The sequence below is a fragment of the Nelumbo nucifera genome, chromosome 1, assembly GCF_055504915.1.
Source record: "Nelumbo nucifera cultivar China Antique chromosome 1, China Antique-T2T, whole genome shotgun sequence".
NCBI lineage: Eukaryota > Viridiplantae > Streptophyta > Magnoliopsida > Proteales > Nelumbonaceae > Nelumbo > Nelumbo nucifera.
This window is the reverse complement of record NC_142649.1, coordinates 95906585-96050763: the sequence shown is the minus strand read 5'-3', so window position 1 is coordinate 96050763 and position 144179 is coordinate 95906585. Positions and strand designations below refer to the sequence as shown.

The 144179-nt window shown below is 36.7% G+C and overlaps 4 protein-coding genes, 1 long non-coding RNA gene and 1 pseudogene across 11 annotated transcripts; 3 read left to right on the top strand and 3 right to left on the bottom strand.

Moving 5' to 3' along the window:
* Positions 1-1580: 1580 nt before the first annotated feature.
* LOC104605582 (uncharacterized) lies at positions 1581-2366 on the bottom strand. The gene is made up of 2 exons (XR_736648.2): positions 2227-2366; positions 1581-2118 (listed from the first exon to the last, which is right to left on the bottom strand). It is a non-coding gene; the product is annotated as an uncharacterized LOC104605582 (long non-coding RNA).
* Positions 2367-27808: 25442 nt separating this feature from the next.
* Positions 27809-28912, bottom strand: LOC104605620 (F-box/kelch-repeat protein At1g57790-like). The gene has a single exon (XM_010270452.1). It carries the CDS (start codon positions 28910-28912, stop codon positions 27809-27811), a length of 1104 nt encoding a protein of 367 aa, XP_010268754.1.
* A 24831-nt stretch (positions 28913-53743) lies between these two features.
* LOC104605581 (Calcium-binding EF-hand family protein) lies at positions 53744-63293 on the top strand. Of its 4 annotated transcripts, XM_088889345.1 has the most exons (6): positions 53751-53991; positions 54114-54360; positions 56112-56405; positions 56742-56960; positions 61135-61263; positions 62697-63293. In XM_088889345.1, exons 2-6 carry the CDS (start codon positions 54175-54177, stop codon positions 62901-62903), a joined length of 1035 nt encoding a protein of 344 aa, XP_088745471.1. In that variant the 5' UTR covers positions 53751-53991; positions 54114-54174; the 3' UTR covers positions 62904-63293. The 4 variants fall into 4 exon arrangements, with proteins under 4 accessions (XP_088745473.1, XP_088745474.1, XP_010268705.1 ...); XM_088889348.1 differs by lacking the exon at positions 62697-63293 and adding an exon at positions 61425-62675 and having other exon boundaries at positions 53746-54360; XM_010270403.3 differs by having other exon boundaries at positions 53747-54360.
* A 5973-nt stretch (positions 63294-69266) lies between these two features.
* WUS (Homeodomain-like superfamily protein) lies at positions 69267-71077 on the top strand. The gene is made up of 3 exons (XM_010270402.3): positions 69267-69714; positions 69886-69977; positions 70583-71077. The coding sequence occupies exons 1-3, from the start codon at positions 69318-69320 to the stop codon at positions 70913-70915; spliced, it is 822 nt and encodes a 273-aa protein (XP_010268704.1). The 5' UTR covers positions 69267-69317; the 3' UTR covers positions 70916-71077.
* A 7342-nt stretch (positions 71078-78419) lies between these two features.
* Positions 78420-128235, bottom strand: LOC104605578 (eukaryotic initiation factor 3 gamma subunit family protein). Of its 4 annotated transcripts, none has more exons than XM_010270400.3 (13): positions 127995-128235; positions 127742-127880; positions 127504-127631; positions 124181-124301; positions 102277-102358; positions 102125-102195; positions 93990-94031; positions 88919-89043; positions 85589-85682; positions 80697-80954; positions 80502-80607; positions 79475-79561; positions 78420-78746 (listed from the first exon to the last, which is right to left on the bottom strand). In XM_010270400.3, the coding sequence occupies exons 2-13, from the start codon at positions 127864-127866 to the stop codon at positions 78660-78662; spliced, it is 1326 nt and encodes a 441-aa protein (XP_010268702.1). In that variant the 5' UTR covers positions 127867-127880; positions 127995-128235; the 3' UTR covers positions 78420-78659. The 4 variants fall into 4 exon arrangements, with proteins under 4 accessions (XP_010268702.1, XP_010268703.1, XP_088745462.1 ...); XM_010270401.2 differs by having other exon boundaries at positions 127779-127880; positions 127995-128154; XM_088889336.1 differs by lacking the exon at positions 93990-94031 and having other exon boundaries at positions 127995-128228.
* On the top strand, positions 126909-127002 carry LOC148803582 (U6 spliceosomal RNA; annotated as a pseudogene).
* Positions 128236-144179: the final 15944 nt, after the last annotated feature.

Genomic DNA, 144179 nt, shown 5'->3' with positions numbered 1-144179 from the left:
AAGAGCTCATGATAGACGAAAAAGGACATAAATAAAATGGTAAGAAATGATTTAAATACTAATAATTTAACAGTGAATATAGCTTTAAATATAACGGATTGATGAAAGAGGATTCAAATATGCAACGAGATGGCATGGATGACGATGATAACGAGTTTTCATTATCAGGTTCTGAGGTTGATGTATATACTAATGCTTGTTCATGGAATAAAATATCAGCTTTTTTTCAAAAAAAAAAAAAAATAAATCGGCTTTGAATTTGTTTGGTCTTGATTCTAAGGGTGATTAGTTTTCAACCCACCCAATACTCAAGTATATTCCGGCATCTGGAATCGGGTAAGTGCACAGGCTGAAAGTGAGATCAGCCTTTATCATGGCAAAGCCCATTAGAACAGTTTTTACGACCTTGCATTGAGAATATCTCCATATTTATGTGCTTAATTTCATGGGGAAGATATTCCTAATGAAAGGTTACAAATGTTGATTGAAACGGTGGGAAGATATTACTAATGCAAGATTACAAATGTTGATTGAAACTGTGTGGGCACGGGCTTGCCCTGAGGGAAGCTGATCTCGCTGAAAGCTGGGTGGTGGTGGACGGAGGGAGCAGCTTCGGCTAGTGTCGGGGTTGGGATGGGGAGGGCTGCTTCAAATACCCGACAAAAGCTGCATATATCACATGTAGTTTTCAATGAAGATGGAATGGTGCCTTGAACCACGTGACCAGGCCCTCATCCCTTCCCTACTCCTTAGTCCTTGCAACAAATCTACACTTCCAGCTCCTTTTAATCCAAATTTTCAGCCCTATGTCAATCTTAAATCAATTAATAGAATATAATTTATCAAAATATAGTACATTTTATTTTTAAAATAAAAACATTTTAAACACATTCATTTATTTTAGTTGAGATATATGTTTGTTTTATTTTTTTATGCTAAAATATCTATCAACTTTTATGATTCATGTATGTATTTACCATGCTTCAAAATTTGAGGAGGATTTACCATTTACATTAAATTTGATAGGTAAATTAGATTTCTTTTTGGTAAATACCAATTTAATTACTAACACAAGAGGGTAAACCTTAAAAAAAAAACTAAGGATTGAAATTAAACCTTAAAAAATATTGTTTTTTTACATTATATAAAAGTTGATTAACCTTTAGTGGAATTAGATCTGAAAGGTTGTCCTAAACTATACTTTCCTCTATATTAAATAACGGAAAAAAAAAACAGTAATAGGAGAAATAGTATAAACATCAAGCGCTCAGTGAAAAAAAAAACAAAAAACAGAAAAAGGAAAACCGACACAAGCCAAGCTGATGTTGGGAACCCTTGCCTTGTGTTCTCACTACTGCCAACTGCTGGCTGCTGCTAACCCCAAACCTTAAGTTGCGAGTGATGCCTGCAGCGTATGTTAGACAAAGGGAGGCTCACAGGTCACAACAACTGTTCTGGTTGGTGTTCAATATTTATTTAATACTGATTGCAGAAGTAGCAACTATTTCGATTTTTACAATTTCAAAACTCGGAAAAAAAGGGAGGACTTCATTCACCCTCAAACGCTCAAACTCAGATTGTTTTTCCTACCCTAACCATGGAATTTTTTCTGAGAGAGAGAAAGAGGAAGAGAGAATTACAGAAAACTTCACTCACAACACAAAAAATGTCTCAACCTCTCAAAATGAGCAGGCACTGATGCAATTTGTTTCTTCCAATTTTTATCAAGACATAGCAGGAAAACTAATAAGATAATAATTTCTAATTTCTAGGATTAGTTAAATTTAAGGTGATGGATGGATGGAGGCAATGATCTGATAATGGGAACGAATCCAGGAAAAAATTACAGCCCAAGTAGCCATGATAGGTCTATTGGTAATGGTGATTGGGTATCTAGAAAGTAGACAAACCGTAAAAGAAATTAGAAAAAAAAAGAGAAAGAAAGATAGAAACTCGACTTGTGTAATTCTCTTCCATCCATGAAAGAAAGAAAAAAAAATTATAAAAAAGAAAAACAACCCAACTTCATCATCTCACCATCTGCTCATTCTCCTGACATGTATGTATAAGGCAAGAAAATGATGGTGAAAATCCCAGGTAGAGGAGAGACCAGCGGCCCTAGTGGAACACAAGAAATGAACAAAATAAAGCAAAAATACTAATAGAAAAGAAGTAAGAAAGAATCCACTTCATATATAGCAAGTAAAGACGGAAAAAACAACGAACCCCATGTCAGGAATCAATGGCTGTAGGTGGGTTCTGAGGAGGCTGTTCTGTCTGCTTAGGAGTTCCGACTGGAATTGCTATCGGGATGGAGTCGCCGGCGACGTTCGTATTAGGAGGTGGTGGTGGGGGGGGATCGATCCTCCCGTCGATGCAAGATGAGCACTTTCTCTCCACCCATCCTTCGAAATCGTATTGCCCATGGCCCATGATACTCCTTCCTGAGCAGAGTCGTCCAATCATCCCGGCCACAACTCCCAAGATTGTTATCACGGCAAGAACGGCAATCAGTGGCCCGACTGATCCGTGACTCGAGTGACTGCTGAAAGCCTGCTGATTAACAACCATGGGTGGCGGTTGCTGCTGCTCTAATGGCATTGACATTTCACTACAACTCACAAGACCGATTCTTCCTTTTTTACCTTCCTACAAATCGAGGTCTAAAAGCTGAAACTTTTTTGTTGTTCAAGTGTTGTGCTACTTGCGGAGACTGAGACTGAGACTGAGAGCACTAAAGGCAGATGAGAAACTTGCGGAGACTGAGAGCACTAAAGGCAGATGAGAAACTTGCGGAGACTGAGAGCACTAAAAGCGGAAAGAAACTTAGAGAAAAGAAAGGTTGGAGAAAGAGATTTATTTTGATGCTCCAAGGCATAGGAGAGTGAAAGATGAGATTTTTATTAAAGTTTATTTGTTCAAAACACAACAGTTATTCTGGGTTTCGTGGTTCTGCAACTTAGAACAGTAAAAGTTGCAGAGCTACCAACACAAACCTTGTATAAAAAAATGATTTTTCGCTTCACCAAAACCGGGGAGAGTGATAAACGGGATCTAGGGAGGCTTGTACAGAAAAGGAAAATGGGAAAATAAAAGAAGGAAAAATGTTCTTTGGTGGTTCTGGCTTTTGTGGAGCAGAATTGAACTATGTCTGAAGTGAAGCTGAGAGCAAGCTACGATTAACTAAAAGTGACTGTTAAAACCAAAACTAAAAGCGTAATAGTTCAACGCTGAACCCATAAAAAGAAACAGTAAATACAGATAGAGAAGAAAAGGTGGGGATATTTAGTGGGCAAAACCCTAGAAAGAACCCCTTTCAAATCGAAGACCCTTTTCAGGACTTTTCTGGTACTGCAAGAAATCATGGAAAACAACATTTAACATGCTTAAATAATGAAAAAAAATTTGAAAAACTCCACCATTTTTTCTTCACTCTCTATAGCCATAGCCCCATTTAAAAAATACCTTAAAAAAACTCCACCATTTTTTCTGGGCAGTCTGAAATAAAAAAAAAAAAATCAGGGAGGATTTCATTCTCATCTCATGTCTCCATGCAAGAATTTTGGGGTCTTAATGGCGGTTTGCTTTACCTATTTTGATTTTTCAGTGATGACAAATAAACAAAGAAATGAAAAATGTATTAATAAATAAATAAAGCATTGGTAACCAACGCCAACACACGCGCTGCTGGAGTGCTGGGCTCGTTTAGGAATTTGGAATGGTTGGGTGCTTGGTTGGCCCTGCTCCCACCTGAGAAAGACAAAGTGAGAAACTGCTTTAGCTTTTCCCTATTTGCTGGGGGAATCAGGATTCAGGAATGGGAAATGCCAGCAATTTAATCCATTGTGGGTCGCATGCGACCATGGTCGCAGCAGATTTCTTCTCTCGCAAGTTTAGCGATTAGCAAATAGCAATTCCTTCGAGACCGGATCTGCTCCTTACAAGCATAAGACGCCTCATACGCACATTCTACTATGCATTGAAAATATCTCCTGTACTTAATTTTTACGGAAGCTCCTCATAAGCATAGGGCGCCTCACACGCACATTTTATCATGGGAATATCTTCCGTACTTATAAGTTAATTTTTACGAGAAATATTCTTAATGCACGGTGATCAAGGATGAAACACAGAGAGAGAGAGAGACCTGTAACACATGACACGTGGCAAAATTGGCCACGTGCGTGGGCATCCGGTATCGGGAGTCTACGGTATATACCGTAGATACATTGCAGCTACCCTTTTAGAGTCGAGGAGGAGAACTGTCCTGTCTGTGGACTGTGGAGTGGAATCTCTGTACCCGATCCATACACCCTCCCTCTGTCCCTCAGAGAGTCAGCAGTAGCACCGACGGAAGAGTTCGGACGGCGCGCTCTGTGAGAATTCCCGACGGAAGGGGGAATACCCGTATCTCGAGAATCCTTTGTACGAAAAGATTGCCCCGACCATCCGATCTACGGACTTGTCGTACTGGAACAAGAGTGGATCCAAAAGAGAAGAGTGAGCGGTCCGACTTTGGACCGGTGTTTCACTTGGATTCCAGTCTGACGGTTGGACAGGCCGATGGTACGATATTCTCATGCGTTATGAAACATTTTCTACAATGAAAAGACACATGGGGTGGAATGGTTGGTGTCGCAGTTAGCAAGCAGCACATATAGCTGTGCTACGTGTACGGTAGATTCTTGAAGGACGATGCCTTCTTACAATCATGACTCATCTGGTTTTGTTTTGACGTCTATCATATTATATGTGTTTCTCTCCGCCTCCGGTACAACTTTTACAGAGACTATTTTGATGGGTATCTTTCATGTTAGGGACTGTTATAGTAGGCTGAGTTTTATATATCAGTTATTGTAGATCACAGGTATTTACTGTTTGATTAGAATACAGCTGCGCAAATACAAGGGATCACGGTGCCTTTAATAGATAGACGGGTTACACATCATCATCACCCCTAGCATTTGGGTTGAGAGGTGAATGGCTTAGCCTTGAATAGCTTTCCACTTAAAGGTGTTACCGGAAAAAAGAAAAGTTTCCACATAAAGAGTAGGCTTTTAAGGAAACAAGAATAGAATGAAATGAAACAGTGAGATTGGAATCGGTGGTGGGGCCCGGGGTTATGGGTTCTGATTGAACGGTTTGTAAGAATCAGACTCTCACGTGACACCTGCAAAAGAGATGAGCAGCAAGGAAAGAAAGAAACAAAGTCCAAGTTGGAAATAATAAGATAGGAACAGTGAATAACAGTAGGAGCCTGGAGGTAGTGGCAGGTAGTGGTACTACCACCACGATTAATGTTCAGACTTCAGACCAGAGCCACTGTATCGATTCATCATCCAATGGGGCCTCTGATTTCTATGTTGGTGCAGGTGCAGAGAAATTTTGATTTCGTAGATTTGACATAATTGAAACCAATTTGGATTTACTAATCAGTCAAAATTTCGATTATCAAACTTGTAGCGTTTAATTTATTTAGTTTATTGGATCCAATTCAGTATGGCCTGATTTAATAGGATCAATGCATTTTCTTAAACTACCCCCTTATCTTTATGGTTTAGCTAATTGAATAAGTATACCCCACTGTTTAAAAATTGATTTATTTTTCGATAATTGATTAGCTTTACCTTTATTGCTTGTATTCGTTAATATTCTGTTAAATTCGTATATAAGGGATGTATATATATTTTTTTAAAACCCAATTCTACCCTTATTGTCTTCTTCCTTTCAACAACAAATCCAATTGATTCAGTTCTTAACCTGCCGTTGCATTAGCCTCTTCCACCTCCAGCTCCTCTCTCACACACTCTCTCCTTCCCCTTTGTTCTCTCTCCCTCTTTTGTTTCGTCTCCTTTGCCGCTTGGGTTCCCAATGTCAGAAAATGATTGCGGCCAAAACAGGGTTGTCGAACTTGGTTTAGAGACCTACTTTCATAAATAAAAGAGGGTTGTGAGATCAGTAGATCTAGAGGGTTTGGGTTTGTCATTTTCTGTGATGAGCAGTGCATGAGGATTCTACAAATCCAAAGGGTTTGGGTTCATCATTTTCTAGATTGGTAGATCTAGAGGGCAGATTCTCGATGGTAGAAGCATCACCGTCAACTATTTGACTACCGACAGAAGCACAGGGAGGTCCAAGCGGCCTTCGCCTTTTCCCGTTGTTGCAACCTTCACCATGTTCTCTGGCACCAAATCAGCCAAATGATTTGAATCTGAAGGAACCGAAATCAGCCTTTTCTAGTTGCTGCAATCTTCCACCATGTTCTCTAGCACCAAATCAGCCAAATGATTTGAATATGAAGGAAACGAAATCATCCTTTTCTCATTGATGCAACCTTCCACCATGTTCTCTAGCACCAAATCAGCCAAATGATTTGAATCGGTAGATCTAGAGGGAAGATTCTTGACGGTAGAAGCATTACCGTCAACTGTTTGACAACCGACAAAAGCACAGGGAGGTCCAGGCAGCCTTCGCCTTTCCAGCAAAAGCACTCATCGGAAATCTTCTTTTCCCATCCCTCACCCTCGCCTTCCTCTTCCGACGAGCACAAGGAGGTCCAAGCAGCCTCAGTGGTCTGATGAAGTTCAGTAGGTTATTTCAGGAAGCCCCAGAGACAAGTGACTTTTGTTGATGTCATCGGTGCTGTCCTTGAAGTGGAGTTTAGAAGTAGTGTCAATATGTCGATGGGGCTTATCTTGCCGATGTTTACTATGAAAAATCAAAAGAGGATAAATCCAAGTAAGGAACTCAGATTTGAGTATCTCTCAGATTCTCTGCAAGGAATCTAGATCTCTCAAGGAACTCAGATCTGAGAGATACTCAAATCTGAGATCCGGTCATCATCTGCCATTCCAGTAGTTCCAACGGTTTCGGTAGTTCTAGTGAAGAAAATGAGAAAGAGAGGGAGAGATCTGAGTAATTATAGTGGAGGGTAAAATAGTCTTTTTCACATTTCCGTTGATGCACATTAATGACTAAGAAGGATTAGTTAGTTGTCAGAAACAGTAAGGATAGCATCAATCAATTTTCAAATAGTAGGGGTACACTTAGTCAATTAGCTAAACCATAAGGGTAGTTTAAGAAATTTACCCTTAATTTTATAAAGGGTATCATCATAAAAAAAACACTCAAATTAAGAATTTAACTATAGTGCATTCATTAATATGGCTGATGAAAAAATTCGGATATTAATCAATTGCATTAAATTTTATTTAATTTTCATTTGCAAGTAAATTCATACAATGCATGGAGTTGAATAAAAGTTTAGTTAGGTTTGGAATTTCTTATAGCTTTTAGCCGATGCTTATCCTAATAAGCGTTGATGAGTATTTGGTGAAAAATAAGTTATTTCAAATAGGGGTAGTATAAATATTTTTAAAAAATGATTGATACACCAAGAGGAGCCAAAAAGAAATAAAGCACTTAAAAATAAAGTCAAATTTTCGGCTTCTTGAATAAATGCTTATTTTTATGAATAAGCACTTATTGGGGTTTATTTCTCAAATACAAATAAGTGCTTATTGTCATGGTCCTAACCTAAAAGTAAGTGCTTATTCAAATAAGCACTTTTAAAAATAGATAACCATATGTGTGAGAAATAAGAGGTCCATCGTGTAAGGCCTATGGTGAAAGGGCTCTTTAACTCCACAAACTCCTCTTTCCTTTATAATACTAACGTGACACATGTGATGCATGGGTTTCTGTTCAAAAATCTACTCTTTAAGAGGAAAAAATGAAGTAATAGTGATTCACCAAAGTTTTTATATATTTCTAGTTTTTTCATATAAAATAATAGAAAAATAAGTTTTATTTCTTTCTTAGTTATTGAGTTTCAAACTTATTACTTTTATGTAGTTTATACTACTCAGAAAAGTGTGAATGAGGAGGTATTGGCTTCTGAAATTTTTCTTTAATGAAATACCCCTCCTCTTGAATTTAGTTATCCTTATTGAAAGGCAGAAAATGTAATTAAAAGAATACCATTAAGTACATTCAATTACCTCTCATTAAGTCTCACATTTAAGTCATTAAATAAATAACATTCTCTCTCATTGAATCCAACATTTATACTTTTGTTTATCATCATTAAATTCCACTAATAAATTCATACACAATTATTATTAATAGAATAAAATTTTATATTTTAAAATAAACATAGAAATGAAATCATATTTTTCATCTAGGTGGTGGGTAAGTAGTTCAACCATTTGGGTCAAATGGATAATTTCATGATGTCATAAATAAATAACATAAATTTAGAAATATAAAAAATACTTTTGTTTATCATCATTAAATTTCACTAATAAATCCATACACAATAATTATTAATAAAATGAAATTTTATATTTTTAAAATAAACCTAGAAATGAAATCATATTTTCATTAAATGTGTTAACCTTTAATTTCATAAATAAATAATAAAAATACAAAAAAATATAAATTTTGCAAAAAAATATGCATTCAGGCACATGTATAATATCATGTATTTATCATATTAAACAAAAAGTAAGTGTGATATATTAGAATTTCATTACACACAAAAATATAGAAAAAATTGAACACATCTATAATTCTATATTTACACATTATTAAAAATATGAATAGTATTGTGGAACTTTCTTTTGACTAAAATCAAGGTTTTAATAGATCAAAGGGGTTCGGCCTATCTACCTCTTCTGGAATGGCAGGATGGGAGTCGTTGTCTGGGGATCAACTACCAGGATGAGAAGGAAGCTTTCTATTTCATTTTTCGTACAAATAATCCAACAGTCACCCAGGTTGTTCTAATTGACAGTGGCAGCTTTTGCTGGTTTATCAATTCCTGGTGGAATGTTTTTGGAGTAAAGAAAGAGTGTGAAACTAGAGCAACACGCAAAATCGAGCAATGGATCTTAGAAGATCCAGAAATGGAACCGCTTTGGCTTTTGGTTTCTAGGTCAATGGTTCAACTATCCAGTTTGAACAAGTCAAACCAATAAGATGTAAAATATAATGCAACTTTTATTTTGACTGTTAGATTAGGATTAGGTTAAAAGTCCACCACATATATACATTATTATGAGAGGGGAGTGTGAGAGTTTGAGAAAGAGGCGATTGGTTAAATCTGAAAAGTGAGAAAAAAGAAAGAGAAGAAGAAGAAGAAGAAAAGGGAGTGTCTCTGAAGGTGGTTGTCACCATATTCACTAATCGTTGTTGTATGATTGTTTTGCCCCAAGAAGAAGAAGAAAGAAACAAAGAAAGAATTGCCACCGGCAGCTATCTTTATGTTCATCATCAGCATTGTTACGATATCATTTGCCCTCTTCTTACATCTCTTTCATCATTCTCAATCTCTCTCAGCTCCTATATCATTTGCTTCATTAGTGTATGTTAGATTTTAATATAAGATTGGTGTTTAATCTCCCATCTCTTGTATCGATTTTTTTTAAATTTTTTATTGGAGTTGCAATTTTTTTTTTTTTTGCTATTATAACTAAAAAAGAATCATAGAAATGAGAAAACTCAAAATCAAAATGTAAAAAAATAAAAAACCTAACTAATTTTGGCTATTGAAAATAATCAAACAACTTTATGAGATATGGAAATTTCATTTTTCATTTTTTTATTTCAAAATAAATAAAAATTTTGGAAATAGTTTGAAAGAAACCCAATAACGTTAATCGAGTCAAACATTTTAATGGTTAACCATTCAAGTCAATAGTTCTTTGATCACTTAATTTTTTTTTTTTTTTGTAAAATAGCATTTTAGGGCCAAAATGGAATTGGTGACTTGATCGGTTCCCAGTCCAAACTGTTTGATCGTCCGGTCTGGTCTAATTTTTTAAAATGTGACTAATATACTCATTTTTTTAATTTAGTCCCTATTTAATTGTAAGGTTTAAATTGTAAATTGAACTACTACTTTTCACCTTATTCAATTCCCTTTATTTAAATCTTACTTTTTATAAATGAACAAAAGAAAAAAGATATACCAAAAAGATAAAAACACTACAAAAAGAAGAGTTTAGCCAAGTAGGTAGGCCTGTCAATGATACTCGAAACTTAACAATTTGATCTAATTATCACATATTTGGATCAGTTTATGTAATCAGATTTGAATTTCGCAATCTACATCTTGTAAATAATAAAAAACAAAAAAAAGTAACAACAAAAAATAAAAAATACATAAAGTTTATAGAAAAATTTGTATATATTATTACTATAATTATCATCATCTAAATTTGCCATATGCAAATCCTTTACTACTTTGTTTGAGAAAGGGTATAAAATTCATTTTATTATAGCTTTAATGTCAACTTACAAAGTCATAGTTAGGTAGTAACTTTTTTAAAATATAAATAAATATAGAAAATCACAAAAAATTAGACACTTTTATGATATTTTTATTAACTAAATTAAAAAATAAGTATAATAAACAAGAATTATTTTTATTGATAATGAAAATGAAATACATAATTTAGAACTAACCAAAAATGAAATATAAAAATTAACAATAAATAATTCAACTTTTGGGTTAAATGTGTTAACATTTAATCTCATAAATAAATAATACAAATTAATAAAATATAAAAATACATAAATTTTGCAAAAAAAAAAACATTCAGGTACTTGAAACTTCAATACTCGACCTAATTATCACATATTTGGATGAAGTGTTTATGTAATTAAATTTGGATTTTGCAATTTGCATTTGATTAATAACAAATATATAAAAATAAAAAATATTATAAAATTTATAGAAAATTTTGAATATATTATTACTATCATCATCATCTAAAATTGTAACATGCAAAGCACATGCATGCTTACTAGTTATGAGAAATACATAAATCAACTGCTTACATGAGAATCAATTGATGGTGGCTCAATAGGTTCTTTGGTTAGTTGTAGAGATAAATGGCCCTTGTTAAGTGCTTTTTTATTGCATTTTATTATTGAACTAAAACAATCCATGAAACGAATCTACATTGAATTAAAAAAGAAGAGAGCAAAACCTCATAACCTATGAAAAGGAGCAATATAATGGTTTATTTACACTTTAATTGAAGAAGATTGGTTCACCACATTTACTAGGTGGGAAAATTTGAATTTTTACATTAGTATGGGTCCAAACTAGGATTAGCCCTTAACCTAGCTAAATCCATCTAATTTACACCCCTACGTTATTAGAAAGAGACAAAAGTGATTAAGAGAGATTTAATGGGGAAGGAAGATCTTACAAACATTGATTATTAATGTGTGTATGTGTGTTTGTGTGTGTGTGTGTGTGAGCGAGAGAGAGAGAGAGAGATTTAAGACTGATCTTATTAGAGATTAAATATGGATTTTATGAGAGACAATGAAGACCCATGAGGTTTTTAATTTTGACTTGTTATGTTTTTAATGATTTAATTTAAAAATAAATAAATGAAGAGGAGGAGATAGGCATAAACTCTATAGTGAGAGGACCCCATGGCATCCAAATCAAAAGAAAATAAAGATGAAGAGAAGTAAAGAGAGAACACATAAATTTATGTGATTCTCCTTATAGCCTACACCCATGGGCGAAAGAAGAGTAAAAATCCACTTTGAAACCAAGGGTGAAGAATAACAGAGCTGTGCACACACAACCTCACTAACAAGTAAAAGCCTAAACTCTAAATACACCCAAAAAATGCTTGATTTGTTTCTCAATCCAAAGACAAGTATACCTGAGAAAATCCCAAATACATAAATTTTGGGTTTTTTTCTCAAACTTAAATTAGAGCAGGGTCATGAAGCATGTCACAACAAAGAATTCAGGGTGCAAACATAACATATATATTGGTTCACATTTCACAGTGTATTCCACTTATCATTACATTTAACCAATTAGATCTTTTGCTGAATGGTGCAGTAGAGATGTTGCACACTATTACATTCAATAAAGTCTATTCCCATTCAGACATTTTCTTGAGGACTTGATATCTCCCTATTAAAGTGCTTTTATCCCAAATAGACAAATTAATGATAATATTCTGATTGCGCATGAGATGTTGCACACTATGAAAAAGAAGAAAGGAAAAAAAAGGAATGATGGCTTGTAAAATAGATATGGAAAAAGCTTACAATAGATTAGTGTATGCCCTTAGCTCCAATCAGATTGATGTACATTATGACATTTATTGTAAATGAATAAATTACATATTTGATTCATGTTATTGTGGTGTGTTTCTGTGTAATACCCTTAAACATGACACTTATGAGACTCGTATTAGTTTAGAATGTTCACAGCCGATGGATAAGTCTGGGGAGATTTATCCTGCTAAGGCTGACACTGATGTGCCGCCAAGTGTTGGGGTGGCTTGTCTCAGCTGCCAAGGTAAGACCCGAGGTACATGCAGTGTAGGTTTACTTGAAACCCTGAACCGGACCAGATTTCCAGTATTGCCCTGGACCTTGGCGATTAGTGGGCAAAACTGGAAAGTTACACCTGACCCCTAGACTCGATTATGATACTGCACTAGGTGTCGGATCGGACTGTCTTTGATATGCCAATCAGTGAGATCCTTAGCGGGGGTCAAAACCTGAGTATGTTGGGACAGTCTGAGAATTCATCTGAGTGGGTGATCATAGTGACAAGATCAGCCCCTTTGTTGAACAAAGATAATATCGGGGATGCACTCTCTCTGATGGAATCCAAGACTGCCAGCAGCCGATTTCAATCGTTGAAATTTGTTTTGCAAAATATATTTTATATACGGATATAAATATATATATTATGGTTTCAAAATGTTTGCAAAATGTTTTAATTCCTGGGATCCATGTGAGCAGAGAGTGCAACATTGTTCCTTGCAGCTGAGGGAGAGGTCCTCTCTTGTCGGACAGTGTATGATCATTATGGACTGAGAGGTTAAGTGTAAGACCATTGAGAGTAATACCTGATGGGCTAATCTTGCATCTGCCCACAGTCCCTGGGTTTTTATAAGGTGGCTTGGCCCGGGGACCACTTAGTGTAAGTGTTGGGCCCATTAGGAGTCCATGTGATGGGCTTCAGGGGGTTCACTGCCTTTTCAGTGAATTTGGCCAGGCCTTGTAACAGAGGTTGGGCTGAACCCATGTAGCTGATGTGTAGATCAATGTTTGTGTCCCACGTCATACAAAGAAGCCCAACTGGGCAGCAGTTTGGAAGTAGTTCGAGCACTTAGACTTCATGGGCCTAAAACCCATTTCTGACTCTCCACTCAGAGAGTCCAGATCCAAATCTGGAAACCTCCTAATAAGATTAGAGATGGCTGATCTAATCTGCAGATAAGATAAGGATTTATCCTTATCTCTTAAAGAGAACTCCTAATCCAAATACAGATTTGGATTAGGAAATTCCTAATGAGATTAGGAACTCTCTTTAAGCCTATAAAAGGAGGAAGGGGGCGAAACCATTCAAATCATCCCAATACTCCAACCTTCCAAAGATACAAGATCTTAGAGCATAGAGAGAAGTCGAATACAGTGTGACTGCGCCTTCTCCCTGCGTTCTCTTCCTGCCGCCGCCATACTGCCAGTTTGTTCTCCAGTTTTGTAGGAGTGATCAAGATCTGTTCTTGATATCAGTCTTTGGAGAAAGACTGATTTGAAGTTGTGCTCACTGCCTCCATCAAATTCTTGTGAAGGGTTCGGTTATTGGGAAGAACACTGCTGATTTTGCTCCACCCTACACTGTGTCATCCTTAGTGGGACCGGTCTTTGGAGATTTTCTTTGGGCGTGAACACCTTCATTGGGAGATACTATTTCTTCGTATCAGGTATATCCCTCTCCTGTTTTTGGTTTAGATCTGGTTCGGTTCTTGGTTCAAGATTGATCATTGAAAAATGCAGTTTTTCTAAAACAGGGAATGTGATTCCCAGATGGGAGAGAGAGAAATTTTTTAAATTTCGCCCTACCTACCTACAAGGTTCAACTATCCATATGATGGATCTCTCATCCCCTTCAGTGGTATCAGAGCCATGGTTCAAATCTTGAACCAAATTAAATCAGATCTGAACCTACGCAAATAGGCAAAAGGCGTTATACCCGATTTGCGCAGATTAGGGTTTTTCTGGAAAATCGGTTCTCAGTTAAAGGGCGAATGATTTGAAATTAATTTTTATAAATCTGGATTATATTTATAACTGTTCTTTATTATTTTCTTGATTTTTGGGCTGTTCGTACAACTGGAGATCGAAATCTTGATTGGCGTAGTGAAGCTGTGATTTGCAGTCTTTCTTTTTATATTCTGGTCTGTAAATAATTTTTTTTATTTTCTAGACTAAATGTATAGGATTCGATCAGATGTAATATTAATAGAAATTAGGTTTTCTATTTATTTTATTTTCTTGATTGAAGATGGCGGCACAAGGAGATTTCGCAGATATCAAGATCGCTATCTCCGATTTGCAGTTTGTGAAACTGCAAACTGGGTTCTGACATTTGTTTTGCAGGATGGAGGTGTGCGAACAACCCTATGACTGATTCTTGCTTGTTCTTTAATCAGTAAATTAATTTCAGATCATTTCTTGAATTAAATCTTTAATTAAAAATCAAATCCTAGACCCATTTGAACCAGGTTGGACCAAACCTATGGTTTGATGGAGGCTGATTGTCAGCCCTAATTTCCCACTTTTGGGTCAAGGGATTGATGGTTAATTGAGAGACTTAATTCAGCCCACACCTGTAAAACCCAGTTTTAAAGAGTTAAAGCTACTAAAGCCCACTAATTGTAGGAAAGCTATATGGGTCGAACTGCTAACTGCTATTCAGCCCATATACCTAGATAATATTAATAGGTAATATTATGGATTAAAATGGACTTTAATAATGGGCTTTACAGATATTAATTGATTGGATCAATTCTATCCTTGCATGTGATGTATGGATGTGTGATATGCTACGTACATGGGTCATAAGTACTTGGCTCATGCAGATACGACAGTGGCTCTTGCGCACACCATGGCTGAATGCACATCATTGCCATGGTGTCCCTAAAGATCATTGGATGATCTCCCTCAGTGGTGAGACCCACACCCTTGAAAGGATACGTTTGGAACCCTAGCCGTTTAGGGCCCACCAAAAATCTGGCTTTAAGAAAGTCAGTGGGAGCCACTCTAGTTTGACCTAAATTAAACTAGGGCGTAACTTTTGTTCCCTCTTGGAATATGAGTGCATGTGATAAGGAGATTCATATGATGAACTCTCTAAAAGCCTTCCATCATTAGCATGAAGATGGGTCCTTCAATAATGAGGAAACGCACCAGAAAATGGGCTATCCATTTGTTGCTGGATCTGTTGGAGTGTTTCATAAGATGATAGGGGCGTCATAGACCGATGTGGGAGGGGCTTCACCAGAAAATGGGAACTCTCTCACGGTACCTTGGCATTCACGAATATGATGGGTGAGCACTCATTGGACAAAAATGTTTGACCTAAAATGGCTCTGAACCTTGTAACCTTGTCTGATAGAGGCCAAAGGGAAAGCTCATATGATGAGTGGATATGATCATTCATAGAAAGGTAGTGGAGTTTTGCAGCTGAAAAAGTTGGCTCCATGTACCCTATGTGGTTTCCCACATTTCCAAAGACAACTCGCAGTCTCCGTCACTGAGATAGGTTGTGTGCCACGACCAGTTGTTCGACTGAGGGGTCATGGCGTCCAATCCGAGTGTATAACCTAAATGAAGGTTGTGTGCCACGACTGTACACGTCCTTCAAGAAGCTAATCCATTCACCTTGGGCCTTGGGCCGACGTCCAAGGCATTCAAGAAGCTGAAACAGTTGTGCCTTGGGCCGACGTCCAATCCGAGTGTATAACCTAAATGAAGGTTGTGTGCCACGACTAGTTGTTCGACTGAGGGGTCATGGCAATTGGATAAAATGAGCGTATAAACTTAATGAAGGTTACACACTTTATTCTACAAAATTTCCACTAGCCATATTTACATCACCGATAATATATCTAGAGGTTCTTGGAGTTCCAGGGATGAGGCATGTACTCCAGCCGAGAGGTGTCAGGCTCGGCTCAGATGGGATATACTTGCTTCTCTTCAACACAGCCAAGGGCCAATCCCGAACAGATTTCTAGTTTGGACAAGGTGTCAGCTCTTGTGTTCTCAACTCGTCGTACTTGGTGCAAGGCAAAGCGCGGGCGAGTAGGGCCTCGTACTCGGCTTCATTGTTGGAGGTAGGGAATCCGAAACGCAGTGCATACTCCAATTTGTTGTCATCTGGGGTAAGAAGTATAAGGCTGGCCCCGCTTCTTTTGGCGTTGGAGGATCCATCCAAGAATAGAGTCTAGGTAGGCCAAGGCCTCTCATCCTCTCTTGGGGCTTGGCCGAGGGTGCGAGTAAAAGTGCATTTGACCAAGAACTCTGCCAACACTTGTGCATTTATTACAGGCTCAGCCCAACTCATACCGTCTTTTCGGGATCAGCCTCGTCTAGGAGAACCGAGATGAGGTCCTTGATCGGTTGGCCTCAACCCACTAGTTCGTTTTTTAGGTCGAGCCTTTCCAGTGGTAGGGATTATTTGTTCTTAACTTTTAGTGCCACAACATAACACTATCTGGTAGCTTGTTGGTTCCCCTTAACTACTCCTACTCCATGCTTGGTAGGGAACTTCATAGCGAGGTGATAGGACGAGGTGACTGCCTTGAGTGCATGAAGGGTCGACCTCCCTATAATGGCATTATATGGGGAGCCTATCTCCACAACCAAGAACTCGATCATCTAGATGACTTGCTGAGGCTTGGTCCCTACTATGAATGGTAGGGTTATCTTCCCTTCGGGCTTGATGATGGCTCCAAAGAACTCGACCAGTGGCCAAGGTTTAAAATATCATAATGTATCGGCTGATACGTACCGTTTCCATAAGAAACCGATACATAGAACATGTAAAATTCATGTGTTCCATATCTTTTCATATGTATCGGCCGATACGGGCCCGTATCAAGCCGTTTTGAATCTATATCGATCGATATGGGCCCGTATTAGACTGTTTCGGATTTGTATACAATCCCAAAATAGGTCGATACAAACCGAATCATTGACTTTCAGCACCTAATTACACATCTTTCATTAATCCAATTAATTAATGACTCTCTCTTTCTCTCTCTCATTAATTTCATTTTGTTAGTGTAAAAAACACAAATATTAACAATAACAAGACTCGAACCCTGGTCACCAAATTTTAATGCACATTATTTTGCCACTAAACCAATCCAATTTATTTGGTGTAATTATATGCATTTTTAGTTTTAAGTCAATTGTTTTTCTTTTCTTAGTGGTGCTTATTAATAAATGCTGAAATTAATTATTAAAATTTATATATTAATAAATATTAAGATAATTATATCGGTTATTTGAAAATTGATGTATATATACATTCATATTTTAGTTTTTTTTGTTTTTTTTCACATTTTAGTTATTCCATCATTTTTCAACGGCTACTAATTATGTATCGATATGTCACATTTTATTTAAAAGTTAAATTGTTGTTTTTTACATTTAAATGATTTATTTACAATCATATAAAACTTGTAGGCATTGTTAATAATATATTTTTTATGATTTTTTTGAATTTCTTAACATATTTATGCGTATCTTGATTTTTTGTCCATGCATATCCAAAACGTATCCCGATACGTCTCTTAAAATTGTCTTTCCGATACACCTTGCATTTCTGATACCTTAAACCTTGTCAGTGGCATGTCCAAAGGTTGTAGCCAATCTAGCGTTAGTTGCATCTTCTCGAATGTATCGTAGAACAAGATGTCGGCCAAGGAGCCACTGTCCAGAGGATGACACCACCAACGCATCATCATGGGGCAATGAGACCCCTTGTAGGTCATTGTCGGAGAAGGAGATGATGTCTTCTAGCCTCAGCCTTTTAGGGTGTTGGGCTCTAGACATTGTACTACTTGGCATATACCTTTTGGGCTGAAGCAAATGCTTCACCTGAGGATGAACCCCCAGTAATGACTTCAGTAACTCCACCTAGGGGGTGATGGGCATGGGACCTAGCCTATTGTTTCTACGAGGATGAGCCGCCGGCGTTGCCCCCGACATACTCTTTGAGGTGCTCGCGACGGATGATGGACTTGATCTCATCCTGAAGTTTGTAGCAATTCTCGGTATCATGGTTGGTGTCACGGTGGTACTTGCATTACTTCTTGGGGTTACCTCTTTTTGTGTTTCTCTTCATTTTGACCAGCCACTTCATGTATTCCTCCTTCTCTACTTGCATTAGTATATGTGTTCAGGTGAAGTTCAGTGGTGTATATTTGCTGAAGGGGCCGGAGGCATTTTCATACTGTCTTTGTTGGTGTGGTTGTGCCACAACCATCATTTTCCTTCCTCTTCGCCCGTGGCCCCTTAGCTAGCCACAACCTCTAGGTGCTTGTTGGCTTCGGCCTCCTCTACGGCAATGTACTTTTGGACTTTCTTTATGAACTCGGCCTTATTCCTGGGCGGAGTTTTGGGGATGGACTAGTTGAGGGGTCTAAGCCAGAGGCCACTGATGGCCATGTGCATAGAGATCGAGGGGTCAAGATCCCTTACTTCAAGCTCTTCCAGGTTGAATCGGTCCATGTATGCCCGAAGGCTTTTCCCACGCTTCAACTTGATGGACATTAGAGAAACGACTGTCTTTTAGCACCATCAACCACTAACAAAATGGGAGAGGAAGAGATTTGCAAACTGGTCCCAAGAGTTGGCAGACCGAAGTGGGAGTGTGGAGAACCATCTATGTGCTACTCCCTTGAAAGTAGCTTGGTAGGCTCGACACATCAGGGCATCAAAGTACTCATAGAGGAGCATGAGGACTCTGAAGTTTTCCAAGTGGTCATCTGGACCTGTGCTCCCATCATAGGTCTCTAGTGTGGGAGTGACTTCGAGGTGATGGAGTCGGTGTAAGCCTCCATTTGGATAGAGGAGTGGTTCTAAAGGTCACCAAGACGTCGACCCTCCTTCACTTGCTAGATTTTATCTTCTATGGTGCCTATCTGCACTTGAAGGTCACTAAGACGTTGGACAATTGATGCTTAGACCTCGTCTAGGTTCTCTTTCACGTGGGACGGGCTAGCTCTATACCCGGAGTGCTTGAATGCTGGTACATCCTGATCCTTACGAGCACGGCGATTATTGAGGAGATCACAAAGGTTAGACATTGGTGGGGGAGAGGTGTAGCGTTGACCTCCAGCCCTCAAAGGGGGACTGTAGTGGTTGAAGTGCCTGCCGTCATCCCGGTTTCTCTTCGCATGGCGATGGTGGCAATTGTGGTCCCTACGATTGTCGTGGGACCCCACAGGTTTGCCTCTCCGACTGGGGAGACAAGAGGTATTTGATGGGGGCTTGTTAGCTCGTTGGCTGCTACTGTTGGATGTTGAGGGACCGACCTTCTCTTGGCTAACTAGGCATTGGCCCGGTGGTGCATGGGTGGATCGTCCATTGTATTGGCCCTGGCTTCCGACGGGGCGGCCACCTTGTGGGTGGTCTCCTGTCAAACGCCCTACCTCATCCAACTGCTGGGCTAGGTTGTCAAACCTGTCCAAAACCAGTTTAAATTGGTTTTCGTAACTAGGTTCTGAGCGTTAGAGTGTTGTCTTGCTTACCAACCGTATTGGAAACTTGATGGATTAAGTTAAGTTGCGTTTAGAGGGAAGTCTTGAAAGCGTTCCCACAGACAACACCAATTGTTGTTGCCAAATATGAGGCCGAGGACAACAAGGGGATTTCATAGGTGTCCGAGGCCGACTGGTCTTATCTGTAAACAAGAGAAGAACACACGTCAGAGGCCCTAGGTGTTATCCCATGGGCGGAGACTCCGATGGTTAAATTAGCCGAGTACTTAAGAGGGGTCTGACCAGGCAAGAAATGAAAGCTCAGAGTTTAGTCCTTAATTGGCAAGGATGATTCTCTTGGCATTCTAAGTATGCTTACCTTGAGATGAGTACCCCCTTTTATAGCTAACCTTGCCTTAGAAGTGGTTGGAAGCAATTGGTAATGTGCAACCAGGATTTGATCTGGCCAATGCTACATGGCACGATGTAAGACCTGCTAAGTATCCCTACATCATATTCTAAGTGTACTTATTAAAAAGCGAACTAGTATAAGCTAAGAGGGCAGGTTATTAAACCATATTCTTTCAAACTTTTTTTGGTTAAAAAACGAGATTCAATAAACTAAAAGTAAACACGTAAATTACAAAAAAACCCCTGATCTAAATAATTAAGAATTACAGGAAAAGCAACCACAAAAATTACTATTAGAATTCCCATTTAGAGCATAAATAGCTACTTGAATCCGGCCATTTAAATGATTGCTTTTAAAATTGATTTTAACTCAGCGTCCGTCCAAAACCCATTGATGCAAAAATTTTGTATACATTAAGACATGGTCGTTTTTCAAAGAAACGGTACATCAATGTTATATAGAAATTGACTTTATTTAACCAAAATCTTATATAGAAACGGTACATTAATGGGTCTAATCCCATCCAGTCGAATGTCAGTCCATTATCAAGTTCAATCGAATCCAATGAATATTTTGGATCAATTTGGACCGGTTCAATTTAATGTCTGAATCATTCAATCTGTTGAAATTTGTTTTTAATTTAGATTGGTTTTAACTCAAACATGATTCATTGATACCTATATTCTTATCTTGTATTAATGGGTCTAATCCATTGTAATAAATATTTTGGACCATTAAGTCTGGATTGGTCCAATTTAATACGTCTTGTTGGTCAATCAAATTCGTTTGAAACTTAATTTTGATTTGTATAGATCCAATCCAAAACCGATCCATAATTGACACCTTACCATACATATATATATATATATATAATTATGTAAAAATTACCATAACTTTTTGTTTGTTAAAAGCAACTTTATGAGGTCTTTAATCCCTTGAGACATTTTCATTTAAGCTCAGTTTGGGAGGAGTACAAATATACATACATATATAGAGTACAAAACCTTGTATTTTGTATACATTTACACTATATATATTTGTAATTGTACTTTTTCGAAACTGAGTCTTGTGTCCCATATATGCTCCCCTGTGCTGCTGGAATGGGCACTGGTTTATCCGCAGAATCAAATCATTTTATTGATTTCCAAGCTAGAACTTAATTAGGTACAAATTACTGCAGTCACCATAAACAACCACAATTCCAAATATCCCCTTTGTTGTACCGCAGCGGCAAGCCAGCAATTAAACAACACCACCCACCAAGTGTTTATGCCCCACAACCACCTTCTAGTCATAGAAAAAGCAATAGGTCAAAAAGGCTGTAATTTACAAGCTCACATCTGCTGCTGCTGCTGCTGCAACCGTGGTCACATGTGACCTCAATAATTAATGAATTACAGCAAACAACACCACTGTTTGAAAGAAAAAAATTCCAATGTTGGTGGGTTTGTACTTCATTGGGTCGTAAGTTCTGTGTATAGCTGACATGGGGCATTATTATTGCTTAAACAGCTCTTAACACAGCCATAAGTGCAGTTCTAGTTTTGCAGCTGTTAGTGAATGGACTCACCCAAATTGTATCTTAATTCTTAAGGTCTCTAATATCTACTCTTGTATACATGCTCGATCGGCTGAGTGTGTGCTGAATTTTCGGTGGTTATCTCAGGCCAAAGCAACCAAGCAGAACCGGACCAAAAATAATTTTCTCTGTCAAATTAACAAGGTATCGAGCTTAGCTAATGTGGTCTCACCCAGGTGGTGCAGATCGGATACGAATATGGTAATGTATCTTGACTCAATCCTTATTCATCTTTGGCTCAACATGGTCAAAACAGGTCTCTAACTTGTCTGCGTCAGTTTCATCTCTCTCTCTCTCTGGAATCCATAAAATAATAAAAAAGGAGAATGATGCAAGAGAACAACCTAAAAGCATCAGTGGGTTTGGGTCCCGCTCGTTATAAATTGATAATTAGAATCACGAACCAAATTGAGACTGAAAAGACCAAGGGGAAGCTAGCACCGGCTTGAACAGTGCTCGCATCATGTAATTGTAGCCAAAAGATAGAGACCAATTAGTCACAAGTTCATGGTGTTTGTAATGATTTAAGCCATCAGCACTGACTCCATTGCTGGCAAAAGTACGAGTTGAGATCGTCTCGGATTCGGCTTCCGTCCAGGCATCTTTAACCAGGGCACTGTTCGTGTGTGTAAAAAGCTGAAGCATGCGAACTCGCATTCACTTCCATGACTTTTCAGACGCGCACACGAACTTCTTACTTCCCTTTTCTCTCTCGTCGAGAATCCACCTGAAAATGGCCGCCGGAAACATCCACTTCCATGACTTGCCGGACGTGATACTGTCCAACATCTTCGCCCTGTTGGTCGACACTCGGACCCGAAACGCCAGGTCGCTGGCATTCCGGAAATGGTTATTGCTGGAGCGGTCGACGCGCACCTCCATCACCCTGCGAGGCAAGGTTCCCGACCTCTTCCTCATTCCCACCAGCTTCAGGGCTGTCACCCACCTCGACCTTTCCCTGCTCTCGCCATGGGGCCAATCGCCCCTCGACTCCTCTCCAAATCCAGTGGCGGCGGGGATGCTTTGAGGCGCTGGTCTGGCTGTTTTAACTGCAGCAAAGTGCACGATAACAAAAGCAAGTGACCGCCGGTGAGGTTGACGATGAGTTCCGGTGATTGAGAATGGGGTTTAACTGCCCCCTCCTCCACCTCGCCGATCCATCCTCCCTTTCCAGTGCCCGTCCCGACCCAGACGACGATGGGTTCACCGCAGAAGATGCGAGCATCAGTCGCACAGCTCTTGAGGAGTTCTTTGCCGCCCTTCCCCTTGCTTGAAGAATTGACCCTTGACATTTGCCGCAATGTCATGGATGGAGGTGCTGAATTCGAGATGCCCAGGTCTGAAATCGCTGAAGCTAGACAGTTCCTCCGCCGGCGGTGATAATTGTAAATTCGTCGCCGGACGGATGGGGAGAGAGTGAAGGAGGAGAGATGTCTCATATGCGAAAGGAGGGGAGGGCGGATGGTTGTGAACTCTCGCAAGCTTTAACCCTTCACACGATTCGGAGACGCGTGGCGCGTCCTCCAAATACGCGAATGGTGCCTTTGACTAAAAGTGCCTGGACTGAAGCCGAACTCGTGGTCGATACAAGTAGTCAAATTTTCATCCTACTCCTCCTACCTACCACCCTATACCTTTGGGCTTTGTCCAAAACCACTCGACTCTCGCGCCTTAACGTGGAGGCCAGTAGTCTACCTTGATCAAGCAGGGAATCCTTTATAGGACCTTCAATTCAGAGGTTTCAAACCATCGTCTCTCCCCTGCAGCAACCACAACCACCCCGCAAAAACCGGGAATGTTATTGTCTATTTAAAATACGGAGATTTAGGGGGTGCAAATGGATCGGATCATATCCAATTCGAGATCCGATTGTATCTGGTCGAATTCGGATCATTTTTGTTAGGATCGGATTCGGACCACCCTTACCTCATCTGATCCAATATATTATACATTTATAAATATAAATATATATATAATACATATATATGTTATTTATAAATTATTATATTATTTATTTTTTATAAAAAACATATATATATATATAATGAAAATGATTAAAAACATTTGTATTTTTTTGTTTTTATTTTACTTAAATTAATATATTTTATTTTCTTTTAATAAATTATTACTTTTTAAAGAAAATAAGTTGGATCAAATCAGATCCGAAGATCTAATTTACTGATAGGATTTGAATTCAAATCGAACCCTATCAGATTCAATTGGATCCAGCATGAACAATATTAGATCGGATTCGAATATACCTCGATTTGATTCCAATCCGATCCATTTGCATCCCTACTATTTATATCAAGGTTTTGAAAAGTGAACCGGATACAGAATTGTTTTGGGTACTGGTTCCCAAGTCAAATGGTTCAATCGTATTGTTCAAATAGATGATCTGTTCTGATTTTAAAAATAAAACATGAAAAAAAAATAAAATTAAAAAAAGGCTAAAAACCATTATCTAGATCAACAGGTCGACCGCTTAGATCAGTGGCTCATTGACCAAAACAACAGTTTTTGGCCCAGGAGTGGTTTTGGGATGAAACAAAAGCGATTGCCTGACCGGTTCCCGGGTAAACCAGTCTGGCCCGGTTTTCAAAACAATGATTTATCACAGAGAGTGACCATCATTCCTTTCAATGGGTCCTATGACTGGAATATTCAGAACTCACAAGAGTTACTAGATTGCATAAGTGCGTACAATCTTTCTTGATTATAACTCATGTTTGGAAGCTATGTAGAATCAAACAATCTCATTTTAGTCTTTTATTATTAGTCTGAGACTCTGAGGTCATGAGTACTGAATGTTGACTATTCCAAAGAGTTTCAGCCCATTAGTACTGAATGTTACAAGTATGACTGTCAAGAAAGGAATAAAAAGAAACAAAATTGAGAAAAAGGAAGGAAGATGAAATATATATATATATATATATGCCAATGTGGTCCAAGGTCGACTCTGATATCTTAATTCCTAAGAATCTGAGACTTCAATATGTGAAGCGTAAACAGTGGCATTTAATTATGTAATTTTTAGGATAATTATCATTGCTTAAAGGCAAGTAAGCAAGTTGATGATGGTGTGCTAGCTACCTCCATTCAAAGTGGTTTCTCTTGTGGTGGGCCTTTTTTTTTTCGTTTCTTATGTTTGTATTTGTTTTTCTGGTTTGATGTCTTAATGCACCTTAATGGCCTTATGCACCCCCATCTGTGATTCTAATAGTATCAAAAAAAGAAAAAATGTGATTTAAGTATAATTTAGTATATTCAATGATCATTATCGTCATTACTACTATCATCGTCATCACCACCATCACCTCCATCATCGTCATCATTTAAGCTTTATCTCAACCATAATAGGGTCCGCTGCATGAATCCCTTACTACAATCATCATTTAAGTCTAAGCCTTTTCCCAGTTACACGGGCTGCTGGCTACATGAATTATGCTTTACAACAAATTTTCCTAAATGTTTCTCAATTTTTGAATTAACTAATCAAGGATAGTGGTGGTGATGATAATATTAGTACTGCAGAAAGGTAAAAAAAAAAAAAAAAAATTAATAGAGAATATAAAAGCTGATGAAAAAGAATTGGTACACTCAGATAACAAATTAATTATAAATAAACGGCCAAAGAAAAAGGTGCTACCTGTAATACTTAAAAGAGGCAAAGAAGGAATTGCAGAACTGTCTTTTTATTTCAAAGTAATCTTTCTCTGGATGTAGATAAGTTTTTAGGTACTACCTTTGTTATTAGAAGTCAAAAAGTCCAAATCATGTCTAAGCTTTAAACCTCTACCTTTTTCTTTTTCTGATCAATCAATACTGGATATACCCCAAGTCCATCTGAGGTCTGACTGTCAGCTACTAAATTCCAAGTTGCACAATTCAATGATCAGAGCTACTTTTCTTGCTTTGGGCCTCCATACTACTAATAAAATATGCTTTACAAAACCTACCAGAATTTTTAGCTAAGAAGCATCCACAGTTTTGAGTTTGAGATACAATAGTCGATCTGATTTTTGGGCTATGCACTCTGCAATCTATGGCCCAGCATTTTCTTACTTAGGAAAATGTAATGCTTTGTTATCCTAAATTTGACTTGGATGCGGTATTTTGAATGAATGCTAACTCTCCATTTCCTGCACTTGTGATTACACTATAACTCATAATGCAATGTTACAGCCACATACTATCACAGTTAGGGGTGCAATTCAGGTTGGTCCGAGTTAGCATTTTACACTTGGGTCCATCTTCCTCTTCTCTCTTCTCCCTCACCTTCTTCTACTTCCTGTTCTTCTCGTCTTCCTCCCTCACCTTTTTCTTCTTCTTCCGCCGAAGAACTAGCAAGTGACGTGTTTTTTCATGTATAAAATCAAACACTGAAAAGTCCAATTTTTACACTTTCCCATTCCATCCCACAAAGGTGCAAATGCTATACTCAAATCCAAGTTTTTTAGCTCAGGCCCAATTGCAAATATGAAAACTCAGGCTCAACCCATATAAAAAACTTGGGTTTGGCCCACCCAAATTACAGCCTAGATAAGGTGCACTGTTTATAATTTCTATTCACACATTAAGGTGATATCAGGATGGCAAAAGTAATTCAGCCCTTATAATTCGAATCTAAATCAGTAGGCAAACTTGGTAGGTACACTGAGTAGCACTTGTCCCTCAAATGTGTGTTTAAGATTTTGTATGGGTGAACTGCAGGAAAACTTGTGGGACAAGTGTTACATACTGATTGTGTGGTAACTCAATGTATTCACACTGAGTGTGCTTATCAGATCTAGACTCTGAATTACAAAAACTAAATCCAATTTGATCAAAGCAATTCAACTTACTAAAAGTGCTGGGGTGGACCAAAGAGGACTTTGGTCGAAGCAGTAAGAATTGATTTAAGTGACCATGATTTTGCAATAGATATGGCATTAAACAGAGTGGAATGCTGAAACAGGATTCTTGTAGCCAACCCCAACCCCAACCCCAATCCCATGTGGTTGACATAAGGGTTGGACGATAATAATATATGTATTAGTAAATTTGGTTTGAATGTTTATGTAATTGTCAAAGAGACATAAATAGAAAAATCTGATAGTCCAGGTCTTTTTTGTTTTACATGATAAACAATATTAAATCATTTCAAATCCATCTTATTAATAATGGTAATGATATTTTGATTTACTTAGTTTTAATTCAAGAATGTTCGATCTATAATCAAATCCAGTTCCGGTCTGATGTAAATAAGACAAACAATTTTAATTAATTTGAATCCCAAAATGAATGTAGCAGCCCTACATATGGCCTTGATGGATGCAATATGATTGCCTTTTGGTTTTGAAAAACAAAAAATCATAAGTATTGACGAACACACCTTGATAAATGGGATAGAACCAGAAGGCTTTTTTCTTGAACTTTCTTTCTCATTGTGTGGTTTGTCTGATTGAAACCTTTTCCTGCTACATTTCTCATCTGAGTTTTATCCCACTAAATGGGCTCAGCTCCATGAATCCTGTTTTGCTTGGTGCCATGTCCACCTCTCAAATGTCTACCACGGAAAGAATGTTTCTTTAAATAATCTAACATGAAATCATGAACCCTTTGGAATTATCAATTGTCAATTCAATGAATCTGAGTTTTGTAGTTGGATCCTTTTTGAGCCAATATAGTAATGTTCGAATCTATAATCTTGATTCAAATCCGTAAAATGGAATACAGTTCAGCACTTAATAAAATAAACAAAGCAAATATTTATAAGTTCTCAGTGCCTGCAGTTTTCTCTATAAATTAAAGGACATCACTAGTGTCTAGATGCCTAAAATCGCTGCAGCTTGGTATGCTAAATCAAAGAGATTGGTCTTGTTTTCATCTTTTTTTCTCCTAAGTACTCTGCAGACAATAAGAAAGTTAATTGGTTGAAGAGAAGGAGGTTCGGGGCTAACAATTAGGATGAAGAAGGGGGATTTTATTTCCTTCTTGTGTCATACTGATGAGCTATAACAAATTAAGGGTAGTCATTCTATCTATTTTCAATTTTTTCTTTGGTTTATGCAGAAATGGTTATAAATTCATAATGCGATCGAGAATGAGAGAACAGTAATTGAGAAGGTAATAGCCGATGCTATGTTATTGATTGAGGCACACTGGTTTAGCATTTGTTATAACATTACAAAAGCCAAACCGTTTGAAAGACTAAACCAGACTCCACTATCGAAACCCATTACTTTTTAAAACAATCACATAAATTTACATGAAAAAAAAAAACTACAACTAATAAGGAGGTTCAATCCAGATCTTCTTGCCACCAACCACGGCCAGACAACCATAGGTCGCGGTGCAAACATATCTTTTCCGAGCCTTGAGGGAGTAGAACTTGGCCGGATCCTCTTCTCTACAGTAATAGATTTTATCTGCTATTTGTCTTCTGGCTTTGACAGAGTCTGAAACTGAAACAGAAAATGAAGTGGACCCTAGAAACAATGCTCGATCCTGTAAGCTTTCGACTCTGACCCAACTCATTTGTGCACGATCAAGCCTGAAAATCTTGCTCCATCGTCCCTTTTCACTCAGAATAACCAGCCGAAGCTCTCCCTTAGACTCGAGCAAATACGTATCGTACATGGGATCATCAACATATGCAGAACCCGGCAATGCAAGCACATTCCAATCTTTCCGAGATACGTCGAAAGCTCCAAGTGTACCACGACGTGTGGAACAGTAAAACTTTCCTTCAGAGTAGACCGCATTCTTGACAAGCCAGAACCCTACATTGAAATTGTATTTGGTCCACGTCTTGTCCCCCCGGCGATACGTGTTGATGATGACACTGACAGTGTAGGCATCTACGGGGCTGTGTAAAGCGAAGAATATACAGTCTGGGGAAGTTGGGGAGGTCGAGAAGGTTGCAGCGTCAATGTCGAAATCCAGAACTGGAAGATCGATCCACTCCTTGGTGAAGGGACAGTAGAGGAAGAATGATGTACCACGAGGGTGTCCCTTCGATAGTAACAACCAACCGGATTTGGCAGCACAAACTTGCAAACAGCGAAGGTCCTCTGGGACCTTGGCCCCTGCGTCCATGTCATAAGCCTTCTTTCTGCAAGGATCGTAGAGCTTATACGAGTTGAACGGCCTTCTCTCGAATACCATAAGCCATGGCAGCTGATTTTCGGAATGGACTCGATCGACATTGGGTCTGCTGACTCGTTCGATGGACTGCCATCTCTTGCACACTGCACGGAAACGTATCTGATCAATAAAAGCCAGACGTTCCATGATCAACTGTAGAATGTCTTCAGGAAGATCGGACCACGGCCTCTCTCTATTACTATTTTTCCCATCAGTAAGTCTTGTTCTCTTTCTTTTGCCCGCCATCTCTTTCTTTCTCTCTTTCTTTCTTCTTCGAGATGACTGATCAAAATTGTATAAACTCGTTAAGTTTCCCAATCTTTACAATCATATATATACTAGTGTTGGACTTCTAATCTTATTAGAATTTCGTGAAGGAAACTTTTGCTTGTTTAAGTAATAATAGAAGTTCTGAAGCGGAAAAAAATTAATAATAGGAGTTATTAGATTTCTATTTGGTTTTGGAGTTTTAATCTCATTAGATTTCTATTTTTGCTTTATTTTCGGCAGTTACACTTTCTTAGGAGAGAAGGCAGGTGCAACTTGGCCGGGTTGGAACCTTCCCTATCAAGATCGATTTCCATCAGGCAAGCCCATGCCCACAACGACCCAACCGCATTTTGCAATCTTGCTTTGGGAATATCGTCGCATGAAATAAAGCATACAAGTATGGAGAGTGCCCTGACGGAAGCCGAACTCTTCCCATCAGGCTATCAAATTTGTAAGTAAGGCTGTGTTTGGTTGCAATGCAAATTTATTTGCAATGATGTAAAATTGTGATAGTGCAAATAGTTTGAGTCATTTATTTGTATTTTAAATTTGATCATATTTTGTTTGATTTCAGTACAAATGAAGTAAAATAAGACTTGAAACAGAATAAAGTAAAACCCAAAATAGAATTTACATTTTTTTCATTTGCACTTCCATGCATTTGTATTAATGCAAATAAAATTGCACTGCAAACAAACACAGCCTAAATGTTTATATACACACACCATTACACTCATGGCCCTCTGGTATATAAGCATATTTACATACCTATACGCATTACATATACATAATTAATGTGTAAGAATATTCAATTACAGGTATAATACCATAGAGTTTGAGTTGGATTAGATTGCGCAGTGTATCATAGCAAACCCCGATCCAACCTCCGATCTGACCATATTTTTTTTTGGGTTGGGTTTGGTTTCACTCAAAGCAAGTTGTATCCCTCCAGAGAGAGAGAGGGAGAGGGAGAGGGGAGACTTTACTAGTTATTAACAAGTAATTGATAACGTATTTTCCCTTTTTCCATTATTTTCTTATAATTTTGTTTGGAGAGCCTTATTGCCACCACTCTACTTCTTCGTGCACCTTACAACAATTTAGGTTCATTGTTTCCATTAGGCTAAGTTCGGGAGTACTTAAAAACAAGTGTTTGTTCAAATAAACACTTATTTTGGGCCGGGACTATGCCAATAAAATGCTTAGTTATGTTTGGGAAATAAGTCCATAAGTCCAAATAAATTCTTATTCTTTTATGAATAGGAATGACAACAACAGGGAAGGTTATCCCCATCCCCATGAAAATCCTTATCCCTGTCCCCTCTAGCGGGGATATATAAGGTTATCCCCGTCCCCATTCCCACAGAGATCCCCACTCCCTGTGATTTTTATTAATGTCAATCATTTTGTTTTTATTTTTTATTTTATTTAAAAAATTAAAATTAAAATAGTTAAAATGTAATACTATTTAAAAATATTCAAATGTATTCAAACATATTTTTAAAATATGAATATACATACATACATGATACATACATATATAGATATATGCATATCCACATATATATTAGTGGGGATCCCCACTGGGCGAAGAGTGCTCTTCATCCCCGTCCCTGTGGGGGGAAATATCATCCCTATCCCTGTCCCATTCGAGGCAAAACCCTCATGGAGATTGGGGAAATGAGAAAAATTGTCATCCCTATTGATCAAATTTTGGGTTTATTTTCAAGTTAAGTCCTCATTCAATAAGTTCTTATTTCCTTTCAGGCATGTCTTGACTTGCCACACCATTTTGAAAATACCTATACCACCCCTGTTTGAAATAAGTGCTTTTTCACCAAAAGCTCAGGAACACTAAAAAGTCTAGAGTGTAGAAACTACAATGTGAAGTAAAAACGTGAACCAAATTTAAGGTATCACCATTGTAAACTATTCAAAGGAAGTGGAGTTGCATGCAGTCTCATCAGAAGTTTTTACTTGTTGAACCCGAGGACAAATAAAAAATGGGTTCAAAAGATATGATATCCAAAAAAAATATCTGACCAATCAACACGTAGTAGCCAATCAGGTGCTATTTATCAAAATTCATGAATGGGTTTTGATTGGTCAAAACCCTTTTCGGCATTATAGATTTTTCTAAATATATTAAAAAAAAAACGTTTTATATGATCCTAACCCGATATAAGAAAATACAATGAAAAAACAAAAAGCCTTATTCGGTCATAAAAATAGAAACATAGATATTTTTTACCAAATTTTATATAATTCTTCTTAAAACTAAGAATAATCATATATAGTGACCCTCTCTCGTAAGTCATAACTAATTAAGAGGAGGTTCGACCCAAATCTTGTCAGGGTATTGCTCGGAATTCTTGGCAATGCATCCATAAGAAGAAGAAGCAGAATAGTTTCTTCTGTTGTAGATTGGATTGCCCCTCAGTGACCGAAACGCCACTTCCCTGTCTAAAAGGTAATACATCCTATTACCAACTCCTCCTTTCCCTTGTGTCGTTGGAACCGAAATTGTTGTGCGCCCAAGAAACAACGCTCGATCACCTAAGCTCTGCAACCTTACCCAACTCTTCTCCGACCGATCGAACCTGTAAATACTGGTCCAATGGCCATGGTTATTAACTAAAACCATTAACAGCTCTCCTTTAGAAAGTCTTACTCGAGCCGATATGATTACATTGTATTTCCGGTACTGGAAGCACACTCCAACTCCTCTCAGCTACATTGAATGTCCCGATCTTGCCTGAACTATTGGCGCAATAGAAAATCCCTTCCGAGTACACTACATTCCTGATGACAGAACGGAAAACCAGAAACAAAGGTATTTACAGTCCATTCTTTATCGCCAAGACGACATGTCCCGAACCTAACTTGGTTGCGATCTTGAGAATTGAACACGGCGAAGAATATGCAGTCGGCAGATTCTGGGGTTGAGGAGAATGTGGCAGTGGTCCAAGAGAAACTCAGGCCCGGGAGGTCAATCTTTTCCTTGGTAAAGGGATTGTATACGAAGAATGAAGTCGAAATAACGAAAGCTTGATGGAGTGGACGATGCAGTTGTAAGTTGAAGGAGGATAGTAATAACCAACCGGATTTGGAGGCGGTGACGTCTAAATGTTCAGGAAGGCCTGTGTTTTCCACGGTGTAAGTTCTCTTATAACATGGGTCGAACAGTTGGAAAGAAGAGTTCCAGGAGTTTACATTGAAGGCCATGAGCCATGGCAATTGGGTTGCTGGTCGAACTCGATTGACTGAATTCCAACTCTTACAAACTGCACTGAAACGACATTGGTCGGTGTAGAAGAGATTTTTCTTGATCAATTCCAAGAGTTCGTCCGGAAGGTCGGGCCATGGTCTTTCTTCTTTCTGTTCATCAGAATGGGATGTGGGCTTTAGTGGAGTCAGCGATGTCTTTCTCCTTCTCTGCCTTGGCGCCATTAATTAACCACTCTGCAATTTGTTTTTGTTTCCTTTTATCCGAGACTGCAAGATAGAAGGTTGTCTTCTTAGAAATCGATCGAATAAGCAATGACAGGGTATAATATCTATACGTATATGTATAGAGGAAAAAGTGGAATCATTGTAGGAGAAGGACTTGAGAGAGAGTTTAGAGTACTAACAGGAATAGATCCTTTATATTTTTGTTTTATGAATCAAGAGAAGTACTTTCCTTTTATGATTAAAGTACCTTTTTTATTGTTGCCAATAATTACTATTTTAGTTTTTATGTCTTAAAGGATATTTTAACATCAAAGATATATTAAAATCACATAAGAATCAATATATATATATATATATATATTAAGAAAGTAGCAGGGACCCGTCCGATGCATGGAAAAATCTGAAAGATTTTAAATAATTTTATTTACTATTAATTAATATTAAATTAATAATTTTTAATATAAAATACCCTTATTAATATAAAAATATTGTTAATTTTCAATATTTTTTAATTATTTTTAGTATTTTAATTATGTTTAGGGCTTTCATAATTTTTTGGATTTTTAATTAATTGTTGGTATTTTTTCATTACTATTCAGTAATTTTTGCATATGAGTATATTTTGCAATAAAATACCGTTAATAAAACATTTTCTGCATTTTATATTTTCATTAATTTTTATAAATTTTAACGAGCTCATTATACATAATAAAAGGTCTCAACTCATAAAAATTATTAATTAATTAAAATGCATTAATAAAAAGTTATCTAATTATATTATTAAAACTATCAATTAATATTTTATATTTAAATTTCTTATTTTTAATTAATTGTTGGTATTTTTTCATAGGGTTGTTCACGGGTCAGGTCGGGTCGGTTTAATAGCATTTTTCCAACCGACTGGACCTGGTAGGTTTACATAGAAATGAAACCAAAACCGACCCAGTACTAAGTAAAACTGACCTGGTCGGTTTGAATCAGTTTGGGTCGGTTTTGTGAATGATTCTCTCGGTGTGAACAGTAAAGGATTCAAGTTTAAGAAAGCAAAGGCTGGATGCCTGGAAATTAAAAATGATTTGATGGATTAAAACTGATATTTTATATATAAGAAATTTTATATATAATATGTATGTTTCTAAAATAAAGCTGATATATATATATATATATATATGAAATATCGGTTTGGGTCGGTTTGGTTCCGGTTTTCACACATGAAAACCGAAGCCGAACCAAACCATTGGTTTATGCTTTTTTGTAACCCGAAACCGACCAGTGCTAAAGAAAAACCGGCCAACTCGGGTTGGATTGGACTGGGTTTGTCGGTTTGAGTCTTGTTATGAACAACCCTATTTTTTCATTATTACTCAGTAATTTTTGCAATAAAATACTATTAATAAAATGGGATCTGTATTTTAAATTTTCATTAATTTTTATCACTTTTAATAAGTTCATTATTCACAATAAAGGTCTCAACTCATAAGTTATCTAATAATATTATTAAAACTATCAATTAATATTTTTTTATTTAAATTTCTTATTTTTATTAGCGTTTATTAAGTTTGATATTTACTAATGTCTGAACCCATTTTATTAACAGTATTTTATGCATTAGCATTAGTCCCTATAAGGAAAAATAACCAAAACATAATAAAAATATCCATCAACTATTTTAAAGAGGAAAAAAAAAGGAAACCTTGCCAACCCAAGAAACATCCTTAATGTGAAAACCATTTCAAGATAATACTTGTTCTCTAAAAAATAACCTGATATACAAATAAAAACAATTTGTAAATAGAATTAAATTTCATAGAGCTACTGAAAGTATATGCCATCCCACCGGGGAGGTTTAAGCAACTCTCAAATAACCAAGGGGGGTTTGGCAACTGAAAAGGAAATAAGTATCATTGATGTATATTCTAATTATTGAATTCTAAATACAATAACAAAAATCTAAGACCTGTTATTATTATTTTTTTTACAGGTTTTATCTAGTACCTTCTCAATGGAAAGGATGACAGTTGACCAACCATCTAAATGCCAATAATTACCTAGCTTATAAATCAAACTCCCATTACACAATTTAAGAAACACCTAAAATATACAAATTAGAAGTAGAAAAAGACACAACTTGGACCTCACCTTCAGGTTGAGAACAAAATCCATACACTTGATATAAGTTGGACTCTTAACTACTCTTAAATCTAACATTACTGTTCTAACTGCAAAACCAAAACCTCTATGAAACTAAAAGCATAAAACCCATAAAAAATAATAAAAAATTAAATTAAAGTGAAATATTGTAACTTCATTCTACATCACCTTAGCAACCTTCTTTGCAAGTACAAAAACCACTTGAACTTGCATCAATCCAACCATATTGTTCTCATTGATTGTCTTCCCCTAGGCAAAGCAAGTTGCATGTATGATTCCGTACTGGAATTCACCATGGAAAGCCTACAAAGTTATCATGTAAAATACAAGAAATGAGAATAAAGGTAATAAAAAGGGGAAAAAAGTAACAACTAAAAAAGAACCCAAATAGTTTGTATCTTGGAAAATAACATGAACTAAGTTCTTCATGGAAGTGGTGACATTGCTGAATTCGCTGTTATAGTGAAAACACTAACATATGAAACAGGCTAATTTATATGCTACATTGATCGCTTTCTCCAATATGCAAATCAGCAACAAACCTACAATATTATGTGATCTAGATATAAAAAGGGAAGGAGATTGATTGGTGAAAACTACTTTTTTCCTTATTTAAGGTTGTAACTTGGGTGGGATCAAACTTGATAATCCAGAAGTCAAGAAAAAATCTCTAGAATTATAAGGAAAACATTTGTGTTTATATGGCAATCAAAATACCAACACCAAACCATTCCATAAAAGACGTGAGATTACCTATTTAAAAAAAAAAACATTAGTAAAATTAACAAAATTATTTTTTATTCATATAATTAACTATGAAATGTGTTTATACATCCTCCAATAACCATGTTATAATGCCTATTTATAACCTCATGAAAGGCTTCAAGTTTACTGTTTGCACTACAAAATCATGGTGGTTATGAATTTTCTCAAATATAAAATCAACTTATGGTGGTACCATTAACCCAAGTCTAAAAACAAAGGATAAAAAAAAAAGAAAAAGAGAGAAATTTACATGCATGGTCCCATAGTCAATAAATTTTGATCAATCCAAAAAATTGGTAAGCTAAACTAAAATTCAATAGAAAATTATTTAAATTTCCACAAGAGGAGAAAAAGGAAAATCACTACCTGCATGGGACCCACTAACCATCACATTCTTGATTAGCATATATAGTCAACCTGTGTTGGGAATAGAATAGAAAGGGTGAAGAAATGAGCAAGTTACTGATGTCGCGCAATCTGGAAGCTCCCTTGTGTCGAGTAACTCGGATTTCGACTTGGATGTCTACCTGGTTGGGCCGAGCTGTATGGGGCCGAACTGATATTCGAATGACTGAGCTGATATATATTGTAAAGGGAAGAAGGTGATAGTGCCCGGGTGTCTTTTACCCGGGGAGGGCACTCTGATGCTTAAGTCAGAGAGTGTTTGAATGTTCTTTAAGAAATTGAAAGAGCTTAAGAGTGAATGATTATGTGTATCCTCTCAAGTGGGAATAGGTGTCTTTTATAGGCATCAGTGCTTAGGGTCCTCTTGGTAACGGGTTTGAAGCTCCTCGCGGAGCTATTTCCGTTTTATCTAGCGCGTTAATGTGTCAGTTGCGAAATCCCCATGGAGGATATGGTTGGCTCGAGTAAAGTCGAGGCATGCGATGTGGCAGACCATTCTAACGGTCGAGGCACCGGTGCTTTTGGCAGCATACTATTGAGGATGGTTAGCAAGCTCTCCCTCGCAGGTCGTCTTGAATCTCTATAGCTCGACGATTACTAGGACAGATCGCCACAATCTTATGGGGTCTGCTAGTTCGGTCTTGCCGAGGTAGAGATCAGCCTGGGCAAGGTGCTCTGAGCTGGTTTGCTGACTCAGCACCAAGATGTCAACCGGAGGCCACGTGTCACTATTCGATTGGGATGACCAAATTACCCCTCATTAGTTACAAATAATGTTAGAGAAGATCAAGACGTACTTGATTATAAACTGAAGTCTAGATATGAGAGTTCCTTCAGACTTCACCCTTCAGTTGATCCAATCCTACAAATCCATAGACCTTGATACCCCTCCCATATTCTAGCTATGTACGTCGGCGTGCATTCCTCTGCTAATATGCAACAATTGCATTCCGCAAACTCGACTTCACTCTACTCCCAAATTTCAGTTGAGGTTGACTGAGATTTCGAAACGGTCATGGCCATTGGATCACATAGAACTGTAGCAGACATTGTCGTAACCCTATAAATCAGAACTGGAAACCATTAGAAGATCCCCTTTTTATAGTTACCTAATAGAAGTCAAACTCATTCCGTTATGCACCGAACTTAAGAATGCTATTTTTTCCTCACAGAGGCTTCAAAAGTTGAAAGGCTTCAATTAGAATTTACCTTTTTGAATATAGCTTCCATCTAGAATACAGCTGAAAGACCTCCTGGTTGATCAGCTTCAATCGATTGACCGACTCCTTGAACCCTTAAAACATACAGAGATGCCGAGTCAAAACAATCACGTATTCCTCTTATCCTCCTATCTACTTGCTATCTCTCCTTCCCCCGCTCACCTTCTTTAACCTCGTTTGATTAATGCAAATCAACCGAAACGAAACTTCTAGACCCTGTTGCTCTATTTCTCCCGACACATGAGAAGTAAGAAGTGTTGAAGGAAGATAGGGAGGGTAGTGTACTAGCGTTATTAAGAAGATAGATTGTGGAAGAGGTAGGAAAGAGAATGCCAGAGTGAGAGAAATATATAGGGGGGAGAGAACTCTCCCGTTCTATGTTCTTTTCCTCCCTCGAGACCTGGTGGTAAATGAAAGAAAAGATGGAGGGTGGAAGATGTCTTGGAAGCCCAAACGTTTCTTGCTTTTGATTGGTTTTCATACAAATTATGTGGAATAAAAGAAAAATAAAAATAAAAAAAGACAAAATTAGAATGGGGGTTTATATATATAGAGAGAGAGAGAGGGCTACCGACATGGACAGACCAATCGAGTGTGTGCCTCACTTCTTTTATTGCACGTGTGACAAATGTCTCACTACTCCACTCTCTTTTTCTCTCTCTCTTACTTTGACATACTACTTTCTCTCCCAGGCCCCAATTTCCCTATATATCTTCCTGCTCTCTCTCTCTCTCTCTCTCACCACTTCCTCTTCCCACTCTCCTCTCTCTTTTCTGCCTCTCTTACTTCTTCCTCACTCTCCTCCCTCTCCTCGTTGCTTCTCTATCGTCCTCCTCTTACTTCTTTTGAAACATCACTCTCACTTCTAAAAATTCCCTTCTATCTCCCTATCGCATTCATCCTTTCTCTATCTTTTATAATAGGAGTGGCTTGCTCCTTGTCTTGATGCAACAATCCAATGCCAACATTTGCCACCCCTTTTCTTGATCTGCAACTTCTCCTTAGGGTTTTCTCATTTTGAGATTGTTTGTAGGAGGTGCAGTGAAGACTGGAGAGCCGATATTGAGAGGAAAGGGTTTGTGAATTTCTCAGCATCATCCGTTTTCAATTACACCGAAGCTTGTCAACAGTTCAAACACTAAAAATGTAGGTAACATCTCCCTCAATCTCTCTTTGTCTCTAACCTTGATAGGTTGGTTTCTATTTGTCTATGTTTTTGTAGGTATTAATTTCTGTTACTCGGTGAAGGGGGGTTTTATAAGTTGAAGCTATCTATTTTCTCCCAGTTTTGGGTTTACAGTTTGTGTTCTCCAATTTTGGTGACCAGTCAAGTCTCTGTTTATTGGTTTCGGTGGTTCGTGTTTGCTGTTTTTGGTTAGGTGAATCTCGTTGGTTTTCAAGTTTCTTGTTAGGGTCTGCATTTGATGGGAACCATTGCAAAATCTGAAACTTCAAGTAACTTTGTTTTTAATTGTTCTAGAACCAAAAAAGGGTTAACATAGTCAAAAAGACTTAAGGAAATTAAGAATTTAATGGGGGGGGGGGGAATAATAATTTAATTTGAAAATAGCTATCCACTATATGAGAAATGAGAGAAGGAGATTCCTATGAGCTTTGTGGTGAGAAATGTACATATTGCCTTGTACATAGTAATTTCAAATAATAATAATTCTAGCATGATGTATTGGTGGACTTGTCAACATAATGACTTTGTTTCCAATCTTCTAAGTCATAGTTTATATATGACCGCATATTTTACATGTGCTTAATTATCTTTTAACACAAACTATTGACTTGGAGATGACATTATTGGTTAAACTGTTGACCTATTTTATGAGATCAATGGAACACAAGCGAGATATTAATTCCCATTTTCATTTAATTTTATATTTTAGCCACTTCCATAATTAGTAATAATAATTCTTATTTCCATACATGTTTTTGTAAAATATGATGAATATATATTGTAAAAGGTATGCTCAATTTTTTTATAAATTTTATAAAACTTTGTTGTATTTTTATTTTTGTTATTTAATTTATAACAACACAATTAGTTGAATTTTTAGATTAGAAAGGAAGTCTTGTTCCAATTGATTTTTAGAACATTAGTTTATTTGGGTTTTGGAATTGCATTTTCCCTTTATTATTTCTGAAGTCTGAAATATCTGGTTTTTAGATGCAATGCTTATTTGGTGTTGCATATCAAATATGATCTAAAATTTTAAAACTCAGGCCCATCACTTAACACACTTAGAGGCATTTCAGATGTGGACTAAAGTCAAAAATACCCCTACCCCATTCAATCTCTCTCTCTCTCTCTCTCTCTTTTTCTCTCTCTGCCACCGTTGTTGCAACTTGTAGCAGCAGCGGTCAAGGTTCAAAGTATCGACAATGGCTTACAAATACGCCCCTCCAGGGGTTGTATCGGGTCACTGGTTCAAAGGGTATTCGCGCCTTAAACCGAACCCTCTGAACTGATTTTAAAAAAAATAAATAAAACGTAAAAAAAATTTCTGACAAAGGCGTGTATCGGTCTGTGTCAATATGTAGAACCTTGGCGGCAGTTCACTCACTCACTCACTCTCTCTCTCTCTCTCTCTCTCTCCCCTCCCTCCCTCCCTCTCTCTCTCTCTTTGTCTCTCCCTTGTCTTCCCTCCACCGTCGTTGCAACTTACAACAATGAGTACCAACGGTTCTCTCTCTCTCAAGAGGGTGAGTATAAATAATAATAACTAATTATAAATTATTTTTACTATTTATTAATTTTACACGTGTTATTTATTAATTATTAATTATTTTTATTAACTAGTAATTTTTAATTATTTCATTAATTTTTTTAATTTTTATTTGTGTAAATTATTAATTATTTTATTATTTTTATAGTCATTATTTTTTTTATTTTAATTGTTTTATTTATTAATTATTAAATTTTAATTATTAATATATTATTTTATTTGTTTTGTTTCAATATTATTTTGAAGTTGAAAATTATTTTTTATGAGATAATGCGAGTGGAACTCAACATTTTCAAATAGTATGTTCTAGGGGTAAAATAGTAAAATCAGTGAATTTCAGGTGGTAAAGGGTTGGTCCAAAACAAACAAACTTATGGATTCAGAGCCTCTAAAATATAGAAAAGCACCTATGCTTCTTTTTACATTTCAAACACATAATATCTTTTTAACTTTTCAGATTTCAGATTTCATATTTATCAAACGCCAAATAAATTTTAAATTTTTGCAGAAAATAATTTTTATATTTGCACAATTTTTACAAACCATTTTCAAACACTTTTTGGGTACTAAGTTCTAAAGTATATTTGTCAACACTAAGCACATCTCACATGTCTTCCCTTCACTCATTTAATAGATTATAGATTTCTATTAAAATTTAAAAGTGAAAATCTTCAACTCTCAAAAAGAAGGTCCATTCAATTGTGGACTTGTATGGTGATGTCATGTGACAATTAAGAGGGTGTTTGGTTCCGTTTACATTTATTCAGTAAACGTTTATTGATGTGCCACATAGGTGTCTTCTCAGCATTTTCTCTCTCTTGCTCTTCTACATGCATCAAAAATGAAAATAGTGAACTTTGGTTTTTGTGTATGCTAACTGTTTGTGAAAGTTATTTTTTAAAGCTTCCACAAACAACCAGGCATTTATTCATTGTTACACTGATGTGGAGCCTAGTGGTGCCTAGTTGTCATAATGGTTGCAATTATTGCATTTATCGGTTTTACCAGCAAATAAACTACAAACGTTTTTTCAATAAACATAAACGGAACCAAACAAATACTAAGTATATAGTGGAACTCCCTTAGATTATCTGAGCCTACCTTCATCGCACATAGTAGGGATGTCAATGGGTCGGGTTAAGAGGTAACCCACACTAACCCAACCATATCAAGCCAGGGTTTGGTGTTGGGTTTAGGTCAAGCCAAACTCACACTGGCATTGACTTCTTAATAACCGTAAGCCCAAGTTTGCAAAGTTAAGCACATTCCAACATTGGAGTGAATACTGCCGGTTTATATAAGCAAATAAACAATGAAGTTGTTTATTGTCTACACAACAAGTGGGTAATTTGACCCATTAGTTTAAAATGCTATAACCATGCATGTCATCTCCCAATTTGACCTGGTAGCTTTTATCTTTTTGGCCCTTTGAGAAGATGGAAGACCAATCAAACCCTAATTAAAATGTTGGTCATTGGAGTATTGGACATTAAAGAACATCGATCAAATACTTATTATTGTTGATTCAAATAAAAAATCATCATTAGTTAAACTTACAACTGACCAATAAACTGGAATCATAAACGTGATAAGAAATCAGGTGTTATTTATCAAAATTCAAGGGTAGGTTTTGATTGGTCAAAACTCTTTCCATATCATAAATTTTCCCTACAAACAATTCAAGACAATTCTACATGAAATATATAGGAAGATACGTGTAACACTTGACAAACAACAAGAGAGGAAGACTGAAGTACTAAATGTATAGAACTACAACTTGGGCTAGGATAGCCCAAACCCAACCAGGAAAAGTAGGGTGGAGTTGGGCTGGGTTTAAATTAGGGTTGAAAAATATAAACCCAACTTAACTTTAGGTTGGATTAGGGTTGAAGCTTTGACCAACCTGATCCAACCCAAACCCAACTTAACTTCATATTTTCATGTATTTATATACTGTGTATTCACTATTCATGCATGTGTGTATATGCAACTATGCATCATTTTTTTTGAAAGCCCATAACTATGCATCATAAATGTATATGTCTATATATTCATGTATTTTTTCACTACAAGTATTTATGTATTTATCTATTTATTTATCAATTTATACATGTATTTGTGTATATTATATGTCAGCAATTTTTAATTTATGGGCATTTTTTTTTAAACATGATAATCATGTTCTTTTACACATAATAATTAATGGTAGGTTTTATTTTATTTCATTTGTACTATAATCAAATAAGATAAGGTAAAATTTGGAACAAAAAAAAAATCAGAATTTGCACCCAAATCATTTGCACCACCGTAGTTTTGCATCGGTGCAAATAAATTTGAATGGCAACCAAATGCAGTCTTAGTGTCTAGAAAATAAATATATTTGACAAAAAGTATAGAAGTTGGGTCAACCCGAGACTAACCCAAACCGAACTTGAGCCCGATCTGAACCCAACCCAAAGTTTTAGGGTTGGGTTAGAATTAGGATTGGGGGTTCAACAACTTGGGTTAGGGGTGTCAACTGGACTGGATTTGGTCCAATATGATCCAGTCCAATGTGAGTCCATTATAAATGGACTAGGTCCAATCCAATCTAATGAATATTTCGGGCTATTTTGGATCAGTCCAATTCAATGTCTGCACCGTCCAATCTGTTCAAATCCGTTTTGATTTAGATTTAGATTGATTTCATTCCAAACCCGATCCATTGACACCTATAACTTGGGTTGGTTTAGGGTTGACCTCAGCCCGATCTAACCTGAACTTGCACCCCTATAAATATAGTACCTGTTTTGGTCCTTATTTTCACTTCAAAAAAATGTTAATGTTAAAGGGGTAACTTTTGTCGAAGTAATTCAGTTACTTAGGTACCATTCAATACATGTTGTGTAATTGCACTTGCAGTCATTTAATTTTAGTATTTAAATAGGTTTTATGAAATATGTGTAGAATACCTATTCTATCTTGATTTACATTTTTAAAGGAAAAAATACTTATACCTCCCTTGACGTTTATGAAATGTACCTAAACCTCCCCTCACCTTTAAAAGTTGCAAAGACCTCCTCTCACTTTTGGTATAAAAGTTGCTTATCGACCCCTTCCATTAATTCTAGTGGATGGAGAGTGAAAAATTCCCAAACTAGTGACTATCTTTGTGTGTTTACCAGAAAAGTTAAAGTTTCATATTACTAAAATTACCCTTGTAGGATTATTCTGCCATCACTTGAAATAATTCCTACTTAGTTCCTCTTTTCCAGTTCTACCACCCAACTCAATATTCTCAAGGATTCTACAAAAAACACTATGTGCAAACAAAGAATACCTACTTGTCGAAGGTTATTTCACACAATTTTTTGAATTTACTTTGATTCTTTTTTAATTTTTAGAGGTAGCTGTTTTTTCATGCGTTGAATACATTATTAACCTAAGCTTTTTGTGTTTTTTTATTCTTGATTTGTCTTGATCTATTATTGTTTATATAGCAAATAGAGTGAGTAAAAAGCATATATAGATCGTACTTGAGTCTAGAACAGATCATACCTTGTTTTGTTATTATTTATATAGGCAACTTCACTGTTTGTTTAATACATGGGTCTAAGGGAGGTCTTTGCAATGTTTAAAGGTGACGGGAGGTTTAAGTGCTTCTCAGAAACGTTAATGGAGGTTTAAGTATTTTACCCAAACATGATTCATGGGTATTTTTTTTTAAAAAATGAGCAATAAATATCTATTTCTGTTAAGTTTTTTAACATGAAACAAACAGAAGGGGTCAGTAAGCAACTTTTACACCAAAAGTGAGGGGAGGTATTTGCAACTTTTAAAGGTGAGGGGAGATTTAAATACATTTCAGAAATGTCAGGGGAGGTTTAAGTATTTTACCCTTTTTAAAATGTCAAATAAAAGGGCAATTTTTGTACGACAAAAATTCTAGAAATGCTATGAATAAATTTGTATATTTTAAATATAAGTATAGATATAGATGCAAATCAGTTATGAGAGCAACTTGGATCGGATTGGATTGGAAATTTATTAAGATTTTAATGAGCCCGTACTCTAGCCCAAGCCCGATATAGAGCCCGTACTCTAGACTTTACCTACCTCCTTAAACCTCCCAACTTGTTAAGGATGCAAATGGATTGGATCAGATTCAAATCGGGGTATATTCCAATCTATTCCAAAACACTGTAGATCTGATCCATTCGTATCCAAAAATCCAATCAGATTTCATATAGTCATTTGAATTCGAATCTGATCAAGATGTCAGATATTCAAATATGATCTGATCTGATTTAATTTTGAAAAAAATTAATAAATTATTAAAAGGAAAAGAAAATATAACTAATTAAATAAAGAAAAACAAAAAATACAAGTATTTTTTCAATTATTTTCATCAATATATATATATATATACGTTTTTATAAAAAACATTATAAAAATGCAATATAAATAACATATATATTGTATCGGATAGGGGTGATCCGAATCCAATATAAAATCCGAAAAGAGACATCTGAACCCGACAATATAGGATCAGACTTCTGATCGGATCATAATCTGATCCATTTGCACCCCTACAACCCGTATTGTCTTGAAACCCTTAGATAGAGATCTGTCACACATTACAACCAAGCCCACGCAATTGGCTCGTGGTCATGATAACATTGAGGGTAATGTGCATATACCCTCAATTTTCAACTAAACAAATGTCACACATTACATTACATAGATAGAGATCTGTTTGATTTTTCTAATCTGAACCTTAACCCAACTCACATTGGAACTCGTATTGTTTTAAATTTGTTTTTGGGTTTGGATAGAGACGCTCAAACACATATTTTAATCAAAGTTTCAGAAACATTAGTGAGTGTCCATTTGATTTACCAAAATTGGAATTGTAATGGCCAGGTTCAAAGTATCGGTGTATCGATCAATACGTATCATTCCAGGACTCTTCCAATATGCCCCTACAGTAGGTGTATCAGAGGTCTAACCGGTTCAGGGGGTAGAGAAGACCTAAAACGGCCACCTGAACCGGTTGTAAAAAAAAAATAAAAAAAAATGTCTCTAAAATGTGTATCGATTCACCCGATACGCCCCTATCGGTGTATCAACATATCAGACGTATCGATATTTTGAACTTCGCCCACTATTCTGACCAGAAATTGGCTTCGGTGCTCACAACACCATGGTCATATAATTTGCACAAACCAATGGATGTTGTAAAAGATTATGCAAATAATATAAATACGGTCATGTAAGCACGGCCCAGTACCAATTATCTTACGGAATTAGGTTCCGATTCTTGTTTGAAATCAGAATATTATTCCAATTGATTCCGATTTTTATTTGAACCAAACAGACAAAAGATAAGAAAATAAACTATTAAACCATTATGATATTCTAAGTTTTATAAAAAAAATATCATTAAAACTATTAAAATTGGAAAATTTTATCACGAAATATAATCCAGAAGGAATAGGCATTTATCGAGACCGAATCAGCCCCTACAACGTCCCACAGAAGATTCCTGTTGTGTATTAGGAACATCTTCCAATGATGACATTATCATCCTTGGTATTATGGGAGATGTTCTTAATACAAGGCGGGATTTGCTGTGGGAGGTTGTGGCGACAGTCTTGTGGGGGTTGATATTTATCGGCTCTGCGTAACGAAATCAACGATATCCCTTTTTTTCGCATTTGATTTTTAATTTTTATTTATGTTTTGCTCTCAATAAGACAATAACGAAGAAATATGCTTACTCTTCAGTCTTGATTGTTATAAAGCGGTGAATGCGTCCAAAAAAACGTGCACTCTGCTTTGACACGTAAACTAGAGACGGACCGACCAAAGATAAAAAGGACGGGAGGAAAAGTAAGACCTTGTTAGCGTCTGCTGAATAATAAGCATTAGTGCATTACGCACCCCCGACGGTCCACCTGCTCTCCCATATATTTGCTTTCCCACGTGCCATTTGGCTTTTTTCCTTTTTTTTTTTCTTTTTAGGCTTTTGGCTTTGTAAAATGTGAAGTTGGCTTCTCCAAAATACATTGGTTAAAAATCCGAAAAACTCATTTTTTTTAACCAAGAAAATACAAGAAGGAAAGAAAAAACTTTACATTGGAGGTTTAGGTGATGAAAAACAATTCTAACCAAAGTTTCAACCCTCCCAAACAAGAGGGTAGGGCTGAATTTAGGGATGGCCATGAGCTGGGTTTGAGTCCAAGTATAGGTTTGTTTGCTAATCAAGTTAAGTTCGAGCCTAATAAGACTCTTTTCGTGAAGCTTGCAAGGCTAATTGAGCTTCTACATATATGTATACATACATACATACATACATATATATACATATACATATAAAATAATAGTAAATATAAAAATATTTTACATATAGAAATTAATATATATATAAAATAAAAATGGTATATATAAAGTATTTTTATTTTTATATATAATAATAACTAATTATTATAATTCTTAATTTTTTAAATATTAATTTTTATATATAATTTTTATTTTTATAAAACATTTGACTCACAGTCGAGCTCAAGCTCGAATAGATAGTATTCAGCTCGGCTCGACTCGAATCCACGCCTAGGGTTGATACAATTCAATCTAGATCTGGGTCAACCCAGAACTACCAATCGGGTCTAATATTGATATATATATTTAATAAAATTAAAACTTAATTTTCTTAATATAATCTTAACAAAATGGTAATAGAATAGTAGATTATTTACATGTTAGTAAAGAAAAGTATTTTTAACTAAAAATTCTTAAAATATTATTTATCAAATTTATCCTTTTTGATATAAAATATAAGAAAAATTATAAGAAAATTACGAAATTTTTAATATTATGAACAAAATAATCAGTTCATTCCATTTGGTTTGTTAGATAAACCTGACTAGCTAAGTCACCGAATGCATTTTTGCAATTTTATTTTTCCTCATAAAAAACACATATAGTCTAAGATTTGGCTGTTAGAATATTGATGGGTAGGGTACCTGTGCAAATTGCCCTACCCATTCCTGAACCCGCCTATGTATCCCTGATTCCAAACTCGTCTAACTTTTTCTCTCAATTTCCCAAACCCATTAAACCCGTACCTACCCATCCCACCCGTTAAACCCCCTTACCCCAATGTTTTCTACTAAAAAAAGTTTATTAGCGCTCACAACATGACTTAAACTAGGATCAATTAGTGATAGCACCAAATCTCTTAAAACTACTTTAAAGCCAACAAGCCATCTCACCTTTTGTGTTAATTAATGAAATAAAATAGGTTTTATTAACTTTCTTGTTCATACAAACAATCAATACATACATATGATTAACAATTTCAACTAAAAATTAAAAGAAATAATATTTAAAATTAGTATTTTATAACTAAATGAAATAAATAATCTATCAAATCCAAATTTACATCAAATAATGATTTTAATCCCAAGAAATTTATACAAATAAAATATTAATAATAGAATAATTATCTTATTACTTATAATTTATAAATTTGTGCATGATATATATCTTACAATTTTTATATATTTTTATAATTATTATTTAATATTTTAATCTATATTAAATAACATTATATTTATCTTTTACAAAAAAATAAAAATTTTGTTTGAAAAATGTTCAAGAATATAATATTAAATTGGATCTATCAAATCCACTAATTTACATTTATATGAAAAAATGATTTTTAGTTTCACAAAATTTATAGAAGTTCAAATTTTAATAATGAAATAATTATTTTAGTAATTAAAAATTATGAATTTGCATATGATAAATATCTTATAAAAATTAACAGATTTGATATATTTTGAGTAAAAATTATATATTTTTATAAATTGTTAAATGATAATTTAATTTATATTTGAGAATTTAATATTTGGTTAATCTTTTTGTTAATGTTAAAAAGTAAAAATAATAAAATAGAAGATAGTTGATATAATAATTAGGATAAATATAATAGGTTCATATCTTTTGTGTCTTGTACTCTTAATTAATGTATTGCTTGATATTTATGCATCCCGTTAAATATAATAGGTTCATATTTATGCATCACGGGTATTGGGTATCAAATACCCTAAAATTGAAACCCAAACCCATCCCAAACCCTATAGAGTTTTAATCTAAAATCCCAAACCCATCCTAAAACCTATAGGGTTTTGATAAACGGGTCCTATTAGGGTCGGGACGGGTCAGGTGCTCAAAAATTCCTACAAATTTGCCATCCTTTTGTGGTTGTGAGGTCGGGGTGAGGAGCACTCTATGAGGAGCATAGTCCAATTCAGTAATTGCACTCTATTTTTTTTATCAAAGGCTGCATTTGAAAGCAGTATAAATCCCAGTTCATTATTATTTTACATCCGGCCAGGTTTCGTGGCTATTTGGATGAAGTGTAAAATAACAATGAATATCAATGTAAACAACCTCTTGGGCAGATTTTTACCTTGAGAATCGATGTGAAAAACACATAAAAAACTTCGATGTAAAGATCACTTCGTCTCTCCATCGGTGCAAAACTATTCTCAGTAATGTCTCTCTTCTCGATCTTCGAACTACTCCCATGGTGGTAACTCTTCACCAGCACTATTGCTTCTCCGTTGTGCATCTCTCCGTTGGCATCTCACTTTCTCTCTTTTTCTCTTTGCCAGCGTCTCTCTTCCCTATTTTATCTGTCGTGCATCTAGTTGAGAGGTGATTATCAGGGGGAAAGAAAGACTAAGAATCTTGGAGACCCATTTTAACTTGAAATACTTTTAGCCCAATTTCTTCTTTATTACTATATTTTGACTGAAATAGTCTTTGTTCTTGATTTTCAAGTCTGTGAGGGGCGCATAGGCCATACCGAAGATACAACAAAAACATCATATATGATAAGCGAAAGATTTCATATGGAACCCACGATCCCGCCAACAAAGAATATCTAGTAATTAATTTCACATTCTTACTGCTTTCTTCTGATGTTATTTATTTGAATTTTACTTTCATGCTCCCCTTTTCTATTGCTTTTTCCTAACTAAAGGTTGTTGAGGAATTTTGGGATTGATACACATTACCGATCAGCGATATTTTACGTGAATGAGAGAAGATTTTTTAAATCGACCCAAACAACGAACCAATCAGGGATCCAGTTCCCGGGTCGAACGGTCCAACCGTTCAAACTTCAAACCAAACAATTGGCCCGTTATAACAAAAAAATGATAAAAATCGTTGGACGATTAAAATGGTTCAACCATCTGGGACAACGATTTACTGACCAAATCAATATTTTTTTGGCAAAAATCCAGTTTAAAAAAAAAAAACGGAACCAATCACCAATTCCCAATTTTCCGGTCCAATCATTTGATCTGGTCCGGTTTTGAAAACCATTCGAAAATTAGACGATAAATGAAGCTGAACAAAAGAATTATCACAAAGATCATTCCATGTGGCTTTGATTTCTTTACCAAAGAAACCAACATCTGATGTATTATTTGCAAAAGATCTATAAGCTTTGCGAGAGCTTAACTTTGTAAAGATGTATGTTTCTGAGTTTTCTTTTTCCTAATAAACATATGCAGAGAAACATGGCAACTATCAAAAGTCGAATCAAGTGTAGGGAAACGGGACCCAACAAATGTCAAGACAGTTTTTGATAAATTTATACATGGAAAGCATTTTTTGAAACTGTGTTGGAATTAGGTTTGTCGGTCAAAAATTCAACGCCGACATTCAAATTATTTTGAAACCAAGTTTTCCCTCTTTTTTCTAACCTAGGAGCAGAGGAAATGCTTTCAGATTTCTAAGTTCCAACACAGTTTTTCTAACCTAGGAGTGGAGACATATAAAAACTCTCCAAACACATAAGAGTGTAAAATGAGTATAATATTGGTTCGCTTTTTACACTCAAACATTTAACTGTATTAAACACCACCGATATAGTTTTGTATTTACACAACAAATAAATGCAATAAAAAAGATAAATAAGAGATCAAATGAATTGACGTGAATCACCTGCCATCAAAATATGTTTAAACACCCTATCAACATCATCCCACACATTGTGAACCTCGTTTATGACGGGTCTCACTTTTATATGGGCTCCTGTATTACAATAAAATGTGGTAGGGTCAAATGAAAAGAGTAGGTCGGGTGTTAGAACATGTTCTGTTGGCAGGTAATCTCATCTGGATGTGTCATGATTAATAGTTAATAGCGTCATTCCTATTGAGGTGTAAAGTGGCCCGTTTGTACGGGCTGTGCCGTGCTGGCCCGCGGGTTGTTACGGGTCGTGCCGCCCTCCCCAATGATAAGTTGGGGGGTTGGCCCAACAAGGCCCATAGTTCAAGTCCATGTGGGTCGTGTCGTACCGTGGGTTTGGGTTGTGCTAGGTTGGGCCACAAGGCAGGCCTTGGGCGTGGGCCGAGTCGGGTTAGATTGGTTTTTTGTCCTTTTTTGTTTTTTTTTTATTTTGATTTCTTTTCTAAGTAAAAGTGTAAAACTAAAATATTTAACTTTCCTTTCAGTTTTGGGAACTATTTGAAAAATTAAGAAATAAGAAATCTAACACACAAATGAAAAAAAAATACTTAACCAAATAAGAATGATAAAATAACAAATTGGAAGAAAAATAGAAATTTTAATTCATTTAAATTTGAATGATACAAATTACAAAGCATACAATGGTTGGATACTTGGATGAATGAAATATGAAAATGGAATAAATTAATAAAATATAAAAAATACAATATTACATTGTTAAAAAAATAGCAAATAAATTAAATAAAATTAAAACAAAATTTACAATAATTTGAAAAAAAATAAAAAATTCTATACAACTAGTCAACTATTGTTAATGAATTTCATCATCTGCTTCAGGTGAAATATCGGGTGGTGTCATACCCTTCTTTGTCTTGTAATCTATATTCAACATCCAACCAATCTTTAAAGCAGATGCACATCTCTATACTTTCATCGTTCATGCAGCTTCTCTTGTCGTCTAACACCCTACTACCTGCACTAAAACAAGACTCCAATGGAAATGTAGACACCAAAGGGGTTAGTAGATCACGTGCCATGGCGGCGAGAATTGGATAATTTTTTGAATGTTCATTCCACCAGGATAAAATATCAAAATTATTTGTTTCCTCACTTAAAGTAGAAAATTTTGCTTGTAAATAAAAATTAAGTTCAGCAAATGAACTTGTTGTTGAGGTAGTAGATTTTTACCTTCTACTTATTAAATAAACATGTTTTTCTCTTATACGATTGGACTCAAGTTCAAAAGTAGAAGATATTGTACTGGTTGTAGAATTATTTCTTATTACTTCAGATTCATATAAACTATACATTTTAAATAATAAATTATTAATTTCTTCTTTTTTTATTTCCAATTTCAATATTCATATTTTCACAATATGTTTCAAGTAAAATATCTAAATCATCTTTCGTAATCCTAGGATCTAATATTGTAGCTAAACAATAAAGAGGATAAATGTTCTCCCAATATTTTTTCAAATTTATTTTCCATTATTTCAACAATACTTTTAAATTGTGGATTATTTCTATATTTCACAAAACAATCACTATTCACCATTAATTGATAAGGTGAATTACAACTAGTTGGATAATAAATACTGAATAATTCATTAGTTGCATCATAAAAATGTTTTAAAAAATCTCTTATACAAACTGTCATTTACCAGTCTTTCTCAAATATAATATCATTAGGCATTTTTGCATTATAAAAATCAATAAGAATTTGTTTATGAGAAATACAACTTTCTAACATAGCATAGGTAGAATTCCATCTATGTTTAACATCTAATATAAAATGTTTATATTTTAAACCATAATTTTGACATAAATATTTAAATTCTTGCTTTCTTGCTCTAGAACTTTTAATAAATATGATATAATTTCTAATTTTAGAAATATGAGTAGAAATAATATTTAAAGCATCCTGAATACATAAATTTAAGACATGACATGCACATCTGATATGAAATAATTTATCATTTAAACATGGTTTTAATTGAAATTTTAAAATATTTATTGTAGAATCATTATTATTTGCATTATCAAAACTAATAGAAAATAATTTATTCTCAATTCCATAAGCATGTAAAGTATTTAAAATGCTTGCAGTAATAGTTATGCCAGTATGTGGCCATTCAAGCCTAGTAAAACTTAAAATTCTTTTATTTAAAAGCCAATTTTCATCAATAAAATGACCGGTAACACAAATATAGCTTATGTTAAATTTAGAAGTCCAAACATCAAAAGTAGTTGCAACTTTAGAATTAAGATTTGATAACAAATAAATTAAATTTTGTTTATATGAATAAAAATTTTTTAAAGCATTTGATTTAATAGCATTCCTAGAAATTTTTTTGTATTGTGGATTTACAGAATTACGTAACCATTTTTCAATTTTAGTACCTTTAGCTAACAAAAATGGTTGTTCTACATATACAATGTATTTTGCTAATTCTTGTCTCATTTTTTCTTGAGAATATTTAAATGTACCAAAACCCCCCTCCCAATTTGTGTTTGCGTTGCTTCTCTCCTTTCTTCTTCTCCTTCTTTTTCATGTGTGAGCAAATATCTGCTCAAATGGCCAATACCACCCTTGCTACAGTAGGTAAAGTCTTTCCTACATTTTTGGAAAATTGCTCTTTTTCCTTTCCCCTCAACATCCTTTACTTTAAATATTTTCCAAGCAGGGCTACTCAACTTAGATGCCCTCTTTTTCTTTTCCCTAGTATGAGTACTAGGGGTGAAAGTTCCATCAATAGCAATAGCATCCATGTCGGTGCTAAAACTATCATAATGCGATTGAATATCGTCGACCAAATTGAACTTACCCGGATAGCCAGTTCAGAATCTCAACTTGATTTCAATAGTTAAAGCCTTTCAACTCCAAGAGTCCAAGCCTCCCAAATTGCTAACTTGATAATTGAGTTGATTGAGTAGCCTTCTTCTTATTGAAACTTCAATAAAGTTGAGAATTGGGGAATTAGACAATCAGTCAATTAGAGTTCACTCAGGTTGCAGAGAATGTACAAGAGAGAGAGAGAGAGAGAGAGAGAGAGAGAGAGAGAATTGTTGAATTGGTGTAATGAGAATGGTGGAGGATAGGGTTATTTATAGGAATTGAAAATTATTCAATTGCCCCAAATACCCTAAAGGCTAACTGTTTTTTAGTTGTTAGGAGGGGTATTTTGATCATTGTAAAGTTATTTATAACTTTACCCAAAATACCCCCTTAAACTAGTTGCTATATACCTATTGGGAGGCATTTGTGTCATTTTTCTCCTCCATAACCAAAATACATAAATACTCTCCCCTATATACATGTTTATAGTGGTTAGGGGGTATTTATGTAAAAGCCCCCCAAAAGACTAAAAGTAGCCATTGTAAGGTGGGGGTCCAACGACTAATTTTCAGACGGGCTAAGTGCGACCCATTAGAGACCGATGGGCCGTATTTACTGGCCCGTGATGGGCCGTACTTCATATCGTGCTGACTTGTAGACTTTGGATCCAGGCCCAATTCGACACAAACCATCACTGCCGGGCCTAACACGGCCAACATGTAGCCGATTTACACCTCTATTACCGTGTGCTGTTAGTCCGTACAACGAAAGCTTTCCCGAAATTTAGAGGAAGGAGAGTGGCTGTGGGTGAGGTGAGGAATATGATTTGGTCGGTGGAGAAAAATTTCAGCTAAACCTCTTTCAACATAAAATCTGTTTGAAAGTTGAAATTCGGCAGGCTAATTCATTAATCAATATTTGAAATAAAAGATTCCAATCCAACGGGTTTATTTCAAGCGCTACCCTTATCTTATCTTTGATCTTAATAAAAAGAAGGGAAAGTCCAACCGAAAGGAGAACACATTACACAACCTAAACATTGACGAGGCGGATGTAACGTTGCCGCGAAGGTGACTTATGATGTATTGATGTGCTGTGACGAAACGCAAGCGTTCCACGTGTCTCAACCAGGAACTGACTGCTGTCCAATACCTTTTCTTCCTCTGCTCTCCATCCTTGCCTAAAGAGAAGACTAGAACATCAAAACCATAAAGCAGGAACAGAGAAGGAAGAAGAAAGATCAACTCCATGCCCTCTCTCTCTCTCTCTATATATATATAAAAGTAAAGCTATCCTTCTCAGATGCAGACAATCTCTTTATTTATCTGTTTCACTCAGATCACGAGAGTCCCTCTTCACCTTGCTTGCATTTTCTAATCTCTAATCTTCACTCGGACGATCGACGGCAAGCAATCCTCTTTTCCCAAGAAAAGATAAAAGGGCAGCGGGCGCAATTAATAGGTTCGTCCTCTCTACACTATACTCATATACTTTAATCAGTGAAAAAGGAGAAATTAAAGATTTAAGAGAAGCAAACAAGCGAGAACAACCAATCAAATAACAATGGCGACTAGTGGCTGCAGCGCCCAGACGAAAAGCGGAGCAGGTAAAGATAAGGGTGAGGTGTTGGACGGTTCGGACATTATGGAATTAGTTGAGAACAAGGATGTCTTTACAAATTTCGTGGATCATAAGTTCCAAGAACTAGATCGTGATAAAGACGGTAAGCTCTCCCTAAAGGAGCTCCAGCCCGCTGTCGCTGACATTGGTGCCGCTCTCGGCCTCCCTGCTCAGGGTACTTCTCCTGATTCTGATCACATCTACTCCGAGGTATGTCATCTTCTTCCACTTTTCTTCTTCTGATTATCAACACCAGCTTTTATTTTTCAATTGTTCAGTTTGTTGCTTCATCTATGTAGATGATCAAATATTCTGTTTCTATTTTCTATAAAATTGAAAATAAATAATAAAGTCTTTTGTTCTATGGATGCTAAGGACGCTTTGGTTTGGCATCTTGATTGAGGCTCCTGGCTCCTGTAGTTTCAAAGTTTCAATCGCGGCCTGTTACAATTAAAACATCTCTTTATTTTATTTTATTTTATTGTCTTGTAGAGATAACTCACAGATAAGAGAATCAGTTCTTCTAGCCTGGCGAGATATTGGTGCCAATGGTGTGGGAAAATATCTCTCGCGGGGCCAAGGATTATTAAATAATAATAATTATTATTTATTTAAATTATTATAGGAATTTATTAGATACAGGAATCCACCCTTAATTTCAATATTTGATTTTTTATTATTAATTTAGTAACAAATTATAATGTTGTAATTGGTTCTTATTTCCAAATTACAATTATTATATTAGACTAACTATACTTGCGATTCAATTCATATAAGTTGCATATAAATCGTTGCAAAAGAAAAAAAAAAAATTTCGTTGCCACTTGATATTAAAAGAATTCAATCGGGTTCCGGTCTATTTGTAAAATGGTAAATGGACTCATGTTGGATGTTGGATCAAATCGGATTAGACCAAACGCGGTACTTCTCCTGATTCTGCTTTTGGCTTTGTTAGATGAACAATGTTGGGTAAAGAAAATCTGGAGCCCAAACTTACCATTATTCACTTTCGTGAAACTTTTTGGTGAGCTCAGATAAAGCAACTAAAGCTTAAGCACTCCCAAAATATTTTGCACAGCTAAGTTACCTCAGTATATTTCTCATTTTAAATGTTTCTGGTTTTACACTGTTAAAGAGATAATTAAATTAAAACAAAGAATCAAAGATAGATAATTGTAAAGAAATTACAGGTTGTTGAATGTTCATTGGCAACTGCAGGCAGTTTAGACTGTCCAGGAGACGCTATATTCTAATTTACATGGTGCCGTTTGTCATTCATGGTAATTTATACGGTGACATGCTCCATGTTAGTTCTATGCCTGCACTTCAGGTCCCGTTCGCTTTTTAGTAAGTTATTTACCCAGGTAAATGCAATTATAGGGTAAGTTTTTTCTAGGAAACATTTACCCGGGCAAGAGCATTTATTCATGTTCTTTTATTTTCCAGGTAAATAAGGCAATGATCATTTTATCTATAGAAATCTATTATTAAAAGGGGTATTTTTGTCCCATTCAAGTGTTGACAACTTACCCCTATGTAGGAAAGTTATTTACCCATCTAAGAGATGGGTATCACTTTCTTGGGTATCAAAATTTTCCCTAATCCCCACTTAAAGCTGAAAAAAGAATATGGGATTCTTGGTCAATGGGAGCCAAAATCCTATTGACCAACTTTCTCCCTCTCAAAATCCAAAAAAAAATTATGCAGTTGAAAACTTGAAATCTTGAAGTCTCAGGCTGAGCTTTTGCCAAAATTTGATTGGGCCCAAAGCAGTGTATAATATTCATGGGCCGAGCCTGAAGCCCAATCCACGAACACTTGTAGTGGTGTCAGCCGCATCAATATTGTTAGTCCGATAGGTTTAAGGTTTTGCTTTTTCTTGCTAAATAGCAAAGTTGGATATTGATGTATTCTGGGTACCTTCCATCTCATTGATTGGTTCCTTCATTTTGGTTTGATAGGTTTTGAATGAATTCACCCATGGAACACAACAAGTGAGCAAGACAGGGTTCAAAGAGGTGCTCTTAGACATCCTAATAGGCATGGCGACTGGGTTGAAGCGGGACCCAATTGTGATCCTCCGGATTGACGGTGAAGATCTCATTGAGTTCATCAACAGTCCAAGCTTTGAACCAGAGATGGTATCTATATTCTCACAAATACAACCAACCGACCGTTCTCTCCGCAACTACATTACTAGGGCATTAGAACAGTTAACAGTAGATCATGGGATGCCGCCTTCTTCAGATTCTTGGGTAATTGTCATACAAACTCCCACCCCATTGACTTCATGAATTTGTCTTGTTAATTATTGAAACTTTTCGAACTAGAGAAACAAAACTTGACCCAATTTTTTGAGTTCTGGTTGACCCAAATCAAATCATTTTGTGTTGATTTCTCAACCTACTCCTTCCCTAATTCTTAAAAAGTCTTGCTGATATCAAGAGGAAAAATGGCTGATCAAGAAGACCTATGACCTAGTTTTCTCGAACAACTGCTATGGTATAAGTTTGGGCTTAAAACCTCTAATTCTCGATCTCAAACATAGAGATGGACTGCACATGTTTCTCACACTCTTTGTTGTCTTGTAGGTTTTGAGCAACATAGTAGAACCTGCTTTGCAACCCTGTGCTATCAATGACCATGAGAATCCTCTCTCACAAGAGACATTATTGCAAGAATTCAAGAAAGTGGTGCAGAGGGTGGCCCAACATCTCAAAGAACAGCCCGTTATTGTTGCCCATACTGAAAATACCTTTGATGGAAGCAGTATCAAGAGACTACAGTCCAACAAATTTGAATTGGACAAGGTTAGTAATGCATACTACATTCTCTTCTTTGATTTGGAAAAGGTTAGGTTGCATTGGACTGTGGTGGGTTTGAAACTGGAGGTGGATTGGACGGGTGGAATTCAAATTCTTTCCAGCCACAGAATTAAAACTCCAATCCAATCCGCTCTTGCAATCCAAAGGCAGGCTTGGAGTTAATCCTGATTCCTGAACCTATGTGGAATTGTTCTTCCACAAGAGGCTTAGGTTGGATTTCTGGATTACAGGCATTGTCAAATCCACACTGGCTCCACTGGGATAAAGATATTGGCTCATATCAGCCACTAATACACTTATTTTAAGGTTTATTTTGAAAAAAGTATTTGTTCTCTGAAATCTTGAAAAAAAAACTAAAAAAAGGCGCTAGGTTCAAGTACCAATACACCCCTCGGGGTTGTGCAACTTGAACCCTAACCAGATGCTGATCCGATGGCTCATACGATTTGGGCATTCTTTTATTTTTTTATGAAGAAAAAAAAAACATTAAACATTGAGTGCTGTTAAGGATTTAGGGCAAAATATCAGTTAAAATATACATTCGCATTGGATTTGTTATACAGTTAAGCATTCAGAAAAGCAAAGAAGCAATAAAGTTTCAGTAATTGAGAAAATTCTATATCACATTACACCAAAACATCCCTTTATCCAATTACATACATTTGAAAAAAATAAAAGACTCCACTCCTAAATTGGGCTGGCTGATTCCAAAATTTACCTTGTGTTGGCTGAAAACCAAGGGCTCGGTTGTGCTCTTGAGAGAAAATGTAAGTCCAAATTTAGCTCCAAATGGGCCTTCAGCGGCCTAACTGAACTCAAACCCAACACACACATGTGTATCATAATAAATATTTTTTATATGTATAAAATTTTTATGTTTTTGTAAGAAGCTTGGCTTGTAATGCTCGAACAGAGCAAGTCAAATTTGAACTCAGGTTTTTAGCTCTATTCGAGCTCGAGCTGAACAAATTTTGGCGAACAACCAAATATTCGACCCAGTTCAGCTCAAATCTACCCTTATTTGGAACGATTTCTTGATAAAAAAAAAATCCTTTGAATTAAATATGAAACAAGAAAATTATATTAAATTAGGTCAAACAGCAATAAACAAGAGAATTGTAGCCCAGCTGCACTCTCTATCTGCTATCCATAAATTGTTCTTCACATCTATATCCACAGAATACCACTACTAGAGTTATAAAACGGGTCGTGGCACGGCATGGCCTGCGTGCGGCCTGTAGACCGTCTCGAGTCGTGCCTTCTTCCCTTGGGATATTTTGGGGGTTGGCCCAACATGGCCCATGGTCAAGCCTGTGCTGGCCCGTGTTGTCCTATGATCTGGGCTGGTCCGCAGGCCAAGCTGTGGACCAGACTAAAGTTATTTATTTAAAAATATTGAAAAAAATCTTAAAATTTTTATTTTATATGAATTTTGATGTATACAATTGTTTATATATACAATAATTAAATAAAATTAAAAATAATTGTTTATTTTATTAATATATTATATACTATATATTATTATATAATTATAATTTATATATATAGAGAGAGAGAGAGAGAATTCCACTTTAGTACCCTAAACTTTGGAGGTAGTGTCAAGTTTGTACCCGAACTTTCAAAAAGTGTCAAGTTGGTCTCTACCGTTAACTGATTGTCAATTATCTATTGAAAATGTCAAAACTACCCTTCAAAATAAGACACTGGTCATTGTCTTTTACCTTGAGACTGAACCGGTTTTCTTCAAAGAAAAAGAGAGAAAAAATATAACATATGATAGAGGGAAACAATAAATGAAAGCAAAGAAATAACTAGACAAGAATGTGTTTCAGATCTAAGGTAAAAGACAATGACTTCATTAGTCTAGAATCTCAAACACCTCAATCGGTTCAATCTCAAGGTGGAAGACAATGAACAATGTCTTCTTTTGAAGGGTAGTTTTGACATTTTCAATAAATAACTAACGGTCGATTAACGGCAGGGACCAACTTGACACTTTTTGAAAGTTTAGGTACTATAGTGACACGTTTGAAAGTTTGGGTACTAACTTAACACTACCCACAAAGTTCAAGGTACTAAAGTGGAATTTTCCCATAAATATATATATGAGCCATGTTGGGCTGGGCCATGGGCTGTAGGCACGATCCGCTCGGTCGTGCTGTGTTGGCCCGGCCTGTAGACTTGAAACCTCAAGCCTGAGATGGCCCGTAAACCATTGCGTTGGATCGGGCCTAGTCGGTTAAAAATCGTGTTGGTCGCAGGCGGCATGGCCTGATTTACACTTCTAACCACTGCCTTGTATTGAGAACATCTCTCATGAATGACAAGTGAGATATTTCCAATGCACAGCTGTAATTACTAGTGGGTAAGAATGTGGGAACAAGTAGTGGGTGGAAGATCCAAACCGAAATCGAATCTGCACCCCACAGGCTGGCTCTCCAAATACGTCTCACACAATAGGGCCTCACCGTGTGTCCTTCCACACGCATCCCCCTTTGAATTCGTGCGTTTGTACCAAAACGAAATTGTTTTCCCCCCTTCACTCTCATCTCTTGACCTGACCAACGTGTAACCCTACCTGAACCCTGCACCTCCTCCTCCATCCCCGACGCCGACGCCGACGATCGTCCTTCTCATCTCATTTATCCTCTCCGTTTGCCTTCTCTCAACCTCGTTGTGGCTCTTCAAAGCAGCGACGAGTTTGGATTTTGACATAGCCTTCGGCCCCAACCTCGTTGGAGCGTTCACAAGTTCTCCCTTCTCGCTATCCAAAACCAATGACAAAAATGAACTCGACCCATCATCTGAAACCCAACAATTGGGGAGAACCCATCAGAATATCTCGGATACTTGCTCCCATAAACAACATCCGAATTTCAGAAAAAATAACCCATCTTTGTAATCATCTCGAGTCTATGAATCCAAGAACCATAATTGAAGCAGCTGAAATGAGGATGCAAAACAAGGTGGGCGATTCGTTGGGAGCTAACCCGCTGACCCAGTTGCTAGAAGTTTTCACTCTTTAATTTTTTCTATTTAGTTTTTACTTTTTATTATTTATCCTTTGAATAGTTAAATGTTCAATTTTTTATTTTATATTTAAAATTTCTTTAATTTTGGTATTTTTCATATATTTTTTCTTTATGTTTTTTAAATTTCAGTTATTTTTTGGGATGACCCAAATTGACACATAGATCAACCCTAATCCGAACATTTAGGGTTAGGATCTAGTATTTGACAACCCATCCTGAAATTCAACCCGATCTAAAATCAACCCGAAGTATCTTAACCCAACCCGAACCCGACTTACCCAACCCAACTGCCAGTCTACTTGTAGTTGTAGACTTTAGTCTGTAGGAGAGAGAAAAGGTACTGTGCGAGTGACCTCCCAAGTACGGTCTACCCACCCACTACAGGAATGTTATCATTAACGAGGCTCGATTTGAGTTTGATTTCATTAACAACAAGCTTACAAGCATATGGTGAGTTGAGATCTTTTTTGCCAACAAAATACGTTCCAATCCCCTTCTTCTAACTTCATCTAATAATGCATATCTCACCGGTCACCATTCAGATTAAACTTCTGCTTCTCAGCTTTGGGCTGTGGTAAATAAAAATGTTACTAAGGTTGTGTTTGGTTACAATTGTCCTGATGCAAAATCATAGTAGTGCAAATGATTTGAGTGTAAATTCTGACTTGTTTTTTTTTTCAAATTTTAGCTATGTTTGGTTACAGTACAAATGAAATAAATTAAGACATCAGGATAAAGTAAAATCCAAATTAAAATTAAACAAGAATTTATGTTGTTTACGTTTGCACTCATGTATTTGTATTAATGCAAATAAATTTGCACTACAACCAAACACAGTCTAAGTGTTTTAAGCGTTTAAACAAATGTTTCTTTTAAAAACAAAAATCCAAATCAAAACACTATTAAGCCCAAAAACCCCCAAAGCTTTGTGATTCGGGGCTTTAAAAAACGCAAATGGTGATGCTTATGTTGGATCAAATTTGAATCCGGTTGGATCTTTTCGGATCTGCACCTAGCCCCATGATTCCCAAGTCCCATCAGCAAACTTGAATAATAAGAGGGAGAAAAGCTAAAAACAAATTCAAAAGGTGGGCCGCAGTAGCTTATACTCCTTTGTTGATTTCCAGTCGTTGGATGAAGCTTTAAAATGTATTAAAAAAGATCGCGACCATAGGATTTCGAAGGAGTACCTACGCGTCGTGCTGGATGTGTTAGCCCCAGTAGCTGGATTGCCTCCTTACGGCTCAGTTGATCAGGTAATCTCGTCTGTCATTCATATAGAAATCTGCATGTTTATACCTTTTAAGTTCTAACATGCATCAACATTAATTTGGTGATCAAAACCCCAATTTTTTCAAGTAGATTTATCTTATCCATATTCCTGATTTAAGTCTCATGTTAATTCTGCTTCTAATAGGGGTGTCATTGGATCGGGTTTGGGTTGGACAGGCAACGGATTGGACCTGATTCATTTGTAATGGATTTATGTTGAATTGGGTCAGGTTGAACTAATAATATCCGGTCCATTGACAAAAGATAAAGAGTAGGGGTGTCAATGGACCAAATTTGAATTAGATGCAATCTGAATTATAAAATCAATTTGAACAGGTTGGGATGGTCCAATAAGACATTGAGTTAGACCAACACAGTCCAAAATATTTAACGGATTGGATTGGACCTAGTCTATATGCAATGGACACATATTGGACTGATTAAATTAGATCAACATCCAGTCCATTGACAGTCTTAGCTGCAATGGACACATATTCCACTCACCTCAAGTACTTCGAGTGAACTTGTCCTTGCAGGCTTGCAGCCTGCACCAGAAGTTATGGTTAAAGAATGAATTTGATCTTAAGTTCAAATAAGATGGGGGGCTTTCCTTTGCACTCTCATCATGACTTTGTTTTCAACATCAAGGCTGTGCTTGGTTGTAATGCAAATTTATTTACACTGATACAAAATCATGGTAGTGTAAATGATTTTGATGTAAATTATGATTTATTTTTATTTCAAAATTTATCATATTTTATTTGATTGCAATGAAGTAAAATAAGGAATTAGGTAAAATCCAAAATAAAATTAAGCCAAAATTTGTATTCTTTCATTTGCACTAATACAAATGAAAGTGTACTGCAACCAAATACAGCCTAAGCTTGGTTATTATAGCTACTAGTAAGGGTGTGAATGGACTGGTTTTGGATTGGACCCTGTCCAGTCCAAAATCAATTTGGATGGACCAATCAGGCATGTTGGATTGGACTAATTCGGTCCAAAATATTTATTATATTGGATTGGACCTGGTCCATCCGCAACAAATTTATATTGGATTGGGTTGGATTAAGCCAATATCTGGTCCATTGATATAAGATAAGAATATATGTGTCAATGGAACGGGTTTGGATTGAAGCCAATCTAAATCAAAATGAATTTGAACGTTCAGACATTGAATTGGATTGGTCCAAATTGATCCAAAACATTCATTGGATTGAATTGGACCTGGTCTATTTATAATGGACTCACATTGGATCGGACCGGATTGGACCAAATCCAGTCCAATTGACACCCTAGCTACTATCTAACTAGCTTTTAATTTACCTGTTGTCAATCTTGCACTGCATAGGCTTTTAAATATGCACTCGAATCTTCAGAATATATAATCTGGATTTTTGAACTCTACACTCTACAGGTGGATAGAGTTGTGAATGAGGTGTTCACCATGGTGAAAGCGGATGACGGGAAAGCTGTTCCAGAAGAAGAGTTTAAGAAGATTGTGACGGAAATCCTGGGATGCATTATGTTGCAATTAGAGGGCAATCCCATATCAGTTTCCTCCAACTCAGTCATCCACGAGCCACTTACTTCTTCGACTTTGTTGCCGTCATCGTCGTCATGACTATTCTATCTGTTGAGACTATAAATTAATTAAGATGGGATTCCAGTTTCTACACAGCGAATATGATAAACCAATAATATTATTGTTCATACTAGATCATGATTCGGAGAAGATAGAATAGACTAGTCAATTTACTTATATATACATTTACTGTGCCGTGCAGTTGGGTGCTGAATATGGATGGAATATACAAAGTCATCTCAAGCGAAATGCAACATAACATATAGATGTTATACATAATAGTGATGCATATGGCTTGCATCAAAAGTCGTTAATCTAGTGATATTGTACTGGCCTATGATACTGATAGTGGGACTGTGGGAGGTCTTCCCCCATTTCTTTTTTATATAATGTTTTTTCTCCCAAATATAGTGATCAGCATTCAGCAAAGTGTCTGCGCTGGTTAACATTTGATCTTCATCTAATGGCAACAGTAAATACGTTCAGCTCAAACAGTTTAAAGAGTTGGGCCAAATAAAGGATGAACCAAAAGTACTTAACAAGGCTCCTATATACTCTGGCAGGTTGTGCATGTAATATTATTTAGGGGTGTCAATTGGACCGCCAATATGAGTCCATTACAGATGGACCAGGTCCAGTTCAACTTGATGAATAGTCTGCACCATTTTGGGCCACTTCAATTCAATGTTTGATTTTAATATAGATTGGTTCCAACCCAAACCTGGTTCCATTGACACCTGTATTTTTATCTTCTATCAATGGATTGGATATTGGTTCAATCCAATCAATCCAATATAAATTTATTACAGATGGACCAGGTCCAATACTTAACCATTAAATCTGTACTGGTTCAATTCAATGTCTTATTGGTCCATCCAATCTGTCCAAATTGATTATGACATAGACTAGTCCAATCCAAAACTGATTTATTGACACCACTATGCATTAAAGTGATTTATTTGGAAGGAATAATAATAATAATAATAATAATAATAATAAATAGAGTTAGAGAGCACACAATACATCCATGCTTACTTTTATTATTATCCAGAGTACTAGATCAATCTGCAGATAGCAGCTAAGGTTTTTTATTTTTTTCTTTTCTTTTCTTTCCCCCGGGAAGATTGAGAATATTTTTGGAGAAGTATAATACTTCTATTAATTAATTAAAATTTTTTGTTTTTTTCTCTAGCTTCCATACCATCTAATACTTAGGCTGTTTGAAATGATTATCTTTATCTACCAACTACCAGTTGTCTGATACTGGATAGTGGATACTAGCACATTTATAGTAGTACTAGGACTGATGAATGTTTCTCTGTATGGAAACTTGTAGATCATAATAATCTTTGAAAAAAGAACCGCTGAAGCCAACCAAATTTTCAGTGTTTCATTAAGCTTGGTAGGAACTTCTGTGCCCAATGGGTACCAGCAACTACATGCTAATTAATATGGTTACATAGCTGTTAGTAAACCAAGCAGTAGTACTCTAGCAAGAAAACACAATATTGGTACCCAGTAGAATGCTGAATGGATCAACATCAGAACTTAAACCAAGCAGTAGTTAGTCGACGTATTTGACTCGGTATCAGTCAGGTTAATTAGTACACCGTGTACTACCATTGTTTGGCTTCTGTTGTTTAAACTTTAAAGCAGAGAGAGAGATGAACGTGGTCCTCAAGAAATAGTGCAGTAGTCAACTTCAAGGTAGAGCATTCAATTAGGACAACAGCAAAGAATGAGGAGGTGTAAACGTCGGGTCGATGTATTGGTGTTCATGTGGCCCATCCATCCTCTCGACTCTAACTCTCTGAGAGCAACTCCACCGTGTCAAACCAGGGGTCCACCCTAACCGCCTAGGATTAGGGCTTTTGCATATTAGCTCTACGTGAAAGCAACCCCTGATCAAATTTCTATTTAAACAGAAAGAAGCAAATCTTGTAGTTGGGGTTTGTTCTAAATGGAGGTGAAACAAGCAGAGGATCGTCCTCTCCTCTCTATAAGAGCTATTACGAAGACAGCAAGAGAAAAAGGAGGGAGACTAGTAGCCTAGAGAGAGAGAGAAGAGATCTTCAAAGATATGTTGATGGTATCTTTTGAGATATCGAGAAAAACATCACAAGATGATTACCCGAAAGAAAAGGAGGTTTACCGCTGCGGCTGCTCTCTAGGGCTCCCCTTATGAGGTAAGCAGCTCAGGGTTGGATAAGAGCTAAAAGGACAGGAATAGCTTCACTGGAGATTCAAAGTCCAAATTCAAGGCAACGAGAGAGAGGAACAAAACAAACATTCACTTACATGTGAGAGAGAGAGAGGGAGAGAGAGAGAATGCGAGTGCAATTGCATGATAGGGAAAGGAAAATCTCATGATGATGTAGTCAATATCAAGTAAATAGCTCAATCTGAAAAGTTGCACTTGAAACTGAGATACCCAGAGAGAGAGAGAGAGATGTGCGCTGCAGTCAAGAATTACAGAAAGAAAGGGGAATGTGAGTGTTGCAGAGTGAATTTAAGAAGAGATTGAGTGGACTTTTGGAGATTGTTTGTTTTTTTAATGGATATACTTGGTGCTTAATAAGACAAGAAGAAATTACAAATTAGGGTTATTTTCTACAACTCCCCTGAATTTGATGACATTATCTAAAACTCTCCCTGCGCTTATTAGTTTCCTTTTAATACTCCCCCCCCCCCCTTATTTATAAGAATGGCTTGCTAGTCCCAGACCTCCCTAAGTCCTAACATCTCTTCTCGGTTCATTTGAGTGTTCCAAAATGACAAAATAGTCCCGATTCCTAACTTTTTTTCCTGGCACTAACAGAAAGATGAAACAAAAATACACCCTTCATTTGATTAGGATTGTATTTGGTGGGGTAATTCTCCTGATTCCTGATCTGCTTTATAACATCTTGACAGATTCTCTTTCTTACGGCTCAGTTTGGAAGGAGTATAAATACGTACAAATATGCATAATACAAATACATATAAAATAACGCAAAATACAAGGCTTTGTGTTCTAATAATTTTTTTTTTTTGATAATTAACTTTGTGTTCTAGTATTTGTACTCCTTCCAAATGGAGCTTACGTGACAAAAATACACCCTTGTTTAATAGATATAAATAAATTAGGACCCAACGTTCAAACATCCATAGATTAGGACCCAACATTTACTTACTGTCATACCAATCTCTCCTGGTTATTTTGGCAATTTACACTCCAAAATAATTAGAAAAATGAGTAAATAAGGGGGCATTCTATACAACGTAATTTCTTTTTCTAATTGCCAGTTTCAAAACAAATTGAAACCATCTTTGGAAACAGATTGTTTCCGGCCAACACACACACAGAAAAAAAAAAAAACATGTTTTTGATTGTATATGTGTTTTTTTGTTTTCAAAACTGAAATAGAAAATACCTTATTAAATTTTTAGTTTTAAAAACATATTTTCATCTGGTTATTTAAGATCATGTTCCATAAATCATATAATTACTATCTTATAAAAAACAAAAAAAAAAAAAATCATCGTATAGAACACCCCCTAAATGGGTCATATTTAAAACATAAAAAAGAGATTTTAAGAATACAATAATGGATCACATTTTCCACCTATAGATGACTATTCAGGTAACAATTTCCTCTATTATTATCTTTGTGATAAGCTTTGGATATATAGCGGTAGTAGCAACTAAGACGAGATGCCAATCAGCGATTGATAAGGTCTCCTGCTGGTCATATTGGAGGCTTGGGATCGAATCCTACCTACACCTGAATTGGGGGTTATAGGTTACCCCGTTGTATAGTCCTTCAAAAGTAATAAAAGAAAAAAAAAAGAATAGTAGCAGCTAAGGGATAATGGATTGTTTTCACTTTTCATTCAGTATTTAACAAACCAGTTTATCTAGGAGGGAGTTTAGAGGCAACTGAAAATTAGTGGGAGTTTTAGACATTGTGAGTCATGTTAAGGGGAGATTTTAGTAAATAACCCAATTTCTTAATTTTGTAGGGGAGGGCAGAGGGGGAGAAGAAAACTAGCTAATGGCAGTGCAGTACATTATTGAATTATGATCAATATATATATATATATATATATATATATATATATAGCAGGCCTGTTAGCAGGAGGCAGTCTAGTGAAAGATATTGAAGGACCAAATTGCCCTCAACGTGTCATATCATACATTTGCGTTGCGTCTGTGATTTGCATTGGCTCTCTCTTCTCTCTTGGGGGCTTTCTCCTGTTTAATATATCGAGTGCGGAAGCATTGAAACTTGGTGAAATCTATGCAGATACAGGTGTTACACTTACATGCTTGCTTACATTTTGGCTATAACAAATACCAGACAAACCATTTACATGGGCACAATCATAAAGCTACCAGTTTTCCTTACACTAAGAGGTAGGTAACGCACGTGCTATGCACATGGCTGAATAGCTCCATATATATAGAGAGTTTTACATTCACACTTCTCAACAACCTCCAAAAATTTATTTCACATAATAAGTATTGAGGATAATAAACCACCTAATCCTGGTCCCACGCAATCAACTTACCATGACAATATACATAGAATAGAAGCCAAATATCTTAAGCAATAATAGGCTCCTTGGTGTTTTGTGAAAAATCTGAATTGAAATGGATGCATGAGCCTTTCAGTTTTCTTTTTTTTTTTTTTTTCTTTTGAGTTTTCCTCATTTCTCGATGTGCTTTTTCTCAAAACAAATCCATACATTAGTTGCAAAGTTCAAAGTATCGATACAGGCCAATATGTCGATAGGGTGTATCAGCTCATATTGGTATTTTTTTAGGTTTTATTTATTTATTTTTAAACCCAGTTCAAAGGGGTTAGTTTAAGGCCCGGTTATTCTTTAAACCAGTGTCTGATCGGATACAATCCTGGAGGGACTTATCGAGAAGCCATCGGCATGATATATAAGAATTGTTCAGAAATGCTCTCTCTCTCTCTATAAGATTAAATTAAATTAATCTATTCACCCACTCAAAAAAAAAAATCCATGTAATGTGATGGCTACTAAAGAGAAGAGGCCAAAAGAGATCCCCTCAAACTTGCCAAAGACATCTCTCACCTCAACTTCATGACTACTTCATTGAGGAAATTGCCAAAACGAATCCTTTGAAAATCATATTGACCCAAGCCACTTTGATTTTAAAGATTTGACTGAAAGGGGGAACTATAAATGGAAAATTATTATTATTATAATTATTATTATTGGAAAATAATGTATAGAAATGGAAGGGTGCGAGTAGTCTTTCCAGATGGTGGTTGTCAACTCAAGCATGATAAATTCATATAAAGAAAAGAAAAGACATCCAAAATATGAACATTCCATGCTCCTAAACCCTAACCCTAAACATCTAAGCCCTAACCCTAACTTGAATAATGTAGCTCATGACTCTAGTTATGGGTTCATGCTGCGCTCAGCCGATCGAGAGCCTTGCTGCATTGGAAAGTAGAAAGCGGCAGTAGTGGGGAAAGGGGCAAAAAAACAACGAGCTTTCGAGGTTTGATCATCTATACATCTGGCTCAAGAAACCACGAACCAAACTTCCAAATTGAATGCCCAGATTTTCCTCGGAACCCGTGATGCTGCATAAATGACTAAAAAAACCCATACCATACCATACCAATGGTTTTGGTACGCTACCTACAACTGCAAGGCTGCAACTACAAAGACTACGAGTCTCTGTAATGGGTCGGGTCATACCGTAAATGGATTATTGGACCTAGGCCTGTAGGCCGGATTTAAACCGTGTTCAGATTTGATATTTGATCAGAACTCCTCACCGCATCTGCTCTCAACAACACAGCGTTTGCTTGTGGGTGGGTACAGGATACCCAGTGCAATACATATCGGGTCGGTGCTCGGGCCTAATAAATTTCTAGTGGGTCGGGTCAAAATGCATGTTAACAAATCCCATGCAGTTGCAGTAGTTGCACATGATATATTTGGGTAAGGATAAGACTATCCTATAGACTGTAATATGGGTCCTACAAGGAGAGAACCGCCCCTCATGAAAAGAGATGTAATAACGAGACCCAAAATCTAAATCCCAGTTCACAGCCTACCATTCATTCATTCATTCTTTGTTATGCATATCTTATCATGCCTTATTATGCATATCAACATCTCTCTCTCTCTCTCTCTCTCTCTCTCTCTCTGCCCTTAATCATGTCTCCATGCCTTTTCACTCAAGCAATTCCTCTGAAGACCTCGCTTTCTACCTCTTCTTTTGTCCCCTTCCTTTTTATGAAGCTTTCTCTGTCAACTTCAGTCCTCTCCCAGATATCTCTCTGATCTCCTTCTTCACCTCTCTCCATGTGCCCCTCTCTCCCACTCTTATAACACCCTCCTCCCCTCCCTCCATTTCATGCACACCTCTCTCTCTCTCTCTCTCTCTCTTTCTTGTTTTCTTCTTCCTGATTTTGTTCTTCCATGGAACCTCAACAACAGCCAGCACAACAAATGCAGCAACAGCAACAACCAAACGAAGATAGCAGCAGTAGCAATACTAGCAAAAGCAGTTTTCTTTGCAGGCAGAGTAGTACAAGGTGGACACCCACCACTGATCAGATAAGAATATTGAAAGACCTTTACTACAACAATGGAATTAGGTCTCCAAGTGCGGAGCAGATTCAGAGGATCTCAGCTAGGTTGAGACAGTACGGCAAGATTGAAGGGAAGAACGTCTTCTATTGGTTTCAGAACCATAAAGCTCGTGAAAGACAAAAGAAGAGATTTACAGTTGACATGGCCATGCAGAGAAGTGTTGCAACTGGTGGTTGGAAGACTGGAGATCCCATTCACAACAAGTACACCAACATCAGTCCTGGTGGAGTAACAACAAACAATACCTCAGCTTATATATATATTTTTTTCTTTCGCTTTAGTGATGATTAATTTGGTCTCTTTGTTTTTGAGGTTTATGTGGTATAATTGATCTATAATTGCCTGTTACTTATGTTTTGGTCTTTTTCTTTTGTTGGGTGTTCGTGATTTTCAGGGGTTTCATCTCCTTCTTCTCCTGGTGTACTTGCTGCTGGTCAGATGGGAGGCACTGGATATGGACCCGTACTCATGGAGAAGAGTTTCAGGGTAAGTTTGTAAAGAAAGGTCTTGGTGCCTTCGAAGTTATACTCCATTTCTGACTATCTGTCTGTCCATCTTATGGCTTATGGGAAAGGTAAGAAACCCACATGAGAGTTACACCCATGTGTCCAACAGTGTTACAATTCTCTGTGTAATAAATATAATAACATCCATTGAAATCTATTAATTCTAGCAATAAAAAGGAGAGACATTCTGGACATGTCCGTCGCTCTAGACTTCTGGAAGCAGAAAGGTGTACCAGGAGATCTAGAGAGAGAGAGAGAGAGGGAGAGTCCTTTTGTTTTCTTGCCCTAATGAAGCTAACCACATTTGAAGTTTTAAACCTATTAAGTAGGACATCTCAGGCAAGATGAACTGATTATAGAAATGAAAGTTTTATGAGATGAGATCTCTTCCTTTCTTACAGAGAAGAGAGCACACTCAGACAATAGCCCCATGGCCCTATATATGTGCAAACAAGTTCAGACTGATTATAGAATGGTAAATTTTATAAGATATAGGGTCATATCTCTCTCTCTCTCTCTCTCTCTCTCTCTCTCTATAGTGTACTAAAAGCAACCATTAATCTTTTGCTTTTTCATATTGAACAGGACTGTTCTATATCTGCTGGTGGTAGTGGTATTGGCGGTGGGGGTATGTGCAACAATCTTGGGTGGGTCGGCATTGATCCATATTCATCACCCTACGCTCTCTTTGACAAGAGGAAATCCATCGAATACCTTGAAGATCAAACTCCGCAGATCGAAACGCTTCCACTCTTCCCCACGCACGGAGAAAACATCGGCGGATTCTGCACCGGAAAGGCAGACTCAGGAGGATACTTCACAGACTGGTATGGACCCAGCGACGAGAAAAACGACACCCCAACATCCCTTGAACTTAGTCTCAACTCCTGCACGACCACATCGCCGGATTCTCCATGACCATGAATTTTCCGGCCAACACGACTTTGTTTTAACTGTTGTTGTAGCCAATTAACATGGTGAGGCTCTAGTCTAATGGTTTGACTTGACTGTATTTGTACCTAACCCAAATTAAAATCTTCGATTCAGTGTGGAGTGGAAAGATCACTACTTCTATCAATGCTTGGATGTATCGAAACGTGTCACAATCGCAAGAAATTATTTCTCCAATCCTGTCGTGCTCTTCTCTGATTCTTTGATATCTCGTGAGATTCGTGTTTTGGTGCATTCGAATTCAGCACTAGCTTTCAATGCGTGTAATCATACCCTCTGTGAAACTCGCATGCCCGTCAGATCAAGTATTGAACGAGGACGGCTCTGCTTTCAAATTAGTCAAAAGTCAAAACATTACATCTTAAGTCGAGTATCGTCTAAAAACGATCGGACGGTAGATCATTGTTCATCCACGATATTAAAGTAGTGATATCTCGCAAGCTACCGAATCAAAAGCGCGCGACATGGATACTCTCTCCCAGACCCAGAGGAGAAATTCGGTTGACGTGTTGGACGTATAGGCGCAGTAAAAGTGGGACCCGTTGGAAGCGAAGGACTGCCGTGACATGTGATGCGATGCGCCTTACGCGTCTATGCGCAAGTTAGGGCTTTTCCAGATCCAGTAGTACACCAGGAAAATTATTTATAAATGAGATGAGGTGAAATAAAGAAAGAGAAGATACTCTCTCTCCTTCTGGCTTCTCCTTCTCTCTCTCTCCTTCAGTCCTTCCTTCTCCTTGGGAAAATAGTAGAGAGAGATGGAGGTGGGAGGGTATATCCGGCCGTTACTGAGTATGTATTTTGAAGTTTGAACCGACATAGGAAACAACGCTTATTATTTGCTTGTCCCATCCTCGATCCATCAATGGGCTGGGCCTCCCCTGGGCCCATTTTCTTTGACCCAGTCCTTGCCCCACTTTTGATTGTCGAGCGTTGACTCGTCAGCAAACCAAAAACAGTGAAGGTTTCCTCGTATCCAGTGGTTATGATTGTTTAATCAATAAGTCATCCTGAGGCGTGGTTTCATCTGATATTTTTTTTTTTTTACACAAGATGAATGATCAGAGATTCACAAAATGGGTGGGCCATGTTGAAGACGCCACTACATTGCTAGATGGGTTGTTATTTCCACCACTACATTACTAGAAACACAATCAATTAAAAATGTCTTATTATTAGTAAAAGAGAACTGCATGCACCAAGACCAAAAGAAAAAAGGTTCTTGGGGTAGAGAAAGAATTGGTTTGTGAATGTAAGAGAAAACTAGAAAGTGTTATGTTTTGTTTTTGATGCAAACCTACAACTATACCCACAATTGCATCTTCTCTCTCAGCTTTAATTTCCTCAGTTTATCCAAAGCAATTAAATTTTGACTGGTAGACCCACAATTTTTAATAAAAGGAAACGTTTTGTTTATACAGTAAGTGCCTATAACTTAAATATATACATAGCTTCTTTCCATTCTGATCTTCTGAAAATGTCTTGTGATGTTGAATTGAAGTTGAGGATCATGGCTTGCCTATAAATCGATTTAAATGGGTTAAATGCTCATTCAAGTACTGAGCTATATATCGATTTAAGGATCCAAGTCTGTAGGCAGATAAATAATGGAGAGAGATAATTTTGACATGGAAGCTAGACTGTTTTATATAAGTAGATGCTGTTGGTTGGGTAGCAATAACCACAGCTCTGTATCATCAACAGCTTTACAATTGAAATGGTCACTGTCGTGAAGATTTGGGGAATTAGGCATGTATTTTGGTCTGACATATTTTCATTATGCCATCTTTGCTGTTGAGCATTGTTGACGTCACAATAGACAGACAGACAGACAGAAACACACACAGGGAGAGAGAGAGAGAGAGAGATGGCGGTTTTCCTAGTGGATAGATATATAAAGTGATTTAGTTGTAGATCCGAGGAAATCTTTAGAGCTTTTGAAGCTCCAAGTACGTAATCACCCTAACTAGTAAGCATGAAGCAAGGCAAGCGTCATGAGATTGGAAGTTTTTTATGTAAAGTTTTTCTCTCCATATATAAGTTCTGCTCTCTTATATATATATATATATATGCTACCTTGGTCAGGTTGCTGTGTGTGTTCATATTTTCTGAAAGTGGGTGAGTGACGCAAAGCATATACTCATGATGCAAATGTACATTCAGTGCATGCTTTCTTACAACAATGATCAGACCACCTCATCAAATCAGATGATGGTCTCTGATTCATCCCTTGTTCTTTCTGGTTTTCTTCAAAAATAATCCTGGTATCTGCTGCAGCTACATGATATAAGAGACCCTTTGTTTCTGTATAAAGTCAAGTGTATGCATGGCTTCAAGTTTTAAGATGTACAGGGCTGCAACGTAACTTTTGAACTGTACTGTGAAGATATGCAGCTGTTTCTTCTTCTCTTATTAGTCTTTTAAAGTTTCAAGTTGGGTGATGGATGCCATTAAACATTCAGCATTCAGCTAGCAGGCCACAGAATTTTTGGGGCTAGCTTGTTTACAGATTAATTGATATATGATCAATGTGATCGATTCGATCAATGCGTATATTCATATTCCTGCAGTCCAGAGATCAAATTTTGAGTGAAGGGATTGAGCCGGGTTCCTCCACATTAATCCACATAGCACAGGCCTCAAATAAGAAATAACTAATAACCCGATAAAAGGAATGGACATATAGCTAGGCTGGTGCTTGTGTAGTTGAGTGAAGGTGGCACTCATCTCCTGTCACAAGTCACAACGAAGACAGAAGAAAAAACTTCTAATGGGCCTGGGGCTGGGAGTGAGGGACCCGGCGCTAGCTGTCTAGATGGACCATATATGAATGGATTGAGCGTAGGGTTGAAGGTCAAGAAGAAAAGAAACTAGGAGGAAGGTTTCCGTTTTGGAGAGAAATTCAAGTCAAATTAAGGTCATCATCTGGTAGGCGTTCACAGTCGAATATATGGACAGCCTTTTTTTTTTTTTTTTTTTTGGTATTTATATGGACAGCTAGCCTAATTGTAAATGATGATGGTTGTAGCACAAATTTGGATGCTAGGGAAGTAGGGAACTTGAATCAGTGTTTCACTTTAACGTGTCTGACTCTTGTAAGCAATGAAACAACACCACATGCATTCGCCTTGTACACAGGGATCACTTTGATAAGTCTAAAGAGTTTAGGTAGGCCCCATCACTTACTGTCTATGAGGATTGAAGCCCACTGTAAAATTGGTCCTATTTTGGACATTAGCTGGGCCAAACATCTGCTTGAAATTGAAGCATGATGTCTTCTTTTTTAAGTGTGGATGGGTGAAAAAAAAAATGTCTAGGACTAATAGGACTATGCATAAAGCTAAAGATCATCTAATCATGTAGATTTTTTGTGTAGGCACTCTAAGGTGGACCAACCTAAATCCAACTAATGAAAGAGGGGAGGAGATGGGAAGATGTTATGCTTCTTTTTTTGTGAAATATTACCATAAATATGATATCTATTTATCATTTGCACATACAAGATGTGTGCTTGTATGAATATGGTACATGCATATATATATAAATTTGGCAATAAGGTCTCAAAACCCACCAACTCAACTACATGATTGGATTGGAGTCAAAAACCTTAGATTGAAGATCAGGTTGAACTTATTATTATTTTTTTCCTTTTTTTCTTTATTTTTTTTTTGGGGGGGGGGGGGTATGGATTAAGATTGAGGTTTTTAGGTTTTAAGATATGAAGTTGCTGAGATAGGGTTCATCCCAACCTGAGCCGACCCGCATCAAATATGACCCAAGTTCTGATCCTCTGAACATACAACAGGTGAAGAGTTATGGAAACCGTCGTCCCAAAAGGCCAAAACCAAGCTACTCCCCCTATGATAACACAAGAAGATTTGATTGTATTGCCATTAGTTGGTTTTAAAATTCACAGTTAACAAAATTTAGGGTGACTTCTGCAAAGATTTTTTTTGGGAGAATGACGGTTCAGCCCAGTGGAATTGAGAAATCTGCATCCGTTTTTTTTGGTTGGTTGAGTAATTATGAGAGTTGCTAATTGAATGACAGTCGCACATCAGGAACATCTTCCCATGAAAATGAGATGTTTCCAATATACAGAATATATGGCTGCAATGGCCTGTAGAAACAATTTTGATAGCAGATCTCTATCTTGTTGGAATTGGGATCACCTGCCAATAAAACATGTTCTAACACCCTCCCAACGTTATCTGACATCGTACATTTCACTATGAGAATGGGACCCAGATGTGTGGTGTCAAATCATGTTTGGAGGGTGTTGGAATATATTTTCTAGCATTTAAGGGCAACTTTTGGGGTTTAATATCAATAAAAGTAATATATTTAAAAAAATTTCAAAAATAAGTTAACTTTTTAAAAGTAATATCAATAAAGGGCAAAAACACTGTTCATCTTCTTCTTCTTGCCATTTGTTCACCAGAGCTGTCATCTGCCGCCGCCTGCCACTGTCATCCACTGCTACCCACCTCCACTTCCACCTCTGGCAACGTTGCTAGAGGTGGCGGCAGCGGCGCTAGTGGTCATTCCTCTACCCCCCGCCGCCGCCACCTCAATCTCCACCCATCTCTGGCAACGTTGCCGGAGGCGGAGGCGGAGGTGGAGGTGGGCGGAGGTGCGGCGTTGGACAGAGAAACCGCCAGTGCCGCCGCCACCAACGGACGGCAGTGGGCGGTGGCAGGCGACGGCTCTGGTGAACAAATGGCAAGAAGAAGAAGATGAACAATGTTTTTGCCCTTTATTGATATTATTTTTAAAAAATTAACCTATTTTTGAAAATTTTTAAATATATTACTTTTATTGATATTAAACCCCAAAAGTTGCCCTTATATATTATTACCCCTATATTTTATTAGCAGGTGATTGGGACTTGCTCCACTACTCTTAGAAAAAACTAAAAAAAGAAAGTTCTATTGCCTTTGGGTCGTGGGTCACTGGTTCGACTGTTCGAGTCAAATGGGTCTGACCATACCACATCAACATCTATATATTTGTGTGTGTGTGTGTGTGTGTGTGTTTATAATTATGTTTTAATAGATATATGTATTATTTTATATTTAATTTTTGGTTTTCAATTCAGCTTTAAATTTTTATTTATAAAAAAAATAAAATTTACGATTTAAGGCCAAAAAAGGATTTTTTCACAAAAAAAAGTAGGACAAGGGGCCTATGGTGCCTTGGGACGCATAGATCTCGAAAAAGTTACCAAAAAAAAAATCACCACTATTAGACATCAGAGTGCAAAGTTATGGCCTCCAAAAGTTTGTATGCATTGATTGACCTAGTGACCAAGTCAAACGGGTTGACAGTTGAACCACTTGGGTCAAATGGTTTTTGACAAAGTCAACATTTCAAATAGTTTTTAATAAAACCATAGCCATAATCTTGCTTGGGTGACGGTTCAAACAGTTCAGCAAACCGGGTCAACGGTGAGATGAAAACAATGGTTGAAACAATAAAATCTTATACCCATTTAAGAGAATCAAAAGAAAAGGTCAGGGATGTCAATGGGTCTGACCCAACAGACCCAAACCGATTGGGCTGGTTTTGGTTCCAATAATTGGAACCAATCGATCAGTTTTGGGTCTTGATATAATGTCCCGATAACTATCGGTTCGGAACCGATTCAACCCAGTCCTGAGCTGATTGAGACCCGACCCAAACTATATACATACATACATACATACATACATAAATATAATATTTAATATTTAAATAAATATTTATTTTTATTTATTATAATCAAGTCTGTTGACTCAGACCTGATTGTCCCGAGAACCAGTCGGTACAGTTTTGGCTCCAAAAATTATAGACCCTATCGGGTCCAGTTCAACTCTAGGTCCTTGACATTTCTTCTAAGATCGGTTCCGATTCTAGCTGATTCCAGCCCAAACGCAACCCGTTAACAGGCCTAGAAAAGGTCCAATGTAGTTCGAAAGAAAGGTCAATAGCATATTTTATGAAAATAATCATAAACATTATAATCTATGGAAATAAAGTTTTAAACTATATTATGATTTTGATTTTATTATTATATTAAACTATATTACTTCTAAATATTATTATTATTATTATTATTATTATTATAAATAATAATAATATTTCATTATTTTGTTAGTTAACATCTCCAAAGATAAATGTGGGCTAGGAAGCAATGATACGACAAATATGCACCGGATAGATGTCAAATTGATCAGACGGTTAACGGAGTATGACCCACCAAAGTCCTTGTTTACTCCTAAGTGAGCTACACGTGGCATAGAGGTGGGCTCTCACAAGTCCAACCATACTCCACAAGCTCAAAGGTGGGGTCATGGATTAAACTCTCGACAAGGAAAAAGAAAAAAAAAAAAAGTTTTGGTTGCATTTTGGAGGGGTATTATTGGTAATTAAGAGTTCAAGATGGAGCAATTTGTTAGTGTAATATATTCGTTCAAGATGGAGCAATTTTTAGTGTAATATATTCCGTTGGCGTGTTGAGATTTGACAACCAACGTTTGGGTTCCCAAAGAAATCGCTAAATATAGATATGCTGCTTGGTTGGAGTAATTGGTTTATGGTTGTGTTTTCGTTCATCCGGTTCATAAACACAACCATCATTCGGTATGTCATTAGAAAGTGGCATTTTTTGAAAATAACTTTATATAATAATATTTTCAACCACGAAATATAGTTTGGAGATGTAAGCATGGCATGACAGATATAGGATGTGTCAAAACATCACATGAATCATACAAATATACAATCAATGCTCACATTGTTCAAAAAAATGAACTATAAACAGAATAGCATTTTTTGCATTGTGCGGTTTCACAAGAAAATTGTCATTTCAAAAAGCAAAAAGATTGGTATGGTTATGAAACCATACCACCTCTTTTGTAACCATGAACCGAGCACCACTTGATTCAAGATTGAACCTAATAGGATATTTGTTTAGCTTGGGCAGGTCTTAAGCATGTAGGAAAATGAAGAGTGATTGGCTCTAAATCTCCTCTTTCTAAGAAATGTATAGGATGAAATAGATGCATGGAAAAACTACAAAGGATAGGATAAGAAATAAAACAATTCAAAAGAATCTAAGAATAACCCCAATAGGTGATAAAATGAGAATAAGCATATTAAAATGATTGATCATGTGCATAAAAGACTTTGACAGCACTCATAAGAACTAATCTATCACAAGTTGAAGGGGCTAGAAGGGATAAAAGGGTAGACCAAAAACACATTGGTCAAACTGGTGAAAAATAATTTAAGCGCTAATAACCCCATGTACTTGGGATTAAAGAGAAGAGAATGACAAAACAGGATTCATATAACCAACCCCATGTACTTGGGATAAGGTGGTGATTTAAGCAACTTCTAGAGAACAAATACTTTTACCCGTAAGCGAAAAGGTTGGTAATTTGAGCACACCCTGCTCTAATCTTCCTGATAAAAACCGGCACACCCAGAGTCAAGATGAAAAGTATTCTGTTTTATTAGTATAAATGAAAAGTATTACAAGAGAATATGTCCTTAACTATTGCCCAAATCAACACCCCAACTGGATATGCTACAAGACATGGACTCAAGAAGCATTTTCAAATTAGCTATTGATTCAATACTACCCCCTACATTCCCTACGGATCCTCAATACTCCCAATTAAAAGGAAAACAGCCGAAGGTCTAAATATTACTTGGTCTTTCAGCCAATTTAACCACTATATATCCTCATTCCACTTAAAATGTATCCACCAAAAGCACTCATCTGCATGCATGGATGAGTTCTGGATGGAAGAACCTGCATAATGATCAAGAAGACAGAATGCAAATATTAATTGATCACTTCAAGATGCATAATGATATTTTCAGGAGGGACATAATATCTGACTGTCAGCTGATCAGGGATGGGATCTGAATCTGACCTGTTTTTGACATAACAAGAAATGAAATAAATTGTTTCACCAATTTTGATGATACCTGTGACATACTCAGAACAGTCCTCTTCCTCCAACCCCTCAACGCTACTCCAAAATAATAATAATAATAATAATAATAATAATAAGGAAATATTATTAGGTGAGGCCGAAAATAAGAAGAAATAGGGAAAAGGATCATTTAACAAGACAAATATCTCCTTGGTATCAGAAAATAACAAAAGCATCAGTAAAGATGGAAGAAACCCTATCCAACCCCATTAGGTTCAGAAGAACAAGATGTCTAACCTAGGCACACCAAGGTTATAGCCTCTTTCAAGTTTCTCATTATCCCTTGGCCCATTGGAGATTGGACAAATATCTTAACCTGTTAAGGAGATTTTGTTTCCCCTAAGACCTGCTCCATACACAGATTAATATGATAGTGGGCCTTGACAACAAGGCTCCAAACTAGTTGTCACCTTTCCTTGGCATACAACTATCTCTCTACATTTTGAGGGGTCAGAAATGGATGGGATACAATATTTACCAAAGCATCTAAGCAGGAAACTGCTAAATCTGTTAATATGCAGTAGCAAGTTTGAATAAAGACCTGATATTCACGTAGCCAAGGTTCGGAAATTTGTAAGCCGATTGCCATTTTGGTGACTTGGAGTTTGTGCATGCATGTGGCGAGGGGCTGCATTTTAAAAGATAACTGGTTATTGGTCAATACTATAACTTCTTCAGGTCTGCAGGTTCATAAACCAAGTACCTACATATAGTAGGATGGAACAGCTATGGTCATGTCTGGGTAGACTATTTAGAATAAACATGGCTACCAACATAAACATGGGGCAAACGTCCAGGAGGTCAGGACAGTCAGACCCACAAGTTGTGTCGTCTAAACAGGTATATGTTGCCTTCTCAGCCATTTTGGCAAGTCTTAGGGTTGATATGGAATAAATGCAAGAAACCACTATTGCATTCCTGACAATAAATCTTCAAACACTCAGTATTTTAATTTCCAGACCCAAGACTGGTAAATGGCACTCATAGACTCGTGTCATGATAAAGATAATATACAGGGATTATCAAGTTACTACCATGTTGCCAATGGACTTTTGGCACTGTATGCATTCGGATTTTAGCTTCTAACTGCAGCACTTTGTAATAAAATTAATTAATAGTTTATGTTCCATGCAAGCAACCCCATATAGTTGGGACAAGGCTTATTTGAGTGTAGTTTATGTGTAATGCATAAACAAATAAGTAGGCATGTACCCTATCCATCAAAATTCAGGATCAAGGATTAGTAAAAATGTGATGGATTGGATTAGCTGATGCCTTAGTGAAACAGGGGACTGAAGGAGAACTTGTGCTGGGCAGTGTTGTAATTAAATTACATCTTGGGTTCAACACCCAACACTAGAGGTTGACAGTTGGACCTTGATATTTCTTTAATAAGTTACAATTCCGAATAAAAAAACGATGTGATGGATTGGACATGAATCATAACAGCCTCTATGTGCTGTGCCATTAAGGGTACTCGAGGATAAAAATGGTCTGTATATCTTTAATAACCACTCACTAATGAGGGATATAATGGAAATAATCCTTGGAAATTTTAAGAAAAACACCTGAAGATATTGATGATAAATAGCAAATGGTGCTGAATATGATAAAAGTGGCAGAAGTTCTTGAACTGCTTTCCATGTATCTAGCTCTGGAGCGGCAATTATTAAGCTGAAAAAGAAGGGAATTTTAAAATTATCAGCTAAAAGCAAATTTTTTCTATGCTAATTAATGTCCAGCATCAGCATGCCAATCATTACCTGGAAAAGCCATTCTGTTTCCAGGATTCAAGGATTTCTGGTGATGCACGCTCCCCAGGTTTTGTGGATTTACAAGGTTTATCAACTAGAGAAGAGTTTGTTTCATGCATGGATGTCAAAATAGTATCTGTTGTCCCATTTCCAGATGGAAGATCTGTTTGTTCAGTACTGACTGAAGACAAGGCATTTTCTTTTTCAGAATGTTCAGATGTCTTGCTTTTAGAAGAACAGAGGTTACTTAGTGGAGATCGCATGATCCTGCATCAACAAACAAAACTCAGGAATTGATATCTATCCAACATTTAAAGGCATCGAAGTATTGAGGCACTGTACCAGGAGTCAAGACCATTAAAATCATGAGACATATGCCTCATGAGCAACCATTCCTTTTAAGAAAATAATACCTTAAAAACAGTTAGATAATAGATACATTCAAGCATATGCAATAAATACATGCATACACATGCATTAAAGTATGTCTAGTGAGGAATGTAACTTATAGGTGTGAGCCTCAAGTTATTTTTCTCAAGCCTCAGAAAGAACCAGGCCTCATAGGTTTTTAAAACACTGATGCTATCATATTTTAAAACAATATGTAACTATCTGCAAAACTGAGAAATCTTTAAAAATGAACAATATTGTTTCTATAGAGGTATGCCCAACCTCCATTTAAACCCACCGGTGTCATGGTGCACAAGCAGTAAAGATTGTATAGAAGATGGGCCGAATGGCTCATAGGCTGTTTATCTTTTTTTTATATGTTATGTTCTTTGCTGTAATGGGCCTTAATCTGGGCTCTTATTCTTCCTTATGTTATGTTTTTAATTTTCTGCCCAACCAGGGGCCTCTCGGTAAATTACTAAAGTTTAACTTGATGAAATGGAATTAGGGGTGTAAGAGGAGATTATGTTCGAAAATCTCTCTCTGAACCCTAGTTGCCGCCACCTTCTTGCTCTTCTCTCTTCTTGAAACCTGATTTCTGCTACTTTCTTTTGATTTTCTGCAACTTTTTAAACAGTCCTTTCTTTTCAAAAGGCTGTTTTTCTTCTAAGATGAAACCATTTTAACAGGTTCCGACTAACTGCTGATCCAATCCATCCAGTCAAGAACATTCTTCTGGGCAGTCAAATACAAATGGTGGAAGTACTCACATCAAAATATAGGGATCTGAACAATAGTGTCATAGACATATTTGGTATAGGAGATCAAATAGACATAACCTAACAACCACATCACATACCCCAGATGTACAGGATACGCAGATCCAGAGATAAGGTTCAAAAATCACACATTATAATGCAAGTCATATTGCTCCTAGAAAGGAAAATATCTTAACTAGTAAGATAATTAATGCTCGACTTCTTGGTACAAAAGTTCTACTATGAGATTTGAAGGGGTCATAAAGTTGCATTTGGTTACAGTGCAAATTTCATTCACACTGGTGTAAATGCATGGAAGTGCAAATAGATTGAGTGTAATTTCTGTTTTGCTTCAAATTTGACCTTGTCTTGTTTTTTGTGAAAAGTAAAATGGTGTCATTCCACCTTATATGAAAGAGAATGGAGGTAAAAGGGTTATTTGTTTGGGAGTGATATAGGAAGCAAGATGATGGTCATTCGTCCCCACTTTATATGACAGAGAATTAAGGTAGGAAGAAGGTGATGCAAATTTTGCATCTGTTTTCAAGATGCAAAATTTACACTGCTATTGAGTGCAAAACATAGTTACAAATAAACAAATACAAAACTGAACCAGGTAAAACTACAAAATTTGTATCTATTTCAAATTTGCACTGCAACCAAATGCAGCCTAAACTTTTAAGTTTTCTCCCTCATATATGATACCAACTAATCCATGGGTTTCATGTAAACAACCATATGCATGTGGCCATCAGACATCAGTCCCTTCCCCAATTAACTCAAACCATGGTCAAATGTCGCGACATTTCACTAATGCCACCCGACATATGTCGATGTCGAGGCTCACAGACATGAAAATGGATGGTACTATAAAAATTACATTATTTCGGTTGGCATTTCCTATATTTCAGAAATGTCGACCAAATCAGTCCAAATAACCAAAAAAAAAAAACAATTTTTCCTATTATGTCGACAGGATGTCGACTAATGTACATTAATAATATAATATATTAGTATATTATATTAATATAATAGAGTATATTAATATAATAGAGTACATTAATATAAATTATTTCATTAATAATTTCTATTTAATATTTCAAATAAAATATTTATAAAAAAGAATTAACAAAAGAATAAATTAATTACTTTATAATATAAAACATAAAATATTTTTCAAGTAATAAAATATTTACTAGTTAGTATTTTTAAAATATTTATTAAAATCAGAAAATGTTTATTAAATTTTATACTAAATCATAATTTATTATAAATTTAGTATTAAAAATCATAATAGATTCATTAAGTTTTATAACAAATCATAATTTATCATAATCTTAATACTACAAAAAGGAGAATCAGTTTATTAAATTTATAATAAAACATAATGTATTATAACTTTAATATGATTTAGTATAAAATCATAATAGATTCATTAAGTTTTATAACAAATCATAATTTATCATAATCTTAATACTACAAAAAGGAGAATCAGTTTATTAAATTTATAATAAAACATAATGTATTATAACTTTAATATTTAAAAAATCAAAATAAATGTATTTCTATTTACTAGTGTGAAATAAATATATTAGAATTTATAATAAATCAGAACTAAAAATAAGAAAAGAAAATACCAGATAACCTTGTAAAAACATCAAAATGCATAATAAATCAGTAAATCGTCATTTACTAATTTGTTATTGATCTTAGTTTCTTAGCTTTATATAATGGTTGGGAATAAGATAATAGTCTAGAAACATGTATTAATGCTTCTTTTATCATTTTACAAAATATCATTGCATATTTCCACATATTTCATAATATTTCCACAATGTCTCCAATTTCTACAATATTTCCCCTCGACATTTCCGACATATGTCCTATATTTTGGTAAGCAACATTTCCATCGACATCGGCATTTTAAACCTTGACTCAAACTGCATAACTAAACAAGGCCATTATCCAATTTTGGTCCCTAGCTATCTGAGGTCTTGGCACAGGTGAGCTGGATAAAGACCTAACTTTTGGCTTTTATTATTATTGCACAAAGTGGTTGCTCTCAACCTCAAAACCGTGTTCTCAAGCTTGTTAACCCAAGAGTTTACCTTTTACCATTACACCAAGCAATGGCCCTTAACTCCAACTGGATAAAGACCAAATATTTTGTCAAATAAGAAGACTGCATATGTCATTATACTATCAGTAAGTACATATAGTTATTCGGTTTACTACTCGATTGGTAATAAATATCAAACATAGACATCTCTTTTTTTTTATCAATAACTTCGAAAATTTTCATTAATAAGAAACTTTTAGGATACAACAAGAAGTTATGAAAGAAATCAGCTTAGTAAGCTGACCCTGGACAGAACTACAAATGTGCCCAAAACATGTGTTCTTTGAACCCCTTGCTTTGCTAAGCTATCTGCCAACAGACCCATCCCACCTGGATTGACATGTTCATTGACATCCACTTAAATCTTCGGAAATCATTCCTCAACGGCCATGTCACCCCTTCCCTTTTCTACAACCATTTTATCACCGTTTTTGAGTCTCCCTCAATGATCAGTCTGTTAATACCCAACTCTTTAGCCTTCTCAACCCCATATGCTGCAGCTAAAAACTCTGCCCTTGCCACATCACCCTCCTCCACAGGACCGGAGTGCAAAATAAGGAGGCTTGTTTACAGATCTCTTCTAGAGTTTGCTTTTTTGTATGGGAGGCTTGTTTACAGAGAACAAATACTTGTGATCTCCTTCAGAAGAAAAGTTTGGGAAGACTATATTTCTCACGCTTGCTGTCTGTGCATACAAGATGGAGAAACAGCTGACCACCTACTTATCCATTGTAATTTCACTCACAAGGTCTGGTTGCATTTCTTAAACCTGACAGGTTACCATTGGGTTAACCCAGAACATATTCAAGATTTTATCCATCAGTGGCAGGGTCGCGGTCTAAGCAAAAGAGGCAGAGTCTACTGGAAAATGGTGTTGCATGCAGTAATGTGGGGAGTCTGGGAAGAAAGAAATAAGTGACTATTTAAAAACAAGTTCAGAACTCTAGATAAGTTAATTTTAGATATTAACTATATCTGTAACTTTTGGCTGCTAGTTCAGAGGAGTTCCAAGGGCTCTCAATTACCTTGACAGAAATTTACAAACTATTCTTTTCATCCCCCACTCTACTCAGATTACCTCAAGACACCCAGCATCCTTCATTGAAGGAGGGACAACTTTACACTTTGATAGAAGTGCTGCAGGCAATCCAGACTCAGCTGGAATTGAGGGTATATTAAGGGATGAAAGAGGTAATATTTGCTGGGTTTTCAGTGGCCCAATCGGATTCACTGACTCAACCAAAGCTGAACTGTTGGCTGCTCTCACTGGAATCAGAATAGCTAAAAGCATGGGTATTCAGAACCTCTCCATTGCAGGGGATTCAGCAAATGTCATCAAATGGCTAAGGAACAAGGAAGGGGGACCTTGGACGTTAAGCCATTATTTGGCAGAAGCAAGGGACTCCTTGGATAGCTTAAATGCAAACCTGTTTTGGATTCCAAGGGAGTTTAATCCTATTGCAAATGGCTTAGCTAAATTGGGTGCCTGTTTAGAAAATATGTATAGTGATAGACTTCCTCCTGTGTAAGCTCTTCAGTGTTCTCCCCTGCTTTGTACACCACCTCATGTACTTCCTCCTTTTTTTAATGAAATCTGGTTAAACTTTTCTCAAAAAAAAAAAAGGAAGTCATACCTTCTGTTGATTTCATCGCTGAAGTTGAATATTCTTACTATATCCATAGAATATGGTGTGTCTCCCAAATATGTATTGCATACATAACCCGTACCTGTTATAACAAAAAATACTGTCAATAACTACATAGACTGGACTAGTAACAATTTTATAGAAAAAGGAAATATCTAAGAGATTGTTTAGCAGTGATGTTCAAGCAAAATATCCATAATAAACAAATGACAAAAATGTCTGTTATAAGCTTATTGATCAGCATTTGTAGTTGAGTATGAGATATGAAATCCTATGAATATTTCCAACTTGTTGATGCAAAAACTTGGTCATACCTACATCGAACTTTTAAATAGGATAAACAAACAAAATATACTGAAAACTTTCCATCTAATAAATTTGATAAAACATTTTAGTGGGGTCGAAAGAGTGATGATTGAAATGGAATTGTCCATCCCAACATTATTTTAATGCAAACATAGCTCCTAATTCACTCTCTTCATAAGGTAGAGCTCTTTTTTCAAAAAAAAAAAAGGTAGAGCTCTTAAGCCTTTTTCATGGAGACTATTTTTGGGATTAGTGTCTCTTAAATCAGAAACCATATATGGCCTTAGAATAGGTATAAATGTATAATTCTCCTTTCATATTTCAATGACAAGCTCTCTTTTTCATGTTTATAGTTTCCATGCGATCACACTCCTAGCAATATTTTATATAATGGTGGTGTATCCTAGTAGCTGTTCATATATAGCATCCAAACACTTCATGTTGACTATGTAAAGCCCACTTATCAAGGTTAATAAACTTGACAGGAAATGCAACTCAATGATAACCTGCAATTCAACCTTAAACAAATTTTCATGAAAAATAGAAAACAAAAAATTCTTTTTAGCTTCCAAACAAACACCAAAGGCTGCACAGAGACCTGAAATTCTCAATGTGTATACTTTAGAGCCTTATTATATGGGCTTAAGCCTGTTGTTGGCCGTATCAAGCCAACGTGCCAAAGTCAATCAACTTGGCATATAACACCTCAGTTATAACCTGTAGTTCATAATGAAGTTACTTGCAAGTCTTGGGAAAAAAAAAACATCAAAGGCTGCACAAAAAAATAAAATTCTTAATATATACTCTATAAGAAATAATATTTTTTCTTTTGAGACAATTGATAGAAGAGTTAAGAGAAAAAAAAATCTTCATATGGCATTCATTAGTCTAGAGAAAGCATATGATAGAGTCACTAGAGACAATATGGTGGACCTTGGAAAATAAAAGAGTGCCAACTAGATATGTGGACCTAATTAAGGATATGTACGAAACTAACAACCAATTAGAACACCTACAGAAGAGACATCAGATTTTACAATTACAATGGATCTTCACCAAGGTTCAACACTTAGCCCTTATTTATTTGCAATTATCATAGATGAATTGACTAAACATATCCAAAAGGAGGTCCCATGGTGCTTGTTGTTTGCTGATGATATTGCTTTAACTGATGAAACTAATTAAGGATTAAATGTAATATTATGTTTATGCACGAACACTTTAGAAACAAGAGGTTTTAAAATAAGTATGAATAAAGCAGAATATATGCAATCTACATTTAATATTAATAGGAGTTGCAAATCAGGGTACACTTAGGATTGGAGACCAAGAGATAACTCAATGTGATCTTCTGTTGTACTTTGATTCAATAATTCATAGCAAGGGAGAAATTGAGGGTGCTGCCCATAGAATTTGAGTAGGATGGGCAATTGATCTCTGGTTTATATCAACAAAAAAAAAAAAGAGTAGGATGGGCAAAATGGAGAGGTGAATCTAGAGTCTTATGGGAGAGGCGAATACCACTTAAATTAAAAGGAAAAAATCTATAAAACAGTTGTAAGGTCAATAATGCTGTATGGAGCAAAATGGTGGGCTATCAAAGAACAACATGTCAAAAAAATGAGTGGCAGAAATGTATATGCTGAGATCTATGAGTGGAAAAACTAGAAAGAATAGGGTCAGAAAATTCATTGGAAGGAACCTAGGAGTAGTTCCAATAGGTGATAAAATGAGAGAAAGTATAATTAGATGTTTCAGTCACATGCATAGAAGACCACCAGCATAACCTGTTAGAAAAAGCAATTAGTTACAAGTTGAAAGGGCTAAAGGGCTAGGGGAAGATCAAAAAGGACATTGGTCAAAGTAGCAAGAAATGATTTAAGCACTCATAATTTAACAATGAATATGACATTAAACAGAACGGAATGACAAAACAGGATTCATCTAGCCAACCCCATAGATAAGGCGTAAATGATGATGGTGATGATGATGATGATGAAGATGATGTTAAAAGATAAATGAACTGAAAGAAGAATGCTGATCAGATAAAATTGTGTTATACCTTGTTTATAAAATTTGGCTCCAAAACAACAGAAAAATGTGTTGTCCACATTTTCTAAACAATAAATTATAGAAACATTACAGGTAATATGGCTTACAAAATGATGGTATCCCCATTAAGCATCTTATCCTGAGCATATTTTTCAAAGCGCCTAGGTGATTCTGGGCGACATTGGGGTGCCTAGTAGCCTATGCGATAAGAATTTTATAATATAAAAAACTTAACTTTTGGCCAGTTCCCTTGTTTTATATACCATTGAGCATGTATGTTAATTGAAAAAATAGCAATTCTCTTTGATAAGAACATTAAATTTCCTCAAAATGTGGCAAATCATCACATCTAATTAAAAGAAAAAATCTTTTACATATATTAATTTCATTATTTTCAAATAAAACACTACTGTAATAAGTATTTAATAGAGTAATTTCATATCAATTAGCAGCTAAAGAAGGTTATTAACTTTATATGATAAATATTCAAGATGGAAAGTAAAATAGAAAAAAACAAGGATGGAATTTTTGTTTTATTTAATTAGAGAGAGAGAATAGAAAAAAAAGGTACCTTTTTATGCTTTTATTCTTTCTTTCCTCTTTCTTTTTTTCGTTCTTTCTTTCTTTTTCTCTCCTCAAAACCCTTTAATCTTTTAAATTTCAATAGTAAAACATTAAAACAAAGTATAAATGATATATATAGCATATAATAAAATGCATTAACACATATATTAATAAAACACAGCAATACAGATGATATTATATAAGACACCCGCCATGTCATTTTTAACGCCAAGGCAAGTGCTTAGTCACTTAGGCTGGTGCCTAGTTGCTACAAGTCAAGGCATTTGGGTGAGGCACCCAGCCAAGGGTGCCTAGTCGCCTAGGCGGATGCCTTGACAACTATGATCCTGAAAGAAACTTTCAGAGAAAAAGAGAACAAAATAAAAAAAGAGATACCTCCTAAACGTTCTGCAACAGCACCAGTAAGAATTCCACCCACCATATCAACCACAAGGACATCAGAGTATGCACCAACATTAGCCATAGAAAGCAGAAGGGATAAAGCATCTATGCGCATGAACCTGAGAATCATAGAAAAACAAGCAATGACCTAAACATATATAGATAGATAGATAGATAAAATTGTCTATTTAGATTCTACGGTGCATGCTCCCATATATTGTCTATTTAGATAAAATTGTTTTATACCAAAATGTTAGCAATCAAAGAACATATCCCATAAGGAATGTAATCACAATAAGGATGTCAAAACAGATAAATGACAAGAGTATAAAGTACAAATAATAAATTAGAAGTAAGGGCATTTAACAGAATCTAGAATAGCACTGATAGGCAACAAGATACAAGAATGGACAAAGATAGTAGGATTATATGAAACAGACGATTGATGAATGCAGAAAATAACTGATCCAGCACAAGTTGATTATTCTAGAAGAACATAGAATGGAGAAATAAGACTCATGCTATTGACTCCCTTTGGGTGGTGGTGGTGGTGGTGATGGTTATGGTGATGATCAAAATAGAACATAAGCCTACACAAGATCATTGGATTGTGCACCTTCAAGACAGAATTAAGACTCCAAGGAATTGTACTTTTATATTCTAAAGCATGTAAAAGTTGTAAATGCAATTTGGATTCATCATATACCCCTCTAAGTCCCAATATCCTATATAGCTGGGACCATTATTTGGTAATGACCTGGGGAATTCACTGATACAGATGAATCCTGGTTGCAAGATTCCTCAAATTTGAATCCTAAGAACCCTGCTGGTGTTGGCTTTATAAGGCATCACTAACGAAGTTAAGAATTTAAGATCATCAAGATCAAGATCATTCATTCTAAATGCTTACTATCCACTGAGAATGAGGCCATTCTGGAGGTCAGTGTCCATCCCCTTCCCTATATCTTATGGTAAACTATTTTTTAAAATATAAAAAATTACTTTCAAAGATAAAGAGATTTCACCAACAGAATACATCACAAGCAATTTAGAATAGAACCAAAAAAAGAAAATACAAAGCCCAAACTATCATCATTTAATTATATTACAAATTTACAATTTCACATACAGCATACCAAATTTATGGCATTTGTTAATTGTTAGCCAAATTGACAGTGCTGACCACTTTTTGCTTGCATCCAAATATTTGGTTAGTTTCTCTATTAGGCATCTAATTAGGAATGACAATATAGTATTCAATATACACATTTGTAACAACCGCTACCTCAGCCCCAGTGAATCACTGGTAGCAGTTAGAATAGGGAGTCCTGATAACGTAACTTTCGAGACCTGTAACCCAGCAAGTTCAGATTCCCAAGCATTACTACCCAGTCATAAAAGTGGCTTGATAATGGTCATTACAGAAGTTAAAAAGGAAGCTTCAGGCTCATAATGGTCATTACTTCAGAATAGGACTGGATAGTGTCAAAGGACTATAATATTTAATCTTCCTTGGTGTCAAAGGAGTTGGCTATTAATTGACTGGTTATAGGTTCTCTAACTTAGTATCCAATGTGGAAGTTGGAGTGGGCAGTAAAGAATTGGCAAAGTAAAACCAAAACTATAACAAATCCATGTTAAGCAAAATCAACAAGAAATATACTGGAATAGCTATTTTATATAAGAAATGTACTGGAATAGCATCAAGGTGGATAGGATTTGTTGGTTTAATCTCATCTAAGAAAGGTGTTCTTTCGTCAATTAAGGACAGCAAAGAATTGACAAAGTAAAACCAAAGCTATATGCACTGCCTTTAACTAACAAATCCATGTTTAGTGGTGCATATCACCAAATACAGAGAAAAAAAAAAAACCTTACAAATCCATGTCAAGAAAAATCTACAAGAAATGTACTGGAACAGAATCAAGCTTGGATAGGATCTATTGTTTAATCCCATCCAAGAATTGTGTGCTTTCATCAATTTAAGGATACTAAGCCTACAAGAATGGCATCCAATATTCTCCAGGGACAGGGCACGTCTATCAACAAACCAGTTATTCGGTTAATCCTACATACATGATGGGCAAAAATCTAGAGCTCCTTTCATTAGTGAAATATACCTTTTTTCTGTGATTAGTTAAATATATCAAAATTCTAAAACTTAACCGTAAGAAAATTGATAACTACCAAACCCTCAAACATCTAAAAGCATCAGTCATAACTAAGAACCACAGAATCTCAACCCATTTATAAACATTTTAAAGATATGAAAAAAGTAAACAACATGGACTCCAGAAGTGCAACTACAGAAACCCAAACTGATGATGTCCTGTGAGATAAGGATGGTGCATAACAAGCCTGCGACTTCAATAGTCTCCAGCATTGGTGCAAACATACAAAAGTTTAGACCCATGAAAAGTCAACAAATTGTATAAAGGTGACACATGAAGGAGGAGCCAGATTAATTTCAAGTAAGGATAAATCATCATAGCATATCCAGAAGAAGTTTTAAAAAGTTGGGGGAGATTTCCAGAATTATAACATAAGGTAGCTTGGTTCCTGATAATAGTCCAATTAAAAGGCATAGATAGGACAATAACTCTAGTTTCCATACGCAATTCAATAAATAAGGGGCCATCTGATAACAGCTGAAGTGGCTGAACTGAATGACATTGCTTTGTCATTTAGTGAAAAGCTTTTAAGGAGGTTGTCAGCTCCTTCATGGCTGAAACTGAAGTTGGGCTGATTACTACATCCTTGAATGTTTTATTATCTAATCATTTTATCCACCAAAAAACAATGAGTAATTTGTTAGACAGTTTTGTATGCCCTTAGCTTCAATCAGAATGATGTACTTTATGAGTTTATTGTAAATGAATAAAGATACATATTTGATTCATGTTCCCTTGGTATGTTTCTGTGTAATACCCTTAAACTGGACACTTAATGAGACTCGTGTTAGTTTAGAATGTTCACAGCCAGTGGGTCGTTCTGGGGAGACCTATCATGACAAGGCTGACACTGTGGTGCCACCAAGTCGGTTGGGGTGGCCTGTCTCAGCTGCCAGGGTGAGACCCTAGGCACATACAGTGTAGGATTAATTGAATCTTTGAACTGGACCAGATTTCTAGTATTGCCCTGGACCTTGGAGATTGATGGGCAAAACTGGAAAGTTACACCCGACCCCTAGACTCGATTATGATACTACACTAGGTGTCGGATTGGGCTATCTTTGATGTACCAATCAGTGAGATCCTTAGCGGGGGTCAAAACCTGGGTATGTTGGGACAGTCCGAGAATTCATCTGAGTGGGTGATCATAGTGACAGGATCAGCCCCTTTGTCGGACAAAGGTAATGATCGGGGATGCACTCTCACTGATGGAAACCAAGACTGCTGGCAGCCGATTTCAACCGTTGAGATTTGTTTTGCAAAATATATTTTATATAAGATATAAAAGTATATATATGGTTTCTAAAATGTTTGCAAGAAGGTTTTAATTCCCGGGATCCATATAAGTGGAGAGTGCAACACTGTTCCTTGCAGCCGAGGGAGAGGTCCTCTCTTGTCGGGCAGTGTATGATCATTATGAGCTGAGAGGTTAAGTGTAAGACCATTGAGGATAATACCTGATGGGCTAATCTTGCATCTGCCCACAGTCCCTGGGTGTTACAAGGTGGCTTGGCCCAGGGACCACTTAGTGTAAGTGTTGGGCCCATAGAGCCCATTTGATGGGTTTCAGGGGGTGCACTGTCATTAACAATGTATTTGGCCAGGCCTTGTAACAAAGGCTGGGCCGAACCCATGTGGCTGATGTGTAGATCAATGCTTGGGTCCCACGCCATACAAGGAAGCCCAACTGGGCAGCAATTTGGAAGCCTTTTGAGTACATAACCTTAAATGGGCCTTGAGCCCATTTCGAACTGGGCTGATTTGATCAGTCATTTAAAGGGGGCGAACTCTAAAGAGGGTCAGCTGAAAGGATTGGGCTTAGACCCTATCCACTCAGAGAGTCCAAGATCTAAATGGGATTTAGATCTGGAAACCTCCTAATTAGATTAGGAGACAGCTGATCTTATCTGCAGATAAGATAAGGGTTATCCCTTATCACTAAGGGACTTCTAACCCAAATATGATTTGGATTAGCAGCTCCTAATCTGATTAGGAGCTGATCCCTTTTGAGATTATAAAAGGGGAAGGGGGCGGCAGCCTACTACACAACAACATCCATAGCATTCTTCTCTTTGAAGAAAGAGAGATTGAGAGATTTCCTGCATACTGCGAATTCTCTCCTGCCGCCACCTTCCTGCTTTTGCCATTCCTTCAGTTCGATCTCCAGTTCTTGGGAGCAATCAAGATTGGATCTTGATTTCAATCTTTTAGGGAAAAGATTGGTTGGAGCTGTACTCAAGTCGTCCAGTTGATTCTTGTGAAGGGTCAAGTTCTTTTGAAGAACATTGCTGATTCTGCTCCATCCTTCACTGCGCCATCTTCAGTGGGAGCAAATTTTGGATCCTTCCTTGGGCGTGAACACCTCCATTGGGAGAAAGTATTTCTCCGTATCAGGTATAATCCTCTCCCACTCCTTTTGGTTCAGATCTGGTTCAGTTTATGGTTCAAGATTGATCCTTGAAAATATGATTTTCTAAATAGGGAATACGATTCCCAGTTGAAGGGAGAGAAAAATTTTTGAAATTCGCCCCTTATTCCGCAATCTTTGGGCGTCCATAGGATGGATCTCTCATCCCTTCATAATTCAGTTTAGCTACTTTAGCTTTTAATAAACAACCTATAAAATTTAATGTCTCACAGTAGCTGACCAAGTTAACTGAATTGCATTATTGAAAAATGAAATTTACATCTGAATTGAATGATACTTATAAAAAAAAAGTCTAAATTGAGACAGCTGCAAAATACAACCAAAATTTTTTTCGTAATGGTGTAGCATATTTGCATTAAAGTTTCTAAAATGTTAGCTCCAAGCCTGTAATATATTAAGCTGAAATCACAAAGGATTTGGAAAATATAAAATGAAAAAAAAAAAAAACTTTCTAAGAAATTATTACCCAATCCTAGCCGGATGCTTCTTGAAGTATGCCTCGCATATACTGCAAGAAAAATAAAAGTGGACCACAAGTAAATAGACTACAAATAGTCAAATACCAATATTTTATTGGTTAAACACTAGCAAATAGCGCCATACAATATTTGTTAGAGCACTTAACCAATGTTAAATTTGTCGTAATGGCTTAATGGCAACAAGTATGAATGGAAAAGTGTCTCAAAGACCAAAAACAAATCAGAACTATAGTAGATCAAGTGATGTACAAAAAATATTACACCATAAGGCAAAGACAAACCCATTTTTTCTGTTTATATTGTCCCAACAGTCCCATAAGAATAGGCATATAAAAAACCTACTGCATTAAGACATTCATTCACTTGCTTACCAATAAAAAAATGCATTCCTCTTTTGGGAATTAAGACATCAAGATGTGGAAGAATAAATGGAAAGAGATAGCAATGGCACAAGGGTTATTTATGCAGGTTGTTTAATGAAATTCTAGTGGTTATTTATCAAAAAAAAATTGTAATCCTGTCCCACCTAGGATAAAGGCCTTCTGTTGGGAAGTATTTCTTGGAAAAATCAACACCTGTGACATGCTCCAAAAAATAAGGCCTAATAAATGCCTTTCTCCTTATGTATGCATTCTTTGCAAAGCAAGCAGTGAGACCATTCCCCATTTACTTATCTCCTATTATTTTGTGGATTGTGTTTGGATATGTTTTTCTTCTCTCTTTGGTTGCAGATGGAACCCTGCTTAAGATGTGGCTAGCCTTTTTGTCCCAAATTCCAAAGACAACCTAAGAAGAGAGAAGGAATCATGTGGTGGGCAGCTAGAGCAGCTATAATATGGACTATTTTGGGAGGAAAGAAATGAGAGGATCTTCAAGAAGTACTACACCAAAGAGGATATAGTGAAGGTTGCCCATAGGGTGAAAACAATGACGGCCTTCAAAGTATTCTCAGTGGAGAGACACTATGGTGTGTTCAGGAATGTGACATGGTGCTAGCATTGTACTCAGGTGCAATTGGTCATGGAGACTCTATAAAGGCTGAAGAAATGGCATTACTACGAGGGCTTGAAGATAGCTAAACAACTCGGTTTTCAACAGGTGAGCAGTAACAGTTCAGGTGCTTGGATCTATAGGCAAAATCTAAGGGAGATTGGCAGTCAAGTTAAAGAACTGGGAGCAACTTTCAGATTGATCAAGAGATCCACATATGGGTTGGCTGATTCATTGGCCAAGCAAGCGGTTGGGAATGATTTCCCTGTAATGCATTGAATATTAACTTAATTGAATAAATGAAATTTCTGCTACTGATAAAAAAATAGTAATGGCACAAGCGAGAGATGTAAGATTATTGTGATTAAGCTTTGGGATTTGGGGAAGGCTAGGGAACATTCCTAAGGTTGGTTAATTTTCCCTAGAGATGATTCAAGGCTTATGTAACCAACCCTATCTAGTAAGCTTAAGTATCAACTAAGTGGAAGCTTTCAGACAAGTCTACGGTAATTCTAGGGTAATGGAAATGACCCTAAATTAGGAGAAATAGCTATTAAGGGGTACCGATCAAAAAAAAGAAATAGTTATTAAGGGGGTATTAGGTGTGTTTCAAATGATAGTTAAGGACTTATAGATTAGAGTAATTTATCCCATAGGACCAATCTTCTAAGTCAAGAAAGAACCAAAACTAATTAAGATCAATCAAGAAAAGTCCAAGATTCAGCAAAAAGTGCAGAGTAATTAGATCTGACTACAAGAGACAAGCAAGAAGGTTTAGATCTTACCCAAGAAGAAGAAAGAAGAAAAAAAAACAAAACACCAATTCTTGAATTTGAAAATTTAACTTTATTTTTTTTATCAATAAAAATTTAACTTTATTTCTTTTTTGTCAATAAAAATTTAACTTTATTTCATAAATCAAGTACTCTATATTCAAATAGCCTAGTCTTAAAAACACTTTCCTACTTCTATTACAACTCCAAATATAAAAATAAAAAAGAAAAAAGGACTCAATTGTCATCACTTATCACCAAATTGACCACAACGCTCCCAAAACATGTCAGATTTACAAGATCTTGGTCTCATTGGATAGGTAATTTGCCTATCTAATGACACTAAAATCACTAAAAAGAAGTTTTGGTCCTTGAAATGTAGGCTGAAAGAAAAGTGATGAATTTACATTTTTTTTTTTATCAATAACACTTTCATTAAATCATCAATAGAAGATTTACAAGAGGAAGACAAACACACTTATCTTCCAAGAGCAGCAAAGAACCTCATGAAAAGGAAAAAAAGAAAGAAAAAACACACTATAGCTACAGCTTAGCCCAAAACAGTGAATCCCTTTCTGCCCCTTGTTTAGCTAAACCATCAGCTAGGGAATTAGCCGATCTTTTAACCCAACGTGTCTTAACTTCCATCTCCCGCACCAGCCACTTGAATTTCCTCCTCTCATTATTGTACTTCCATAAGCCATATGAATTTACATATTCAACAAAAGAACTTGTTACGATCCATTTGTCCCATGTACCAGTATGGGATGCTAATGTGAGGTATCCCACATTGGTAGTATGGGACGTTGTTGTGGGGTATATATGTGCTTGGGTTCCCTCCCTCTAACAGCTAGCTTTTAAGGGTGAGTTCTCCTAAGGCACATAACAAATAGTATCAAAGCCTACACTATGCATCCCAGTTGCAATCGTGCGACACAGGTAGTGATGTTGGTATTGCAGTGTTCGGCCGGGACTAGGTGGACTAGTGCAAAGCCAGCCTGCATGGGCACCAGGAGTGCGGAGCGTGGTGGAATGTTACGATCCATTTGTCCCATGTTGGTAGTGTGGGATGCTAATGTGAGGTATCCCACATCAGTAGTATGGGATGTTGTTGTGGGGTATATATGTGCTTGGGTACCCTCCCTCTAACAGCTAGCTTTTAGGTGTGAGCTCTCCTAAGGCACATAACAAAAACTTGTTAGGAACCTACCTAACACAGAGCTCTTCGAGGGAGCCAACCTCCTAAATTAGAGAGAGAGAGAGAATGATGCTGAAAGGTCAATGGCTTGATTCCCTTATCTTTGATTATTTATACTGTTTTACAGAGCTCCCCTCACTTACACTCTTTAATTTCTTTTTCTGTTAAAACCGTTGCAAGTGGATGGTTAGTTAGTTGGGCTGTTGACGTGGCCTTCTCTTGTAAAACTGGCTAATGATTTTCTGTTGTTCTGTTTCAGCCGTCTTAACAATCCCTCCCTCCTTTAGAGAGACCTTGCTCTCAAGGCCTAAAGTGGGAAAGTTCATTTGCAGATCCAAGTAAGTTCCCAGGTGGCGTCCTCCTCTAGAAGTTTAGACTAGTGTTTTAAAAGCGCAAGGCGCAAAAAAAGCGCAAGGGCCAATTTGCACTTGAGGCACAAGGCGCAAGGTGAGGCGTGCACCTTTTTAAGAAAGGCGCAAAATTACAAAAAAAAAGGCTAAAAATAAAAAAAAAAAGTCAGAAAATTTAAAAAAAAATCAAAAAATATTAAACATGATGTTAATAAAAAAAATATAAACTTAAATTTTAAAATAAATGATTTAAAAAACCTATTATCTAAAATTAAAATACATAAACATAACATGTAAAGTGTATTCAAATGAAAATTTAAAAATAAAAGCAAACATATAAAGCATTTTCAAGCATGTAAAACCCACAATCTCTTTTTTCCTTAATTGCATTGCTTCAAATAGTTAATGTGATGTAAAACATATTGCATTCTTGATTCTATGAGTCACCTTTGTACCACGCCCCTCAAGGCAAGCCCGAACGAGTCAATGTTAGGGTCTGAAATTCTTATTTCTCACATAAAAAATAATGATTTTATAACTTTCATTGCCTTTTAAGAAGATGTTTTATTGCAATGAATGAACGAACAACATTAGCAAATAGGGGGTTCTCGAAGCTCTAGAGTGAGGTGGCCGAAAGGAGGAAATTTACTGGAGGCAGAGATCTAGAGTGAGGTGGCTGAAAGAAGAAGATAATAACTCCAGATTTTTCCACGTGTATGCCTCGGGGAGAAGAAGGAAAAACTTCATTTCCAAAATAAGAGTGAACCAAAGAGAAGTGGAAAATTCAGAAGAAATAACTGAAGACTTCCTCTCCTACTTTAAGAGCCTATATTCTAAGGATAGCATGTGCAGTTTCAGATTGAATACTTGGGAAGGATCAACTTTGTCGGTAGATAAGAAAGTTTGGTTGGAAAGAAGTTTCGAAGAGGTGGAAATCAAAGAGGCAGTTTTTAGCATGGAAGGAGACAGGGCACCTAGCCCAGATGGTTTCCCTTTATTTTTCTTCCAAAAAAGTTGGGATATTGTTAAGGAAGATCTTCTAATGTTCTTTAGAGAGTTCCACTCCTCAGCCATAGTAAATAAAGGCTCAAATTCAACCTTTCTGTGCTTGTTCCCAAAGAAAGGGGGAATTTTGGAAGTGAAGGACTTTAAGCCAATAAGTTTGGTAGGGCGTGTTTATAAAATTTTGGCCAAAGTCCTAGCAGAAGACTGAAAGAAGTGCTACAAGATGTGATCTCTCCAAATCAGTTTGCCTTTGTCAAAGGAAGACAAACTGTGGATAGTATTTTAACTGCAAATGAATGTGTAGAAGACAGATAGACTCGTGGGAATCCAGGGGTTCTAGTCAAGCTAGACCTTGAAAGGGCCTACAATAAAGTTGACTGGGAGTAATACCTTGAACTGCTTGAGACTGAGAGGATTCGGCAGAGATGGGATCAAATGGATCAAAGGATGCATTGGCTCATCTTGGTTTTCAGTTTTCCTAAATGGAGAGTCTAAGGGCTACTTTAAGGCTAGTCGAGGGCTTAGACAAGGCTGTCCACTCTCTCCTCTCCTCTTTACCTTAGTGATGGACATCTTCAATTTTCTATTTGACAAAGCCAAATTACTAAGTTCGGTTAAGGGCTTTGAAGTGGGAAGAGATATGGTCCAGGTTTCTCACTTGCAATTTGCTGACAACATCATCCTATTCTTGGATGCATCCTTGGAAAACATCTCCAATGTGAAGAGGGTGATCAAAGCCTTTGAATCAATTACCAGGCTGAGGGTCAATTTTAGCAAATCTAGTATTGTACCCATGAATTCAGTTGAAGAGAGCCTCCTAGAGAATTTCAAATATGTTCTGAACTATAAAGTGGAAAACCTCCCCATTTCCTATCTAGGAATGCCCCTTGGAGGCAACCCAAGAACACTAAACTTCTGGGGACCAGTGGTGGAGAAGTTTGAAAAGAAATTAGCTTCGTGGAAAAACTGCTACCAATCAAAAGGGGGTAGACTGATTCTCCTAAAGGCCTCTCTAGCCAACTTACCAATTTATTATCTTTCTGTCTTCAAAATTCCTCCTAAAGTGAGAAACTATTTAGAGAAAATCCAAAGAAACTTTCTTTGGGATAGAGGAGGGGAGAATAGAAACCACTTGGTAAGTTGGGATCAAGTGTGTAAGTTGAAGGAGGAGGGAGGATTGGGAGTTGGGCATTTGAAAGAGAAGAACACCTCTCTCTTGAGCAAATGGCTATGGAGATTCCCTGTAGAATCCAATACACTTTGGGCAGCTGTCATCTCTAGTAAATATGGAACAAATGCAAATGGGTGGGACAGTAATCTTCATTTGAACCAGGTAAAGAATTCAAATCCTTGGAAAGGCATAATCTCTTCACACTCTTCTTTCCTTACTTTCATTAGACTTAAAGTGGCAAATGGAAATAAAATAAAATTCTGGAAAGATCTCTGGTGAGGAATACCATTCTAGCAGAATCTTTCCCTGGAATCTTCAATCTCTCCACAGACCAAGACTCAACTGTTTCCTCTTGTATCCCAGTTTTACCTGCCGATATTAATTGACCCTGAACCTGAAAGATCTCTAAGGGACACTGAGATCTCAGACCTCATAAACCTCTTCCTCACCTTAAAAGAAGTCTACACCTCCCCTCATTCCATTGACACCTGAGTTTGGACCCTCAACCCAAATGGTGTTTCTCTTCCAAATCTATGTTTAAGGCTCTAATTGCAGGTGATCAGATCTCCTCTTTCCCTTTCAAGAAGATATGGAGCAGTCATATTCCTCTAAGAGTTTGCTTCTTTGTCTGGGAAGCATGTCTATAGAGAATAAATACATGTGATCTTCTTCAGAAAAAAAGCCTGGGAAGGTCATATATTTCTCCTCATGCATGTTTGCTTTGCCTAAGAGAAGGGGAATCTGCAGATCATCTACTCATTCATTGCAATTTTTCTTAAAAGATTTGGTGGCATTTCTTAAACCTGACTGGATATAGTAGGGTCTCTCCAAAGCATATTCAGGAGTTCCTCAATCAGTGGCATGGGTCAGGCTTGAGCAGAAGAGGTAAAGTGTATTGGCAAATTGTGGTACATGCAGTATTGTGGGGAATTTGGGAGGAAAGAAACATGCGCATATTTGAAAACAAAATCAGATCTCTAGAAGAATTAATTTCAGATATATTCTTTTGTTGTAATTTTTGGGTTGTTAATTCTGAGATGTTTCAGGGCCTCTCTCTCAATGATCTTAACAGAAATATCCAAACGATCTTGCTTCTCCCAACTTACCCTCAACTAACCCAAAGACACAGATACCACATATTGAAGAAGGGATGATTCTAAACTTCGATGGAAGTGCTGCAGGCAATCCAGGCAAAGCTGGGAATAGGTGGTATTTTGAGGGATGAACAGGGGTTTATCTGTTGGGCTTTCAGTGGCCCAATAGGTAACACAGACTCAACAAAGGCTGAAGTGATGGCAGCACTCACTGGTATCAGAATAATAAAAAGTTTAGGCATTCAGAAATTATCCATTGTTGGAGACTCTGCTAATACTATCAAATGGCTGAAAGACAAGGAAGGGGGTCCTTGGAGGTTGAGTCATTATCTGACTGAGGCAAGAGACTCCTTGGAAAATTTAAATGTAAATCTGTTGTGGATACCGAGGGAGTTGAATCAAATTGCAGATGGATTAGCTAAAATTGGAGCAAACTTAGAAAATTTATACAGCAACAGGCTTCCCCCCTTGTAATTTTGCGTTTCTGCTGTTTAAGTTCTCTTTCCTTTATTCAGTACATCTGCTCATGTACTCCTTGTTCTATTTAATGAAATCTGGTTAACTTTTTCTCAAAAAAAAACATCTCTCAAGTGATAGTTGTTATCTACTGATTACATCATCTAACGTGTCCAGGAATGTCATAGAGGTGGCTGACATACATGTCCAGGAATGTTCAGATCTGTTATATTCTTCCCAGGTTCCCAAAGAGGGTCAAACTTACTAAACAAAGCACATGCTGTTGCTGCATATGGTATACAGACTGGTATTAAGATCCATATTCCATGAGACACAACCCCATTACTTTGCTTTCAGCTTCAGTTTTCCATATCAAAACATGTCAAAATCCTCCATATGCCTTGGTTTTAGTATGGATAAAAAAGATTATTCGACTGTCTAGCTGAAGAGTCTACTATCTTAAATTTCCCTGTTTAATATTTATTTCCCTACCAGTTCACACTTTTTCAGCCTTGACAGTCCTAAGTACCTACAACCTACAGGCAACAGCACAGCCTTAAACATTGCTCTCTCATCTGGTTTCCTTGTTTTATTGATCTTTGAACCCGAGCTAAGTACTACCCAACCACCATTATCTGTCATTGGAAAGGCTGTTGGTTTTGCTTGAGCCACAGTTTATGGCTTCCTTTGGAGTGCAAGTGGAGTTTATGTATATTTGTGTGTTGCAGGAGGCCACAAAGCTCACACTAGTTTTCTCTCCTTTTCAATACAACTTTATACTTTACCATCAAAAAGATTATCTTTAACTAAAATCTTAATTTCAAACTAGGCCAGTCACAAGTTGATAATATATGATCCATCATTAACAACCGAACATAACATCATATACACATGATTAGGAAATGTCAGAAAATGAATCAACAAATTAGAAGAGAAACACAAAGAAGTGCTCTATAGTTGGATATGTAAATCAAAGATGCTTATCTTTGGTTACCAGTTTAACTTTCAAAGTTTGCATTTAAATAATGATCAACTTGATATAGTTTGCAAGAAGACTAAATAAAATAATGGAATCTAGACTTCACCTTCGAGCAAAAGGACGCCTCATTAGTACCCTAGGTGCATATTTCTTCTGCTTTCTAAGTCTATATTTCTCCTGTAGGTTGAGCGAAAAATCAGCAAAAAATCTCTAATAAAGTAGCACATCAAAATTTTAAGTTCTGTAAACCAAACTGACCTGAGAAAACAATGTTTTCTTCTCAAATGTTGAGCTGTTCGCAATTAATGCTTCAACTATTTCATCACCTGCTGCACCTTGTCTGTATTCAAACTAATAAGAAAGAGTCAGAAAGAGAAACATTTGCCTCCCTTACAAGAAAGATGGAATAATGATTAACTAACACATGCCATGACATAGACATGAAAAACAAAATGTATCTATAAATCTCTACCCAACAAATACATATTTGTCCATTCTTAAAGGAAGATAAAGACATGTGCAAAGTAACCAATTCTCTAGTTGCACCAGCACGTGGTTCATATAGTTGTAAACAAAAAAATAATGTACAAGTGTGCCAAAAGAATACAATATGACTAGCACAATTCTGTACCTCACATGGACAAATCCATGTGAGAGTCAAAAAGTTGTATAGGTGTGCCAAAAAAAAAAACAGTACAACAAAACTGCTTTGTTCTGTTACTTTTGTAACTTTTTTTTTTGACAAGTAACTTCAAATTTATTAATCAAATATGAAAAGCATTACAAGCATCCCTTAGAGAGGCACGAGATGCTACCTCTCCAACAGAAAAATAAAATATAAATTATATTTGAGCCCAATACAATTGGTTTCTACCACCCCTTGCATTACCTCACATTGGACTGGGTTTGTTCTGTAACTTAAATATATAGATCCAAAACTAACATTACCTCACATTGGACTGAGTTTCTAAGTAGTCTGAAACTAGAAAGTCATAAAACATACATCAATTGGGGTATTTGGTTCTTATCTGCAGGAACCTATCCTCTCTGAGCAAAGGCCAGAGTACCTTAGGAAATGGAAAGGTTCTTCTATTTTTTCCTTTTCTTTTCTTTTGAGGTACAAACAAGGCATTATTAATGTTAAAATTATAAAGAGTGTAGGGGATGAGATATACCAAAAGAAATTCTTTACAGAGATGAATCAAGAAAGAATAGCAAAAAAAGGAATACTATCCCATTAGCTCCTGTTGTTGGATTTGATTTTGTTTCTGCTGTTAGAGTGCTGTCAGTCTAGGGTGCTGTCAGCATGTTCTTTTCTTTGTTTAATCATTTTATTATTAGAGTGTGCCACCAGGGGCATGATTGTAATTTTCTTTTCTTTTATTTACATCATGTTATTATAAATAAGAAGCTGGGCGCCGCCAGCCCAACCTTTTTGACTCTCAAACACTTTTCTTCCTCTCCTCTTCTCTTCTCTCTTCTCTCCTCCCCTCTCTCTCCTCTCTCTCTTCTAGAAAGAAAACATGGTCTCAGAGCGCAACTCTGGGCGATAGGAGTGTCTTTTCTCCTCTGAATCACATTTACTCCACCCAGTTTTCTGATTTCTTGGTCAGTGAAAGCAAGAAACCCTAATCGGATTGATCAGAACCACCTGTAGTTGTTTCTTCCGGGTTCTTCCATGGTCATAGCACCAAGGTAACCCTAGTAGGAGGGGGTCGATGCTGTGAAGACTCTTTTTTCCTTTGGCCAATGCTATGAAGACTTGGTCTTGGATTTGCACCTTCATACAAGGGTGTGTGATCCCCTTTTGTCGCAAGTATGTGCTGTGATGGGTTGGTGTCTGTAGTGTGTAGTCCAATGGTGACTGAAATTTAAATTTCTAGACTGTTGCTGGACTGTTTAGTTGCTGCCAGTGTATTTCAGCAGTGTTTTTCTTTATTTCTGGACTGTTTAGTTGCTAGCAGTGGTTTTCAGCAGATTGTTCTTTATTTCAGAAGCAGAATTTTTAGTGTTTAGTGCCCTAATTGTGACTGTGAGAGGTAATAGTTGAGTGGGGACTGATCTTATGCACCTGTGGTTTGGGTTTTGTTTTGTAGACTCTGTTCCTCTCAATGGCAAATGATGATTCTACCTCATCTGGGGTTACATCAACCCGTAGTACAGCTGGTATGGGAGTTGAAAATATGATGTTTTCCTGTGCCAATTACCCTTTTAAGCGGCCTGAACTACCTGGAGTGGGCTAAAGGTGTAAAACTTTATGCAACAGCAAGGGAAAAAGTTGGTTACATAAATGGAAGAGTGAAAGAACCCAAGAGTGGGACAGCTGAACATGATATGTAGGGGTGCAACTTGGGCGGGCCCAGCCCGAGCCCGAACCGGCCCAACCTGGAATTTTACACGGGCTGGGCTTGGATTTTCTGTCCTCGGGCTGGGATCGGCCCAAGAAATCAAGTTTTTTTATTTTTCGGGCCAGGCTCGGGCCTAGCCCTTAGGTAGCCCGAGCTCGGCCCAATTATATACATTTATACATATATATATGTGTATATATGTAAATGTTGCATACATATTTACATATATATACACACATATTTGTATATATAACATTTGTATAGAAATTTTGCATACATATTTACATACATACATAAATATATGTGTATATATTCACATAAATACATTTATATATGTATAATTTTAGAGTGGGTTCATTGACCAAACCGAGCCCGGTCCGGGACCAAGCCCAACCCAAGTGCATCAAATTACAAGGCGGGTTGGGCTCGGGTTGGGAAAATCGGGTTTGACCTCGGGCCTTAAGCCCAAATTTTAGGGTCGGGCCTGGGTTGACCATAAACCCTGCCCCACTTGCACCCCTAATGATAGGTGGGACCAAGATGTAGAGAACACTGATGTGGTAACACTGTGTTCATATGGCAGCATATTTTTGTTAGTTATGTCGGTGTTAGTTGGTAGTTATTTCAGCTTTATTATTAGTTTATTTGCCATGTAAGCAATAAGGGCAATTCAGCCCTTTTACAATTAGTCAACATATACAAATATCAAGAGTGGGTCGGCTGATGTCAAGACCAACCCTCTCTTTTCCAAGATCTCCTTGTGTGCTTCTTCTCTTCTCTCCTCTCTTCTTCATCTCTTCTTCAATTTCTTCATTCTTTTTCTTTGAAATCAAGACTAATTGTAGTCTTGATCAACTACTTGGTATCAGAGCCGACCTAGGAGCTCTTATGTTAGTCTAATTAGATTGACTACATGAGAATCTCCTAGGGTTAGAAGTTTTTCAACAAAGAAGGAGGATCGACTGATTCTTGGAGGTTATTGGTAGTGTGCGAGTGCTACTAAGAAGACTGTAGAAGGCTGGGAGAGTTCCAATAGTCAGGAAGAATCAGAAAAGGCTTCAAATCCTCAAGATTATGGCTTTGCATCAGACAGAAGGTGGCGGGCCTGGCGGCAGAGATTTTTTTTCATAAAGTAAGCTTTTTTCTTGAGAATAACTTTGAAAAAAAATCATCTTGGTTTATTCTGAGAGGTGCGGCTGGAAAATCTGTATTTTTTTCTTTAGGGTTTTGAGAGAAGACCCTAAAATTCAGAGTTGTTGGTTTCATATCAGATTTTGAATTGGTTTCATTCAGAACTCTATTTTCTTTGTTCTTTGGAAGACTTAGGTTGGCTGTTATTAGTTGTTTGGGTGCTGTTTTTCTATTACAGTAGTTAAAAAAAGTTTTTTTATTAATTCTTGATCAAGAATGGAGTTCAAGAATCAGGGGGAAGGTGTTTTTGGGACTAACAATTCTGATAACATGTCTGAGAATGCCTTTCAGATTACAACTGTGAAGTTTGATGGATCAAACTACTTTAAAATGGGCTCAATCGGCCATGATGGCCATTGGGGGTAGAGGAAAACTGAGCTACTTGTTGGGAGATGTAAAAGAACCAACTAAGGAGGACCAAGCTTATACCAAATGGATTCAAGAGAACTATTTGGTTATGACATGGTTGTGCAACTCTATGCAGCCACATATCAGCCAGAACTATTTGCGGGCAAAAACAGCCAAGGAAATCTGGGATGTCATGAAGGAGACTTACTCCCAACCCCTTAATGTTGCTAGGGATTATGAATTGAAGTGTGAGGTTAACAACCTTAAGCAAGGAGAGAAACCAGTCTCGGTTTACTTCTCTACCTTGAAATCTCTGTGGCATGAAATTGACCACCTAGAAACACTTGAGTGGGAAAGTCTGAAGGATGCACAGACTCATAGAAAGCAAGTTGAAACTAATAAGGTTTTTGAGTTCCTAACTGGTCTGAATCCTAACTATGATATTGTGAGACAGCAACTACTAACAAGGGACAGTGTAACCCTAGCTCAAGCCTACTCCTTAGTGCATAGTGAAGAGACTAGGAGAAAGGTTATGATGCAGCATCGGCCCTTCCCACCAGCCTTGGCAGCAGTTAAACCTACGTCTGGGGGTGATATGGAAAGGGATATAAAGAAGGAAGACAAGCGGGATCTAGTGTGTGAACATTGCAAGAAACCTAAGAATACTAAAGACACATGTTGGAAGTTGCACCCTCATCTAGTTCCAACAAAGCTCGGGAACAAAAGGGGTAATACTAATATGGCTGTTAATACTGATTGTGCATCCTCATCGGGCACAAAAGACACACCTCTAGACACCCTAGCTGATGTTTGGACTGCCCTGACTCAGTTGGAAAAGGAAGTTGGCAATTCAGCTCAATCATCTCAGCCGCCATCAGCTCCTCCCACATCAGCTTGAGCTCATTCAGGTACTCGGGCCTCAACTTATCATGCTTCAGCTCCAGGTAACACTGAACATTGTTGAGTAATAGGCTCAGGTGCATCTGACCATATGACTGGCTTGCCATCACTGTTCACTACCTATCACTTATCTTCTGGCAAAGATAAAGTGTCCATTGCTGATGGTTCCCTTGTTCTCATTTCTAGCAAGGGAGACATCAACTTGTCTAATACCATTTCCTTATCTTTAGTTCAACATGTTCCGAAGCTTAATACTAACTTGCTTTCGGTCAGTAGCATTACAAAACATCAGAATTGTTCAATAACTTTTTTCCCTAACCGATGTGTTTTTCAGGACTTGGAGACAAGGAAGGTGATTGGGACTGGCCATGAGACGAATGGGATCTATTTACTTGGAGAGAATTCTCATTGGGAAGATAGTGAAGATAGAAAGTCTTTTGTTTCTCAACCTGTTAGTTAGGTTATGCTTTGGTATAATCGGTTGGGTCATTTATCCTTTCGGTCTTTGAAGAGTTTGTTTCCTAATTTATTTGAGTTTGTTCAGATGTCCAATTTGAAATATGAGAGTTGTGAGATTGCAAAGCATTGTAGAACATCTTATTCATTGAGTAATAAAAGAAGTAGTAATTCTTTTGATATTGTGCATACCAATGTTTGGGGCCTGTATCACATCACTGCTATGGGGGGATACAAATATTTCTTGTTGTTTGTTGATGACTATACCCGTTTTTCATGGGTTTACCTTATGCATTCTCGAGATTAGGTTCCTACTTTGACCCAGATCTTTCATCAGATGATTTGAACCCAATTTAGGATCAAAATCTTCAGATCTGATAATGCGAAAGAATACTTACCAACTCATTAGCCTCTTTTTTGCTTGATCATGGGATTATTCACCAGAGTACTTGTCCTTGTACACCACAGCAAAATGGGGTTGTTGAGAGGAAGAATATGCACTTATTGGAGGTGGCTAGAAGCATTATGTTTAACTCCAATGTGCCTATTCGTTTCTGGGGAGACGCTATTCATAGAGCAGTGTATCTCATTAATCGAGTTCCTTCACGGGTTCTTGACATGAAGCCTCCATTTACCCTTCTATACACCACAGCAAAATGGGGTTACTGAGAGGAAGAATAGGCACATATTGGAGGTGGCTAGAAGCATTATGTTTAACTCCAATGTGCCTATTTGTTTCTGGGGAGATGCTATTCTTACAGCAGTGTATTTCATTAATTGAGTTCCTTCACGGGTTCTTGACATGAAGCCTCCATTTACCCTTCTATACCCCGATAAAGAATTGTTTACTGTTCCCCTTAAAACTTTTGGTTACACTTGCTTTGTTCAGATTCTTGGACCTCATCGTTCCAAATTTGATCCTAAGGCCTCCAAATGTATTTTTCTCGGTTATGCACAAACTCAAAAGGGTTATTGCTACTATGAACCTACTTCCTCTATGGATGTTACTTTCTTTGAGGATGTACCCTATTATCCTAGGGTTTCTCCTCATGGGGAGAGTAGTGAGAGTGGGGTTAACTCATCAGAAGTTCCTTTACCTGTTCCATTGAGTGATAAGGGATGTAATGGAGAGGGTTGTCAAAAGTGTCAGGATTTGAGAATCTATCACAGGCAGTGGAGGCAGGTTGATTTCGGTCATCAGCAATCCGGGCCAGCCCTCCAAACCCAAGTACCACAGTCCCTTTATCAGATCTAAGTCCCACTAAGATACCTTCCACTGTTGCACCCTTACCTCCTTTGGATGACCTTGACCTCCCAATTGCAGTCCATAAAGGCAAACGAAGTTGCACCACATCCACAGCTCATTACATTTCCCAATTCTTGTCCTATGATCGCTTGTCCCCCTCTTACAGGTCCTTTCTCACATCCATTGCTGATATTCCTCCTATCCCCAGAATAGTGTAGGAAGCCTTGTTAGTTCCTAAGTGGAAAGATGCAATGAAGGTTGAAATGGATGCTCTTCTGAGGAATAATACTTGGGAGCTAGTTGACCAACCTAAAGGGAAGAAACCGGTTGGATGTAGATGTGTATTTACTGTGAAACATAATACTGATGGTTCCATTGAAAAGTATAAGTCCTGGTTAGTTGCAAAAAGATTTACTCAGACTTATGGTATAGACTACTCGGAGACTTTTGCTCCAATAGCAAAGATGACCACTATTAGAGTTTTATTATCCCTTGCAGCTAGTTACTCTTGGCCCTTGTTCCAAATGGATGTTAAAAATGCCTTCCTCAATGGAGATTTACAGGAAGAAATCTACATGCAGTTACCTCTTGGATTTTATGATGCAGAGACAAGAAATAAGGTTTGTCGTTTGAATAAAGCCTTGTATGGACTAAAGCAGTCCCCCCAGAGCTTGGTTTGATAGATTTAGACAAGCCCTTGAAAAATTCGGCTATGTATAGACCCAATCAGACCATACATTGTTCATTAAGAGAATGGACTCTTCCTTGACTTTGCTTGCTGCATATGTGGATGATATTGTAGTGACAGGGAATGATAACAGTGAGATTGAGTCTCTTAAACAACTCCTTCATCAAAAGTTTGAGGTGAAAGATCTGGGTGAGCTACGATACTTCTTGGGTATTGTTGGTGTGAAAGTTTTAATAAATTCTCATGCAACATAATTCACTCAATCAAGTGATTGAGTTTTTATTATTTTGGGTAAGGCCCATTCAAGGAATCATAGAGATTGTTCCCCTTAATTACATCTCCACAACAAAGTAGAGAACACCTTTTGATTATGACTTGGAGAAATGAACGCATAGAACAAAGGAAAAGAACAATAGGGTACTTAAAAAGAACTTTTCATTTGTTTTCTTTTACATTAAGTGTACAAGAATGAGAAGAAAGAAAAAGAAAATACAATTGAGAAACTATACAGCAATACATTTCTCTTTTCTTTTTAATACAAAGAAAATTTCCTTCTCACTCCTTCACAATAAACTGTAGTCAATCAAATTGTCTTGGAATTTTGCATACAAAAAGGGAACCGTAGTCAATCAAATTGAATATTTGATTGTAAACGATTTTCATCCCTCTGCTCTTCATTTTCATTTGAAGGGAACCATAATCAGCCTTCGAAAATTAGACTGTAGATGGTTTAATCCCTAACTGTCTTGAAAGAGGGACCATAATCAACCAAGTAGAGGCACCTGGTTGTAGATGGTTTATTCCCCTCTATTTCCTTTCTCAAAAGTAAAAACAAAAGAGAGAGAGAAAGAAGGATATATAGCAGAAGACATAAATAGGAAGTATTCGCATAGAGGACTTTCCTTTTTTCTACCTGTATTAGTGAGACTTCTTCCTTCCTTGCCTTCCCTTGAGCACTTCTCTTTTCTTCTTCTCCTTATCTTGGATTTTCTTAAGAATCTCTTGTGAATTTCTCCGAAGAGTCTCTCCATGTATCTCCCTGTTTCTAGCTTCTCCTTGTTAAATAGGGAGTGGGGTAGTTATGTAACTACCTCCTCCTCTTAGGTGAAGGACACATATCCCTTCCACTTAAAGAGAAGGAACTCCCATACGGGATACTTTTTTATAGTTTTAATGATTTGGCTAGCAGACTAGCCAACCCACTTATTTGAGTTCTAATTTATTTAAATATTATTTGGATTAAAAAATGCCTTCAACAGGTATTGAGGTAGCTAGATCTAAACATGGGATTTTTGTTTCTCAAAGATAGTATGTTCTAGATCTATTGGAAGAAACTAGAAAGTTGGGTGTTAAGCTTGCAAATACACCTATTGATCAGAATCACAAGATCAGTGCAGAGGGTGGAGAGCCACTTGAAGATAAAGCTATGTTCCAACGGTTAGTTGGAAAACTCCACTATCTTTGTCTCACACGACCGGACATCAGTTATGCAGTCAGTGTTGTCAGTCAATATATGCACTCTCCTAGAACTACTCGCCTCCTTGCAGTTGAGAGGATATTAGCATACTTGAAGAGGTGCCCAAGTAATGATCACATGAAGATGGAGGTTTATACAGATGCTGATTGAGCTGGGAGTGTTGATGAAAGAAGGTCTACCTCTGGATATTGTGCTTTTGTAGGAGGTAACCTTGTCTCCTGGAGGAGTAAGAAACAAAGTGTTGTTTCTCATTCTAGTACTGAAGCTAAATATAGATCTATGGCTAATGGTGTGACTAAAATCCTATGGCTGAAATCATTATTTGAAGAGTTGGGTATTGCTTATGAGAAGCCCTTAATGTTGTATTGTGATAATCGTGCTACTATTAACATAGCTCATAATCCGATACAGCATGACAAAACTAAGCATATTGAAGTAGACCGACATTTTGTCAGAGAAAGGGTTACATCTCAAGAAGTGTGTCTTCCGTATATCACCTCCAGCATGCAGCTCGTAGATCTTCTCACCAAGGCTGTTCCAAAGAAGTTAAAGGCAGACCTATGCAAGTTGGGAATGACAAATATCTATTCTCAACTTGAAGGGGAGTGTAGAGAACACTGATGTGGTTCCCACTGTGTTCGTATGGCAGCATATTTCTGTTAGTTCTGTCAATGTTAGTTGGTAGTTATTTCATTTTGTTATTTCAGCTTTATTATTAGTTTATTTGCCATGTAAGCAATAAGGGCAATTCAGCCCTTTTACAATTAGTCAACATATATAAATATTAAGAGTGGGTCGGCTGATGTCAAGACCAACCCTCTCTCTTTTCCAAGATCTCTTCATGTGCTTCTTCTCCTCTCTCCTCTCTTCTTCTCTTCTTCAATTTCTTCATTCTTTTTCTTTGAATTCAAGACTGATTGTAGTCTTGATCGACTACTCAAGAGAACAGTATGGTGATGTCCTGACTTCTTGCAGCCGTGGAACCTGATGTGAAGAACTTTATATGGGCAGACACTGCTAGTGAAATGTGGGAACAAGCAAAAACCACCCATTCTAAGAAAAGGCACTATGCCACAATTTACCAATTGCAAGCTGAATCCTCAACCTGTAAACAGGGAAACCATAGTTTGGCAGCCTATTATTCGACCCTTACTTCAGTACGAAAGGAGTTGGACCACTATCAGGCTATAGAATGGAAACATGATGATAATGCTAAAGCCTATAAGAAGATGGTTTCTCAACAGTGGGTTTTTGCCTTCTCTTAGAGTTCAGATTTTTGGAAATAAAGAGTTGCCTTCAGTTCAAGATGTGTATGCCCTTGTTCAGTCTGAGTAAAATAGGCAAAGTGTGATGGTTACGACTGAGGGGGAGCAACAGGTGACATTAGCTGCAATGGGTGGTAACAATGTGGGAAAGAAAAGTGATTCTAAGAAAGTTGAGGATAAGGACAAGTTGTTATGTACCCATTGTTGGCATTCAAGACATACGCGTGACACAAATTGGGAGCTCTATGGGAGGCCAAAGTGAGTTGTAAAAAACCAAGAACAAGGTAAGGTGCAGGGTCAGGAGAAGCCTACTACAACACATAATGCAGCAAATGTGGCAACCCAAGATACTCAGTCTGTCGGGGTGTTAACTGGTACTGCCCGGGAACACTTTCACAGGTTCTTACCCCAAGGAAAATATCATGAATTTCTTTTGTAGTCATTTGGAATCATATGGTAGGGCCTTGCGCCAGATGGACAATTCAGTTACTAGTACCCCTTTTACTTCATTTGTGTCTACATCAGGTAATGCAGCCTCTGCCTTCCATGTCTCCACTACCATTGATTCCCCTTGGATCATTGACTCAAAGGCCTCTAACCAAATGACCAGTAAGCCAAACCCTTTTCAATCTTATAGCCTTTTTGTCAGGAAAGGATAAGGGAAGCTTGTAGATGGATCATTCTCCTCCATTGCAGGCCAAGGATCAATATCCCTTCCACGTGGACTTAACCTGAATAATGTGTTGCATGTCCCTCAACTTCCCATCAATCTACTTTCCATTAATAGTATCACAAACTCTTTAAACTGCAGTGTAACCTTTTTTCCCGGTTCATGTGTTTTTCAAGATCTAACTTCCAGAAGGATGATTGATAGAGGAAGCTTAGTGGATGGTCTCTACACTCTCAACAACAAGGATGGCTTCTCGGTATCATCCTCAGTCACATAGTTAGTCAAATAGGAGTCACATTTTTTATGGCATAATTGATAAGGTCATGTGTCTTTTGAAATAGTGAAGTCTTTGTTTCTTTTTTATTTAAATCATGTTTAGTGTCATATTTCCAGTGTCAAACATGTCAGTTGAGCAAGCAATGTAGAATAATATTTCATTCAAGTAATAAAAGATCAAGTTTCCCTTTGTTTATTCTGATGTGTGGGGGCCTACTACTATAACTTTAGAGGGCGGGTATAAGTACTTTATCACATTGATTGATGATTTTTCCTACTATACATGGGTATTTCCCATGCATAGCAAAGATGAAGTTCCAAAGATTGTAAGAGACTTATAGAGGATTACACAATTTCATGTTAAAACAGTGTTTTAAAAGCGCAAGGGCCAATTTGTGCTTGAGGCGCAAGGCGAGGTGCACGCCTTTTTAAGAAAGGTGCAAAATTACAAAAAAAAAAGCTAAAATATAAAAAAGTCAAAAATTCCAAAAAAAAATGCCAAAAATTTAAAAAAATACAAAAAATTAAAAAATATTAAACATAATGTTAATGAAAATAGAAACTTAAATTTTAAAATAAATTATTTAAAAAACCTATTATCTAAAATTAAAATACACAAACATAACATGTAAAGTGTATTAAAATGAAAATTTAAAAATAAAAGCAAACATATAAAGCATTTTCAAGCATGTAAAACCCACAATCTCTTTTTTTCCTTAATTGCATTGCTTCAAGTAATTAATGTGATGTAAAACATATTGCATTATTGATTCTATGAGTCGCCTTTGTAGCATGCCCCTCGAGGCAAGCCCAAACAAGTCTATGTTAGGGTTTGAAATTCTTATTTCTCACATAGAAAATAATGATTTTACAACCTCCATTGCCTTTTAAGAAGATATTTTAAAAAGGGGTGCATCAGGCGCACCAGGCACACGCCTTTTGAAAGAGGTGTGCCTAGGAAATAGGCGAGGCTCATACCCCAAAATGCGCCTCACCTGTGCGCCTAGGCGTGCCTTTTAAATCAGTGTGTTGAAATTCAGATTTTTCAATAGATAGTGCAAAGGAATACTTCCATAGTGAACTCAATGAGTTCTTTGCTTCTCATGGATCCATTGGCATTCATAGGAGCTCATGTGCAAGAACACTACAACAAAATGGTGTTGCAGAAAGAAAGAACAGGCACCTCCTTGAGGTAGCACGAGGGATGATGTTACACATGAATGTACTAAAACATTTTTGGATAGATGTTGTACTAGTTACTGCTTATGTCATCAATCACATGCCCTCTAGAGTGTTGAACTACAAAGCCCCTCATCAGTTGTTCCCTCAGTCTCCTTTATTTTCCACTCCCATGAGAGTGTTTGGTTGTCGTGCTTGTCCATGATTTATCTCCGTCTCGTGGTAAGTTAGACCCTCGATCTATTCCATGTATCTTTCTAAGGTATTCCTCCTCTCAAAAGGGTTATCGGTGCTTTGATCCCATTGGTCATAAGTTCTTTGTCTCTATGGATGCTTCCTTTTTTTAGTATAAACCATTCTTCCATGCTTCTCGGATGAGGAGAGTAGCGTGGAAGGAGAAACAAGTCCAGGTCCGTCAAGTCTCTCTTCCTTCTATTCCGGATCCTGCTCCTTTTCATGACTTCCAACGTAAAAACTGTAAAGATCAACAATGTGACAAAGATGTGGAGCCACCAAACACTAAGCAATTGACACCTTCAGACTCTCAAAAGGTAAGTTCAAATGAACTAGGCACAATTGCACATGTTGATACTCCTGCTCCCACTTCGGTTGTAAATGACCTTGACATTCCTTTTTTTTATAATGACCTTGACATTCCTATTACTCAAAGAAAGGGAGTCAGGTCATGCACTACCAAACACCCCATTACCCAATATGTCCCCTATGATCGCATTTCCCCTCTTACCATGCCTTCCTATCTGCAGTTAATAGCACCCCCATACCAAGAAAGGTTGCAAAGGCATTAAAATACCTTAAATGGACAGATGCTATGGTGGAGATTAATGCCCTCCATAAGAATCAGACTTGAGAGTTGGTGGATCTTCCAAGAGGGAAAGCCCCAGTGGGGTGTAAGTGGGTGTTTACAATGAAACACAAGGTGGATGGGACAATTGAAAGGTACAAAGCAAGGTTGGTAGCAAAAGGATACACTCAATTCTATGGTGTTGACTATGATGAAACATTTGTACCAATAGCTAAGATGAACTCAATTCGGGTTCTTATATCATTGGCTACAAACCTTGATTGGGAATTGCATCAACTAGATATAAATAATGCCTTTTTAAATGGTGACCTGGTGGATAAGGTGTACATGGTTTAACCCCCAGATTGTTGTGCCAAAGGAAGTAAAAATAATGTGTGCAAGATAAGAAAGTCCCTCTATAGTTTAAAACAATCTCCCAGAGCATGGTTCAATAAGTTTTATATGGCGGTCCAGTAAGTAGGATTCAAACAATGTCAGTCTAATCACATTCTCTTTGTGAAGAGATGTTAGGAACAGGTTATTGTGTTGATAGTGTATGTGGATGATATCATCATTACAGGAAATTGGAGCTCAAAAATACAAAAGTTGAAGGAATTACTAGCCTCTCAATTTGAAGTGAAAGATCCGGGTCCACTAAAGTACTTTCTTGGAATTGAAGTTGTCCGCTCAAAAAGGGGCATCTTCATTTCTCAGAGGAAGTACATCCTTTATCCGTTACAAGAAACAAGAAAGTTAGGTGCAAAGCTAACAAATACTCCTATGGACGTTGACCATAAATTGGGTGATTGTGATGGTGAACCTCTGAAAGATGTGAAATAGTTTCAAAGGTTAGTGGGAAGGATTCTTTATTTGCCCATGGCACGTCCAGACATTGCTTATTCGGTTGGGGTCCTAAGCCAATTCATGCATTCCTCTAAGACCACACATGGAGGTAGTAGAGAGGATTCTTAGGTATTTGAAGAAGTATCCAAGAACAGGTTTGCTATTCAGTAAACATAATCATCTAAAGGTGGAAGTCTATACAGATGTTGATTGGGCAGGTATTGTGGATGATAGAAAGTCCACAAGTGTGTATTGTACATTTGTGGGAGGAAATCAAGTGACATGGAGAAGAGTAGAAAGCCTTATGTGCTGATTTCGGCAAGCTTCTTGTGAAAGGAAGAGGAGAAAGTTGGGGATTTCAGCAATAGACAGAGGAAAGGGAAGAAAAGAGAAGAAGGTCAACTAGGATAGTGATAATTAACCCTAGCCGCCAACCCCTCATTCTATTTATAATTAACTTAAATATGGGATATTACAAAGATGCCCCTAGTAGGGCGGCAACTCAACTAAGTACTTACAATTCCTTTAAAAATAAAAGACTAATGGGCCCAAGGCCCAACACTTCTTAAAATAAAAAGAAAACAAACTAAACATAAATCAGCCCACTCAACACTCCCCCTCAAGTTGGTAATAGATGTCACACATTCCCAACTTGCATAGATCATGTTCCAGCTTATTCTTCGCAACACCTTTTGTGAGAACATCAGCAAGCTACAGATCAGAAGAAATGTATGGAAGACAAACTTCTCCAGAAGTTACCCTTTCTCTGATAAAATGTCTATCTACTTCAATGTGCTTACTACGGTCATGCTGGACTGGATTATGGGCAATATTGATTGCTGCCTGGTTATCGTAGTATAGTATCATAGGTTCTTTTGCCTGTACACCAATTTCTTTTAACAGAGAACGGATCCAAAGAAGTTCTGGAACTCCATGTGCCATGGCCCTATATTCCGCTTCTGCACTTGATCTTGCCACAACTGTTTGTTTTTACTCTTCCATGAGACTAGGTTACCCCCAACTAGGGTGCACACTCCTGAAGTTGACCTTCTGTCATCAAGGCATCCTGCCCAATCCGCATTTGTATAGGTCTCTAGCTTCAGTTGTCCATGATCAGTAAACAATATGCCTCTGCCTGGATGTCCCTTCAAATATGCAAGGATCCTGTCACTTCCAGTGCTGATCTCGTGGAGCATGCATGTATTGACTCACTACACTTACTGCATAGGAGATGTCCGATCTTATCATACACAAGTATAGTAGCCGACCCACAAGTCTTTGGTATCTCCCAAGGTCCTTCACTGGTTCACCTTCTGATGCACTGATTCTATGGTTCTGATCAATGGGGGTGCTAGCTGCCTTTGTACCAAGCTTCCCTGTCTCTTGGAGAAGGTCCAAGACATACTTCCTTTGAGAGATAAAAATGCCATGTTTCGATCTTGCAACTTCAATGCCTAAGAAGTATCTTAGTTCTCCAAGATCCTTAATCTCAAATTCCTTATGCAGGTTCCTCTTCAAACTATCAATCTCACTCAGATCATTCCCAGTGACAACAATGTCATCCACATAAACAATTAGGATTGACACCAAAGATCCCCTGCGTTTCACAAACAAGGTGTGATCAAATTGAGTTTAAGTGTAGCCAAAAACAATCAAGCCTTTCTGAATCTGTCAATCCATGCTCTGGGAGATTGTTTCAAGCCATATAGTGACTTCTTCAACTTGCACACCTTTCCCTTTTCAACATTATCATAAAAACCAACTGGAAGATCCATATACACCTCTTCTTGCAGATCCCCATTTAGGAACGCATTCTTTACATCCAGTTGAAACAAGGGCCAAAGTATGAGGCAGCAAGGGAAAGGAGTATCCGAATAGAGGTCATCTTTACAACTGGTGCAAATGTCTCTAGATAATCAATGCCATAGGTCTGTGTGTATCCTTTTGCAACAAGTCTTGCCTTGTACCTTTCTATACTTCCATCTGCCTTATACTTTACTGTGTAAACCCATCTGCATCCAACTGTCTCCTTGTCATCTAGTAGGTCCACAATCTCCCATGTCTGATTCTTAATCAAAGCCTCCATCTCTTGCTGCATAGCTGTCTTCCACTCAGGTTTGGAGAGAGCCTCACTAACACCCTTGGGTATAGACACTGAATCAAGAGAAGAGAGAAAAGCACGATAGGAAGGAGAAAGTCCACTGTAGGATAAGTATTGTGAGATATAATGGGCAGTGCACTTTCTCTTCCCTTTTCTAAGAGCAATAGGGAGATCAAGGTTATCTGTAACAGTGTCAATAGGATCAATGGGAACTGAAATAGTGGGATCAAGAGAAATACCTGAATCCGTATCAGCCGAATCTGGAGTCTCCAAGGGATTGACAAGAAGTGGTGTGAGTTCTGCTGTAGTGGAATCAACCGCCTTATGAAGTCTCTGCCGTGAATAACACTGTGAGATGGAACGCAAAGGAGGTGGCAAGGTGGGTGACATCGGGTGGTGGTCAAGCATAGGAGTAGACATAGGAACTGGAACTGGGAGAGGGATAGACTGCTGACTTACTTCCCCAAAACACTCCCCCTGAGAAGGATCCTTTGAAAAGAAGTACGTGGATTCAAAAAAGGTAACATCCATAGTAACATACCGGTTCCCAAAGACTGGATCATAGCAGCAGTACCCTTTCTGATTCTCTGCATATCCAAGGAAAACACATTTCTTTGCCTTGGGATCAAGCTTCGAACGGTGAGGACCAAGAATATGTGCAAAGCAAACACATCCAAATACCCTTAGAGGAATATGAAACATCTCCCCCTGAGGAAAAAGAATGCTGAATGGGGTCCTGAATCCGAGTACACGAGAGGGCACTCTGTTAATCAGATATACTGCCGTGAGAACTGCATCACCCCAAAAACGAACTAGAACTGTGGCTGAGATCATCATGCTTCTTGTCGTCTCAACGATGTATCTGTTCTTCCTCTCTGCAACACCAATCTGCTGTGGACTATAGAAGCAACTGCTCTGATGGATAACACCATACTCCAACAGATATGAGGCAAGATGTATCTCAAAATATTCCCTAGCATTATCAGATTTGAACATCTTTATTCTTGTCCCAAACTGTGTTAGTATCATCTGGTGGAATTGCCTCACCAAGGATGGTACTTCATCGCGTGATTTCATTAAGTAAATCCAGGAATATCGAGAGAAATCATCCACAAACAGGAGAAAATAGCGATAGCCACCCATAGAGGGAACATGATAAGGGCCCCACACATCCGAATGAATAACATCAAAGGGAGAAGAACATCTTTTGTTACTAGGTTTAAAAGAATGTCTACAATGCTTTCCAAGTTCACAACCCTCACACTTCAAACTTGACAGACTCACAGACTCAAACAATTTTGGAAACAAATAACTCAAAGAAGAAAATGATAAATGACCCAGACGATTGTGCCAAACCATAATCTGACCCACAGATTTTAACTCACTATCTCTGCAAACATGATGGCTTTGGTGAAGAGGGAGAGCATCCAAGAGGTAGATTCCATTCACTTCACGACCACTCCCAATCGTCCTCTTTGAATCCAGATCCTGCAAAATATAGCGTCCAAGAGAAAAAATCACTGAACAGTTCAGATTTTTAGTCAAACCACCAACAGATAACAAATTAGTGCTCAATCTAGGAACATGGAGGACAGAGGGTAAGCAAATAGAATCATTAATCTTGACAGATCCCTTCCCAGCAATAGGAACATGGGATCCGTCAGCTGTGAAGACCCTATCTCTGCCAGAACAGAGCTAATAAGAGGAGAAAATAGTGGAGCAATGGGTCATATGCTCTGAGGCTCCAAAGTCTATAATCCAAGGAGGTCTCTCCTTACCTGAAGTAGAAACATAGTTTGCAGTGACATGTGAACTACCTGTGTGGGCAAAGGAGGTAAAATGAGCTCCACCTGTACCTTGTTGTCCGCTTACGGCTGAACTGGAACTAGCTGTATCCCTCTGATTCAGAAGTAACCCAAACCTCTCAAGCTCAGCCCTTACTGCAGCAGCTGCAACAGACTCCAAAGCAGCTGTAGTAGGGGGGCCGGAGTATCACCGATAACTGCCATGTGTGCATTTCCCTTCTTATTCTTCAATATGGTCGATACAAGATGTGGATGAAGCTTCCAACAAGTGTCTCTTGTATGCTTAGGCTTCTTACAGTAATCACAGACCAAGTCCCTTTTGTCTTCCCTTTTGTTTTTATTGCCATTTTGTTTAGGTTTCACAGCACTTACCATAGCAGACTGATCAGAACTGAGATTTTTCATCATTACATCCCTCCTGCACTCTTCTCCTGACACAAAGGCATATGCTTGGGAGAGAGTGACACTGTCACTGGAAAGAAGATGTTGTCGTGCAATGCCATACTCAGGGTTAAGGCCAGCAAGGAATTCAAACACCCTATACTTCTCTAAATGTCTTTGATAGGTAGTTGCATCCTTGGTGGTTTCCCAAGCAAAGGTTTCTAGATGGTCGATCTCCTGCCACAGGGTCTTAAGGACTGAAAAATAGGCTGCAACAGATCTATCTCCCTGCCTTGTGGCAATAATTTGATTTCTCAATTGATAAGCCCTAGCAACATTCTCCCTCTGTGAATAGGTCTCTGCAACCCCATCCCATATCTCCTTAGCAGTGCTTGCCCATAAAAAGTTTTTACCTATATGTGGCAACATAGAATTACACAACCATGTCATTACCATATAATTTTCTTGCACCCACCAGGAGTTGCCAGTTTCGGGTTTTACCTCTTCACCAGTAATATACCCCAATTTTCCACGAGCCCCAATGGCCATCTTTGCAGATTGGGACCATTCCAAGTAATTTGAACCATCCAACCTAACTGTAGTAATGGTTCCGGCTCCGAAGGGGTCTCCAGCACCTCGTCCCACTGGTCTCATTTCATTCCCGAGCTTATATTCAACTCTGTGTCCCTCCATGTGTCTCAAAGAGGTACAGAAAACAGCTAAAAAATGCAGCAAGAACAAACAGAATACTTTCTGGAACCAACGACACTCCTTTGGTGTCCTGGACTTTCTTCCCACGAAGGATTCCTTTTCGGTGGGATGGGGAGAAGAGAGAGAAGAAGCAACCGCCCTCTCTAGAGGCCTCCAAACCACATGGAACTTGAATCACCCCTTACAAAAAACCCAGAGGAACCCTAAAAAATTAGGGCGCCACTACCTAGGTCACAATTGAAGAGTCCAACAAAATCAGGACTCTTCCCCTTTCTCTAGTTTTTCTTGATTCTGATGAGAAACCCTAGACCAGCTACAGGGCATACAGATCCATCAAGAAAATCCAAAAACTGGGCTTACCTGAAAGCTTCGATCAGCCTCTTAAATCTCCATGCAATCGGCCGATCTAGGGTTGCAGGAATGAATCTCTTCAAGAACCTTCAACCTGCTCTGATACCAAGTAGAAAGCCTTATGTGCTGATTTCGGCCAAGCTTCTTGTGAAAGGAAGAGGAGAAAGTTGGGGATTTCAGCAATAGACAGAGGAAAGGGAAGAAAAGAGAAGAAGGTCGACTAGGATAGTGATAATTAACCCTAGCCGCCAGCCCCTCATTCTATTTATAATTAACTTAAATATGGGATATTACAAAGATGCCCCTAGTAGGGCGGCAACTCAACTAAGTACTTACAATTCCTTTAAAAAAAAAAGACTAATGGGCCCAAGGCCCAACACTTCTTAAAATAAAAAGAAAACAAACTAAACATAAATCGGCCCAACATAAATCAGCCCACTCAACAAGAAGTAAAAAACGAAGTGTAGTTGCAAGGTCAAGTGCTGAAGTGGAGTATAGGGCTATGGCATATGGGGTGGCTGAAGAATCTTCTAGGGGAGCTTGGGGTTACTGTTCACAATCATATGTCCATTTACTGTGACAATAAGGCAATTATAAACATTGAGAACAATCCTATCCTACACGATAGGACCAAGCACATTGAAGTGGACAAACACTTCATAAGAGAAAAATTGGAAAAGGGAGAAATATGTACTCATTATGTCAAACTCCAAGGAGCAACTAGTTAATGTTCTCACAAAAGGGCTTCCATACTTACAGCTAGACCTGTTCATGGGCCGGGTCGGGCTGGGCTTTTACTCTTCATTAACAAAAATATGTTAGGCCCGAGCCCGAGCCCGGCCCGACCAACGGGCTTACAACTTGGGCCCGAGCCCGGCCCTAATAAAAAGCCCGAAGCCCGAGCCCGAGCCGGAAGCCCGACCTAATAAAAAAAATTAGATATTTTCCCTTTTCAATAATCAATATAAATAAGAATTTATTTACATTAAAAAAATATTTAAATTCAAATTTTATTTATATTAAAAAAAGAATATAAAGAAGGGAAAGAGGATGTGGAGAAGAATTCAGTTGGAAAAAGAAGGGAAAGAGGTGAAAAAAAGAGGGGTATTTGACTAGGGTTTTTAGGTTTAGTTATAGGTCGGGCCGGGCCGGGCTCGGGCCGGGCTATTTTGTCAAATCCCGAGCCCGGCTCGAATTTATCGGGCCACCCGGCCCATGAACAGGTCTACTTGCAGCACAATGAGTTGTGTGACAAGTTGGGAATGATAGGTATGTTCAGCCCAACTTGAGGGAGAGCGTTGTTGGATTTGGTTTTGTTTCTGCTATTAGAGTGTTGTCAGTCTAGGGTTGTTTAATTATTTTATTATTAGGGTGTGCCGCCAGGGAAACGGTTGTAATTTTCTTCTTTTATTTACATCATGTTATTATAAATAAGAAGGTGGGCGCCGCCAGCCCAACCTTTTGACTCTCAAACACTTTTCTTCCTCTCCTCTTCTCTTCTCTTCTCTTTTCTCTTCTCTCCACCCCTCTCTCTCTCTCTTCTAGAAAGAAAACAGCTCTCTACTTGGAATAAAAATCAGATCTTTCCATGCCTAGAAATTGTGAGCTTAGCTTGGTTCATAACAATAAGAACCTATAGCCTCACAGATTCTATTGGTGAGATGTTCTTCATAAACTCATTCATTTTTTACTCCCGAATTCCCAACAATGTGACAAAAGGGGTGATCCTCAATAAGATGTGTCCTTTTAATCTGAAAAATACTGCTGGCCTAGCCAAGATTATTGAAGTAGACACACATGGACCAGTATCCTCCAGTCAACTCTAAAAATGAAAATAAACAAACCAAAGATGTATGAAAGGAAGATTCTTCTGTCTCTTTGCATGGTGACATGCTTGCTAACTTGATGTTCCTTTCTAACTTGTTAGAAGATTCTTCTTTTTTCCTCAATACATTTAATCAAATAGTTCCTCCAATGAAACTCTTCCCATTCTCAGCAAAACTAAACAATTTATATGGACAACATTTTATGGCATGAACAATCTAATAACCTTATAAACATCATAAGATAAAGTGGAACCCCTTTTCTGGATAACAAAATCAAATCATCAAACATATTTTGTTAACTACAGAGTACAGAATAACAACCAGCTGATAAAAAAACTACATAGTGACAAGCAACATGCTAAACATTGTTTTAAAGAATATGCAATTAAATGCACTGTATAGTTGTATTACTGTTTTACAATCTCAGTTAGTCTAACCATCCAAGTTGGGTTGACAGCCACATATGGCCATATTTGAGACAAGAAAAGAAAAGGTCTTGCCACATCTAAACATATGTCGGATGTATTCTAAAAAAATCCACATTCTGATATACGAAACATAACCTCTGGTCACATAGAAAGCATAACAGACAAGAGAGAGGAGAGTGTAAAATATGGGCTAAACATAGTTAAAAAATGCATCATATGCATAGTTTCATATTTTTACTAAAAACACATTAGATGTCAAACTATTCAAAAATACAGAAAGGCATACGTGATTTCCATAGAAAACACAAAATATGTAATAATAAGATCTTCAAAATATGAAAATGGTTTATTAATTTAGCTATTCTTATAACATAAAATGTGCATGTTAACAGATTATACATATATAAAAATGCCAAATTTTTCATTCTGGATTATTGAAAACATAGCATATTAAACATATATTCACTTTTAACCAATATTTTTTACTGAACCACACATGTTTGACAGAAACAGAATTTTTTTGTATTTTTTTATTCTTGAAACCAAAATATTCCAGTATCACATTGATACCATATACATATTTACCGACTATGCTGTACACATGCAATCCTACCCATAATACATTACATGCACCCATGCAAATATGACCTACACCATATTTATGTGTCTATCAAAATATTAGATTCATCATTCAACATAAAAGTTTGCAATCATAAACACCCATTAGTACATGGCCTTCACCTTTGCATGGGAAAGGAATTTCTTTTTTTTTTTTTGTGTGTGTGGGTGTGTGCATGTGGGGTGGAGTGGGGTGGGGGAGGGGCCTTCTTTTCCTTTCTGAAAAGGGATAAAAGAAGAAGAGGTCCTAACCTCCGCATCGCATCTATATCTTCGCCTGAGAGGCTCTGAGCTGTATTATCATCAATAATTGCTCGGTTGTCCTTCAATTCATCTTTCAATTGACTATTATCTTTCCGTTGAGTATTACTGCCTGAACAGGAAAAGGGGAAAAACAAAAAACAAAAAAAAAAAGATGCATTAGTTGTAATGGACAAAAAAAAACATATTAAAAGCAGTTAATGCAATTGGGGAAGTTTCATCATAAATATTACTCTTCCAGGAAAAAGATTATAACAACTTCCCGGTGCACCTCACCAGGGAAAAAGACAGCATACAAATTCCACACAGACTGAGAGCAAAGCATCTGGAACACATTCTGATGCATCTAGATATAGTTCTCATATAGTAACTTCAGTTATTAAACAAAACATAATAATTTTTTTCCAAATTTATTGTAATACACACAGCTTCAGAAGTAACAGTAACAACGATTTCCAAGGTGACTACAGGATCCTAGTGCTTGCATTTTGTAATAGAATCCTTAGAATGTATTCTAAGGATGCCTCTTTAAAAGAATGGCATTCAGTCTAAGCAGAACTTCAAGTTCCACCTTTGCCACTTCTCATGCCTTCCTCATTCCAACTTTTAACTCTTTTTCAGGCACTGCTACACTTTACAAAATTCAGTTTCATGACCATACTGATCTGGCTTTTTTTTGGTATCAGTAACAGTGAAAAGATTTTATTTATTAAAATAGATAGTGTACATCAGAATGGTAAGATGGTCAGCCTCAGCTAACCATCCCAAAGCTTTCGGAGTCAATTACAATCCCCCCTTGTCCAACCATTCCCCATTACAAACAGTTTCTTGTTACCCCCTGTTTTGTTTTGCCAACCATCTGCTTAGGGGTGCAAATGGATCGATCAATCTGATCCTATATTTGTCGGATTTGGATAGCCCTCTGTCGGAATTTCGGATCGAATTCGGATCACCCATATCCGATCCGATCCGACCTATATATATAAGCATATTTACTTATAAAAAAACATGTATATATTAATATATTTATTTATAAATATTTTGCATTGCATTTTTGTAATTTTTTTATAAAAAAATGTATATATTAATATATATGATGAAAATAGTTGAAAAAAATACTTATATTTTTGTTTTTCTTTATATAAACTTTTATATTTTTCTTTTAAAAATTTATTAAAATTTTCATAGTTCAAATCGGATTGGATCATATTCGGATATCCGACTCCTTAACAGATTCGGATTCAAATCGCCATTTGTGAGATCCGATCCAATCCATTTGCATCCCTTCCCTGATCTGCTAGGCCATTAGCTGACGTAGGTGTCCACTTTATTCTTGCTCCAATCATATTGATCTGTTTCATAACCATACAAACATATATCTTAAGTTATATAGTGCATTTTGATGCACTTTGATCTAGCTTGATACCACAAATACAAAGTCAAGGTATCAAGGAAAAAATAATTAAATGGACAAAAAATAAGGGAAAATGGTAGAGACAATTGAATTTATAAAAAAAAAAAAAAATCTATTTAAATATTTATTAGTTTGATTATTTAGTCAAGTCTTACTTAGTATATAGATGACATAACATTTGCATAGACCAATGATATATCTTTTGAAAAGAAACATAATATACAATTATTTGATATTTCTATAGGAAACAACATATTTAGTTATACTTAATACACATCTTACATGGTCTACAATAATAGATGAAGTCAAGCAGTTGGGATAAGGATTTGTTGAGTTGAATTGATGTTTATAGAGGATATAACATATCAACTTAAATTGAGATGGGGTCTGCTGACAGCAAAAAGCATGTGATCATGCTGAGAACACAGCACCCAGCTGCACATAAGGAACATCTCCACATGAATTTAACATACAAGTACGGGAGATGATCCCAATGTGCAGCTGGATGCCATGTTCTGAGTATGTTCACACACTTTTGCTTGCAGCAGATCCGGTCTAACTTAAAAAAAAAAAAAAAAAAACTAGCTCATCTGCTTTGAAGCATTCCAGATTTTTTTTTTTTTTTTGATCTGTTTGAAGCACTCCAGATAAGCTACTCAAAGAGGCTGAAGCAGACATCCCTTCACATGACTGACAGATGACTTGGCTGTCTGGATTTTCACCAAACATAGATTATAAGCTGTCCGTATGGGCCCACCTTGGAAAGCCAGAAGCTGCTGTGCTTCAGCCCTCCTAAACAGGTCTTAGTTAATAAATATATAGAAAATAGATTTAAACAAAACAAAAATGTGCCAAAACACATGTCAAACGTGTTTATTCCATATAATATGGCACTGACTGAGTCAGTTCTTTTTTTTTCTTTTGATACTAAAAGGAGTATATGTAAAAGGATTGTTCTTGTTACAGGAATCTAAATTTGGCCAGACCAATAGGTAGCAGCAACATGGTTAAAAGCCATCTTCAAAATGTTACCTGGTCATTGCAAAACTTCTCTCAGTTTATAAGCTCAAAGATGCCTGCTTGATTTAGAGTCATGATGTAACACTCACATGCAGAGACAAACATACTAGGTTGACCAGAGAAGATTCCACCAGACCTGGGAGCTCAACTTATGCTTTTGTAATGGTTGTGAAAGAATGAGATTACTTAAGGAACATAAATTGCAATTTTAGTACAGAAAAAAACCATACACCAAGTCACTTGTAACCACTGGAAATCCTTGGATGAATATTTGGTGCAAAAGGAGTCTTTTTAGAGACATCCAGTAAAATTGGAACAATACAGTGAAGATTAGCATGGCCCCTGCACAAGGATGGCACGCACAAATTGAGGAATATTTGGTGCAAAAGGAAGTACAAAGTTGAATTCATGTTTCCAAGGAACACTGTTACAAAAAACAAGATGAACTAAAAAAAATGTGCAGTGAACTTCTAAATCATTGGATTCTATGTGAAGATGCCATGTAAACTCAGCAAAGACTGAAAATGGATAGAAAAAAATCTCAATTGTGTGGAGAGCACCCCTCAATCAAAACACTGGCATCCGTATACCTTCTTCCCTAATAAAATCAAACCATCGGATGTATTTTTTATTCACTCTCCTCTTAAATAAATCAGGAAGCCATCATGATCCAATCTCACAACCGGGTTCAATTTGCACCTTAGACGGTAGTACAAAGTTTTAGTGAATATGTAGCACAAATCTAATTAAAAATTAATATAGCAAATTTGGCAGTTTATCTCTTTCTCATTCAGTTCTACGTATCAACTGCAACAGCAAGATACTCACTGTCAAAAAGCAGATAAACAATGCGTTAAAAGTAGTAAAATAATAACCCGACCTTCTGAAGTTGAAACTACACGAGAAAGATAGGGTCCCTTTGGTCCGCTTTCGACTTGAAACAGAGAACCAAATGGACAACCGATCATAGGCCCTAGGGAGCACTTCTTATTCCCAATTTTTATAGTCCTGCAATCCATAATGCATGATAACTCAGTACAGTTAAGCACCCACTAAACGGGCGAAATGTTTGTGCTTTCTGCATTCTAGCTTATGAGCCCATAAAATAATGAACATACGCAGCAGTGGAGAGACGAGCAAAGACGAGACGATCACCATCGTTAACGTCGAGCAAGACGCTGGAACCTTCGCAAGTGACCCTAGGGTTTTGAATTGAAGCAATTTTCAGGCTTTCTTCTGCCATATCTATGACCTTCACTGCAGAAACACAAATTGGAGGACGAGGTAAGAAATGATGTGCAAGAAGAAAATGAAGCAAGCATCAAAGACAGATCTTTTATGGTGTTGGGTGGCAGAGTATTTGGTACTGACACGCTCGGCTTTCTTTTGCTCTAGTACTGATTCTTTGACTTGAATCTTAAACCCTATTCTAGGGTTTAAAACTTTAAAAGTTCGTAAGACGTTCGAAATTTGGAGGGAGATTCCTGAATCGGATGTTCAATTCACCGTACTCGAAATTACATTTGCCATGGTGTCGGGCCTGTCGGTTTCCTGATACAAACGAGTTCGGATGATCGGATCCAGCAAGCCACTACATCTGCATACGAGATGTAAGGCCGCTTTGGGAGGGCTTTAGCTTTGATTGAGCTGCTCTCCGCTTTAACACCGCAAAGTAACTTTCATAACTCAAGTAACATCAATGGCACTATTGTCACTCGAATGTGAGAGTAAGCCTAAGTAATAAGGCACACAAATTAGTCAAAAAGGCTACTTATATTACATTAATGGATGGTAAGTACAAGTACATAGTTCAATGTCGTCGTGTTTAACCTTTACACGCTTACGACTCACTCGACTACATATCTCCCCTCAAAGAGTACGTTAAGCTTTTGGGAGATTAATATAAAGATACATCAAAATGATGAAAAATCATACTAGATAATTACAAGAATGTCATTGGCAATCCCCCGTAAAAATACATGCATAGCCCACCCATGACACACACTTGGACACTGGAGTGGCTGCTGTAGACACGATGGATGGCATTTGATGGCGCAGCGAAGAGAACACTTGTGACAGTCTCCCCCACTCAATTCAGTCTTCGTCCTTGAAGACTGGCTTCTGCTCAAGGCTCAAATCTGTTGTTGATGAAGGAGGGTTCTTCAGTTGCTCCACAAACTTTGTCTCTTCCAAGGCCCGGGCATGATGATGGGTGAAAGTCTTTAGGGTGTTCTTGATGGTGGGAAAACCTATGGCTAGTCCCTACGTTAAGTCTTTGCCTGGCTGCTTCAATGTAGGATTTTGGATGTTCTACTTTGGTGTTAGAAAGGTTTGTGGTCAGGGCTAGGTCAAAATAAAGGTTAGGATTTTTCGGGTATTATTCCCCCTGATGATTTTTTTCCCAAGGGTTACTCCTCACAAGGCTCCTATGAGGGTTGGTTTGATCATTGTGGTGGCGGAAAGGATACCTAAGTGGATTTGGTGGTACTTGCTCTCCCCGATGATGGTCATAGTGGAACTGGTTGTGGCTGGAGACGACCTTGGGTCTTCCGGGAGTCTTCTGTGTTGTCGGCTCGTGGTGCTGACGTTGGTGCCGTTATTGATGTTGATGTTGGCGTCGGTGCTGTTGCTGACACTGGTACTAGTGCTGGTGCTGATGTCGATGTTGGCGCTGATGTTGGAACGGCTTTGGGGGAGACTTCTTCCTAGTGATGACATCCCAACCCGTCCCAGTGTTGATGTGAGATGATTGAGACGGGGTCTTCCTTGTAGGCACGGCGCTAGTTTCGTGGGTATCTGCTTTTTGATAGTAATGCAGGGCCAAAAGTTGCTTCCCATGTACCTTCAAGGTTGTTGTCACTTGAACCATGCAAGGAGAACACTCGTCCAATATGAGCAGACTGTCTATGTGTGGCATGAGAGCTGCTTCTACTTGTGCAAGAAACTCCATTCCCAAGACAACATGAAAATCATCCAAAGGTACTACAGATAGATTGATGGGTCCTTTCCATGACCCAACTTGGAGATCTACCCCACGAGCCATGCCTTCTACTACTTTGGCCCTTGAGTTGACAGTGAGATGAAGTTATGGGTGACCCCAGTGTCCACCAAGGCTTGGGTCGGCCTCCCGCCGAGGGTGATGTTTATATATTTCAGCCCCTTGTGGGCTTTGGTGGGCCGCTTGGATGTAGTCTCATTCTTAACCATGGCATTGATGAGTTGGCAGGTGCCTACTCTTGGCGCTGCTATAGGTTTCTCCTCATCGCTCTCTTCACTATCGCTGAGTTTGCCGATGAGGGTAGTGAGTTTTTTCCGTGTTGGACAATCACTCGTCCAATGATTCTCATTGCAAAGGTAACAAGGCGCATGAGGAGTAGTTGGTCTCCTAGTGAAACAATGGCCCTGATAGCTTGGGGCTCCTTGTGGCTTCTTCCCTTGGTAATTGTTGGGTTTGTTAGTGGGCACTGGTTTCTCCTGTGTAGAGGTTGATTTTTGATCCCCCCCACTCAAGCTATTGGTATGTGGGCTATGTGGTTGGTGGTCTTCCTCTTTTGACTTCCTTAGATCAACTAGTAGCTCGGCCACCACCATGGTTGTTGTTAAGTCCTTCACCCCACGCCGTTGTAGTTCAAGTTCCGCCCATGGTTTGAGACCATCCATGAAGTTGAACAAATGGTCTTTGTTAGACATGTCGGAGATCTCAAGGGCCAGGGCTGAGAACTCTTGGACATAGTCATGCAATGAGCCTTGGTGCTTCAAGTTCTTCAACTTTGTTCGTGCCAAGTACTCAACATTTTCGGGGAAGAACTGTCACTTGATCTCTCTCTTGAAATCGGCCCAGGTGTTGAGGGTCCGAGTGCCACGTTCAATGTCCTTGCAACATCAACGCCATCATAACATTGCAATATCATTTAAATACATGGCGGCTATACGTACTTGAGTTTGGTCATCATGGATGCCAGTCGCGGAGAAATATTGATCAAGTTGCCACAATAAGTTTTCAAGCTCCCGAGCATCACGTGCACTGAAGTATAGAGTTGGTTGGCGCACCTTGATGTGGGTGGATGGAGCAGATGAAGGGCCGGTGGAATTGGCCATAGCTCTTTCCATGATTGTCAGCTCGACCCTCATCTCATCCAATTATGCTTGGAAGCTATCCATCATGCCTTGAAGGCTGCTTTGGGAAGAGCTAGCTTGTGATTGTTGCAAGGTGTTCTGGACATCTCGGAGGGCTCTGTTAAAGCGGCTCTCCAGCTCCACCATAGCATTATCTACCGTCTCCATGTTGAGATGGAGTTCGTCGACCTAATCTTGAGTATCACCTACTGTTGCCTCGTAGTGTAGAATGCGCATGTCCATGCTAGCTAGTTGGTTGACAGATTTGTCACGCTTGCTAGCTTTAGTTGTGCAGCCCTTTGGGGCTTGCGTCTTGGCAGGATCATCGAGTGGAGCCTCATTGGTGTCGTGGGCTTGGTGCAGCCCGTATAGTGTGTCATCAGCAATGTCACAATTGCTCTTCATTGTGCTAAAGGGCGAAGACAGGGTCCAATGTGTGTGTAGGAGCTCCTGCTCTGATACCAACTGTCACGGGGCTAGTCACTGGGGCCCCGTGTGGCACTAGAATGTGACGAGTAAGCCTAAGTAACAAGCAACAACACAAGAAAGACAACAAGATGGCACACGAATTAGTCAAAAAGGCTACTTGTATTGCATTAATGGATGGCAAGCATAAGCACACAGTTCAGTGTCGAGGGGATCTCGTGCTTAACCTTTACACGCTTATGACTCACTCGACTACCTACCTCCCCTCAAAGAGTACGTTAAGCTTTTGGGGGAGTAACATAAAGATACATCAAAATGATGAAAAATCATACTAGGTAATTACAAGAATGCCATTGACAATCTCCCATACAAAAATACATGCATAGCCCACCCATGACACACACTTGGACACTAGAGTGGCTGCTGTAGGCACGATGGATGGTACTTGATGGCGCAGCGAAGAGAACACTTGTGATTAGACATCTAATTAAGGGTGTGAATCGGGTTGTGCCATGGCATAATTGTGCGGGTCGATACGTCACGGCCTAGCACAGCCCATACATATAAATAAATATTTAAATATATATAATATATAAAATATTTATAAAATAAACAAAAATTTCAATTTTATTATACTATTTTATTTAATTATTGTATATATAAATAATTGTATACATCAAAATTCATATAAAATAAAAATTTTAAGATTTTTTTAAATAAACCTTTCATAGCTTTGGCCTGGTCCACACCTCCACGGTCTAGCTTGGCCCAAAGCGTGGTTCACAGATTAGCCCATCTCGTAAACCGGCATGGCACAACATGGGGCTGCATGAGCTCGGGTTGTGGGCCATGCCGGGCCGACCCCCCAAAATATCCTAAGGAAGGGAGGCACGACCCATTTTACAACTCTAATTAGACCTTTTCATGAGTCAGGTAGCTTGACAAGGCCAACCCGTTATAAGTCTAGCTTAGGCTTGGACATGAATTTATGCCCATGGACTAGGGCTCAAGCCCAAAACACCGAGCCCAACTTTTATGCAGGTTGGTCTTGGGCTTTATCAATAAAGCCCAGCCCAAGCCCGAGCCTGACTTAATAATATATTATATAACAAAAAATACCTTGGATGAAAGATCACACTATATCTTGAAAAAGGAGAAAAGGAACAAAGAAAATAGATATTATATGTATTTTTATTATATAAAATAAATATAGGGGGGATTGTATCATGAGTCAGCTCCTTTTTTTTTAGTTTTTTTTCTTCAACCAAGTTCAGAGGGGTCAATTTAAGGCCCGTCTACCCCTAAACCGGGTTAGACCCCGAAACACCCCTTGGAGGGGGGTATCGAGAAGCTCTCAATATGATACATATCAGTCGATAGGCCCGATATGTATCAAAAATTTGAACCTTACTTTCTTTATTTTTGGGTTTTGAGGTATTTTAATATAAATTAATCAGTTATTTTGTTGAGTAAAAATAGAAAAAAATCCTTTTTTTTCTAATTTTTTGTTCGGGCTGCCTTTGTATGAGTGTTGGGCTCAAGCTCAAGACCTAGGCCAGATGGTTAGGCTAGGCTTGGCCTCATGCCTAAATATGTTATGTTAATATAGAGATAAATTCCTAGCTTGAACCGGCCCGGCCTAGCCCGTGAACAGGTCTAGTTGTAATGGCAATTTCTACCCTGCTTGGTGGGTACCCATCCTTACTCATCCCAAGGAGTGGGTTTTTTCACTTGAAGGATGGATTTTGGTGTGAGGTTGGGTTTTGAGATTTTACAACCCATACAAATACTAGTAGGGTATGGTATCAGGCTAAACTCAACCCTCCCCAATATGCATATTGTTGGAAAGCATATGAACTTTTATGTATTAAGTGTTGAATTTAATAATATTTTGAATTTTATGTAAAGAATAATCAATAGTTTGTGTGTTTTTTACATGTCTTAATCAAATAATTGAAATTTTTGATGTGTGATCATGTTATTTTACTTGTTTATTGCTCATACATAACAAGAAATAATAAGAAATTATATGCGGGTTCTAAACCCAACCTGCCTACCCTTGAATGCAATTTGGGTTTTGTATTTTCATGCGCAAGGAGGGGTTGAATTATCAAAATCCTACCTGGTATGGGTTGGAAGGTTTAGGGAGATAGGTAGGGTATAGAATTTACAAAACTTCCCTAAACCCACCCCATTACCATCCCTATTCAATGGAAGTGTATTTGCACTTTTCAAGGGTTTTCACCAAACATGACTTAACTTATAGGCTTTTTGTTGCAAAGCCAAAAGCCACTATATGAAAGCCCATGTAAGATGTACCCAATTTTTTGCTATAGTGGTTTGTTTGAAGCGTTTGGATCAATCTTGCATGCTATATGTCTCTTTGTTGTGTGGATCCCAAAACTCGATGATGTGATCCCTTGGAAAGGAACAGAAGATATTCCCATGGCATTTTGTTCCTTCTTCTTATGTTGCATGGTGGGTATTTATGTAATTTCATTTCCCACTCCCTTCCGTTGCCCTCGTCTAGATGGAACTTGAATCCATGGACCCTACCTTCACTAGAGATGCTTTTCTCAAGCCTACAAACTATTAGATACATTCTAGACTTCATTATTTTTTATTTTTGAAGATTGGACATTTTGGGGGGTAAAGGTTCTCCTTTTTCTTGCTAAGTAAATAATATATATTATAAAGCAATAATCTCTTGTACATCAGGCATCCTCAATGGATAAGTATTAATTATACATCACTAAATCTCGATTCAAAGTTTTTTTTCTTTTGAGCCACAAAATGGGTAGATTGATTATACTTCCTACTTATAAAACAAAAAGAGGCAAATGTGAACTGCTTTAGAAGGATCCTGGTCTTTTGCAAAAGACAAAGGCAATACTAGTGGGGGTAAAGGTTCTCCCTTATGGCCAATTTTGTTGCATTAAGGGCAATATGCCATGATCAACCAATATGCTCCATAAGCTTGTTAGGTGGTATGACACTTGCATTTGAGCAGACAATATCAACAACATCTTGCATGTAGATCTCTTGAGTAGCATCTTCTTCAGGGCAAATGAAAACATTCATCTCACAATTATAGCGTGGGCTTAAGAGTAAGGGTGTTCACAGATCGGTTGGGCATATTTTTCAAACCAAATTGGTAGTACCGGTTTTTGAAAACCGGTAATCAAAATTGAACCAAAATTGATCAGTTAACCGGTTAATATGTTCGGTTAACTGTTGGATCAGTTTGTTGGTTCTTCGATTTTTGGATTTTTATAATATATATTAAGATAAATATATGAATATATAATAAAAAACTATAAATACATATAAAATATCATATTATAAATAATAAATAATATATTATATATCATAAATATATAATGCACATATATTCATTTATAATATATAGATAATATAAAATACATAAAAATATATATAATATTAATATAAATATATGATATAATATAAATATATAATATAATATAAATATATGTATACCGGTCATTCGGTTAACTGCCGGTTTTTTATATTGGCTAACCAAAATTGAGTTGGTACATTCGATTTTTCAAAAATATTAAACCAAAATTGAACCGATTTATTAGGTTAACTGGAATTTTTGATTCAGTCTCGTTGATTCAGTTTGGTTTATCGATTTTTCATGATCTCACCCCTACTTAAGAGTTTCATTTTAGAGCTTCCAATTTGATTCACAAAACCACCCCACATAGAATCTTGATCCTTGTCATATTCATGGAAGGAATAAACAAAGGAAATAGCTCTATAATGCTTCTTATGGATATCGGAGGTTGACCGATATCATTAGATAACTGTTGGTTATGAACTGTTGATGATGTCATCATAACCATTGGTTATGATATATGATATTTGAATTTAACTTTTATAATTTGCATGAAACCCAAGGCAAATATCCACTTTATATAGTATAGATTAGTGGAAGCTTTAAAATAGAGATTCCTTGTATCTCTATGGAAATCTCATCAAAAGTCTCTCCAAAATTCTCGTCAAATCATCTACACATTGTAACTGACAACCTTATAATGCTCATAAGATAAATGGGAATTGAAGAAATAGATGGGCACAAATCTCACTGCATGAGATAATATCTTGCCTTCTAACCTTTGAGTTTTGATTGGACTTTATCAATAATGAAATTGAAGCAATCTCACATTTACCTTATGAGCATCATAAGGTTGGATTACCTAGATGTTCTTCAATTGTCTTCAAAGACTGAACACCCAAAGCACTAGACCAAATCCATATATTCTTCTCCTTTCAGTCATTCTATAGAAATTTCCAATATTTAATTTGAGGAAAAAACACTAAATCCACATATTCTTCTCCTTTCAGTCACTCTATTATAGATTTTTTGGTATCATGTCTTTATGACATCATAGTCAAACCCTTTAGAAATGAGAAAAAAACATCCATTAAAAAATGTATATTAATCAAGCAAAGCAATGACTTAAGTAATTCGAACGGATGAATTATCAGTTATTAATAACTAGTCATTATTCATTATGGTCTGGGTCAGGTTAGGTATGGGTCTGGCTCCACCCAAACCTAATTGAAGACACTCCAACCCTACATGAACCAACCTAGTCATATTTAATGGATTACCAAACCTGGACCCACCATATAGGATTGCAATCGATTAACAAAGTCCAAATACTGAATAGAAATATGTTGGAGTGAAGGTCATATTTTACTAATCTTTCAATGTTAACCTTCACTTGTCATATAAATTTTTTGAATATTCTAAGGTTATTTATTAAAACACCTCTAAGGTTTCATAGATTTATTAAAACCTATTCTACATATATATAATTTGCGTTTTATTAAAACACCACTACAGTTTCATAGATTTATTAAAACCTATTCCATAGTTTGTGTTTTACTAAAATATCCCTTATAGTTTGCAATTAATTGATATTTTATTAGATGATAGTGGAAAATGACAGTTTTGAGTCTTTTGACTCTAATGTTCATTCGAATAAATTTAATAAAAAAACAAAAATACCATTTTTGCCTCAGTAAGACATGAGAAATCATTTTATCTGGCTCTATTTGGTCAATTTTGTTTTTCTGAATGAAAAGGTGTTAGGGGTATTTTTGGAAGGACAAATTTCTTAAAATACCCTTATGGTTTAGGAAATTGACTAGCTCTACCCTTACTGTTTAGATATTATCTTAAAGTACCCCAAGTTTTTTGACAATTGACATTGTCGGTAAGCACTAATGGAAAAAAAATGAAATGTCCCATTTGCCCTCTACTATTTCTCAAATTTTCATAATAAAACCCAACTCATGAAAAAAAACTGAAGAAGAGGTTCCTCAAGTCAAGTTTACCTTCCAAATCAGTTGAGACAGCTTAACATTAAGGCCCAACTGCTCTTACCCATCACTCAAACATCCAAGGAGAGCTAATTTGGATTAATTGATTATAGTTGAAGCCATCAACAGAAATGATCTCTACAACTTATCAAATGCTCGTCGCATTCCTATATTAAGTTATCCCACAATCGTTGAACCAACAATGACTCTCTTAGATTCTTTTGAATCCAAAGGAGGACCTGTGGCCACCGCCATGGGCTATGAGAATGAGGTGGACCGAGACAATGTTAACTGGTTTCCACCACGGCACCACCGTCACAGAACCACTGCATTTTTCACCAAAAAACTACAACTTGCTGCAACATTAGTCTTACTGTGTACTAGACCTTCGAAAGTTGCTATATTTGGAGACGTGCCATGGCTATTGATGGTGCCTTCAATGTTATAATTGGTAGAGAGATAACAACGTCAGCAGTTAGAGAATGGGTTGCATCTCAGAATAGTAAAGTTCTTGGGGATGTTTCTGTAAATAATCTAAGGAAGGTGGAAAACAACCACAAATGACTGCATTAACCATTGATCCTTCTGGTCACACGAGACAATAGTCTATTAGGGCTAAGTACTTTAGTTGTATCTGGTGTTGTTTTGCTTTACATCTCAGCTGATCTTTCCATCTGGTCATTGACTGTGTACACGAGGAAAATATGGAGAATATTGCTGAAATAGTTGGTTTCTCTTGTTTCAACTGAGTTTGGAGAAGAAGGGGGTATTTGGGGTTGATGATGCTAAACTTTTGGGATTTGGGTTCTTATTTGGTTTCTTTAAATTCCTCTATCTGGTGATTGATCCCTCCCAACTATGGAAGTTGAACTTCTTGAGAAAAGTAAGTGAAGGGAAAGATGTTTATGTTATGATTTTGGATCGATTTTAGTTGAATTGTTTTTTTGGAGGAATTAGGTCTTATTATTGTTTCATTATACTAATTTGCCAATAATAGATGGTTAGGGCTGATGGAAAGATGCATGATAGTCTTGAAGCCTTAGGTTCAATTGTCTTAACAAGGACAAATCGAGAAATACAACACTTGTAATTTTAGATGCCTACACAAAACTCATTTGCAGGCCTCTTCATTAACTTTATGGTGTTGGAGGGACGATGGAATTGCTGCATGTGCAACATTAACAATGCTTACCCTAACCATAAGCAAAGATCGTTTATTGTTCAGAGCTTTTGACAACACCTTCGTAGTCTCTGGTCTATATTCTCTTGGATTCGTGGTATGTTACTGTAAGAAGGTTGTTGTAAAGTACCAAAATCACTCAATTCGATGCATTGTCTATAGTTGTACAAGATTATTATTAAATAAATAATCTATCCTGCTAATGGAGCCGAGTTCAAGCCCAATGAAGCTTAACTCGTGAGGCTTGCAAGCCTATTATTAAATAAATATTTTTAATTATATACATACATATAAATATATATAATAAATAATATTATTATATAATAATATTTATATTTTTTATGTATAATAGTAAATATATTTTAACTTTTGTCTATAAAATAAAAAATAATTTTATATATATAACTTTTAATTTTCAAAAAAAAAAAAAAAAACTTGGCTTATAGTCGAGCTTGAACTTGCAAGCTATGAATTGAGCCGAGCTTAAGCTCAAGTCTCTAGCTCGAATCAAGCTCAAGCCTAGATACTATTCCTATGAGTCAAGCTCGAATAGCTACGTATTCAGCTCGGCTCAAATCCACCCATAGTTGCTGCCATTGTCCTGCTTGGTTGATAGGTTAAAAGAGATGAATAGGGTATTTCTAAAAGGGTATTTTAAGAATTGTAAACAATATGTCAGTCACGTGATGCCACATATGAATAGAGTGTGATGGGAAGTTAACGACAATGAAGGTTTTAGATGATTGTCATAAAAGTTAAGGGTACTTTAAGACAATATGTAAACAATAAGGGTAGAGTTGGTCAATTTTCTAAACCATAAGGGTATTTTAAGAAATTTGCTAAACCATAAAGTTGGTCAATTTTCTAAACCATAGGGGTACATTTTCCATTCATTTCAAGTGATCATGTTACTATTTTTAGATGACAAAACACTTAGTGAAAGGTTGATTAAGTAGATAAGTTACAAACTATATGAGATGTTTTAGTAAAATGAAAACTATAGGATAGGTTTAAGTAAATCCAACTATAGGGGGTGTTCTAATAAATTACCCAATATTTTATTACAAACATTTATCACCTTGTGAATCTTTATAAAAGAAAAGGCTCATGTAATAAGCATGGTTTCAAGTCTTAGGGTCTATTTGGTTTGTAGGAATAGGGGTCTGGAATTGGAATAGGCCATTCCGATTCCAAATGTTTTGTTGGTTGGAATTGGAATTCCTTTCCCATTCTTGGAGGAATGACATTCCCCCATCCAAGGGAATGGACATTCTTTCCCCCTCACTTGGGAATGAAATCCCATTCTAGCCTATTCTAATTCCTATCTGAACCAAACAGACTATGGAAATAGATCATTCCAATTCAAACAAGATAGACTTATAGAAGACAAAATCACCTCAATATCTAAACCTATAACCATTTGGAGAAAGAAGAAAATTTGACTTAAAAAGATGTAGTAGGTGTTTGGGATCGATGCCATTTCCACATAAAATGGTGCCACATCAGCGCTACATCAGAAATCCGATTTATGAGAAAATGCTTGATGTTTGGTTAGCTGTTTTTCTGAAAAACGTTTTTTCAGACCACACCTTGAAAATCGAGAAAGGTGTGGTTTGAGAAAGTGCTCTTTTTGGTGTTTTTCCACTTTTCCTACTGTTGCTAGCAATAACGTGCTATCGTGGCATTGTAAAATGCTAATGTGGCAGCAACAACAATGGTGCCAAATAGAAAACCTGAGAAAACATTTTTGAGAAAACAACATACTATACAACTAGTGGGGACTCGTGTGATGCATGGAAAATCCATTAATTTAGTATTTTATTTGTATTTAAAAATATAATTCAGTAACATATCAGTAATTATTCATTAATTATACAAACAATTTTCAAAATACAGTAATTTTCTGAAGTTACATTTAATTAAACTAGATTTTTTCAAAATTCCAATAACCAATTTGTTTTAATATTTTCAATAACAATAAAAATATTAATATAAAATAATTGAAAATATTAATAACTGAAATGTTAAAATTATTGAAATGTATAATTTAAATTACAAATAATAAAAATAATGATTTATTTATTCAAATACCAATAAAGTATTTCTTGAAAATGTTTGTAATTTTCATAAATATCAATAACCAACAATTTATTATTAATTATACAAAAATATTTAAAATTTAGTAATTTTCCAAAATTAAACTAATTTATACTAAACTTTTGAAACTTCAAATAATCAAATTGGTCTAATATTTTCAATAATGTTAAAAATATTAATATGAAATAATTAAAAATGTTAATTAATAATGTTATAGTTACTACATTACTGAAAATAATAAAAGTAACTAAAACGTAAAAATATTAAATAATAATAATAATAATAATAATAATAATAATAATAATAATAATAATAATTACTAAAAACATTAAATCAAATAAATAAAAAAATAAGAAAAATAAATAAAAATATTATAATTAGTGAAAATTAATTATATCAAATAACTAAAAAATAATTTTCAATATTCAATAATTATTTGAAATTGTAATAAATCATTTTTGGGCAGTGATTATGATTTTCATATTTTTATAGTTAGTCAATAATTATAAATGATTATTAATGATTAATTTATATAAAAATGAATGAAACCTATGTGTTAAGTAACTTACTAATTAATTAAGTATCATTAATTATCTCTTTAGAAATTAATAGTAGTGATTGGTTATTAATAGATTGAATTGATAAGTAATGATTATTTATTAATTAATGTAATTATTATAATTTATTAATGCGGTTGGTTAGTAATAGTTATGCTGGTTTGGACTAGTTCAGAAGGATGAAATTGGACTGATTTGTTATTAAAATGTTTTATTTATATGGTTATGGGTCGTATTTGAGTCGGACAATCTATAATTTGGTGCAAAATAATTGTCTTCATAACCCACATGAAGTCAACAATGTCATTCGACACAATGGTGAAATAGAGAAACTAGGGGTGAGATATTCACCCTTGTTTCCATCGCTTTCACTCCTAAATGGTGTTTGACATAGTTGTCGACAATAATGAATACCGAAAACAACTCGTAGATATTGGAAATGGTGTGAAATACATACCTGTGTTTACAATTAGGAAAATATGAAGCATTGATAGAAGTAAACGAATGTCAGAGAATTAATACCATACCTTTAAAAAGTTTGCTCGATCCAATGCTCACGGTGCCATAAATAAAGCAAAACTACCACTGAATAGAATGAACAACAAAAAACAACCACAACAGTCTCACCCCTATTTTGGTGTGGTTAAGTATGAATCTATGGTTAGCAAAATAAAGGATAGAGCATTGATAAAAGGAAAGTGATGCCAAAGAACCGATAATACCTACTTTATCTAGCTCTCAAACTATTCCCAAAACTTCTACTGGAACAGAAGAAAATAGAGCAAAACCGTTGGGGTGGGATTCTCAAGCTCCTTTTTGAGTTGTTGCATCGTCTCTATTTACATGGGATTCTCAAACTTTAAGCTTCTCCAAAGGCGAAGAAAATGGGTCGTTAGGAAGGAAATAGTTCATCAGGTTGTAGAAAAAAATATAATCCAGAAGGAATTCAAGCATAACACGACCTAGAGTCGTGCTTCATTCAAAGTCAAGTGAAACGAGTTTGTTAGGCTAGGAAAATCTCCCAAAACGTGAGCTACATGCTTATTTAGATGGAATTACATAGAATTAAAAATAAAAAACAAAAAATTATAAAATCAGCAAAGGGGATTTTGGAAGTTGATTTGTTGGAATCAAAATAATGTGGATTAAAAAATAGAAAATACAAAAAAAGGAGAAAAATTCTTCACTATTGTATTTTAGGCGGTGTTTGGCATTGATGCCATTTTCTGAGAAAATGGTGCCACGTAGGCGCCACATCAAAGAAAGCGGTGCTTCAAACAATGCCCTTTTGTTTGGTACCATTTTTCCAAAAAAAAAAAACCGTTGCTCTAGACCACACCTTGGAAATCGGGAAAGTGTGGTTTGAAGCAATGCCAAATTCAATCTTTTTGAGAAAATGGTGCATTACTGCTAGTGGTGTAATGATGTGGCATCATCTTGGACGTTGGATAATATAGACCATGTTGAAAATGTTACTGCTAGCATTGGTACCAAACAAAACCACTGTTGCTTTCTTAGAAAACAACCTATATGACAATATTAATTCCAAACAAAAAATAAGCACAGTACAACTCCACATGCCCAACACCCTCTTTCTTAGAAAATGGTGCAATGTTCCTGATAATATCTATATATATATAGAGAGAGAGAGATATCGTTTTTTGTTATCTGAATGGTGTGGTCTCACCCCGAAGCTAATAGGGGATAGCTCACTTGACATGACCCAAAACTAACCAAGAATGATCAGAACTCAACTCTAAAGAATCAGGTCAAGGTAGGATAACCGCTTAACCCAACTCGTTGGCATTCCTTGGTCTAACACTTTGGAGTTGGGACTTAAGGAGTGGAATTGATTTGTCTCGCCAAATGATTAGTTCAATATCCCATTGATTCTAGAATGTTTATAAGTTAGAGAAATAGAATTTTTTTTTGGCTATTTTGTATGGGTATCAATGTATCATGTTGCTTTATATGTAGGGAAGTTGAGGAAAATAACAATACTGTTGACAAGATTCAAATTTCAAAGTATCACACATTTTTCAAGCCTTGATACTTGCTCTTTATATTATTTTTTAATGTCTGAAAATATGTCTAATATAACCATTATTATACTCTAGAAACAATTAAACATCAAAACCCTTTATATTTTGAGAATTGATGATTTCAAAAATTATATCTCGATTACTCGATACTTTGAACTAAAGCCCAATTAGGTGGGATACCGTAGAAATTGACTATGAATTGATTTCTTGTTATCTTTTATATATACTAATAGGAAATGGGTGCTCTCTGCATCCAAGAAATGGAATCTATTCATACGAGTAGATCCCACGTGCGAGCACCCATTTCCTATAGATAATAATAATTATAATTAATGTAATAATAATTATTGATTATTATAGTAATTAACTACTGTAATTAGTAATTATTAAAATTGGGTTACTAAATTTATTATCAGCATTTTTTAATAACAATATTTATAATTTTAATTTAAAGTAAAATTGAAGTAAATATCTAGTTATTAACAATATATAACAATAATTATTAATTATAGTCACTAATTATATATTTATTAAATTAATGTAATAACCAATAACTATTATTACATCAGTAATTAATTACTGTAATAATCAGTAATAATTATTACAGTAGTTATAATTATTATTATCTATAGGAAATGGGTGCTCGCACTGGGATCTACTCGCACGAGTAGATTCCATTTCCTAGATGTAGAGAGCACCCATTTTAAGATTACTGATTATTACATTTATTTAATAAATATGTAATTAGTGATTATAATTAATAATTAATGTTATATATTGTTAATAACTAGATATTTGCTTCAATTTTACTTTAAACTAAAATTATAAATATTGTTATTAAAATTAGTAACCCGGTTTTAATAATTACTAATTATTATAGTAATTTAATAAATATATAATTAGTGATTATAATTAATAATTACTGTTATTATAATTATTGTTAATAAAAAGATGTTTAATTTTACTTTAAATTAAAATTATAAATACTGTTAATAAATTTAGTAATTATTGTTATATTAAAAATAATTAAAAATGTTTTTAAAAGAATTGTTATTGATTATTTAATAAAATATTATAATTAATGACTATTACTGATAAATATTGTTAATTTAATTTAAGAAATATTGCTAGTAAATCATATTCATAAATTTAATAATTACTATTATTGAAAATAACTAAATAATATTATTAAAACTATCATTAATGATAATTTAATTAAATAGTATAATTACTTACTATTATTGATAAATGTTGTTAATAATGTTTTGACAGTTGACAGTTCGACCGTTCGGTTTGAACTGATGGCCCGTTCTGGCAACAAAAATTACAACAAAAAAATTACGTAACTATTTTGGCCACCGGTTTTCGGATTGACGGTTCGATCATTCGGTTCGAACGGACAATCTGTTTTGACAACAAAAATTATAGGCAAAAAATTGAGTTTGTGAGGTCCATTAAGTAGTATCATATGTGTTATGTCATTTGAGTGTGTGACTCATACGACCCGAAAATGGAACTGTTCTGGCCACCGATTTTTGTATCGACGGTTTGACCGTTCAGTTCAAATGGGCAGCCCGTTTTGACAACAAAAAATTATAAGGAAAAATTTATGGAACCATTCTGGTCACCGATTTTCAGGTTGATAGTTCGATGGTCCGGTTCAAACGGACGACCTATTTTGACAATAAAAATTATAGGCAAAATATTGAGTGTGTAAGGTTAATTGACTAGTATCATACATGTTATGTCATTCGAGCGTGTGACTCATACGACCCAAAAATGGAAC

Excerpts from the sequence above, each read along its gene's own strand:
- LOC104605578 (XM_010270400.3), bottom strand. The coding sequence starts at position 127,866 with ATGGCAGAAGAAAGCCTGAAAATTGCTTCAATTCAAAACCCTAGGGTC. Across the intron at positions 124,302-127,503 it reads TGTAGTTTCAACTTCAGAAG|GCAGTAATACTCAACGGAAA; the intron begins GTCGGGTTATTA and ends TTTCCTGTTCAG. Across the intron at positions 102,359-124,180 it reads GATATAGATGCGATGCGGAG|ACAAGGTGCAGCAGGTGATG; the intron begins GTTAGGACCTCT and ends GTTTGAATACAG.
- LOC104605620 (XM_010270452.1), bottom strand. The coding sequence starts at position 28,912 with ATGGCGGGCAAAAGAAAGAGAACAAGACTTACTGATGGGAAAAATAGT.
- WUS (XM_010270402.3), top strand. The coding sequence starts at position 69,318 with ATGGAACCTCAACAACAGCCAGCACAACAAATGCAGCAACAGCAACAA. Across the intron at positions 69,715-69,885 it reads GTACACCAACATCAGTCCTG|GGGTTTCATCTCCTTCTTCT; the intron begins GTGGAGTAACAA and ends CGTGATTTTCAG. Across the intron at positions 69,978-70,582 it reads TCATGGAGAAGAGTTTCAGG|GACTGTTCTATATCTGCTGG; the intron begins GTAAGTTTGTAA and ends CATATTGAACAG.
- LOC104605581 (XM_010270403.3), top strand. The coding sequence starts at position 54,094 with ATGGCGACTAGTGGCTGCAGCGCCCAGACGAAAAGCGGAGCAGGTAAA. Across the intron at positions 56,406-56,741 it reads CGCCTTCTTCAGATTCTTGG|GTTTTGAGCAACATAGTAGA; the intron begins GTAATTGTCATA and ends GTTGTCTTGTAG. Across the intron at positions 56,961-61,134 it reads ACAAATTTGAATTGGACAAG|TCGTTGGATGAAGCTTTAAA; the intron begins GTTAGTAATGCA and ends GTTGATTTCCAG.